Here is a 117712-nt window from a genome sequence, read left to right as displayed (position 1 = left end):
CCCAGACACCTCACATGCTAATGCCACTGGAGTATTTGTTTGCTTTGCCTTTTCGACGTTCTTAATCATTGGGAATAAAATGGGCCGAAGCGTAAATGTACTGTATCCCGCCTCTGTGCCCGTTTTCTAATAACCCGGAGGTGCGACGCTATCTGATTCCCCTGATAAAAGTTAAATATCTGGAATCATTTGATTGCTGTAACATTCTTCCTTTCTCCACGGCCTCTTTGGAATTACATGGTTGAGGTGCCGCGTGGGCTTTTTATGCCGGCTCCATTAGCGCCGTGAACCTTCTCACCTCTGCTTCCCGTCACACCATGACCATAAAGGAGCACTTGTCTGACTCTGAGGCCACGAAAGATGAGTGACACGCATGTGTATACAGTACAGGCCAAAAGTTCAACGTGTTTTCTTTATCTTCATGACCATTTACGTTGGTAGATTCTTACTGAAGGCATCAAAACTATGAATGAACACGTGTGGAGTTATGTACTTAACAAAAAGTGGAGCCCTGACCTCCACAGTCACCGGACCTGAACCCCAATCCAGATGGTTTGGGGTGAGCTGGACCGCAGAGTGAAGGCAAAGGGGCCAACAAGTGCTAAACACCTCTGGGAACTCCTTCAAGACTGTTGGAAAACCATTTCAGGTGACGACCTCTTGAAGCTCATCGAGAGAATGCCAAGAGTGTGCAAAGCAGTAATCAGAGCAAAAGGGTGGATATTTTGAATAAACTAGAATATAGTGAGAGTCAGTGAGAATCTACCAATGTAAATGGTCATGAAAATAAAGAAAGCACATTGAATGAGAAGGTGTGTCCCAACTTTTGGCCTGTACTGTACATTTACACTCAAACCACAAAGGGCCGCCTGCTAAGTATCTGTGTGGAGAAGAGGAACTCACCCCCACACCCATTTTCACTGGAGTGGCATTGTTGTTGAAACTTAACCACATGGTTTAGAAAGGGAGCAGCGCGCAGGAGTGACGGACAGCTTTCACACACCCTACTCCTCATCGACGACTTGAACATCGTTTTTTTTCCACACTCCCTTCACCCCTCGTACTCGATCACAGGATGGATTACGGGCACTGTGATATCAGCAAACATGCCCCGCGTGATACGTATGACAGCGTTGAGAGAATATGGCCCAGTGTGAGTGGTGAGACAGGATTTTGTAAGCGTTTTTGACTAATTAGCAGCTGTATTATTTAATTTGCATAATTCGTTAAAATGCTCCTGTGGGGATGAAACACCACTGTCTCTATCAGTCACTCTTTCTTCATTAAATGTGAGACCTTCGTGCCACGCATGTCCCTCCCCGATACGCATGTCACATGCCCGATCCGTGTGCGCGTTCCTACTGCATGGGTGAAAACAAACTTATTTAAAGTGAAGTGATTGTCACTTGCGATACACAGCAGCACAGCCGACGGTGCACACTGTGAAATGTGTCCTCTGCATTTAACCCATCACCCTGAGTGAGCAGTGGGCAGCCATGACAGGCGCCTGGGGAGCAGAGTGTGGGGACAGTGCATTGCTCAGTGGCACCTTGGCAGATCGGGGATCGAACCGGCAATTTCCTAATTATGGGGTGGGAGTAGCCTAGCGGGTAACACACTTGCCTATGAACCAGAAGACTATGGAGTCACAGGTTCAAATCCCACTTCCTTCCATTGTGTCCCTGAGCAAAACACTTAACCCTGAGTGTCTCCAGGGGGGGACTGTCCCTGTAACTACTGATTGTAAGTCGCTCTGGATAAGGGCGTCTGATAAATGCCATAAATGTAAATGTAAATGTAATTACGGGGCCGCTTCCTGAACCGCTTGGCCACCACTGCCCTTAGTTGTGCAAATGACCAGAATAAGTATAAAATAAAGAGGAATTTGGTCCAGGTGAGTAATGTTGAATGAACCAGCTAAGATTCAGTAAACCACAGCCACAGTAGGACCACTCAGAGACAATCCCCTACTGTGAAGGGACGCAAGGCTCCGCCCCTCCTCATTACACCTCCGTGTGTCTCGGTGAGAACTCCCAAGAGGTCCGCCCACCTCCTCAGGTACGACTCTCTTGGGATTCCGTCTTCTCCGTATCCCCCCAGACTTCATACGCCTCCCCTTTCATCTGTTTACCACACGCTCGAACCCAAAACCCTGGCAGCCCCCTCCCTCGCCGCCGGCGACAAACACCTTATTACCTCGGAGTCGCGGCGGCGCTGCCGCGTTCTATTTTTCATCCTATCTGCATATGATCTGCATTGGGTTTGAAGTCGCGGCGCGGCCACGCAGGATATCGAATATTAATGAGGGGCCTGTTAGGGGGGACAAAAAAAAAAATGTGCCGCTTTAATTAGAGGTGTCTTGTTACGGTAACACGCTGGGGTGGACCCGCACCCCCACAACTCCCCCCGGCCGCCGCCCTGCGCTCTGCATTTCGGCAACGTGCTGCTAATCCGGGCCCGGGCCTCTTGGCGAGTGGGTTCGCGGCCCACCGGCCCTCTCTGCCGTGACTTTACTTGCCGATGCATCGGCCAGAGTCCCGAGGCCTGGCACTGCACCCTTTATTTCCGCCATTTTTTTCCCGTTCAGCACTCGTCAGAAGATCTTCAAAAATGAACGTGGGACCTCCGTCATCGAAGCCCAACGTAGTTTTCCGGCTCCGCCTCACCCAGCACCCCCCCCTCCAACCCCCCTATTCCTTCAGGAATCCTTCGCCTCTTGATGCTATTCCCGAAGGTGTCCCTCCCGCTCGCCGCACCTGCGGAGCCTCGCGGCGCGTATGCAAAGCGAGGGAGGCTGCGGCAAAAAGCGCGGCTTCCGAGGAGCACCACCCCTGACAGGATCATCAATGTCACTGACAGAATAAGGACAGGGGAGGATGATCTGACGACGCAGGATCCTGGAGGTGTGCAGCCGCGCCCGTCCCCCGCCCCCCCTCCCCGAAATCATCAAGCCACTTGACACGTCTCACTTGACGCTAGATTGAAACTCGTCCCCGGGAGAGGTTTATCCCCCACCGCTCTCCTTTCTCCACTCGCTGCTGCACCTCCATCTCCTTAGCAGATTTGCATTTCAAAAAGCGGGAGTTTTTTTTTTTTTTTTTTTTCCAAACGCGGGAGATCAATAACGGCCGCGCCTTTTTTTTATCATTCCATTCAGATGTGCCCATTTTGTTGATTAACGGGCCCCGGCGCCGGGAACAGGGGTTCTCGCCCTCGTCTCGTTGTCTCCACTGAACGCGGGAGTTGTGACAGTGAACGCGGGAGTTCGCCCGTCGCCAAACTTATGAGCTCTGGAGGCGCGGGCCTCCGAGTGTGTGTGTGTGTGTGTGTGTGTGTGTGTGTGTGCGCGGGTCGTTTCCTCTAAACAGGCCGCCTGTCGGGCAGCCAGGACCCCCGCCGCCGAGCTGAGGGGCGGTTATCAGATCATTCTCGCGCACCCTCGATTAGATTATCGGACGGGCCCATTCATCACTCTTAATCTACCAATCGGTTGATCTCTATCCCTCTATCGTGCGGCGTGGTGACAGCGGTGGGCGCGTGTTCAATCACGCGCAATTCTCTTACCCACAACGCACCGCTGTAGGTAGCGCCGCCACTGCGAAACCGCGGGGAAGGGCCGAGGGAGGAACAATGGCTACCTTCGTAGGTGCAGGCGGGCAGATTAGTGTTATTACATGGTAAGTGCTGATTACTACCCATTTATTACCCAAAAAAAGAACATACCTTTTACATGGATAAAGTGATGTGATTGTGATACACAGCACAGCACACGGTGACACAACAAAATGTGTCCTCTGCATTTAACCATCACCCTTGGTGAGCAGTGGGCAGCCATGACAGGCGCCCGGGGAGCAGCGTGTGGGGACGGTGCCTTGCTCAGTGGCACCTTGGCGCTTCGGGATTCAAACCTTGTGATTACGGGGTCGCTTCCTTAACCGCTAGGCCACCGCTACCCCTTAAAGTGGGGCTCGAACCCACGACTCTAAGATTAAGACTCTCGTGCTCCACCGACTGAGCTAGCCGGGCACTATGAAGCTAGCCGGGAGGTATGAAGGCCATTTTTCTAGTTGTCAATTAAAAGCGATTTATTTAAAGAAGGGAAGAAAAAAAAAAACCCGTCTCCTGGTGTGCTGCATTATATACATTTTACCGTATTTACCCAATCCGAGATAACTAACGGAACAGTTCCACTCGCGTCGCGTCGAGCCGGGCTCCGCCGAGGAGGCTGTTACACAATAGGCATTAATCGTCTGAACTGAGCCTCGCGAAGAACCTTCCGCAGAGAGCCCGCGAGAGGGAGGGTAAACCTGCTGGGATGTTTTCATTAAAGGCGAAACGTGCCCCGGTTTCTACAGCGAACCTCGGCCGAGAGCGAGCCCAGATGTGGGCCGCTAGGACGCGCCGGTGACGTCCGCCTGGGGCGTGATTCAGACGCGCAAAGTGAAAACATCTGATCTGAGAGGCTGGTGGGGGGGGGCTCAATCTAAATGACAATGCTGATAAAAAGGGAAGCAGGAATGAATTACTGCTAAATTGCTGCGAAAACGCTCGGCGCTCGCTCTCCTCGCACGCGTGAACGGGCCGCCTGCTCGGGCCTTGTTTGCCGCGTCCGCCGAGGCGTTTTTTCCCTGGAAGTGATGCAGACGAGGCGGCGCGAGTGCTGAAGGCTCCGTTCTCTCTGGAGCAGAGCACTTGATAAAGGTGCACGGGGGGGAAAACAAAGTCTTTTCCGCAGCTGGAGTGGCGTCAAGCATCATTTGCCTCGCCTCGTGATTAATTCGCTTTTAATATCGCAGGTCGAGAGCTGATTAATTTTGATCGTACGTTTAAAGGCACTATACACCCAATTAATTCGACTCAAAAGTTTAAACGGCGAGGGGGAATCATGGGATTGGCCACACGATCCCACACAGCGTCGGTGAGCGTGTGTGTGTGTGTGTGTGTGTGCGTGTGTGGATCTTTTTTTTTTTTTGTTGTTTCCACGAAAAGCACGCAATAATAGCGCTTCACAAGACGACTGTACTTACTGTGCAAACATCCTACCCTGGGATTTGCTGACGAAAAAAAAAAAACTCACCTGAGGACACATGGCAGACCCTCCCACCCCCAACGCCATCACCCGCCCCCGCCCGCTTTGTGAAGGACCCAGAGCCGGATTCCTCCTTGTTCCTGAGTGCTTGTTTTGGAGCCAGGGGATCTGTCAGGCCTCAGACTAAATCCCTTCGCCGAGAAAAGACAGGATGTCAGGGTAAAGGGCGGGGTGGAGGGGGCGGGTGGTTTCACCCGTAAAAAAAAAAAAAAAAAACCCTAAATATCTAAAATGTACAGAAAGCCCTGTCAGCACCTTCACCGGCTCCGTGGCCCAGGCCCCCGTCATGAAAGCGCGGTGGGCAAGACACGGCCAGAGCGGCACCGTTGCCATTTTTGGCCTTCACTCAACACGCGCCGCACCGAACCAAACCCGGGTCACTTCAAGTGTTGACGGCGATAAAAAAAAACATGCGCGAGGCGTTCGAAAGTTTCCCAGAAGCCCGGCGCTGACAAAAGAGCGCCCGGAACGAAGGAGCGACAAAGACCTTTGACAAGGGACGTCAAGGGCACCGCGAAAATGCCGAGCACAATCACCGCCCGCGTTCCGGCGGATTCCGTACTTCATTAATTGCTGAATGGATCGCTCGCGGAATTCTTAATGCGCCGAAAACGTGCGCTTGTCAGTGCGGAGCTGGCAGCGAGCTAACGCTGTAGCCTTCAGCCGGCGCGGCCTTGACGCGTCGCCGCCGGAGCGCGCGACAACAAAGCCCCGGCTTGTTTGTTTGCACGGCCAAGAAGTTGCTGTTCATTCGGCCGCAAAATTACGAAGACTTCCCCCCCCCCCCCCCCCCCGTTTTTTGTCTTTTTTCAAGAACGGACTCTTCTCCTGCACAAAAAAAAAAAAAAAAGTTCTGACAATCGTTGAATCTGCCTTTCATTTCGATTAGAAATTACCAAAAATTACAACGATGGCGTCCGCCGTGGCGTGGATAGAGGGGATTTTGCCTGGTGCCAGCGCACCACGCGGAACTTCTGCAAAAACCCGGCCCACGGCGTCACCGCGGGTCTACCTGCCCAAGTCAAGCATTTCGGAATCCATTTTGATGCATAACTAGGGCTTTTACTTTAATTCGTATTCAGTGACTTTGCATGTTTTAAGCCCTATGCAAATATTATTGGATTTCGGGAGGATTTTGAAGGCTTTTCTCTGGATTTTCCCCCACAAATGTCGGCAAAAAATAGAGTTGAGATATTTATTCCCCATTGTGAGGGATATTTGCATGTATAAAATATTGCAAAGAACCCCCCCCCCCCTCCTCACAAATCCCTGCTTTTGAAGACGAAAAAAAAAGGTTAAAAAAAAAAAAGAACAGTCCAAACAATTATTTCAAACATTTACAATAATTAGGCTTTATTTTTCCATGTTGCGTCTATTTTTATAAATCTGTCATTACCCGGATTTCAGAGGAACACAAGTGGGAGAAAGATGGTAATTACCTAAAGAAACTTTTTTTTTTTTTTTTTTTCCTGAAGCAAGGAGCTCTTTGTCTTTACAGTCAGTTCCAGGCCCTCGAGACCTCGTCAGGTCTGGCCTTTGTCCATCTTTCGCTGTGACGCCGAAACACAATACTGACAAAAAGCAAACCCTTGAGGGAGTGAGAGATGCGCGAGAGGGAGGGCACGAGCGTAATGATGGGATGCTTTAGACATGCTATCCGAGAGCATGTTGTGCAAAGGAGACAAGGGTCCGTGTTTGGACACGACGCAAAGACTCCCAGATATGCCTCGGGCGGGAAAAGTGATACGGAAGGCAGCGAACAGCAGCCCCGGCATCATGACACCGGCAGCCAATGGGGACGTGACAAGTCCAGTCAATGGCCTGGTGACAGACATGACTAATTTGACTGGGGTATAAACCTTACACGGCTTCCATGTCCTGATGGATGGAGAGTAAAAGTCACACATTCCTTTGGGGGTGAGCCCAGTGTTCTGCCACGGGTTACACCAAAAGCAGGATGAGTTTTATTATTTTTTTTAAATCTTCTGTTCCAGGTTGTCCCGATACAACGAGTGGAGTGACGGTTAGCAACGTGGCCTCGCACCTCTAAAGTTGTGAGTCCCAATCGTGACTCTGGCCTTGGAATGTTGGAATGGTTCTCCAGGTCCTCCGGTTTCTTCCCAGCGGCTCTAAATCATTCGTGGGTGTGGCGGTCCCAGGGTGGACACCAGCGGCCACCGCCCTCCTAAGGTTATGTGTTTCTAACATTGCATTCTAATGGATTGCACCACAACTTAAATCAGGTTGAATGGATTATACATGGAGACATGGGTTTTTGACATGAATCAATTGACAGAAAGTTAAAAATATCGATTACATTCTAATATGCTGGTCAAGAGCAGGGCAGAAAGCTATGACCAGTGACAGCTGAGCACATGTTGCATTAACCTCCTTTTTTTTATAGTTTAGTCTGTTGGTGGCTTCTCAGACAAAAGAAGTGGGGGTGGGTGGTTGGAACGGGCCTCTCACCACAAGATGAAAAGTCGATTGTTGTGCTGGCGGGAGAACAGAAACGCCGAGGGTTGTGTTGGAAGCACGGCGGGCCGAGTGGAAGCAGCTGTGCTCGTCTTCACCGCTCTCCTGACCCCGTACCAGACCAACAGGAACGAAGACTCCATGCTGGAGTCACGTGCCAGCTTGTCACTGTCATTACTGCAGGCGCCAGTCAACTGCCTTGCAGGGTCGTACGCCGATCAGCCACAGCATTAAAACCACCTGCTAAATACTGCAACAGGAGCAGCAGATCCATTAAGTCCATTAGTTTTAAGGTAGGGCTTCTGTAGGTCAGAAGGCTGGGTTTTATTTCCACAGGAACTTGGAGGCCAACACACTGTTGCTCTCCAGGCCATTTTTTGAAGAGAGACAAGCAGCATTAAACTGTTAAAAAGTGCAAGAACCACCAGGGAACAGAGGGAACACCAGGGGACCAAGCATAATCTCTGGGAAGTGCCTTCTTCCCCTTTTGCACTATGATATCTTCCCCAGGTAAGAGCACCTGTGAGCCATTATGATATAAAACCAACAAGGCTAATCAGACCAGGACACCTTCTTTCCTTGCTCAATGGTCACCTGAAGATCCTGTAGGAGCTTTTGGTTGTAAACTGAGGATTGCAAGGTCACTCTAATGGGTCAGAGCCTCATATATAGCAAACTGTCTTGCACCGAGTGAACTGATTCATGATCAGTGACCAGTCCTCAACAGTTTGTGCCACAGTGGCTTTGGACAAGATGGGCTATGGCCTTCACTCTACAGCCACAACAATGAGCCTTGGACCTCCACGACCCTGTTTACATTTACATTTACAGCATTTGGCAGACGCCCTTATCCAGAGTGACTTACAACGTGCTTTCAAGTTACCATCGATGAAGAGATCAATTCCGGTTCACTAGGACCCCAACTATGAATACATCTTTTTATTCACTCTGTTGTAGATTCTGTACAATAAGAAAGTTCGACAATAAGAAGGTTACAAGTTCATCTAAATATTCTTTAAAGAGGAAGGTCTTGAGCTGCCGTTTGAAAATACTCAGTGACTGAGCTGTTCTGACCTCGAGGGGAAGGTCATTCCACCACCGAGGGGCCAAGACGGAGAAGAGTCTAGATGAGCGTCTTCCTTTTACCTTCAGAGATGGAGGGACCAGGCGAGCAGTACTGGAGGCTCGGAGTATACGAGGTGCAGTGCGAGGTGTAATAAGGGCTGTGAGGTAGGATGGTGCTACTCCATGTTTGGCTTTGTAGGCCAGCATCAGTATTTTGAACCTGATGCGTGCAGCTACTGGGAGCCAGTGGAGGGAACGTAGCAGAGGGGGGGGGGGGGGGGGGGGGGGGGGTGTGTGGGAGAATTTGGGAAGGTTGAAGATTAGTCGTGCTGCTGCATTTTGTATGAGTTGTAGAGGTCGGATGGTACATAGTGGTAGACCAGCTAGAAGGGAGTTACAGTAGTCCTGTTGTGAGATTGTTGGCTGTTGGCTTCACCTCTTACCTTTGATGTCTACTATCAACTTAATCATTTTGAAGAGGCTCCAATCACATTTGGCCATGGCCAAAGGATCTGGAGATCATTCCAATTCAGCGCTTCCAACTTTTAGCACCGACTGTTCATTAGTTGGCCAATTTATCCCACAGGTAGATGTAGAGGTTACGATGGGGTTTCACCTCTCAGTGCTTTTAATGTTATTTCATCACATTTCAATTGCAGACTCAATACAAAGGGGCCAAACATGAGGGAAAAATATTTAAAAATACTTCAAAAATGCAGAACAATCATGAAGGAAGCATCAGCGTAAGACTACCTGACTGAACGGAACGTAGCCACCAGCGAAGGATGTAGTATCGCTGAACATGGCTTGCGGTTACAACCCGGGTCTCTTACAGGCGGCCGCGGCTATTCTCCTCGGGATAAATAATAAAAGAAAAATCACTCAGCGGGAACAAAAGGGACAGAAGTGAAAGGAGCAGAAAGTTGAATCCGCGCAGATCCGCCTGATGGCTGAACTCAAGGACAAGTCCTGCGCGGCTGACCAATTGAGCGCATACCTTGCGATCGCAACGTGTCCCGTCCCTTTCAAAGCGTTTTTCATCTCCTATTGACTGAGTCGTACATCACAGACATCCGCCGTCACCGGGCTCCGCTTCGCCCCCCCCCCACCCCCCCACCCGTTTCCACTTACCTTTGCCCGTTCTGAATGCGCTCTCACAAGGGCGATGGGAAAAAGTGCTTAAAGTTGAGGGCGGAGTCAATGGGGCCGCGTGCCGCACCGAAGACGCGCGGCCTTGGCGCCTTTTGACAGGGCCCACCTTTCGGAGGCCGCGCCGCAAGGAAGTTAAAGTGTTCGCTTGCCCCCTCCTTTCAGAGGAGCCATCTTGGCTGACCCCCCCCCCCCCCACCCGCCTCTCTCCCGGCTTCTGAAAGCCACTCGAGGGGCGGCGGCAGGCCCGTGTTCTGACTTTCGAGCGCGTGGCCGGCTTTGTCTCGTCTGGTCCTTCTTCACTCAAAGGTCGTTTGGAAGAATGGAGTGTCAAGAGAGACGTGGAGCTGCCGTGGAACGCGGCACATAATCAGGCCGCGGAATCGCTATTATCCGCCGGCGACCCCCGCCGTAATAAATAGCATCACGTGGAAATGATCTCGCAAGGAGCTAATTCGCACGAACGGGTGCAGTAGCAAGGGTGGATAATGAGGCTAATTCTTGAAAACCTCCACGACTCGTGATTACCCAAAATAATACGTTCTGAGGAAGGAGGGGGGAAAAATATGACTGGTTAAAAAAAAAAAAAAAAAAAACACAGACACCCACGTACCTTCTGTTCCGTTGCACGGAATTCTGTTTATAGACATCCAGGAAGCCATATTTTCTTTTTTTTTTTTTTTAGATATGCCATGTTGCGTTTTTACGGTACGAAGTTGCTCGGCCAGAGCCGGTGTCTTTCACGCAGGGCGAGGACTTTTATCAAACCCACAGATGCTCCTTCCGCGAAGTCAGGCCGCAGCGATAAAACAATACAAGCAAAAAAATAAAATAAAATCACTCACGCTCAGACTCTGTGATCAGTTGGTTTGTATTTTTTTGTAACGTTTGTTAAAAGGCATGAATTGCGGTAAAAAAAAAAAAAAAAAAAACAGCGATGATAATAATGAAGCAGCAGTCGCACAAATACCCTTTAAACCGAGCCTCGCAGGTGCAGTGTCTTAAGCTTTTAGTGCTCGTTAGGAGGATGAAAAGCCAAGATTCTGCTGTATGCACACTTTGGCTCTTTCTTTCTTTCTTTTTTTTTAATCTTTTTCTTTTTCAAGGCTGCATTCAGCAGAAAAGCCACCACCGTGCCATAAATGCCTCCCTCTCTCTCTCTCTCTCTCTCTCTTTGTGCTGTCACCATATCTTTGCATCAAAGCCCCTAGCTGGCTGGGGTTATTTACATTTTTCGAATCTGCATTTCTCATATAGATCTGTCTGCCTCTGATTTTAATATCAGTGATGTTTCCCACGACACCTTTTGTTTTATTATGCATTATGAATTTCCTCCCCTCTCCCTTCATCTTCTTAAATCCCTATCCCCCACGCTAGGCTTATGAGTCCAAGTATTTTATCAGGAGGCTGAAGATTTATCATTTCAATCTCATTTCAATAAATAAAATAATCTCTCTTCTCATAGAAGTGACAGCAACTAATGGTGTTTTGTCATCATTAGGAGAAACTTTGCCGGCGCGCTATACTTGTGATCCTCCCCTAATAAAGCGCAGTTTTTTTGGGGGGATTTTCTTTTTGAGGAAAGGGGGGGTGATGACTTTCCCGACTGTATTTTGGGCACATTTCTTGTGAGTGTACTTATCAATATTCATTTTTTTTTATGTCTAATCCCAGATTATTTCACACTCGCTGGGGTTTTTCTTTATTGGCTGGTTGGAGTGGTCCTCCCCTGTTCAGCGCACTTCAGTCGTGCGGTGGGCGTCCTCGGCAATAACGGCAACACCAGGCAGGCCTGTTTCAATTCTTGTTCTTTAAATGCTATTCAGTACTACCGCTTGTACGTTCTTATCTCTCTGTCTGAATATGTTCTCAAAAAAAAAAAAACAAAACCAAAAAAAACCCCCAAAGCTGTCAAATCCATCGCAGGGTAGTACACTGCGAAACAAGACCAGCCATCAAAACGGCATTTTTTATTTTAATTGCCATCCTCTTCTCTCCCATTTCTTCATTTTTCACCCCAGAGCAAATCGACACAAAAACTGCGGCGGGCCTGACAGGAAAACAATTGCGTTTCAAATTGAACTCCCAACAGAGTGTGTTCAGTTCCTTAACCTGACACGCGTTTCCCCGCACGTCGGAAAGAGGGGGAGGAAAAAAAAAAAAAAAAAAAGAGAGAGAGAGGAGGAGAAGAAGAAGGAGAAGAGAGGAGCCAGACAGTCGCTCCGAGAGAGGAGGACCGTCCTTTTGAATATGTGTTTTCTGTTTATCATTAGCTGACTGGGTGCTTCATCATTCCGCGAAAAATCCCTATCTGCCGAACATAAGGCTGAGAGACAGCGGGGAATCAATCTTTTGTGCTTGGGCAGATAAACACAGGACGCAATCAGGGGGAGACGGAGGCACGGAGCCGGGCGCAGGACTCACGCCGCCGGTGATGGATGGCGGAAGTAAAAGTGTCAGGATGGCATTATGCAAATAGGGGAGGCATCCGAGCATCACCCGGGTGATTATGGGAGATGGGGAGAGCAGCCCGTGGTCCCCCTGGCATCGCTGCTGCCCTCCTTCTTCCTCGCCTCCCTCTCTCTCTCTCTCTCTCTCTTTTTTTTTCTTCTTGTTTTCTTTTTTAACTATCGCTCTCGCCGCCTCCCTGTGAGCTTTTCCCCACGGGTGAGGGGGATTATTCGCAAAGCCCCCCCCCCCGAAACGCAAGCGAGGGGAGGGAGCAGGAAAGCGACACAAACTATTTTACTGAAGAAATTATCATTACTGTTTTTTTTTTTTTTTTTTTTTTTTTGCTCTCCGCTGGTTGCTGCCGGGGATGCAAAACCGTAAGGGGTCAGAGGTCATCAGCTAGAGTGCCGATGAATGCGGCGCGGTGGCTTGTTTAAGAGGAATGATTAGGAGACATTGAGAAGACAGTGGGCAGGGAAACGAGTGTAAAGGAGAGAAAAGCCTCATCACACTATTGACACTCCAAGCACTTCCTGTCAAAACATTTCCTGTCAGCAGAGAAGAGAGAGAGGCGTGCCGATTGTTTCTGAAGTTATGCCTTCGCGCTTTGTAAAAATAATATTCCTGATTGGGCTTTTTTATATACGTACATATTTCCATATGCATAAATATCGATGTGTTTGTGACTGCATCTGAATAAATGGTTGCTGCGCGGTTCTTGGACGGCTAAATTCATGTCGTTGTAATACGCGTGACGAAATGACACTGGAGCCGCACGGATTCTGAGTCGTCAGGTACCGACGCATCCGTCTGTGACCCGGCTGATGCGCTGCAGGTTCCCGAGCAATCGGCCCCCAAAACTACAAATATTTAATGCTGACAATTCATCTTCCGGCGATGAGGGGCATCATCATGCGGCGGGAATGTGAGCATTAGCACCGGACAGGCCCGGAGAGGCAGACCACCGCTGTGCTATTTCCAGCCATCAGACCGAGCTGCCAATCCCGCCCCTCTAACTTTGGCACTCTCCATAACACGGAGACAATACCACTCTGCTTCGCCAGATTGGATCCATTTGCATCGGACGCCTCCTCTGCATATAGATTGATGGGTTTAATCAGCGAATCAGGGGGAGCGTTCAGGCATCAATCATTGTCAGGCCGGCCCTTTTTTTATTCCGGGCCCACGGTTCCCAGCTAGCCCTCATCAGCGAGTGGCAGGTTCAGACAGAGAACCGACCCCGAGATGAGAGCAATAACTCCTTGGGCACTCAAGGGGATCCCTCCAGCCTCTGTGGTGCTGGGGGCTATCAGGTAAATCACATGGGAGTCCTCACCCTGTGATCATCCACTAGAGAAAGTTGAGGAGTGGAACTATGTACTTCTGTGGGAGAACCAATCTAGCTTCCTATATCATCAATACTTATATAATACTAGGGGCAGGGGTGGTCTAGCCACTAAGGAAGCGGTCCCGTAATCAGAAGGTTCGAATCCCGATCTGCCAAGGTGCCACTGAGCAAAGCACCGTCCCCACACGCTGCTCCCCGGGCGCCTGTCATGGCCGCCCACTGCTCACCAAGGGTGATGGTTAAAAGCAGAGGACACATTTCACTGTGCACACCGTGTGCTGTGCTGCTGTGTGTAACAATGACAATCACTTCACTTAAGTATTAATTCCAAAGCTACATTAAAAATGGTTGTTCAAACCCCACTTACTACCATTGCGTCCCTGAGCAAGACACTTAACCCAGAGTGTCTCCAGGGGGACCGTCCCAGTAACCACTGATAAGAGCATCTGGAAAATGCCGTAAAAGTCCTTTTAATCGCGTATTTCGAAGCAGGGTCGCGACTCAGCCAGGGCACTGGTGCCAGCTCGCCGCAGGGCACGTACACACCATTCACCCACACCGCACGGTACCTACAGACAATTTAGCCAATTCGCCTGGCATACACGCTAAGTGAGGAAACCCACGACCAAATGATCCTGGCTAGCCTTTATCCTGAACTTCTGTCGGAAGAGTTTATGCATCCGATAAGGTCCTCGTGAAAACGTGAACATGCCACGATTCAACTTTGTGCTCCTTTCCGGAACATTCTGCCCCAGCTATTTGCCACGCGTGTGGGCTGCTACTTCGACAAGTAAAGTGCAACTGTTGGGGGAAAGTTGGGGAAAGTGAATGGGGGGGCGGGCCGTTCGCGGAGACGTTCCCGCAACCTGTGTTGGTGGCATGGTGTTGATTGAAGGGCTTGTTGTGGCTTCTTACCCCCCAGCCCCCCCCCTTGATGCCAAGCGTATATATTTAGAACGTGTTAATTGACTTGCGCTGACATTGTATTCGCTGCCAGGTGAAACGATGCCGACCCCTTCCACGTGTCAAAGCGAAAAATCCACCTGTCACACTTCTGCCGGAGTGATACCTCTTCGTCGAGTGACACTTCCTTCCATGATAATTAATTTTTGGTTCAATTAAAAGGCAGCGGCAGCCAGAGAGATGCGAAGCTGTTGGCCACGAGGAATTAGCGTGGGGACGTGTATCTCATGAATTAAGAGCCTCTTAATCAAGTCGCAGGTTTTTTGGGCTCAAAAACGATATTTTCCCCGGCAAAAGGGAAGCGGGACGGAAGCTCGGCTCTGAACTTTTTAGATCGCGCGGCCGAGGCCACATTAAGCCGGGAACAATCGCGGCATCTGGTCCCGGCATGGCTCCCCATTTCCTCCGCCATGCCTGACTGATGGCACGTTAACTCCACCAGTGGGTGATGCCGGTGACGTAACAAGAACAAGCCGGGGCCCGGCTTCAATCCCACATCCCTCCGACTGCAGCACATGCCGAATTACTGCGGCATTTTATTACTCATTTATGCCGGGTTTAAATAACCTCCCCCTTGAAGTCGCTTTGACAAGGGGAACACGAGTCCGTAATAAAGAATTCCGCAGAACTGTTACTGGAGGAGGAAAACTTTAATACCAAATATCTCTTAATGACGGCGCTCCAATTAGACCGGCTGCGCCATCCCGTAGCCGCCAGTCAAACGAAAAAAAAACAAATAAACCCGGTCTGATTTAGAAAACTTATTAGCCTTTGAGTCCCCGAGCAATTAAAGTATTACAGCTCATGTGCTTCCGTGAGCCTCAAATGGAAAACATTTAGGTGGTCCAGACTTTAGTGGTGGTCCAGCAGTGTGTGTGTGTGTGTGTGTGTGTGTGTGTGTGTTTTCTTTAACATCCAGAGTTCAGACATATTTAAGTGTTTATGTTAACTCCATAATAATGGAAAGCGGGGGGGGGGTTGGTTGTATTTATACACTGTGCAGCACAGAGAACTGCTGTGTGCATCAGAGGAAGCAACATTTTTACACAATTATTTTCTCATTTATTCAGAACCCGCAAGATGGAAAGGCCTGATTATTTGGATTATTAACGCTTCATAATTGGCTGGATACTTTCCACCGTACAGACGTAATGACCGTACAGATTACAGACGTAATTACCGTGGGTGCCACAAGGGGGCCTCTGTGCACACACGGGGAGAAAAAAAAATTCACACACACACACACACAAACTCACACACACACTCACACACAGAGACAGGATACCAACACTTGTCCTGCGGCTCGCCAGGTAAATGAAGTATGCAAATTCACAGAGATCCGATCTCGGGGTGCTTCTCCGCGCTCCCGTCCAGCGGCTCCGGCACAAGGCCGGGCCTGATGCCAGTGTGCGGCCCTGTCCTACGCTCTTCCCGTGTAATTAACTGCCGATCCAGTATCAATATTTGACTGCGGTCTTTGCTCTGTGTCTGACGTAGCAGTTTAAGGTGGATCAGTGTTTGCCTCGGCACGTTTTCTTTGGCATCCAGCGGATACTCAGGTAACAGGTTCCTTCTTGTAACAGGAGCGAGAAGGGGCTGGAACGAAAACCAGCTCTGTCTTTTTTTTTTTTTTTTTGCTTTTGTTTTGTTCTTTGCTCACTGACCAAGCCAGTTTCGAGTTCAGGTCCAAGTACTGGTGGTTGCTGGGCTTTCACGGCATGGGGACTGCTGTGCTTTCGTGTTCTGAGGTCTTCCTTCCCCCATTAACCCACCAAACTCCGCACTGTAACGTGGACTAAGCGAGTCACGAAGGAACTAATGGCCCTTTGTACTGATAAATGCAGGCCATTTTGGTCAAGAACAGGCGGGTACGTGCATACGAGGGCTTCCAAGGAGGTGCCTAGATATCATCAGATGGGATGTTAAATAGAATTTGAGCTGTAACCAGGATAAATATTAGGGCTGCGCTGAATACATGGATATGTGGCATTAAGAACCAAGTTACACAAGTGTGGATGTTTGTCTGATACAAGATTGAATTATAATATTTAATGTATCACACGCTTGAAAAATGTTTGTTCGATTTTTTTTCAGAATTAATATTAACACACACACACACACACACAAAAGACATAATCTGTATTCAAAATGTATTTACTATTGCAATACAATAATGAACTGGATATTCGTACACAGTTCTGAAAGGACCCGCAATGCATGGCTTAAAAGTAGGGTTTATTGATATATTGATAAATTGCGAATACGACCATTCAACCATACAATCAGTTTGAGGGGCGGTAAGCGTGCAAACGTGTCTTGATTAATTAAACGTATAATGCAGCATTTTTTACGAAAATCCCATCAAGGTATGAGTCTTGAGTTTAAGTGCAAATCGAAATGATATGGAGAGGTAGCAAGCCATCCAAATGAGGAAAGTTTTTTCCCCCCTATCTGAATTATGGATAACATTGAAAACGTTGACTTTGGCACATTTCCGTTTCTGCACAGCGGCATTATTTTTGAAGGAGCGCGTATCCTGAGGTCTACGCGAATGGGCGCGGGGGGGGGGTTTGGCGCATCTTGTTTTACGACGTGCCGCGCTCCGTCCCTATGGCACACTTTTGGATTCATCCCGATGCAAATTCAATCCGCGTGATTATATTTCAGCCGAGTCCTTGGCCGTCCTTTGTGCTTGACAGTAGCACATATCATGTGCTGGTAATACCAGGCCATCTCGATGGGGTCTGACTGGAGGCCCGGTAACTGCGAGGTATCAGAGCACAGCCGTTTTCTCTCCGCTCATAAAAGTGCAGGTGTGTTTTTCACTCGGGCCCTTTTGTGCCCCGATGGGTGGCTGTGTTAAAAGCTGTTGGTCAATCCCTTTTGCGCGCCCATTGTCGACAGGCCTGACAGAGTAAACCATCAGTGACACATGTTAACATAAAGGGCGTCTGCTGGCTGAATGGGCTCGGCGGGGGAGTGGATTCCTCGGCCGCGGGCTTTAATGGTGGGAACCGCTGGCGGAGGTGAGGCTGTCTTTTTGTCAGGCGCGGGATAAAGAGACGAGCCTTTTGAGAGGCAGCGTTTTTTTGGATTTTTTTTTTTTGTTTTTTTTTGTCCTCCGAAGGGCATCCGTCCGCAGGGCCTCTGTATCGGGTACTGGTAAACCCCCCCCCCCCACCCCCGGGAGACAGGGTTACACACTCCGGGGTGTCCCCTTGTGTGGGCGCGCATACCGCTCACACTGCACCGCGAACAAACAATATCATCTGTCCTGAGGCTAGGAGAGAAGAGGGAAGGGAGGGGGTGACGGAGAGGAGGTGGAGGTGGTAGGAAACGACAGAAGGCATGTGACAGAGAGGTAATAGGGGTGTGCTTGTCTTCCTTCTTCCAGGTCATTACATGCGTCTCTTCATAGCTCTAGATGACTACTCCCATATGAAAATGTGTGATCCTCGAATAGCGCAACACGGGGGTAGGATTACGAAAAGTGCATGATCCATAAACTACACGTTCTGGAGAGCCATTATCCAATGGTTACATGATCTGTGTTCACAATTTGACCCAAAGCCACGTTCACGACAAACAAAAAAAAATCTAGTAAAACAAAACGTGTACATGGTAGGAGAGTGGTTGGAAAAAAAAAAAAAAAAATACATTTGAAAAGGTAAATCTCCAACACTTCAGCCACAGCCAACGATTGACTGTTGAAATCCTGCATTGTGAATGTTTTCTGACACCCTGGGTTTCTCATTTTCGTGAGGCGCATAGTGGTTATGAACGTTCACAGTTTTAGAATAAAATTGCGAAAGAAAAAAAACAAATAACCTTTCTCGCCATATTCAAAATGCCTCAGATGCGCCAGCGTGCGGGAATGACTTTCATTTCAAGATGCAACAGTCGCCAGCGTGGAGGAGATTATTTACAGATTGCGGTATTCATTCATTCCATGTACCCGTTCCAGAGTCACGTCCATGGGCCCACCGGCTGACCACTGGGGTCCCACCGTCCTTCCAGATCGTGTATACTGATGTGTGTAAAATTAGCATTACCTTTCATGCACAATGCCTGTAACCATATAGGCTCGTATGAACCACGTGAACTTAGGAAGCAAAAACGATTGTGATACAACGCACACAACAAAATGTCCTCTGCATCCTGCGTCGTCCTTAGTGAGCAGCCCTGTTCGAGGGGACATCAGCGGCACCTTGGCGGTTTTGGGATTTGAACCCGCAACCCTTTGGTAGCGAATCTGCTTTCTCACCTGCGAGGTCACCACTGCCCCAATTGCAGAAACCCATTGTGCCTCTTCGTCCCACCTGAGCACAATAGCGCGGCGGTGATTTATGCCGCGCATATACTGTGCTTTGTTTATTTAAATTCTGATTATTATCTTTTTTTTTTTTTTTTTTTTTAGTTTCGGTGTTGGGGTAGCTCTGGACGGTGGCCAAGTCCAGTCACCAGGGATCATGTTGAGATGCTGGCGGACGTAAGTGCTAACAGCAGCCTGTCTGAGGGGGTAGCCGCTGCCAGCTGGAGAGCTCGCCCGTGCTTTTAATAAGCTCTTCCTTCACATGTTTGTCGGGCTTCTGCACAATTGTCTCGGCTGCTGTTTTCCGAAGGAGAAAGGAGGAGGGGATGGGCGGAGCTATACACAAGATAACTTCGGAGTTTGAGTTGAAAAAAAAAAAAAAAAACCCTTGACCTCTCTCTGACCCTAGGGTTCAGCAGGACGGGTCACAACCCGCACAAGTGCCACTCACCCCCCTTTGTCGGCCACGCGGGGTCCTAATTTTCAGCGATCCTGCATTGATTACGCCTCGCATTTTCAATCTCGCCCCCATTGTGCGCCCTTTCGAACGGGGAGGGGGGGAGATGGCAACCAAAACAATGGGCTCCTGCCGAGGCTCATGAAAATGGCCGCGGTAAACTGAAAGGACCGTATCGGTTTACCGCGTGGAAACATTATGGAAATTGTGTTGCGGGGGGGGGGGGCTGACACCTTCTCCCAGGGTCTGACAAAGAGGTATTCATATTTAACAATGCGCAACCAAGACACTGGGAATAATTGGCGGAGTAAACGATGCTTCTGTGAGATACTTTAAGCTATCGCAGGCAGCGGCGTTTCGGCGAAATTCTGCCAGGTAACACGACCCGGCGCCTGTTGTTCGCCAGGAGACTTGGAGTCTCGGCGCAAGTGCGTAAACTCGAGTGGGCAGACGCGCCGATCGAACGGAGGTGCTGCCCGTCTGTTTGCGAGGTGAGCGGCTTTAATGCCTTCCCAGCACCCTGGCGATTCATCACGCGGAAAAAGCGTCGGGGGGACACCATGATGTATGATATCAGCAATGACAATGATAGCCACTACAATAATTACACAAAGCCCGCGTCATCCATCACGGTCACTTATCACTTAAACAATCAGACCATAAATTAAGGCGCTCGGGTGGATGAGCGGGCCGTCCTGTCAGCACTGGTCCGGCCCATCCCTCACTTCCCATCTAGACTGGGTTTAAAATCAAGTTCAAAGTTGTCTGTGAACTTGAACCCCCGGCCTCAGATCCCCATCAAAGTCCCAGACAGAAACACCCGGACTTAGCGGGGTTTGGTGGGGTTAATGGTTATGTAAATACACTCTGCTCCGCCCGCCTCAGACATCTGAACCTTGACCCTAAGTTGTGTTTGTCCTCCTCCACTTGAGCGCTAAGCCCTCATCAGGCCAATCCATCATCTAGCATCCATCATCACGAGCACCAATCAGAGCCGTGCAGCTGCACAGGCCCCTCCCACACAAATGACATGCCTTCTGAAGTTGATTTGAGAACTTTGCTGCGATGGGCTCCATTCCAAAGTAAACTCCATAATGAAAAGAAAACTTCCAGACCCCACGAAAATAGGACACAATGAAGAAAAAACTAAGCCAATGGGGTTTAATTAAGTGTGTCGTTTTTTTTTTTTATTCATTCCCTTGCCCATTGTTAGGCTGTGTGGGTTTTCATGTTGAAACATTCTTGAAACGATAATTAAAACAATAAGCTACCTTTGTGATTTCCATTCTTTTTTTTAGAACAGCATTGAGACCCCCCCCCCCGACTTCACGCCCACCTCTCTGGAGATCTTCCGCTGGTTTACTTACCAGGAAATAGTTTCTAGAAAGATGCTCACACAACACAGCTAGTGGCGAGAGTCGAGGATGGAGTAAAGGGCAGATTCCCACACATCCACCTGCTTGCTGTCTCAACACCTGTGGCGTTGTTGCCACGGCTGAGAGAAGGAGGCGTCTCCGTGTCCAGGGTGTCCTGTCCTGGAACGGCACTGTTTACCAGGGCCTGTAATTAATGATGACAAGAGGCAAACCCAGTCCGTGCGGGTCTTTTCCGCCCTTATCGATCTCGGAGCAACACCCGTATCACCGGCACGCCCCCCTGCGAGGAAAGACACGGTGACGCGGCGGTCAGAAAGTCAATAGAGTGATGAAGCGCCGCCACTCCCCCGCGCTCCTAACCAGGCGAGGAAACGAGCGTCAAATGGATACGGAGTGGCCTGTCCGGCAACACAGGTGGCTTCTGAGTGTGGAGCATGCGTGTGGCAAATGAGCTTATAAAATGCATTGGCGGAGGGAGCCGTGTCATCCGAGACGATGGCTTTACACACTCATAAAGAGCACATAAAACACACATAGACCCCTCGTAAAGCCAGCGCAGCGAGGAGATTTATGGATTTATTTGGCGTTGAATGGAGAACAATGGGGTATTGATCCATTTATTCCGGGAGCCAGTCAGACTCGAGAAATCAGATCCAAATGCAGTTTTTTTTTTTTTTTTCTTCTCCACCCGCTGTAGGCATGTGACAATAACAGGAATAGTGCACAAATATCACCTGCTAATGATGCCACACTTAGCTCCGACCTGATATCCCATGACTCTGTAAAGAGTGTCACCACGTTTAGCTTGTTTTACTGCTGGCACAAAAGTAGCCACAACACGATACCTACCTGGCTGTTGGCTAAATGATGTTGCTTAGCAACAGTACCAACATTTGGACCATAGAAGTAAAACAACAAAAAAAACTATAGCTGACAACCCCTTTGTTTGCAACAAGAGCGATACGGTAACAGATCGTGGTCAGAACGTCCCCGGTGAGTACGCTGGCTTTGGTTGTAATATGTGGAAGCACCACTAGATGGTTGACATGGGAGCAAGTTGTCAGGTGGGCCCTGTGTGGTCTCCAAAAATCTATTATTCTCAACTGAACGAGGTGAAAAGCGAAAAATATCATGCGTCAATACCTCGGTAGCATATGAACAAGGTAGCGTGGTGATGGTTACATCAATGTTATAATGGGGTTTGGCAGCATTTCTAAGTTCTCTGCTCCCACTCACACCACGCACGCCTTTAAAAGCGCCGTTGGCAGGGCAGCCGGAGCTGCCGACGCCGCTGGTGTGAACGCGCAGTACGTTTTTTTGGTGTCTTCATTGTCACAACACGAAATTCATAAATATTAACAGGCCTTGCAACCACAACGCACCAGCCACTCTCGTGCATTATTGCTTATTTTAGAAATCGTCCGACTGCAAATTAACCAAAAAAAAAAATGGAAATAAAAAAAGTAAAGTTGCCACTTCAAACTCCTTCTCTGGAGCCTGTTCTCACTCAGTAAACACAAATATTTCTGCTGGAAAAAAAAACCTAAAAGGAATGTTGAGATATCTTCAGAATATCCCATAAACCCACCGCAGCATTCTGAGATAGAGAGGTCGTTTACCTGTAATTATGGTGCGGCTAGCTTTCCAAAGTGGGACCCTTGCCAGCTTTTCCCTGCTTTTATGGGGATTCTGGTCTTTTCTTGTGGTTGTCGTGTTGCAATTAAAACTGTCTCCAAGCGCTGGGTGGCAAAAGGCACAGAGACAGACGCAACTCAAAGGCCCGTCTGGCTGCAGGCGATGGGAAAGCATGGGATAGGGAAAACATAGTTAATTATATCTGACAGGTATCTATTAGGGTGGATTCTTGTCCAGACCTCGGAGGTCTTCGTACGACTAATGGAAACCCACAAAGCGATGCCCATCAGACACGTATGGGCGACAACAATTTCGAATGCGTGCCAGGCGACGCCTCAGACGTACACACAACTTTGTGATTAATCAATTGTCTTGTCCGTGGAATCTATCGGCTGTGTTGAAACAGGCATGGGAGGTTCTCCAGGGCCGGCTTTGATGTGGGGTCTGCCTTGGCAGAAACATCACCTGACACAACGGCTTCAAGTCTACTTGGACCTTTTCTCTTTTTTCTTTCCTCCTCCTTCTTTCCATTCGCTTGAGGCGGGGAGATCACACGTGAAGCACAAAGAGATCGCAATGGTTCGTTTTGTAGCCTCTCACGCTCGCTCCCTCTCTCTATCTCTCTCCGTCTCCCTCTTTTGTGCTTTCAACCAAATTTTCAGACAATGGCATGCCTGAGTCACTTAACAGGTATTAAATCTCAAGTGTCAGGCCATCGCACTCGTCCTGAGCCCGAGTTACTCGACCGGCGCGTTCTCTCCACTCCAGGGAAGAGGAAAAAAAGTCCCCACGAGCAATCAGACGGGGCAGACGTGTCCCTCTGGTCTGGCCACGGGACGGCAAAAGGTCCAATTTAAGGCACGCGGCAGCAGCGTGCAGAGCAAAATATATCTCTATATATATAGAAGTCAAGTAGTTTCTTTGACACAGTTAACTTTTTTTTTTTTTCTTCCCAGGTGCACGCGGCCTAATCCACATTAAAACGGCGAATGTTGATCAAATTGAATGTAGGTGTCGACAAGCTCTGGTGGCGCATTGGTTATGGCAGATGAAAGGCGAACTGGCGCCGGAGCGTGGCACCGGTTCGATCCAGCCGTCTCACAGGTGTTTATCTCCGCCGAGGGTTAGCGTGTAGTACACATTGTTCTTCCGAGATGAATCCCGGGCGCGCCGGGTACACCGTCAGCGCTGACTGTAGAGCTTCCGGAGCATGGCGCCCCCAAAGTCACGGGGGCAAGAATTTTATGAGGGATTACGGTCCGAAGGACAGCGCCGACTATTCAAACTTGGCACGGGGCGAGACAGCTTCGGTGCAAGTGAGTTTTTAATGCATTCCATTTAACTTTAATTACTCAAATCTCTGCGAGGGCACACAGGAAGAAAGCCCTGGCGTTTGTGTCGAGCAGATTACCCGACTGCCCTGCCAAGTCGGCGCATAGCTGCATCATAAGATAGAATTCAAATTCAAATGTGGGCTAAAGAAAGTGCAGCTGTCACCCCTCTGGCCTGCGAAGCCCCCGCCGGATCAAAGATGAGCTGTCCTCCCTCTCTGCCTGCGTAAAAATGAGCTGTCCTCCCTTTGCCAGTGTCTCATCTCCCAGCGCGTCCCCCCCGAGGCCCCTAATCCTGCTCTCCTGACGACACAGTGACAGCCCGAATAAAGGCATTAACCCTGAAAAATAATTACCAATTAAAACCTCGGCTAGAAAAAAAAAAAACTCGTCAGGTGTGTAGAGGGGTTTATGGTCGACTCAGATTTTTCGCCATCGGTAAAAAAAAAAAAAAAAAAAAAAAAAAAAGAGCAACTGCGCTGAGCTGAACTGCGGCTCTGTGGATGGGTGACCTGTCACCGCCGTATCAGCCCGGGAACACGCTCCGGCCTCCGCCGCGCTCGTAATAAAAAAAAAAATTACCGGAAGGGCAGCGGCCATTCTTCGGCGGGTTAGCGTGCCATGGGTCCCGTAGCCCCTAATCCACCAGTGCCCGTCTGCCGAATCCAGGTAAAGTAATCCTAAATCCACGGGCCCTTTCTTCCCTCTCCCCTTGCTTTGCGCTTTGTTAAGCCCCGTCTATTAGCCCGGCTAGGATCAGACTCCCAGATCCACTCAAACACAGCAGACGGGCAGAGGACCAGTTGTTTGACAAGATAATCTCGCCTAAAAGGACGGGGGGGGGGGGGCGAATTGACATCCGACTCAACGCAGGCCTCGCTCCGGCGGTGCTCCAGGACGGTCCGCGGCATCCCGTTGTCCGTGCGCCGAGGGCCGGGAAGGAGGGGAGGGATCAGACGTGAGGTTCCGCACCTTGTGGGTGCCCGTTGAGGGGAAACAAAGGCCCACTGACGATCCTGAAAACAGGGGCATGCCAGGACAGCCGAGAACGTGGCGATGGAATTACCAGCCCCAGAGACACTTGGTTTGGAAGTAATACATATCAGATGTTCATGGCAACAATATGAAGACTTTCTCACTCGTCGAGTTCAGAAATGAGCCGTACATATCTGATTATTGTTTTTGTATTAATTCCTGTCGGAGTGCAATTTTTTCGATCAGATCGTTTCTGTTCATAACTAATGAAAACAGAAAAAACGATCAATAGCGTTAATTACCTCGGGTGGTACGGGTGGTACATTCACAGCATTTATCAGACACCCTTATCTAGAGCGACTTGGGACACTCAGGGTTAAGTGTCTTGCTCAGGGACACAATGGTAGTAAGTGGGATTTGAACCTGGGTCTTCTGGTTTATAGGCGAGTGTGTTACCACAATCGCTTATGAACCCTGAGTGTCTCCAGGGGGGGGACTGTCCCTGTAACTACTGATTGTAAGTCGCTCTGGATAAGGGCGTCTGATAAATGCTGTAAATGTAAAAAAAAATGTAAATGTTACAGTGTAACGTCTACAGTCACAGGCGCATAGTTGGTATCTTACAATAACTCACTTTCAATAATTGATATCCATAAATAAAACATAATAAACCAAGATTAAGAATCTCTTAATACACCACAGGAATGTGAGGGTTTTCCAGAGCCCTAACATTTAACTAAAACACAGTTAGGCAAAGCAATTTGATCATTTTTTTGTTACAATATGATTTGTTTCTAATTTGCCTACTTGTTTCGACACGATTTGAATAATCAAACTTCGCATAGCGGCCACAGGCTAATGACGGAGCATTTGAGAGGAGGGGAACGATACTCTTCAGACAGTGTTGTGTCTGTTGTGGGCTTCTGTAGACGACCGGTCCCGACATGCGGCGCAGACACGCTGGCAGGCGAACAGAAAATACAAACTCGGGGCCGAGGTGTTAGTGTAACACAACCGAATACCGCAAGCGCTCATTTCGCACGGTGGGAAAAAAAACAAGATCCTCTCCCAGTGCTTTCCTGTGGATGTCGCAAGTTCAAACTGCTGTAGAAAGTAAAAAATAAATAAATAAATATATCTATATCTATATAGATATATATATTAAAGAGACACACACACACACACACACACACACATATATATATATATATATATTTTTTTTTTTTTACTTTATACAGCAGTTTGAACTATATATCTGTTATATGTGTGTATATATGTGTGTGTGTGTGTGTGTGTGTGTGTGTGTGTATATACACACAACACCAGAAACAACAAATGATTAGTGAACCGACAACATACAGGATCCTCCTGTAAACCGTAACATCGGGCTGTTGGAAATATAGAGAAGGAGTTCCGTCCAAAAGGCCGACTTTTGCTCCATGTTTGAATACAGACTTGGACAGCGTGTCTCTTGAATTTGTTGCACCAGGGACTATTGGTTCTTATAAACGGGCCTAAAAACGACTTTGACGACTTCACGTGCCTGTCCTTTTTGTTGTTGGTGTACCAGCTCCCCGGCATTTTACTGTGAGCGTAATTAAAATGTCACAGGTTTTTTTTTTTTTTTTGGCCATCAAGAAACTTTCCCATGGCCACTTGCCCATGGGACAGACAGACGTTGCACCTCTGTAATCTCGCTTGCCGTTGATTTACTGACAGGGCGCTGGTGGGGAAACTGGAATGGCGGCTTACTGTACGCTCAGACAAAGTGCCCCGGGAAGTGCGCTTATGGGCTGATGGGTTGAGTCACCATGAAAAAAACGTGATGTTCTGTGGCAATATAGACAAGCGGGTACAAAAAGTAAATAGTCAAAAGACAAAAGTGCTTGTGGTCAATTAAACAAAGTCATCGCGAAGAACGGCGGAGGGGAAAAAGAACAGGGGAATGTCACCGCCGCCAGTGGAAGCATTTTGAATTAGCATATTTATTTCGGCAAGCGTAGCTGCTGATAAAGAAACAGGCACGCCGCGTTACGGCTCAGTTATTTACGGCGTTGATTTGAATGACAAGTTTTGAAATTAGGGCACAGATAAAGAAGAATCAGCCCGCCTTTTTAAAAAATCACCGGTTTGTCAAAGGAAATTACGGTGATTGACGTCGCGCGCGCATTTTAACAGCGGTGCATTTGATTGTGCTTGCCGGGGGGCATCTCCGAGGGGCAGGTGAGTGTTCTTTTTTTTCCGCCGGGGGGGAAAGGAGGGCCAGGGGGCAGGAGAACAAAGACGGAGACTCGCACCTCTGAAGTCAAACTCTTCCCTTTGAAACCAAGGGTTTCACTGAAAAGGGTCTTAAGTGGCAGAGACAAAAAAAAAATGGGGGCTCGCGTGTTCGAGGACGAGGACGAGGACGAGCTCTCGCCGGCGTTAGGCCTTCGCCCATCGAGTGGCACAGGGCCGTCAGTGTGGTGAAATACCAAAATAATGCATTCACTGGTGTAATCAATGTGCCACAACTGTGAATAATCCCCAATCTAAAATACATAAAAGCCTTGAGATCTTTATATATATATATATATATATATATATATATATTTTTTTTTTTAAAGCTTTTTTGCATTCAGTCCTTTTTTTATTCGCATCTTTACCTGACTTTCCACTTCAGCCTTAATAGATTTCAGACATTAGCAGGCCCCACAATGCACCATGTCACCATTAACTCGGAGCCGCGTTAAAGCCAGGAATAACGCATATGGATATAAGACAAATAGGGAGCCTCTTAAAGATAATACACATTATTTAAAATAATTACCCCCGCGAAGGGCAAACACACCATTTAAATGGACTTCCGTCAAGAGCCGGGCTTAATGGGCAACGGCAAGGCCTCGCGCATGCACTCCTGCCGCATTACGGCTGCATGAAAGACCACACGGACACAAAGAGTCGGCGCGCGCAGGCGCACGCTCTCCCGCCGCCGTCCGGGTACGGGCCGTGGTGGTGATTGCCAGCGCGCTAAGTAGCACATGCGAACACGCCGCAATTTATTGCCGGCGCTGGCCCCCCTTTTTTTTTTTTTTTTTTTTATCAAATACCACTCAATTACAAGCCGCGGTGCAGTATGTAGAAATGTAGCTCATACTTCATATTACCAGCCCGAGGAAAAAAAGGAACGCGCTCTAGCGGGGCCTTCATCAAAAACAGAGTGGAGAGGCCACAAGGGGAGAAATAAACAGATTAGAAAAGCAATTGACATTTCCCTAAAGCATGCAGGGGCTTATTTGCATCGGTTCGCAGGCCTCATGTTTTATTTATCTGTGATCACAACCGATCGTGAGGGAAATTAATCAATAGGGACGCCACCAGGCGCTGCGGACTCGTACCGGGAAGGGTTGTACACCCACCCTCCCTTATCTACCTTTGTCCCGCGTGGAGGTGACTGATTTTTCCGTCCACGCCACGCTTGGAGGAGCTCCATATGGCCGGGATCAAAGGTGTTGCTGGGTGCACGGCTCTGCTCCGTTGCCAGCCACCGCCGTTAATTAGAAAACAAGATCAGAGGCGGTATTAAAATCCAATTAAGCTGGTATGAACAGATTGCCAAGTGATGTTCACTAATGTATTACTGAGCACCATGCAAATTTTCAGTGGCTGCGTTTTTGGTCCTCGCACGTGGGAGAGCTTCTGTGTACCTCCTAGCGGCCCGCCAACCGCAGGACAATCAAAGTTTGGCCGACCTGCGGTAGACGAAGGGGGAAAAGGACAAGGGACGGGGTCAGAGACGATGGGGTCAGAGACGACGGGGTCAGGTCAGTTTATGATTTTACAAAATAGCAGCATTGCACGTGGAATAAAAAAAAAAAAATGTCAGCTAGACACGTTCAACTAAACTAATGACGCCGATTCCCCTCGGACGCGGCGAATGTGAACTGGAGGAAGATAAGTGCTTCCAGCTGGTGGTCCACAACCTGACACACTGCAGTCATAGATGAAAGCTGCACAAAAGAAAATCATTCAGCTCCATAATACTATGCTAATGAGACAGTCAGGAAATAGACCTCAAGTGTCGGAAATTGCCACAGAGCCACAGAGCTCCAAACATGGAAAAATGAAGAACGTGATTTTTTTTTTTTTTTTGTTTGTGTGTGTGTGTGTGTGTGTGTGTGTGTGAATAGAGGTGAAGTCTAAATATTCAGCAAAGGCTGTTATCTACGGCACACGAGGAAGAAGCTGTCCAAATAGAAATAGCTCCAACTGTACAGTAGACGACTCGAATATTTTTTTTCTTCTGGATTATGAAGAGAACAGTAATTCTTGTTCTCGACAAAGGTCAAAATGATGTTCAGTTCTTAACCGGTTTCAACATTACGATGAACAGCAACTTAGGGCGGCATTAATGCTGCCAAGTCAAGTTCTACCAGCACAACGTTCAAAGATATTAGCCTGCAAAACCGTATGTTATTCCTACACATGATTGTACCCACTTTTATTAATCAGAATTCTACTATTGTGTCCCTGATCAAAACAAGTAACCCTGTGAGGCTCCAAGGGGATTGGCCTGCAATTAGTGGATGTAAATTGCCTTGGATAAGAGCATCAGCTAAACGAATCTGGCCCTCATCTGGGAAATACTGTCCAAAGGACACACTAACTTTTGAGAAAAGATGAAAACATCATGCACACCAACACAAGCAAAGCTTTGTGCACAATGAAGGGCTTCTATAGAGTTGGTTGAGTGACTCGTTTCTTTCCAAGAAATCGTTTTTCAAGGACTTTTTCCGGTCCTGAAAATTGAACAAAATACATTAGCACATTCCAACCAATATGCTTCACTTTGTACAGACCTGATATAAAATAAAACCTTATTTAATTAACCTATATCCAAAGGTGCATATAAACAAACACAAAAAGCAGTTCTTCAAACCTGCCAAATCCCTGCAAAGACCGATAACAAAAAAGGAAAGTTCACACGCAAAGTTGTCTGATTTGTACTTAGGAAAGTGAGAATAAAAAAAAAAAAACATGGGTTTACATGAGCAGAAATTCAGTCAACAATTTAGATTTTTTTTCTTAGCCAGGATGCCAAATCCTGATCCAGGACTAAAGTGACTGATTGATGCATATTAATTACATAATGTGCTCAGGTCATAGACAATAGATGGTGCATCCAGGGCACTGCATGTCACAGTGTGATGTCACTGCTACACCACAATAAAGAAATGTATTTTTAACAACCTTTAGCTCCAAATGATTCCACTTGTTTCCACTTGACTATTGAATATTATCCACTTGATTGTTGTTTTTTTACTTCTTATTTGCGATGCACAGGAGCCTGACCTCTCTACGCAGTCTGACATATTGGTTGCTTCGGTGGGGCCTATGGGTCGCCCACAAATCAGGACCAAATTTGCCAAATGTGGGGAAAAAAGCATGTTTGGTAGACAGCAGGATTCATGGTTCCTTTTATCACAGCAAGTCAACCAGGTCCTGAAGGAGCAAAACAGCCCAGAGCATCACACTACAGCCAACATTTTACTGTTGGTATGACTTTTTTTCATGAAATGCTGTGTTATTTTTACGCCAGATGTAATGGGACACACACATTCGGTCTCATCAGTCCTACAGAGTGATTGCCCAAGATTCTTAGGGATCATCGTTTTCGTATGGTCACTCTGCCATGCAGGCCGTTTTTGCCCAGTCTCTTTCTTACTGTGGAGTCATGAACATTGAGCTTAACCGAGGCAAGTGAGGGCCCCAAGTTTTTTGGATGTTGCTGTCTGGTCTTTTGTCACCTCTTGGATGACTCTGCGCTGCGCTCTTGGGGTAATTTTGGTCGGCCGGCCACTCCTGGGAAGGTTCACCGATGTTCCGTGTTCCATGTTATCTCCATTTTCTTTATAATGGCTCTCACGTTAATTTGTTGGATTCTCGAAGCTTTAGAAATTACTTTCATTCTCATTTGTTCCCAAATTGCTCTGGATCTCTGCATGATGTCGAGTTTTTGAGGATCTTTTGGTCTACATCACTTAGTTGGGCAGGTCGTTTTTATAAGATTTCTTGACTGAGAACAGGGGTGGCAAAGATCAGGCCTGGATGTGGCTAGAGATATTGAACTCGGGTGTGATGATCCACTGTTATCTTTTTAACAGGGATCATGAATCCCTGAATTTCTTTTCCTTCACTTAAAAAAGCGCATTTAAAGTTTACTTACACTGTCTTTGACTAATATTTATTATTTTGTTGATCTGAAATATTTACATGTGACACTCAATTTATCAAAAATTTGGATTTAATTGTGTGCTATTACTTTAATAAGTGAAAGTGAAGTGATTGTCATTGTGACACAGCACACGGTGTGGACAGCAGAATTTGTCCTGTGTATTTAACCATCACCCTTGGCGAGCAGTGGGCAGCCATGACAGGTGCCCGGGGAGCAGTGTGTGGGGACGGTGCTTTGCTCAATGGCACTTTGGCGGATCGGGATTCGAACCGGCAACCTTCGGGTTTCCGGTCCTGCCAGACCACCACTGCCCCATAAGTGATCAGAGTGGGCGTGGCTAATTTATTAATGCGCCACAGGGTCCAATCTCCATAGGAAGGCATTTAATGCTACATTTAGTGTTTAAAAACACCCCCTGCTCACAGATGTTTTGACTGAAATGTGCAAAAATGTGGATCTTGCCGCCAGGAGACACCCATGTTAACCCCCCCATCCTCTTGTGGATTCTCTCGTTCTCCATTGAATCCCATTTGTTTTGGCTCTGATTATGGTCTTTTGTCCTGTAACTTAATTTCAATCCTGCGCTCAAATTTTCCCGTTGTTTTGGCATCTGTCCTACAGCACAATCACAAACCGGCCACTTTATTAGGGACACAATAAATAAAATGCTGGCTTCACGATTTGATAACTTTTGGTAATAAAGGAAAACCGAATGTAAAAGTAAGATAACTACCATCAATCAACATGTGTGTTCGCTGAAAGATCCCATATTAACTCAAAGCAATTCATAAAAAGAAAACTTATACTACAGGGTGGGCCATTTATATGGATACACCTTAATAAAATGGGAATGGTTGGTGATATTAACGTCCTGTTTGTGGCACATTAGTATATGTGACGGGGCAAACTTTTCAAGATGGGTTGGTGACCATAGTGGCCATTTTGAAGTTGGTCATCTTGGATCCAACTTTTGTTTTTTCAATAGGAAGAGGGTCATGTGACACATCAAATTTATTGGTAATTTCACAAGATGGTGAAATGGTGTTGGTATTAACATAACTTTGTTCTTTCATGAGTTCTTTACAAGTTTCTGACCACTTATAAAATGTGATCAATGTCACCAACCATTCCCGTTATATTAAGGTGTATCCATATAAATGGCCCACTCTGTATATCAAACAATATGATGGCAGAAAGGGTTCAAGCATCGTGCTGCGCCATGTCACGTGACCTACACTTGACCATCTAATTGACTACAAAACGACTGATTTGAAAATAACCGGGAATTACAGTGAGAACATTACAATGTTGGATCAGTTTTAGTTGTTAGTAACTGATGTGTTGAGTACATAATTAGGGTGGTAGTAGCCTAGTGGTTAACACACTCTCCTATGAACAAGAAGACCCAGGTTCAAATCCCACTTACTACCATTGTGTCCCTGAGCAAGACACTTAACCCTAAGTTGCTCCGGGGGGGGTTGACTGTCCCTGTAACTACTGGTTGTAAGTCGCTCTGGATAAGGGCGTCTGATAAATGCTGCTGTAAATGTAATCAAATTGGAGCGGTAGACCTAGGCTAAGACACCATTTCTTTACACTCTCTGTTTGTGCGTGAAACAGCAACTTTGTACTTGAATCCATCAGACCTGAGGTTCCGGTGCTGTTGTGATTTCCAACCATGAGCTGGAATACTGACACTAATGAACTGGATCCCCGCTGAGAAACGTTTTATCAGCCTCGGGGAAGTAAACAAGTAAAATATTCATTAAGCCAAATCTCAGCACTCTTTAGCAGCGTCCTCCCTTTTGTCTCTTGTCATAATCGTCAATTCCGTAAGCTGCAGATGAAAGCAGAATGGTGGCTTCTGTGGCCATTGTTCATGGGAAAGGTGATCGGATACTGATATCATTTAGGATATCGGGGGGTTTACCTACCCTGTCCTGACAGCCAGTCCTGCTGTCGGGCTTGCATTATTATTTTAGCAGGCCTACTTTGAATCCCTCTGGTTAAAATAGTAACGTTGCTATTAGTAAGGTTCGAAAGATTGATTTGTCTGAAGAGACGTGAAAGGGTGCGATGACTCTTGACCAGGAGGAATATATGAAAATTATAATTGTTTCACATTGACCCACTGGATTTAGGAATAAAGTCAGAAAAATGTTCGTTGCCAGTTTAATTTCCCATACCCACACGGACATCAATTTCTTTCTGTTAAAAGATTTCAACAAAGAGCAGGTTCGCCAACATTCAAAGAAAAGAGCACTTTGGAAAAAAATCCGCTTCTTATCATTTTTTGCAGAAAAACATTGGCAAACACCTTTTTTCTGTTTTGTGTGACCTTGGCTGATTGTACAGCATCACATTAATTCTGACGACCTGCTAATGGCATTTTCATTTACAGAAAAAGAGAAAAACTTTAAAAGCAAAACTTTTTTTTTGTGGAAGACCGTCCAATTCAAGTCCTGTTTTTTTTTCCTGAGTGTCTGGAGGTGGCAGACCGGAGACCACGTATTTCCTTACTGTCCGTCCACGGCCGTACATGCTGTGCGAACCTGCCGCTACATGCCGTGCGCTGTGCTGTGTACGGAGAAGGTATGCAGTTAATCACTTAGAGCAAAGCCTTTTTACTGCCCAGCAGGGCATTAGCAGCGGAGGTTAATCCTCAGATATATACATGTGTCACATAAATACATTTACCCGGCCGAGACCATAAACGCACTAAACACCCACCTCAGCACGTTTTTTTTTTTTTCTTTCTTTCTTCAGACACGAATCGTGATGGGCAGACGTGGCCGCGGCCCTTTCCTTTTTGCAAAGTTAAAAAAAAAAAAGAAAAAAAAAAGCTTCAGGCCATGACTAAGCGCGTGTTCAGAAGATGAATGCTAAGTAAAGGCCAGCTCTGTTATACTTATTTACATTAACAGTTATTGGCTGGGTATAACTCACCCAGCTTTTACACTTGCATATGTGGATTAATCATAGGCTAATCACTCATTTGACTGACAGTTTAAGAAGTCGCTTTAAGTGCAAACAAACCGTATAAACATGTCTTGGTTTCAGTGCAAGCCGTTATATGTGTCAATTTAATTTTAATTTTTTTTTTTGGGGGGGGGGTAATTAATTCATTATTTGAACAAAGCTTTTGTGGTTATGGGCAGTGTGGCCACTAAGCTCCTGTAACAAATCAAATGGATCTTTAATCATCATGCATAGTGAATTGACGATATTCCCTTTTTGGCTCTGCGGCGAGGCTACAGTGAGGGTAAGCAGGACGGGGGGGAACCCAGGTGATGCTACTGGCCGAGTCAGCCATATTTTTATTTTTTTTATCCATCCCATGCACTCTTTCTGTCCCGATCTGCCATTCCTCGCTATGGAGAACTAAGGACTTCCATAGTCCTGAAGCACTTTAATGAGATTGGGCCTAAGTTGTGGGCGGGGGGAGGGCAAAGATCCCATTAATGAAAGGGTGCACAATTAATGCTGCTCGCGGCCTCCTTACCAGCCACCTGCCAAAACGCATGCAAACAGCATCATGAAAGACACAAAAGGAACTCACAACGCAGACACTCTTTGGTGACCCAGTGACCCCTTGACGTCCTTTTTTTTCGGCCCATTTTTGGGGGGTGCACTTGAGACGAGAGCAGGCAGCACAGACATGTTCCCATTATTGCCCTGTGCCCTCACCCCCTTTGGAAAATATGCTGTTCACCAGGCCTGGTTTTATAGGACTTTATATGCCCTCTTAAATTTTAATTATACGAACTGAATACTGCAATCAGGGCTCCATCCATTTGCTTTTTATATATATATATGTAAAACAGAACCAATGTTCAATGGTTTATTTTTTTTTTTTTATCACTTCATTTTTCACTCCCCGTTCACAATGAACCAGATGGTCAATGCATATTGTCAAAATCCATAGGGGAGAATGGCAAAATGACGAGAGGCACATGAGGGAAATTTAAATTAGTGCTTTAACTGGTGATTTTAATCAACTGGTCGTGTGCAGATGTTTGACGAACCTCTGCGCACCACAAATCGGTTTACTGCTCACGATGAATTATGGTTTCTTCCGGTGATGTGATGCTGAGCACACACTTCTCACCGTAAACACACCTCGCCGTAAAGAAGGCCGGGAGTCTGAAGATGAGGGGGCTAATTAGTGCACCATGAAACACGCCGGTAACATCATATGAGGTGCTTTTTTAAAAAAACTAAAAAAAAAAAAATTCAGACACTGTTGAGACCGGGGTCTGCACTAAAGGTTTGTCTTCGGTGAGTGTGGAAGGACGGTGGACATTGAGGACAACAACAGCGTTCAATATGACGGCGCTGCTGTTACAATTAATTGATATCAAAGGTACACTGTATCCCTGTAATTACTGTGAGAAGTATTGTTGGTGTTTTCAGATGCTCACCAGTACCGTGCATGCCCCGCCCCCTCGATAAGGAATACTTATTTAGCCATCCTAGAAATTCCAGGGAGGCAAGCAACACACAACCTTGTTCCTGCGCGACTGTAGACTGCACAATCGCCTTGTGATTAGGACAAAATTAGGGAACGCGATAGGCTCTGGAAACAAAGCGACGCGGGGAGGCCGCGCAGTGAAAGACGAGTGATCATCGCTCAACTCCGTAATTACGCCAGTCTGCACTTGATGAAAGCGAATTCGACTGCCGAGCCACAAGCGTCGCAGCCGGCTTGTTGTTTTTTCGCTCTCTTCTTTTTTTACGACATAATTACAGTCCAAATCAAAATGAGAAGATTTAATATTTCTGCGGGACAAGCGTGGGTCCAAAGTCAACAATTGCACGGGGGGGGGAGACCGGCCTGCTCGGGGGAGGTCTGGCCCCCAGGAACCCCACCGACGGCGGCTCGGCGCTAATTATTCAGCCCGTGGGTGGGGTGCTATTATATAAAGGCTCCGCTCCAGTCTGCCTCCATTCCAACGTGTCAGCCGGTGTCTTGCGGGCCTGTGTCGGCATGACCCGACGCATATTTCATCTGGATAAATGGGATTGCGTTACGGGGGCCACGTCAGAATTAGGCATGGGAGGGCGGGCGTCGGCATGTCCTGTATACACTATCTATTAAAGTGGCATGACTCATTTATCAATAAAGCAGCGCGCAGACAGACGTACGGCCATAAATCTTGAGGAACGCTCCGGGGCTTCGTTTGAAACTGGCTTGAGACAATAAGAGGTCATTAGCATGTCTCGGGGAGACCAGTTCGCAACTGACCTGTTGCTTTCGTTGCTAGTAAGGAGAAAGGCGGACTGCCAAGCATGCTCTGGCTCTTTTTACGTTCGGACCTGTTATATTTTGCACGCCGGTGTTTGCACTATTTTTGCGTCCGTCTTCTCGTTTTGTTATCCCGCGTTTGCACGTTATGTAGCCCGGTGTGTCGCGTTATGTAGCACTTTATGTCAGTACGTAGCTTAAAGTTGTTAAAGTTAAAGTTGCACCAGGTTCCTGGAGAAACGTAACATGCATTTGGCCGAAGTGACGATAAAGCTCAACTTGACCTTAGTTAGGGTGCTGGCCAGCGATCCGGACTTCTTTTATTTACCGTTGGATTTACACTCAGCACGCGCTCTCTCGTCCAGAGTGATGTACTGATGTACGTCAGTGCTTTGTTGTTGAAGTATAGTCCTAGACTGCACGCATTTTTGTATGGAGAACTTCTTTGAAGAAAATGACCAATAGTGGCATTACAGCCTATGGCCACTAACTACTTCAGGGCTGGATTCCAGCTGCCCGTCCAAGTGTTTGGTTTGTCCATTCTGGGCTACAGTAGAATCAAGCTTTAATACCAAGTTTACGAAAACACAATGGTGAAATTATGAACGAATGAAAAACTAATGCTTATGGTTAGTGATTGTCACTGTGTCCTCTGCATTTCACCCACCACACCTAGTGAGCAGGGGGCAGCCATGAAAGAGCGGTGTGTGTGCTATGTTCCATTTCTGTCCATAGCGTTCTACACGGAGCACCTTCATTTGCATAATTTGGACTATTGAAGCTATTATCGGTCAGACTGTGTTTAATTCTAGATGATGAGCTCCTGGCCAATTTGGTCAGGGAGCATGCATTTCCTGTGCTTTACTTATACACGGTGCCACCACACTGCCTTTGTTCCATTGGGTCATCTTTCCTCCGAGGCAGGACCTTTAGATGTTCCAGCTGTCGAGTGACCGCGGTGCAACCGCACTCCGCGGTGTCTCCTGAAATGGCGCTGAGTGCCCTCCCGCTCCCAGAGCGGGGCGGCTGGCGCGTATTTTCCCCGGGCCCGTCCTCTCTCGCCGCTGCCTCGCAGGCACAACCTCTACACTGGGCGCTGCTTGATTAGGCCCCTGTCAGGGATGCAGATTAGTAACTGGATATAAGTCCCTATGATCCGGGGGAAGCCTGGGATTTAGTGGCCACACCATGCGGCCACGGGCCCCGCTGACACCCTGTTCTCCGAGAGCGTGGTTTTATCCAGACCCCTCATTTTCGGCACAGTCTCCCTGTGTGTGACCCAATTGCTTCCGAGTCCTCTGGTAAGACAAATAAGCGCCTATTTCACCGCTCTCTTCCCATGCCACTGCGTTCCAAGAACGTGTAAGCCACCACTGTGGCCCTGTCATAATAAGAGTCTGAATGTCGTGTAACCTTGAGCAGGGCTGGGAGCCATGATGGGGACTCTGGGAGTCCCCCGTCTTTTAATCAGTTGTCAGAACTATTCTGTGTCTGGTCCTCTAACCGGGACGGTGACGCGTCCCAGATGTCCGCGTACGTGCTGGCCACAGCCCTGCATACAAAGTGCGCTGATTGTTCCGCACCACTCCAACATCGGGTTTTAAGGAGAAGGCTGCTTAAGACGGGGACGCTGTTTGGCTGTGCTGTGTCATGTTACCACTTCAGGCCCTTCTTTAGTCCCCCTTTAAGCACGTTTGAGGAGAAAGGGGCGGTGAGTGTCCACAACCTGAATGGGAGACGGAGTCTTGCCGCGTAGACTCCTTCTCACACGTGAGACATTGTTCCGTCTTTAAAAAGCCCACCTGCCACACAAAAGGGAAGTGACATTTTCAGGAGACAGGACCAGCAAGAGTGGGGTCAAGAGAGGTTGGACGGGATCTTGTGTTCAGCACATCTCGTGCGGAGGAAGAGGAAGAGCAGGTGCAGTGGGAATGAAAAGGTCGGATAATGGTTCGAACTCGGGGGCAAAGGGTCTCACATAATGGAAGGGCACTCGGCGTTGAGCAACATTCAAATTTCTTGTTTTTAACTATTTTTATTAGTTTTTTGTAACATCCCAGTGCGGATAGATTTACCAAAAATGTAACAGATAGTGACAAAAACATTTGAATAGACTCACAATTTCATAATGGACTGCAAAATATAAAAGATTTTTTTTTTTTTTGCATCAATTTCAGAAAATGCCACTGGAATTTCATAAAATTACAGATACATTGTGTATTTAACAGTGAACGAAAACGAATATGTATATCCATTAACATTTAAAACCCCTGCACCAAAAAACCAAAAAAAAAAAATAAAACTGCTATGGCATTCAGGAAAGAAATAATAGAAAATACATTTGAGAAAACAATACTTTCTCATTTAAAACACAAACACAGGAGTTCATTACCCTTGTACTTTAACACTGTAAACATATTTAAGACAAAGTGTCATTTGTACTGTTTTCTGATCGTAATCCAGTTATTCGGTTCACAAAACATAGAGGAAAAAAAAAAAAAAGATTTTTGTAATTCAATCCAATGTGCCTCGAAACGTTAAAATGACGCACACATCCAATGCATAAATATTCCCCCAGTCAGTTATTACTGATCTCATATTTGAGTTCCTACTTTCATCATGTGGAGCGGTGGACTTAAATAAGTAATTTCTTTTTGGAAATTTTATTTCCAATTTGACTTGTCAGCACACACACAAAAAAGAAATTTAAAAAATAAGCGCATTTGATCTGGGGCAAAACCATGACAAGCAAAACAGGGGAGCATACACACACATACACACACACACACACTTACATACACACAGGACCGTGTCTGCCTTGTTCTGATCTATACTGCTAGCACTGGCACTTCAATCCCCTGATATTTTTGCAAATATCTCTGAACTGAAGGTCACCAGTCCCCCCCTATCCTGTCACATGCTCACTCTAGTGCACCACTAATTGCACCAGGAATAAAATAAAAAATATTAGCAGAAAAATAATATATTTTACCTACAACCTAAATCTCTTGTTTTCCATCTTTGAGAAGCAATTTAGCCCAATTTTGCCATTTCACTTATTGCCCGGTGAAAACGATGGAGTGTCACTGAAGGGAGTGAAAGTGGACCTGCTGCTGCGTATTCTCCGAAGCAGTGATGTGGCTTGCGGGCAGCGTTCTGATGGATAAATCTGACTTGATGAGCATCGAAAGGCTGCGGGTGGAGAGACGCTGCTGGGGCTTCGATACGGGGAACAGAGGCCTTGATGAGAAAATCAATTCATCCAACCATCCCAGGTGGACAGGCAGTCAAGTAGGACATCTGAAAGGGCCATTTTCAACCGGGGGGTGGGGGTACAGTGTAGCATCGATCATATAAAGTATACCATGGTAGGCCTGGATTTCAAAGTGCAAAAACCTCAGCACTTGTCGAAAATACAGTATAGTTTGATTATGGGTGAATAAGCGCAGTGTTAATAAAAAAAAATCAAACAGATTTGGAGTGTGGTATTAACAGGGGTTGATGGTGCATCCATGGTGCTGCAAGAAATACCCATTTTTGCTCAGACCGGGGTAAATCAAGTAAACGAACAATGATGGAGAGAAAAGAGTGCCAAGGTAGACAATTAGATCATTTATCGAATTCATTCGTAACTATTACCATGGCTCTTTCAAGAGAGTGAATGCTGAAGGATCACACTTCATGTATTTCAAATAAAATCGGATAATTTAACTCCTCAGCTTTTTTTGGGGTGTCTGTGTCACTCAAGGCCAGTCAAACTGTACATTTTGCAGCTGCCAAAGATGCACAGGGATTTTAAAAATCCTTCTGATGTGGATGTTCGTTTTATTGTCAAAACTGACACTCGGTGCCTTGCTATTCATTAGACATTAAAGAGATTGTAGTCAGCTTATATCCTCAAACTTTTTTTAGAAGTTAAATTCTTCTTAGGAAATTATGCTAGTGGCTAAACAAGGACTGCAAAAAAAGTGGCCATTCGCCAACATCTCAGTATGCGTCGCAAAACTTTAACATGGGTTGTAAAACATAAAATTCCAGCATATTTCGAAACTTCCTCCATACGAAAGTATCAATATGCCTCGATAACATACCTGCACATGCCATGTATTATTACAAAACTCCAATAAATACAGATATTATTGCACAGTAGAAAGGCTCGATGTGTTCCTAAATGACCAAAAAAAAATCCTTTGTTTCTGGGAAACACCAATTTTTTCATTTCATTTCATTCCTTTTTTTTCTCTCTTTTTTTTTTTTTTTTTTTTAAAGACCATTTAAAATGGGCATTTCCGGGTGTTCGTACTTTTTCTCAGGTGGCAGTTTGTGTGACCAAAAAAACAAAACCAAACGAAAGGAACATCAAATCATCGTACGAGTCTCAAGTCTCGGCGGAAATAAGAGATTATCCAGGCAGCCCGTTCCTGAACGTGGCGGTGACGGCGGTGGCGGCGGCGCTGGGACCTACGCCCGGTCCGCCTGCTCCAGTTTCACCTCGCTGGCCATCAAGTGTTCCCCGTGCCACTTCTTCATGTGCTTCTCCAGCGTGCTGTAGACGCTGAAGGGCATGTGGCAGATGTCGCAGCGGTACACCTCCTTGCCGAACTGGCCGTGGGTCTTCATGTGGCGCGTGAGTTTGCTGCTCTGGGCGCAGGCGTAGCTGCACAGGTCGCACTTGTACGGCCGCTCCCCCGTGTGGCTGCGCCGGTGCACCGTCAGGTTGCTGCAGTTCTTGAACACCTTGCCGCAGAACTCGCACGTGTCGCTGCGGCGGCTCTCCTTGGAGCTGGGCGGCCGCCCGGGCCCGGGGCCCCTCATGTGGAGGTGGGGGGTGCTGCTGCCGCTGCGGCCCGACATGGCGCCCACGTCCACCAGCTCGCAGGGCGGGGTGGAGAAGCTCAGGCTGCCCGTCTCCGAGGAGGAGTGCTCGGACGAGGTGGCGAACGGCGACTGCCGGGAGTCGGTGAAGCCCAGGAACGGCTCGCGGATGAAGTGCCGGGACGCGGCGTAGCCGGCCAGCAGATGGGAGTACACGTTCTCGGAGGTGATGAGCGGCACCGGCGGAAGCTCGAGGTCCTTCTCCACCTTGATCCTCTTAGCGGACGAGCCCGACAGGCTGGGGCTGGAGATCGGGGTGGGCTTCCGGTCGAAAAGTCCTCCCACAGAGTCCTCCGAGCTACAGTTCCTGCCATTGACTGACGGCCGGTCCACTTGGATCATCTCCCTAGCTGCTGACCTCTCTTCAGGACTGTCGCGGTGCCGGCCGGAAAGCGGAAGTCTCAGGTGATTGTCAAGGTTATTGTATTGACCTTGGGCGGCAACCATGGTCTTGTCAACTGAGGAGGGCCTGGGTCCGTTCTCTCTGGTGCGGCTGAACTCCAAGTCCATGCTGAGGTTGGACTCTGGTCTGCTCCCATTCTGATGCTCCTCCTCCTCTTCTTCTTCCTCCTCCTCTTCCTCCTCTTCCTCGTCTTCGTCCTCATTCTCAAGACCCATGCCCTCTCCCATGGGATTTCCCTGGTTCTTGTGCTCCTCGCCATTGTTGTCTCTGCCACCAAGGTCAGGGGAGCTGCTCTTGTGCATGTGGGTCTTCATATGGCGCTTGAGCTTGCTGGCCTGAGAGCAGGCGTGGTCGCACAGGTGGCACTTGTAAGGCCTCTCACCAGTGTGGCTTCGCCGGTGGACAATCAGGTTGCTCTGGAACTTGAAAGTCTTTCCACAGAACTCGCAGGACTTGGACTTGACGACCTGGCCCAGCAAGGGTGAGGTGTTACACCTTGGTGGTGGTGCAATGGGAGGCTGAGGTGGAGTGTTGAGAAATGGCGGAGGTTTGGTCCCTGGCTGAAAGAGGGTGGGGCTGAGCAGCCGGTGCATGGGCGGGACACGGTTGGGTGACAATGGAGGAGTGGGGCCGCCGTTATTAGCACCGCTGCCAACATTGTTGTTGCCTGCTAGCTCACGAAGGCGTCGGGAGAAGTCCATGGTTGGTGGCTCCATTGCCATGGGGTTGAGCCTCATCACCCGCTCAAAAGCACTGGGATGCTGTGACAGCAGGCCCATCTCCTCCGGGCCCAATCGCTCCAGCGGGTGGCGAGGCGGAGGGGGCGGGCTAACAAAGGGCGGGGTCGACGGCAGCCTGGTCTCCATGTAACCTGGCGGCGGCTCGCGCAGGAGAGGGGCGGCCATGCGCAGCAGGTGGAACGGGTTGCTGCTGTCGCCGAGGAAGCTGGCCAGCGGCGAACGGGGCAAGGCCTCGGGCCCCAGGGGCGGAGGGAGGGCCATGCGCGGTGTGAGGGAGCCACCTGGGAGATGGCTGTCCAGGTAGATGCGGATACCGTGCGTGTTTTGGGCGTGCTGGAGCAGGAACCAGGCGCTGGTGAACGTCTGCTTGCACGTGGTGCATATATAACTGGAGGGCTCATCTTTGCCTGTAAAGACACACAGGAATGCATGTAAGCCATGAATAAACATCAGCGTTGCGTCTCAGCCTTCGCCACTATAACGCAGTTTTCATCGTGTCTGGCTGCGGCATATCACGCTTTCATACCCTTTAAAAATGTAATAAGCAGCACGTTAAAGCTATCGCATCACCGTACAGTTTTTATTTTTTTATGAGGCAGTGTGAAAACGGTAGCTTTCGTTTACGCCCTGGCTGAGAGAAGGCATCCGGCTCACGTTGGAGGCTCCCGAGAGCGACCGGCCTCCCAGAGGGCTGGTGCCTAATGCACGTGGCAGGTACGAGAACGCATTATGCTAATGCTAACGTCAGATGAGCTTTAATATACAGCTCCGTTCCCTGCTCGTCCCTGTTAGCGCCTGTTTCCAAATGGAGACACGATGACTAGCAGGAGACGACGGAAGAAATGAACTCCACATTTAAACACATTTATACCAACAACACAAACATTCATAATTGACATGGAATTTTGACTGAAAAGCTATACAGGTTTTCGCTTCTCAATTCATCATTTTTAATAAATGACCGTGGCTTCAGAAGGAAATTCCTATTCATTCCGTCGATATCTGACCGCTTAATCTGTTGTGACGCAAGACAAAGAGTCACCAGTCGGGTGTACGCACCTAATGTGTGGTCATCTGTGAAAAATCATCGCCTAAAAACCACGAAACATAAATGGATCTATCAGTCGGTGCAGACACAACCATCTGTAGCTCATAAAAAATCTAGATTTGGTCATTAATTCCCCGCAGGTTACAGAGGCCCGTTGGCGTTTCATGTCGTACTTTGAAGGAGATGTGTGTGAGTGTGTGTGTGTGTGTGTGTGTGTGCACACAATAACTTCTGATCTGTCACCTACTGCCACGTAATGGCAGGCATACTGGTGGCAATATGCTGGTCCACGTGGCTAAAGTTCTTTTTTCCCCCCCGTTGAAAACCCATTTTGGTCCAAAAAAAAAAAAAAAAGAGACCTTACAAGATGGCAACTGCTTTTGAAAAGGCTTTGGTGGAATGAGCCCCCCGGGGAGCAGCCGCAGAGACCGTGGAGGGGCCGGGTAAGGAGGAGGAGGGGTGCGGCCGATCGCTTTCTGAGAGGCCGCGTCCAGACTGCGGGAGGCGGGCGCTTTGGTGCGTTAATGAGGAGCTCATTTGCTGATATTGTCTTTTCGCGGGGCTACAGACGGGGAGGCTTCGTTTATCTGGCGTGGCCGCCCTCCCGCTGCCACGTCTCGTGGCGTGGCGGAGGATGGGACGGCTGCCCGTGTTTAGTTTGGCTGGCCTTCACACGGACGCTTGGCAAGGAACCGGGTTTGGACGGCGAGGGGGGGGGGGAGCTGAGGAGGAGAAGGCGGCATAAAAAGTGGGATATAAAGGCAGAGGCAGGGGAGGTTTACACACCAAAACACACACACATGCTGTTCACTTGCTTTCTAGTAACTTGGATTTGGCGCGACTCTGGAGTGTACTTTAAATCATGTCATAGGACATTCCCGCTTTGGCCATTCAATGTTCATTTTTTTAACACACAGGGGCAGTGGTGGCCAAGCAGTTAAGGAAGCGGCCCCGTAGTCAGAAGGTTGCTGGTTCGAATCCCGATCTGCCAAGGTGTCACTGAGGTGCCACTGAGCAAAAGCACCGTCCCCACACACTGCTCCCCGGGCGCCTGTTCACTCAGGGTGATGGGTTAAATGCAGAGGACAAATTTCTTTGTGTGCACCGTGTGCTGTGCTGCTGTGTATCACAAGTGACAATCACATTAATTAATACCGGGTTGGAGCACACACACACACACACACACATATGTCACACACATATATATGTCTTCTACATGTACATTTACATGTCTTCTTGTCACTTCTAACAAAAAAGCTGCTGTTACTGCTCTTAAATAAGTGTATTAGCTAATAGACTGACAAGTATAATGGCGTCTAAAGAGTTCACGTTCAAGAAAAGAAAAAAATCATTAAATTAAAAAATATGCTACAGGCCCATCGCAGCGACGCTTCCCATGCTGATATGGCGCGAAATCACCCCGATCAAGCTCGTCAGCGACAGAAATCTCCATCTGATCACGGCCCATCGCGCCCCGGCGTAGCCACGAACAGGGGCCTGGTGTCGCAGCGCAGCGCTCCGACCAATAAACGCGCTCATTAAGGACTCATCTCGGCTCTCTCTGTGATTCAATTTGCAGTAATTACCGCAGTCCACACTCGCCGCGGGGCCGCAGAGGTCAACTACCAGTTAGTAGAGGACTATTCCCCACCGTGACTCTGCCTCGGCGTGCTCGTCGCCAAAGCCTAATGGCCTAATTTTCTTCCTCCTCGCACTTCAATAAATATTGCCAGGATCGCGCGCTAAACAGCGTTCATACGGTAGGCGGCTCTGGCCATCGCCGGCCGCGTTAAGCGGCGGGGAGGGGCCCGGCGGCCCGTCAAGATGGTGATTAATGGCGCGCGTGCACGGAGGTGGTCCGGCGGTAAAGCTCCCCGCCCTCCTGGGGTCTGGCGTAACAAAAACCGCGCGGCCAATTAGCAAGTCGCCGGGGACCCCCTGCGCCGGGTTCAGCGCTCTCTCGCAAATTCGACGCTTTCTTTTGACGCAATTAATTCCCTTTAAAAAAAAATAACAAAAAACGGCAAATTCGGCGATGGAGGAGAGGGCGGGTGCCGCTATTAGATCATTTTTGAAGGGGGACGTGACGGAGGGGCAGATTGTGCTCGCGCGCGGTGACATGGCACCGTGGATTCACATACATTAATGCATTTTGTCGCCGGGCGACAACGGGGTGTCAGGCTGGATTGTGGGATTTTTTTTTTTTTTTGACAACAAAAAAAGGGCCCGGGGTTCGGCTGCAGCCTACCGAGGACAGGCTTCGCGCCGGGGACGGATCTTGGCGCGCTGGCTGCACATTCCGCCGAGTAAATGCCACAGCGAGCGATTTTGCAAAGAGAACAAAGGCGGCGTGAGACGAAGCCACCGAGACTGCTCGCCCGCCCGCCCACGCCCTCCTCAAAACCTCCTCCCCTCCCTTCGCCGCACCTGTCACGGGCTTCCGTGACACCTCTCGTGCGGCGCTAACGCGGGACCTCATTAGCATGCCTGTGATCTGGGGCTCCCAGAAGCCTCGGGGGCCTCACCTCGCATCGCTGATGTCTTGTTTGTGATGATCATGGCTAATCAGAGGGCCAGGTTTCCCATGCAAATCACGCTCGGCTGAGGCCTGGATGTGGCACCGCTCGTCACCGAGGCGGCCCGGGCCCTCGGCCGTGTCAGTCAAGGGTTGGAAGGGGCGAACGCTGCTTTTTTTTAAAAAAAAAAAACCCAAAAAAAAGCAGACACGTCGTGCACGACTCGCCTCAACCCCAGACAGGACCTGCGCAGGAAGGAGCCGCAGACGACCTGCACCTCTGAGGTGTGCACGGGGCTACGTACGGCCAAAAAAAAACAAAAAACGACCGCATTCGCAGGAACCTGCACGGTCCTGCACGCACTCTGACGCAAACCGTGCTAATGAGGACTTAACTGCAAAATAACTGCGCATCTGCTGATGGGCCCACGATCGTGTGAAATAAACCTGCGGAACCCAGCATTTCTCGTAAAACTGGTAAAAGCGATTTTTTTTTTTTTTTTTTTTTTTTTTGTCTGTGAATGACTGCGAGTGCTGTGAATGAAACCTCAGCCAAGACCATTTCACTACGGGCCTGTCGAGCGAATCCAAACAGCTTCATTACAGAGGGCCTAGTGGGCGAAGCTAAGTGTGCTGGGGCCAGATAAGCCACAGGAAAAGAAACTCCAGGAGCAGACACTGAATGAGTTGTTTACAGCGCATGGGAGGGGTGCGCCCCGAAAGGAAGGAGGGGGCTGCCTGGCTATCTGTACTACGGTACCTGGGAACGATTGGGGTTATAGATTTTACGGGTAAATATGAGCATTTTCAAGCGTTTTAACATTTAAAAAAAAAAATAAAAAAATTCGGAAATGATGGGGCAATTCTCACTGGCAATGGGGACGGTAAACCACAGCGAGCAGCGGCGTCTCGCCGTAACACAATCGCACGCAGAATTTTATAATTTTGTGCATAATTGCCATCCTACTTCATCAACTTTATTAATCGTGGCTCTCGAAACCCAACCACAATCCTAAATTAGAAAAACCTTTTGTAAGGTGCCAAACCAGGCACAGCGCATCCCAACACAAAAACACTCAACCGTCTCCATTAACCCAAGTTTACTAGTTTTCACTAGTTTGTTTCACTAGTTTATTCACTAGTTTAGCGCTGCCTGTCTCATTGTTGTCTACGTGTTTTTTTTTTTTTTTGTTAAATGTTACTCTTGCACTGCCTGTGTCCCCCGTTTGCACTTTATGTAGCCCAATTTGTCAAGTGAAAGTGAAGTGATTGTCACACGGTGCACACAGTGAAATTTGTCCTCTGCATTTAACCCATCACCCTGAGTGAGCAGTGGGCGGCCATGACAGGCGCCCGGGGAGCAGTGTGTGGGGACGGTGCTTTGCTCAGCGGCACCTCAGTGGATCGGGATTCGAACCGACAACCTTCTGATTACGGGGCCGCTTCCACTGCCCCACGTGCACTTTATGTCAGTATGTAACTTTATTTAATCGTTCAAATGTTACATGTGGCACCAGGTTCCGGTGAAGCGTTGTTTCGTTTGTGCCGTTTAACAACGTATATAGCCGAAATGACAGTCGACTTCAAATTCAACTAACCCCGCCCCCTTCACGCCAACACTCCCCCAAACGCTGACTCCGGGCCCAATGGCTCCCCCACACCTGTACGGGGAAAGACAGCCCCGGCTGCAGGTCCGAGCAAGGAAACAGGGCGATTGGGGTGACTGCGTATAACCAGTGGGACACCGCGGGCCTGTCATCAGCTGAGTGGGCTGAGAGGCATCTTATGGCAGTGAAAAATAACTGGAAACACCTCTCTGTCAGCAAGAGCTAAGACTCTTGGCTCCGTTCTCGGTAGGAAAAAAAAAAAAAAAAAAAAAGGCCGAGCGGGTGCTCGAAAAGTGCATTAGCTAAGCTTTTTGTGGCATTTCAGCGCGTCTGAATCATGGGCCCGGCGCTAGGCCCGGAGTGTTGCGACGTCTAAGATCTCGCCGGCTGGAACGCCGCTCTTGCGGCACTTTCGGTGGAGTTTTGATCGATGACACTCGCGCTTGTGGCTGAAGGGAGACTCGGATACCGGAGAGACGGGAGCGGTGGGGAATGGAAGAAGGCACCGTCCAGACCAACCGCCCACCGCCTTTCACCGATCACTTTAAAGCATGAAACGCCGCGGAGGAGACGGGCGCTTTGCTAGCAGATCCTCAGCAGTGCCCAGCTTTCGGAAAAAAATGGATGAAGTAAGTGTGTCCCGGTTGAAGCTGCGGTGGGGGGGGGGGACTGGTGGTGTGTGTGTGTCTGTAGGGCGGCGGCGATGGGGGGCTTCTGACTGGCCGGCTGAGAACAATCCCGCATGTGAAATAATTGCTGTGGCGTTTTTTTTTTTTTTTTTTTTTTTTTTCCGCTAACGGGAACCATAATGGTCCCCAGCTGGACCCGGCATCCCGGCCCATTTAAAGCCCACTGTAAAATCCCAAGGCCTTCAGCACGCCTTCCAAAACAATCAGGGCACGATTAAAACCACCCTTCAGATGCCACAGGCCCTCGTGAGGGCGGGAGTGGGGCATGTTACTGCCATCCATGCCTTTGGTACCAACGTCTCTTGGATTCTGGAAGAACGTTCTCCAGGAGCTCCAGGGTGAGGCCACGGCTAATGTTGAAAAAATGAAAGGCCTAGCCAATTGGTCTTTAGATCTCGAAACCTGCTGAGCAGCGAACCGCCTCGAAGCAACAAGGGGGGAAAAATGGAGATGAAACGAGCAGACGGAACAATCCGAGCAAAGCCAGACACGTCCCTCGACGGCATAAAAAAAAAAAAAACAATACGAGGTCTCCCGCCTTTGTCTACCGCAGAAGTCGGTAAGAGGGTCAGGCCGATGGGAAACCGTCCTTGTCCATGAGAAGTATTTGGCAGGTGTGTCACACGCCGGCAGAGGTGCCAGGCTGAAATAACCGGTTTCTCTCCCCTCCCTTGGCCCAGACAGAAACGAGGCGTTCTGTGGGATTTAGCCCTTGGCCTCCTCTTGTGGGTTTTTTTTTTTTTTTTGCCCTCTGTGGGGGTAAACAAGGAGAGATTGGCTCTCCCCTGGCTGTTATCACAATGATGCATTTTCTGCTTCTGGCACGGTTCCTGCATAGCTTATGGTTAAGGAGGCTTTCATCTATCCAGTGCCTTTAGCAAACATACCGGCAGGCCATCGCTGCTCCGCGACAGGCTGGAACAAGCTCCGCTGGCATGAATAAAACTGATAACATCGGGGTTTTATTTAATTTAGGTCCGCTCTGAGAAAAGGGAGAAAGCCGAATTATCGCCGTGCCCATAACCTCCTAGAGTTAATTCTCCAGACTCCTGTGTCTTCTGCCATTATCCAACATGACAGTGCAAGCCCTTTTTGATCTGGCACGGCCGGTGCAGCATTCATATCCGTTCATTTTTTTAAAAATATTTTGTCCTCACAGGCTTAAGCAACAAGGCCTGGAATTCCTCGAGTAAACCAGTTTCAGAGTGCGCGGTTGTCTATGTGGTCCAGGCGTCAGCACCTATTGAGATGCGCACCGTTGGGCCGTCTGTGCGGATGCCTTTTAAGTTTATGTTAGTGGCCCGGGCCACTCGGAGCGGGCCGTAAAACTGTAAATGAAAAATACCGCAGTCGAAGACTTCCCCCCCCACCGCCTCGCTTTTACAGTGCCACCCAGAAAATCGCCGCCAAACGAAATGAGAATACCACACAGAAGAAAAAAAAAAAAGATCAACCTGTCTCCGCTACCGACTAAACGCGGCGCAAACGCTCTCGCGGGACACAGACGGAGGGGGCGAGTGGAGGAAAGGCAGGTAAAAAAAAAAAATCTGTGACCTGATGTTTTGTCTGCTCCTGCGCGTGACAAAGCCGCGGAAGACGCCGGGGTGTGTTGAGCCTGGCTACCAGCCTGACATTAATACACACGCCTGAAGAGAGCATGTCCAAAAAAATAAAGGCCGGCCAAATCGCACTGTTGCAGGGCAGGTTTTAGAGTGCCATAATCCTCCATGGTCTATCAAAGGCTGCATACAGTCCCGCAGAACAGAGCCCTTTCACAGGGGGATCAGCGTGGCTGCCTGGCTTAGCTGCCCTTGGAGCGTGACACCGCTGCGAATCCAGAGCTCAACATGTAACATCTGGCCACCCTTTAACCTGCAATGGACAGAAAGGGCCTAAGAAAGACTTTTTTTTTTGGAAGGGTTTAAGCTTCTTTTTTACAAAGTCTGCTTTGCTTCTTTTTTTTTTCTCGGCGCCAATGTGTTGCAGTTGTCATTTACCATAGCTATTAGCTAATATGTACACTGAAATAACAACGGCTACAAATGGAATGCATACAATACACTTGTCGCAAAAAACACATTATTTACACATTAGTTACAATTCGTAATATCACACCAGACAAATACGTGCTACATACCTAAGTACAGAGGTTGGACCAAAAAATATACACACACACATATATATGTATATATATATATATATATTCACACACACACACACACACACACACACACACAGACACTCATATAAACTGTGATATATACTGGTGTCCAGAATCAGTGCTCAGTGGCACCTCAGTGGTACCTCAGTGGATCGGGATTCGAACCGGCAACCTTCTGATAACGAGGTCGCTTCCTTAACCGCTAGGCAACCACTGCCCCTTAAATTGGTTTGTGAGAATCTTTTCTCTCACTGCATAGCATTCTCTCATAGATTTGACTGTTTTGCGATATCATCACTATCGGTGATAACATATCAATATTTTATCGTGCCACCCGTTCCTCTTGTCATTTGCCCACCCTTAATACTAACATTGTTGCATGAAATAACATTTTGATGTCAGAGAAGAAATTAAATGTGAGAGTGATTCTTTGTACCCAGCGACATTCTAAACACATTAGCTGTTTGGATGTGTTCATGTGCCAGACACAATGTTGTGTTTTTCCTCCCTGTGCAACTGCAACTGATGGAAATCTTTCAAAACACACAAGGCGATAATCAAAGGCAGATAGAGATTTAAGCATAAAAAAAAACAGTGGTCTGGTTGTGTGCTGTTGTGCCGTACGTGCGACATAGTTGGACAGGGTGCAATTTTTCATAAATTCAGAGTGAGACTATTAAGAAGAGGGAGTTGGGGGGGGGGGCATAGCTCCACACATCTGGACACCACCGTGAGCACATGCTGAAATTTAGCGCTCACAGTCCAAATTAGTGGCGAGTTTTATTCCCTGCTGTGGTAGGAAAAATATCAAATCTGCTGCCATATGACTACCATAAAGCGGTATGTGGATTGTTTGATGCCTTTATGTGGGAGACGTTAACTCCTTCCAGGCACCCAAGTGTAGCGCACATGCCATATCCCACTTAACGCGTCCAACGTGGACCTGATTGACCCCTGCCAGTAGACAACACCAATCAGATGGTGTCGGGGGGTGGTCTAATTTTCAGCTAATCGCACAGACGTGATGGCGTTTGGGGACGTTATACCCGCAAGATCAAGGGCAGCCTGGCACAGCTGGCATCGTCCTCCGACCCGTCGTCTGTGGGCACGCCGTCTAACACATCCCTCTGTGCCCGTCCTGTGGTTTTCGCTCCCTAAACAACCCGAAATGACGGTGCCCTGCCATGGTTTCAATTGTGCTGAAGTGGTACAGTGTGCAGTAGCCTCCCCCTCTCTATCCTGCTTGCTGAACAAATGAGACACGGCGAGCCGGCTGTGTTTAAGGTTTTAACGTGCGTGGGAAATGATGAGCTTGGACTTCCTTTACAGGTCTGGGAGGATGCAGGTCTGTGAGTCAAAATCGAATTTTCAAAAGTCAAAAATGTGTTTCTTTTTATACATCTAAAAAAAAAAAAAAGAGGCGGAAAAAAAAATTGGCGGCGGCATGACAAATGGGCAGCTTTCACCTGCAGCTCCTACCCCGAATTACCAGCTATGCCAAACGAGCAACCCACACACTCTCTCTTTCACACACACACACACACACACACACACACACACAACTGCACATTACCCCTAATCACAACCCTGAAGGCTGGACATCAAATGCTGCACGTTGAAAACAGATGATCAGGAGTAATTAACGCAGTTTCATATGCAAATTTAATTAATGCAAAACTACAAAGTCATTATGCAAATCGAGTTTTCCTTGAGCCTCTTTACAAATATTCATAGCTTGAAACAGGGATCAGTCTCGCCATCTTTCTCTCTCGCTCACTGTTGATCGCCCTCTCTCTCATGTGCATGCACACACACACACACACACACACACACACACTATCTGTGCCTCTCTGCAGGAATACTTTCTCACCGTGCTAAGTGAGTTATTTGAAACTTCTGTGTTTTTATATACTTTTTTTTTATTATTATTATTTCATGGAGCAGACAGAAGCTCTTAGGAAAAAAAAATGTAAAAAGCAGGTTGCTGATAAGAGGCGTCTGGCACTGATGCAACTCAATGAGACCGTTGGACCAGGACGGTATGAATATGCATGACGCTGATTGCTTTTCATGATTAAAGAGTACTCTAATATTTAAATGAGAACTTGGTGGGTGATTACAGGAACATTTAATGGCAAAACGGCAAAAAAAAAAAAAAAAAAAAAAAAGACCCGAAATTTGCTTTCTTACTTGGTCAGCAAACAGCAAATAGAAAAAGGAGTTGAGGTCCCTGTCACCTGAAGTGCTGTAGGTCACCACGGTTGCACCGGTGGCCTGGCCTCGGCTGCAGTGCGTGTAGGCGCCTTCGCCGAACGCGAGGGGAGAGGCGACGTGCGAAACGGCGCAGGCAGATCAAAGGTGCGTAGGAAGCAAACAGGCTGGTTTGGAGGTGAATATTACTGTCCCCGGGAAGACGGCATGTCTTATGAAATATTCAACAGGGGGGGTAGGTGTTCGAGAGAGGGGTCGAGAATGCGTTTTTTTTTTTTTTTTTTTTATTGCACGTGCGACGCCCATAAATGGCTGCAGTGGGCGCTGTGATGCGCTTGAGATGGGTTGGGGCGCAGGGCAGGGTCATCGTGATTCACTCAGCCCTCGCAACGGTTATATTTAAGTTAATACGCAAATACACGTAAAAACACCTTTTAATGAGTCCTCCCGAGCTGCCAGGCGAGGACATTTTGTCTGTCCAAGTGAGAAGCCGTCCACTTTGACCTTGCTGCACTGTCCTGTTTGCCCCAAACCATCCAGAAAAGAAAGGGGAATTCTTCCGATTCGATTCCCTCCAGAGATCTGCAGATCTAGAGCAACTTTACCTGCACCGGTTCGATCTCACATTTTTTCCTCTACAAAAGATCGGAAACGTGGCCACGCCCGCACGCGCAGAGTAGTCGAACCCGCCACCACTTCCTCTGCAGCGAGGCAGTCCGACCGCCGTCTGGAGGGAAGGGGTTAACGCCGCCGTGCATCTCTCTGGCCCCGGAGCATGTGTTACCACCCCCAAAGCCCTTCCTGGGCAACCGAAGCGGCACGCTGTATTTAATTAGCGCTATTAAATATAATCTAATTTGGCTGAAACTTAAGACGGCTAAGTGGCAATCTAATGTGTCGGGCGCGAGCTTCGCGCTCTCAAAATATTTAATTCGGGCCCTGCGAGGGGCCTGCGGTGCCTGAGCACACTCCGATAACAAATCCGCACCAAGCAGGAAACGTCGAGCGGCGCTGAGTTTACGCCCCTTTTTTACGCTATTTCTCCAAAATGACCAATTACACGAATGTCACCAAAAGGAATTTGTGACGTTTGTGGTGCTTAAAACGGGTCCCCAAAAGCTAAATGCGAAGCCCCCCCCTTCCCCTTAAGTCACTCGAGGTTCAAGGGGGCCTAGGCCGCGCGGTTGGGGAAGGTGACTCTGAGCGCGCCGCCCCTGCAGGCTCCCCTCGACACGCCAACACTTTAACCCCGGCGAACGAAGAGAGGCGTCCTTATTAATGATTTTTTATCCCTCTCTGTTTAACTTTTTGTTGTTGTTGTTGTTGTTGTTTTTTTGCCTGGTGAACATGCTGGGCGAGCGAGGGGCTGTGCTGTTCTCGCTCTCCGAGGCGCTGGTTCGCTCGGATGAAATCGTCCGAGGGCCATTAATCCGTCTGGAATGGCCACGCCGGAGTCTTTAGAGGGCGGCTATCTGTCGCGCGCAGGTGCGTCCGCCGATAAGCTCCGCCGGCGCGTGACTGTTCACCGCGGTTTCTGCGCGCGTGTGCAAATAACCGCGTTGGTGCCACGGCGTGCCACCCCCTCGCTCACCTGTCGGGATGCTCTCTTGCTTGGGACAGATGCCTTTGGCGGGGGTCAGCCGCCTCTCCTCCTCCTCCTCGCCCGGAGTGACCTGGATGCCAATCTCCACCGGCCGCCTGCCGAACTCGGGCGTGGCGCGCAGGGCGGACGGGCTCCCGGCCTCGCCCGGCTTGTCGTAGCAGTCGGGCGCGGCGCCCGGGCCCCGGCAGAGCCGCCTCTTGTGCTCGATGAAGACCAGGATGTCGCCCAGGGGGAAGTTGGTCTGGCACTGGCCGCAGGTCAGGAGGTCGTGCTCGGCCGCGCCGGCCGCCGAGCTCGGCGCCGAGACGGTGGGCGAGCGGCGGCCGACGCCCGCCTCATGGTTGGTCTCTACTGCGGGAACAAAAACACAATTCCAGAGAGTCAGACGTAGATTCCGGACCTCGCCGGCCTAAGCAACCAAAAACCGTCGGCGAAAACGCACAACCGACGTCCCGTTCGGTTTCGGTGGCCTAGTTTCCCCCGGCACCTGCTCAGACTGCTCGCCGTGCGCCGCGAGCTGGCAAGGGGGCGAGGCTTCTGCGCTATCTCGCCGCGGCATCTACGCTTCCGGTCTACTTCTGTTCAGGAGCGGCGCCGAGCTGAAGCCGCAAGCCAAAAAAAAACACACAAACTAGCACCCGGCGAGGCTACGGCACCAACCGCCGGCTTCCGTAGGCCCCGGTGACCTTCGGCCCGCGACTTCCTCATTCCGTTGGCGCGCGGTGCCCGAGCACGTGCGGGACTCCGGCAACAAACGCGTTTCCTCCCAGATCCTAAATCAAGCGTTTTTTATGTGACAAATTCGGAGCGACCGGGACGGTCCCTGACAGGGAGACACCCCGGCGGATTCCTGGAATGTCTGGCCGGCCGCGCCGGGGCCAGACCGCTGACAGATACCTGGGCATCGCGGGCCGACTTTCGCTCGCCGAGCGAGGGGAGGGAATGCGGAGGGTTGGGTAACGTCGCCAGAGGACGATCGTAAATATCCCGGCTTTGGCGTGGCCTCAACACCGCAGGAATGTCAGCCTGGTACAGATTATTAAGACTTTGTCGTCCTCGCAGGTTTCCAAACGCTCCCGAAAAGAAAGAAAGAACGAGAGATAGAAAAACGAGAGGCTTCTTTACATAAAGAGCGGGGAAGATCGTCTTGGACTAGACCCGTCCTGTCCGTATGGAACGGGGCGCTACGTCCTGAACCCAGTCTTTACTTCCTGAAGGTGTTGCTGCAAGGTCATGTCTTCTAGAACCAGTGATCTAGAATCTAGAACCTTCCACTGGGAAGGATGACGCTCCCGTCAGGAGGGGGTTGACAAATGTGCACGAATAAGGTGTGAACATGGTTGACAACGCGCTGGGACGCCGGGCCGGTGGACCTCGCCCCCTCGCCATCGCACCGGCCAGAACTAGTACAGAGCCCGGCGACGAACTGAGCGGCGCAGGATGCGGCAAGATGGAGGCCAGGGGCGTTCTCCAGAGCGTTAATTCCTGCTCGAGATGCCGATCGTGAGAGTGCTGCTAACACCTGAGGGCTGAGGCCTCTAAAAAACCTCAACACACACACACACACACACATACACACACTCACACAGCGAGACTGAGGGCGGCGGGTGTGCCAACCGTTCCGGGTGCAGGACGGAGTGAAAGACTAACAGCACCCCCTATCAGCTGGAGCCGAGCACGGGTGCGGCGTCCCCGGCCCCCCGGCAGGCCGCCGCTGAAACGCCGAGAGGCCGGTTTCTGGGGGGGGGGGCTAAAAAAATAAACAACAAAAAAAAAATGTCTGTACTTTTCGCCGCCTTTTCAATCGGATTTTCCTCTCGTATTTAACAACCCTGTGCACCCTCCAGAAGGGAAGGTTAACCGGATAAGTGGCCTTTTTACGAGTGAGTCGAAGAGCTGGAGGGGGGGGGGGGGGTCGTTTTTTTTTTTTTTTGTTTTTTTTTTTAAACTGGCGTGTTTCATAAAGGGCCGTAATTGCTGCAAGCTGACAGAAATGAGGGTTTTTACGACGGGAACGCCGCTCCTGGCGACGAAATCATTAGACTTCAGATTGCGCGCGAAAGCCAAGGCTGCGGCGTTATTAATGACTGAAAAAGTAGCAGCGTGAAGGGCGCCCTGCGAATTCATCCAAAGCGATTTGGAGCTCATCATGACACAAATGATACGAGACCCAGGCTTCCAGAATGTTCAAATAATAATAATTATTATTCTTATTATTATTATTATTATCATCACGGTTTTATCGGACCAAATGTAATGGAGAGGCGAGTTTTTTTTTTTTCGTTACTGTTCAGCAGTGAAAAGTATTTGACCGCAGCCACACACCTGTCGGCTTTGTGCGCGGTACAGTATGTCCTCGTTTATGGTAAGTATGCAGATAATCCTGTTCCCTCTTCATAACTCGCCACGCGTGACATATAGGCCCCATCACCGCAGGGGAGGTGACAACGCTGCACGTCCACCGGTCCGGAGGGACACGAAATAAAAAGAAGCCACTAATGTGTGGATGTGTGTGTATATATATATGAGAACAGCCTGCAGGGCTCACCTGGGGGCCGTACCAACAGTTCTACTGAGTGACAGTTTGCACTTTACGCACACACGCACACACACACACACACACAGACACACACGCACACAGGCAGGCAGTTGGGAGAGAGCACACGCCCGTAGAGGTTTTTTTTTTGTTTGTTTTTTGCACAACCGATTCCATTTTTTCGTTCGTACCCCATGACAAAACACAAACCAGACACGCTGGCACGCCCCCGCGTCTGCAGCGTCCCCTGCGCCACGGCTGCAACGCAGCCACTGCCGCGTAGGCCTGGTCCCGGCGAGACGCCACGCAAGCTGTAACCGCGCCGACGTCAGACGAGAGGCCGACGTCGGATCGGCTTCCGCCTGCAGGACGCGTACGGCGTACGTTCGGCCTCGCACCGGGCGAAGGGACGCGCATGCCGCCACGCCGTTTATTCTGAACCAAACGGCAGATGCACGGCAACCGGTCCGGCTCCATCCTCCACGAGCAAGGACAGAAAGAGGCTACGCACCCTCGCTCCTAATTAAAAATGTAAAAACTCCAGATAACCGCAACGAAATGCTCCGATTGTAGCGGCTGGTCCGATATCGACGAGGGGGGACGTCCTCTCAGCCAGGAGAGGGTTAAAAGGCGGCCGGCAGCCATGCGTCGTGAGCGATTAGAGGGGACGGTTAAATGGCGGCTGGTAGCCGGCGCAGAATGTGCTTGACCCCGCTCATGTCGGACCAGATTGGGGAACGAGGATTACATCACGGTCCCGTTACGAGTTAGATGGATTAGGCCGCTATGAAATTGAATTTGAGCGCGGGGACGATCGCTGGGAGACGCCGGGGCTGATTTAATTGATTTCAAATGGGATTACAGCCCCCTAATTTTAGGCCCTTTGGAGTAAAAAAAAAAAAAAAAAAACACAACGTTGAGCTAAACCCGAAGAGCTGCGAATCCCGAACGGCGGTGCAGGGACGCGAGAGACGGAGGCCTAGCGAGGTCATCACCGGCCAGGGCCTCCTGATAACAGTAATGGAGTCTCCCTGCGTTGCTCGGGCCTCCGTCCAGCTGATTCTCAGGTTGGACGCCTGGGTAAAAAAAAAAAAGCCGGGTCTAACCGTGGCCTAGACCTTTGACCTACTATCGGTAAAAAAAAAAAAAATTATAAAAAAGTTCGGGATCGACCTTCATATTTAGACAAAGCAGATGAGTGTAAAATACAGACGACCGTCAGGCGAAGCTCTCAAGACTTAAAAAATAATACTAATAGTAATAATGATAATAATAAAGCATCCCGCTAACTGTAAGCCTTCGAGTTTTTTTTATTCATTCCTAAATACCAAGGTTTCATCTAGATCGATCAAAAACACACACACACACACACACACACAATACCCCAGCATGAAGGTGTGTGTGTGCATGAGTGATTTAGTGTAATACAATATTCGCCTGAGTGTGTATAGATGCATGTGTGTGTATATAGATGTGTGTGTGTGTGTGTGTGAATAGATGTGTGTGTATAGATGTATGTGTGTGTGCGTTTGTGTGTGTATAATTAAGTGTGTGTGTGTGTGTGTGTGTGTGTGTGTGTGTGTACGCGTAAACGGGAGTTCATGCCACACTAGCCAAGTTCTCTGAGCCTCAATGAACAAAATATCTGCAATAACAACATAATTTAAATCCAGAAGTAGAACTTTGTTGTGGGGGGCGTTTACACAAGTACACAATATGTCATAAATTGTGTGATGATTAACAATTTTTTTAAATGCAAAAAAAAAAGAAAACGGGCCTAGAAGATGCCGGCATGTCAATATTTAAGTGTGCAGCACTATTAATTGCCCTTACATAAAATGTTCCTTCTTTTATTATTCATAAAAGGTAATATAAGCAATTGTTTTTTTTTTTAAAGGGGGAGCACGTCGTAAAAAAACGTTTACTTCGCTCCCCTCTCGAACCCTCGGCAGAACGCGCGCTTTCGGTTCACACACAAAACCAACGAAAACGAAGAAAGCCACTCGGGTCACTCACGTCGCGCGCTCTCCCTCTGCGACAGCGACAAGTGCTGCGGGTTCCCCTGCTTGCGACGGGACATTGCCCTGGCATTTACACTGGCATCGCCCGGACACCTGGACTTGGAGGCGGCGGTGGGTCCCGTGGTGGCTCCTCTCGCCCTGCGCTCTCGCTGCCCGTGGAACTTTTCTCCGCTTTCCTCCACCGCGAACTGCAGTCCGAATAGCTTTTTTTCTCCTTTTATTATTATTTTTTTTGCGAGTTAATTTCTCAACAAAAAAAAAAAAAAAACGAGAGAGAGAAAGAAACGACGTTTTATGCTTCAACAAAAAATGGTTCCTTTAAAAAAAAAACAAAAAAAAAACAAAGGCGTAAACCTCCTGGCGTTGTGCGTAAAAAGATGGAATAATCTTTAAAAAAAAAATACAACGTAAGAACGTAGATCTCTCCGGCGGCGTGTGGTGCGCGCTGGTCACGCTTGGAAAGAAAATACTTTTTCGTCTCTTTTTTTTTTGTATTTGACGGGTGGAAGGGCTTGTTTCTCTTCCACCTGATTTCAGCAGGAAATGAAATTTAAAGTTTTGTTTTTTTTCCTTCTTCTTCTTCTTCTTCTTCTTCTTCTTCCTCCTCTGCTCGGACGACGTCAAAACGCTTCGTCCAGGTCCCGGATTCCTTTGCGCAGTGGGGTTGCCAAGTGATGGGAACCTTTGGCACCGACCTCCATGTGCTCTGGCACCGGGGCGCGGAATGGGGGAACTCTCCGCTCCTGCGGTCTTTGAGGGCGAGGCCGGCGACAATTAAGACAGCGCCTCCTCTCCGGATCAATCAGAGGGCCCGGCGCGTCTCTCCGTCTCTCCGCGTCTCCGATGCGCGACGAGTCCCGTCTCTCTCTCTCTCTCTCTCTCTCTCTCTCTGCGCGACGACCCCGCGTGTGATAGTGTGTGTGTGAGTGTGTGTGTGTGTGTGTGTGTGTGTCTGCGCGCGCGGCGGGGGTGGCCTCTGAAGAGGAACGGGACGAAATTCAAGTTCAAGTGCGGACGTGACGTGACGCGGGGGTCCGCGGTGAGAGAGACATCAGTGCGCCGGTGCCGTGGCGCTGCGCAGCATCGTTCGCTGGGCGAGTCGGCTCCCGAGTCGGATCTTCCTTTGGCCCGAGCCCTGGGAGCCGACTCAGTGTGAAGACGTGGAAGCGTGTTTCCGCCACCTACAGGAAAAACTGTTCGAAAATATCACTTTACTACTTTCATTTGCATGTTTTATTACATATCAATGATAGGCCAATACTTGAAACGCCGTTCTAGGCTGCTGTTTATGTCTGAATAAGTTATTTTTTAACACTAATCGATTTAAATAATGCATTTAGAGAAAATGTTTAAAAGTTATGCTTCTAAACAGAACAAGTGAGGGCAAATTTTACATTTCTAGATTAATCAGATTTTTTTGGTGAAATTATTTGGACACAGTGAATTGCGATTTTGAGTCTTTTTTTTCACTGAAAAGTGTCTAAAACCCGAAAAGTAAGGAGTGCTGGGGGCGACCAGTGGAGTATCTTATTGGGGAGTACACTTTCACAAAGTATATTATTTTTGTGATTTAGACTTACTCTACATCCATTTTGGCCATGATTAATTTTATTCAGTCCCACGACTATTGCTGGTGATGCGATTAAACATTAACAAATGACCATTTATTCACTAGTGGTCCGGTGTTTAAAAGTCTAAGTTATCAAATATGTTTATGTATGTATAGAATCTCATTTATCGTTATTACCAAATGTACACATAAAAACTGTGCATTTAACAGACAGTTATATAATAAAGATAAACGCTACTCGCGAGTCTGCAAGTATTTTTCTATACTTATTGAGAACTGCGTCCTTCGGAAGACGCCTGGCCGCGTTGGTCAGTAGTGCATTAGTGTATGAATTTATTTTATAATAGCGCCCTCTCATGGTCATGAATACCATTATATCTCAGCAAGACCTCACACATCTGGTTATAACAATGCAACTATATCACTTTGGTGAACTGTGAAGAATGTTGCAGTAAATTGTATTCAAACCCCACTTACTACCATTGTGTCCCTGAGCAAGACACTTAACCCTATTGATTGTAAGTCGCTCTGGATAAGGGCGTCTGATAAATGCTGTAGTGAAAGTGAAGTGATTGTCACACGTGATACACAGCAGCACAGCACACAGTGCACACAGTGAAATTTGTCCTCTGCATTTAACCCATCACCCTGAGTGAGCAGTGGGCAGCCATGACAGGCGCCCGGGGAGCAGTGTGTGGGGACGGTGCTTTGCTCAGTAGCACCTCAGTGGTACCTTGGCAGATCGGGATTCGAACCAGCAACCTTCTGATTACGGGGCCGCTTCCTTAACCACTAGGCCACCAATGCCCCAGTAAATGTAAATATACACCGAACAGTCGGTTGTTAAATTTGACGTATTGGAAGCAAACTGGAACACGGTTAAAAAAATTTAGTTAAAAGAGACGTCAATACTTGGTAATATAATAATGAAAAAGTAAAAGCAAGCTGGTTATATTTGGGTTGTACGTCTCCCCCTGCTGCACGGCCAGCGTCGCTTGATTAGCATGTGACGCATTTTACGCAGCGCGCGCGCTCCCTGTGACGTAAAGGTAAAATGGCGGCGTCCGTTGTTGACGGTGCAGCCGAATGAGCGGTGATATTTTCGCGTCGCTGTGCGGCACGGGGCCTGTGTGGGAATCGGCGTTTGTACAGGTGGGTTCATGTACTTCACGCTCACGCATGAGATCAGGTTTGGATTCCGAGCTGGTTGTTTTTTTTTTTGGTGTTTTGGATATTTTTCTTTCCCTACAAAAGGAGCTAGACAGCTAACAGTCCCGCTAGCTAGCAAGCTAGATAACCGATTCTAAAGTACAGGGGACAAATAGATAATCGAAAATCCGTATCTTCCATATTTTAACATATATACCACTCGTATAAGAATTGTACTCGCTTGTGTAATGCGTTTGCATGATGTTCTGGCTTCTTTTCTGTACTGTTTTAAGTATTCCTTTAAAGTATTGATGCTTCATGTAAAAGCCGAAGTATTGAAGCATTTTAATAGTTTACACAAGTTTAAGTGTGAAACTATGGGCTGACAGTGCAGAGAACAAAACACAATTACAAAAATACAGGAAGGCTTAAAGACCTGAATCTTTTTATGATAAACCAATACTTATAGTATTGTGTTTCTATTGCATTTGTGTATATACAGTACAGGCCACGAACTTCACCGAAGGCCTCAAATCTATGAATGAACTCATGTGGAGTTATGTACTTCACAAAAAAAGGTGAAATAACTGAAATCATGTTTTATATTCTAGTTTCTTCAAAATAGCCACCCTTTGCTCTGATTACTGCTTTGCACTCTCTTGGCATTCTCTCGATGAGCTTCAAGAGGTCGTCACCTGAAATGCTTCTCCAACAGTCTTGAAGGAGTTCCCAGAGGTGTTTAGCACTTGTTGGCCCCTTTGCCTTCACTCTGCGGTCCAGCTCACCTCAAACCATCTCGACTGGGTTCAGGTCCGGTGACTGTGGAGGCCAGGTCTCCACTTTTTGTACATAACTCCACATGTGTTCATTCATAGTTCTGATGCCTTCAGTGAGAATCTATGGGATGCACAGTAAAAAACGTGTTTTGTAAGTGAAGGGTTTCAACTTTAATTCCCAAGCCAACAAAGTGGCGCTGAGGTCCCCTTGAGCAATGTACCGTCCCCACACACTGCTCCCCGGGTGCCTGTCATGGCTGCTGTGCTTGACGTGTGTCTTTGGGTGACTGGGTCAGGAACAGTCCAGCTCCTAGTTGAAAGTCCCCTGTCCTTTTCTTTACATGTCGGGGGTGTTTCTCTGCCCAGGACCTCCAGGTAACTGAGCCCTGCGGTGCCAAGGTGCCGTTTCTCACCAGATGAAGGAAAACAAGGAGAACTCGACTCCGGTCAATTTATTTGCAAGCGTGGATCACATAAAGCCATGCTGGTACTGGGACAAAAAGGACCTGGCCCACACCCCGTCCCAGTCCGAGGGCCTGGACCCAGCCACGGAGGCTCGGTACCGGAGAGAAGGGGCCCGATTCATTTTCGACGTTGGCACTCGACTTGGACTGTATCCTTTCTTTGTTCTTGTTATAATTCACCAATTCCCACCCATTTTTATTTCAGATATTCTTCTTCATATTAGCTATTTTCTGATGGTATTATTATACTTTAACACTCTGGATAGACACTATGACACCTTGGCAACAGGCATCATATATTTCCACCGCTTCTACATGTTCCACTCTTTCAAACAGTTCCCTAGATATGTAAGTATAGATTTTTTTTCACCCTTGTTTATTACATTTTCTTGAGAGATTCTTCACTTTAAATCGTCTTTCTCTCTCTCTCTCTCTCTCTCCAGGTGACTGGTGCCTGTTGTCTTTTCTTGGCTGGCAAGGTGGAGGAGACCCCAAAAAAGTGCAAAGACATCATCAAGACTGCCCGCAGCCTGCTGACTGATGTGCAGTTTGCCCAGTTTGGGGATGACCCAAAAGTAAGCTTTGCCCCATCATGATTTTGAGTTAAGCAATGAAATAGTGGTAATAAAACAGTGGTGGTAGTAGCCGAGTGGGTAACACACTCGTCTGTGAACGAAAAGACCCAGGTTCATATCCCAATTACTACAATTGTGTCTCTGAGCAAGACACTTAACCCTGTCTCCAAGGGGACTGTCCCTGTAACTACTGATTGTAAGTCGCTCTAGATAAGGATGTCTGATAAATGCTGTGAAAGTAAATAGCATTAAAATCTATATGTTTGCATCTTACTTGCATGTATTTACTTTTGTCCCTAGTCTTTGATAATGCTAACTAGATTGCAAGCTATAGACTGGGATTTGATTTATAATGTAAATGTGAGGGGTTCTAATGACCGGCCTGTGAATGTGTTGTGTCAACAGGAAGAGGTTATGGTTTTGGAGCGGATATTGCTCCAGACCATTAAGTTTGATCTGCAGGTGGAGCACCCTTACCAGTTCCTGCTGCGCTACGCCAAGCAGCTGAAAGGTAAATGTATGTGCTAGAACCTTGGTTTGTTCTATTTTTTTCTAACATTCATTATTTATTATATATACTTTTTTTTTTTTTTTTTCCAAATGAACTAACTGAAATGTCTGTTGTTTTTGCTTTTCAGGTGACAAGAATAAAGTGCAGAAGCTTGTACAGATGGCATGGACTTTTGTGAATGACAGGTAACAGATGTATTTCCTTATTCATTAAAAACCTAGGAAAGTCATGGAATTTGAAAAGTGCATTTTCCAGGCCTTGAAAGTTTTTAAAGCAATTTATAACAAGAAGTACATAGTTGCTGTAAAAAAAAAAAAAAAAGTTCTACCTTTTACAACTACAATGTTTAAAATAAGCACAGGTCTGTAGTATCTTTGCCAGCTTTACGTAGTGAACCACGTCAAATGGTGCTGTGTGCATTGCTTCCATATTCAAGAACATTCTAAGCCGCGTTTCTCTTTTTAAAAGTCATGTAAATTACGGCTGACTATCTACGCCAGAAACTGATTGGGGTCCATTTTTCTTGGGTTGGGGTGTATCGCTTACGCAAGCTTGGAAGAAGAAATACTGCCGTTTAAGTTTTATTTTCAGGGTTGTCATAACAATTTTCTGGGAAATTTGAGTCTTTTTTTTTTTTTCTTCTTTTTCACATTTGCACAGAAATTTGAGAGTATATGGTTATGAGTCTTTGAAAGGCCATAAATGTAAAAATGTATAAGAACCCTGCATCTATGATTAATTAGTAAAATAGTAACTCAACGTTGAACACAATACGGGCAGAATCAAAAAGCAGTAATAATTCCAAAGCGCTTGGAAGGTGACGACCTCAACATAAAACACTGTGTCGTAATACACAGATCGTACACAGCATCTTGTATTTCAGCTCCTTATATTTTAAGTGAACTATAGAAGATCTTAATATGTACAGTATCACAATATATCAGGATATAATCATATTGTGACCCATGCATCCTTGCCAATACGCACCCCTCACAATGTGGCCTATTATTGAAATAAATGCAATCATTTTTAAATCAAAGTTCTTTAATTGTATTTTTGTATTTTTACTTGCCACAACACCACTTCAGACCTTCATTCAGACTTTTTTCATCAATAATACACATATGATATGATAATAATTGGTTTAACAATGTCTTTTGAACTGTTTTTGCATGGTGGAATAATACAAGGAGTTCCTATGTGTCGTAATGCTCCCTATGTTCCTTCGCCAGCTTGTGCACCATGCTGTCTCTTCAGTGGGAGCCAGAGATCATCGCTGTAGCGGTCATGTACCTGGCCGGGCGCCTGTGCAAGTTTGACATACAGGAGTGGACATCCAAGCAGTCCTCACGGCGCTGGTGGGAACAGTTTGTACAGGATGTCCCCGTGGAGCTGCTGGAGGGTGAGGGTTGAGTTTTGGCTCTTGCCGGACTGAAATCAGCGACTGCAGCAGTACACGTAAATGCTTTGCCAAAGATGCATGTAAATTGTCAATCTTTGTGTTTTGGACTGTTTCTCTGAAATTTGTACATTTTACTTAAGTTACTTTTAAGAAAGTAATTTGACAGCGAGAAGATAAGGGTTTATTTGAAATAATGATTTCAGAAGCATGGTGGTACTCACCAACAAAATATGGCTGGTCTCTTCTCAAATGTCCTGCAGAGCCATTTTACAGGGAAAGAGGACAATTTCTAACAAGACACCTACAGCCAAGCGCCAGCAGGCTGCGCCAGAAACACACTTCAAATAAACAACTGTATACAAAGAATTATTACTCTTTTTGACACAGGCCTCTCACCAAACTAGATTCATATACTGTTCCTGTTCCTCAGAGGAATTAATTAATATTTTAATTAATATCAAGAGGTAAATTGTGCTCTGGTGAGCAATGATGTGACAACTTTTTTTTTTTTCTTTGTAGATATCTGCCACCAGATCCTGGACTTGTACTCTCAAGGCAAGCAGCCTATCCCACAGCAGCTGCAGGAGAAGGAGAAGACCCCGACAGCCACCGTGGGGGGTCCACAGAGCCTGTTGGTTGGGCAAAACCCCACACCACCACCCCCACCGCCTCCTCCAAAGAAGGCCTCACCGCAGGCCAGCCCACCCCGCCAGCTCAAGCGCCAACATGTAAGGCCAAATCTCTGTCGTGTACTTCATATTTACAAAATAACAATAGACAGTAAGTTATTGCACCTATTTTTTTTAATAATAATATTATATTATAATATCTTATTTTTTTTAATACAGATATCACCCAAGGAGGAAACAAAATCTATAGGTAAAGGATTCAATTTTAAATTTGAGTTATCCTTGATGACCTAATTCTTCATATCTAACTGAATGGTATACTTATCAAACCTAAGTGGTTTTTGACTTATTGAAGTAGTTTAGGGACATTTATCAAATGCCACAGTCGCATGTGGTGATCTGCTGATCATATTCATAATGTGAATCACAGTCAGGTTTTACTGTCTTCACAGCATATGAATAACATAGAGGATTGAAATGATTGTCTAGCGCTGTCTGAAATATTGCCGTTTTTTTTTTTCGGTCACAGATCCAGTTGGCAACAAGATCCCACGGCTGGAGAGCCCTATGCCTCCCCTGCCTACTTCTCAGCCTCCTCCTGGTGAGTACAGACCTGGTTGTTGGTTCTAATAACTGTCGAGTGTCTGCCTTGCTGTAATTCGTGTTATGTATCTTAGGCACCTCTAGATGGCACCAGAGCTTCCTTTCACTTTCTCACCCCTCTAAATTCTAGGAATAGGCTGGACTTACCTTCTCGGGAAAGGGTAGAAAGTTTCACGACCAGCAGACAAAAAAAACCAAGCTGTGTGATATATTCTTACATAACCGTCTGCAGCCAAAGTACCACCCCGCCTGCTCAGCTTTGACAATCTGATTATTGCATTAGTGCGGTCTACCTGACAAATCCCACGTTCTCCGTGGCTTTGTCTGACCATAGGTTTGAGACGTGTGTTGACGTAATCTGTTGTTGCGTGCTTGTGGGTCTCCTTTGGAAATGAGCGCCATTTGACCTTTCAGATGTACTACACAATAAATATTTTGGCCAAAGCTCAATAGAACAAAATTTCATTTCTTTTCTTTTTTTTTTGGTTCACAAACGTTCAGGCTTGCATTTCATGTGGGAGGGAGGTCAGGTTGATTTAGGACGTATCAGACTAGTCTCACTTTATTCATTCAAAAATGAAAAGAAAGATAAATAAAGTGACCTCATTAATTTGAAGTCACATTATAAGTTAATCAGTTAATATAAGTTCATGACAGAATTTGTATAAAAATAGTTTTTTGGCAGCACTGCGCTTTGGGTCACTCTAGTATAAAGGTTTTGTGGTGTACAGATTTGGAGCTTTTAATAATTCTGCTTAATAATGTTGCATGAATTGCAGTGTTAATTTTTTTTTTTTAATTTTGAGAAGATGGGGGATGACCTGGGATGTCTCTGGATGACCTTTTTGTAATCCGTGTGTTTTGTAGACCGGAAACCTCCCCCAGCAGCTCCTGCACCTCCAGCAGAGCCCGAGTCGGCAGCGTCGGTTGAGAGCGCGGAGATGTCTAAAGCCCCTGTGCCGCCTCCACCCCATGTGGCGCCTCCACCCCTCCCACACCGTCCCCCGCCTCCACCCCCATCCAACTACATCATGGGCATGTCCACCTCAAGCTCATACATGTCTGGTGAGGGATTCCAGAGCCTTCAGTCCATGATGAAGACCGAGGGGCCGTCGTACGCGCCCATGCCACCCACCTATGTTCCCCAAATCCCATACCCCCCGCACGTCTACCCACCCCCCAACCCCCCTCCCCCGGGACCTCCGCCCCCACCAACATCCTATCCTCCACCCAACCTGCCTCCGCCTTCCCCTGCGTACCCTCCCCCGCCTCCGGGCTACAACCACAGCTACCCCCCACCACCCCCACGCTTGCCACCTGGTCATGGGGTCCCACCACCGGGGATGGGCCTCCCTCCAGCGGGGTATCCACCTCCCCCGGTGCCACAGCCTCAAGTGCCCCTTCCTCCTCCCGGCATGCCCCCGGGGATGGCACGCGGGACCTGGATGAGATGAGCCAGGACGGAGACGGCACCCATCAAACACGTGTATGAACTGACGGTGGCACGATGGTGGCCCGAACAAACCCCACATGACGGCCTGTCTGCAACGCTGCTGACGCGGCTCTCCTTTCGCCCGGTTCCTGTTTTTTTTTTTTTTTTTTTGTTTTGCTGTCTTTTTTTCCTGCTGAAAAGCTCATTTCTCTGCTCTTGTTTTCGGATATGGTAGATGCTTATAGCCTGTTCTGTCTCTAGCAGCAGCCCCATGGAACTTTTTTTTTTTTTTCTCTTGTGCTTTTTCGCTCATTCAAAGATGGAATTTTAGTGTTTGAAGGTCCGGCACATCTTGTACGTCTGTAAGCGAGGATTTTTACTTTCTCGTTTTGTAAGTATAGCTCAGAAATCCAACAAATCCACCCTTTTTTTATAAGGTAGCCTCACGTACGTGCCTTAGATAGATGCTGTAATGTGGAACTTAAGAGGACTTAAGAAATCCAATCACCCTGTAAGCGGAACAACAGCATTTATGTTTCTGAGGCACTTGGGCTAATAAAAAAAAAAAAAAAAACCTTTTCACTCACCCCGCTTTTCCCTGTGTGGTTTATTGGGTGGCATGCGTGTGTGTTGTGCGTGTTCCAAGGTACTAAGCCTGTGTACAGGTTAGTGGGAGTTCAGTCACTTGGCGCTCACAATATATCAGCTTAGCCGTTTCCCTGCCGAGTGGTACGCACACCGATACGTCTGCGCGGTGCTTTACAAGCACGCCTGTCTGGTCGCTTTTAATGTGCTTTATTAATAGAGCACGCCTAATCCGACGGGTAAAAATAAATTAGTTGCATGCTGTTGCAAGAAAAAAATTAGAGATACCCGAAAACAAATGTAAGGAATGGGTGGTCTGGTGAAACAGAACACCGCACTTTGTATGTGTAACCGAGCGGTTGCGAAAATTTACGTACAAGTTTGATTGAAATAACACCCATTCATCGCTGCAGTTTCACTGCATCCTTTTCAGCTTTTTTTTTTTTTTTTTTTTTTTTCCAGAACTGAAATGCCTTTTACAACAACAGACAGTTTGAGCTTTTATGATTAAATGTCAGATTTAACATGTTAACCACTGCGCTGAGTTTAAAGGAAATGGACTTCGTTAACACGGTTGCATTTTGTTTAATCTACAATTCACGTCCTGCGAAGTGCATAAAAGGATTCGATCAGTTTAATTTTAAAAAATCAATATCTTGAAAAGCAGTGTATTGTTTTATTTATTATGTCTGGCCTGAAATACCATAGTGCTAATATCACAGTATCTGCATGTGTGTGTGTGTGTGTTTTTTTTTTTTTGTTGGTTTTTTTTTAATTGCATTGTACATTTTGTAAACTTTGCTCATTGGCAATCTGTTTTACTGAATAAGATCACATTCTACATTCACAGCACCTTCTACACTTTCATCTCAGCAGAACTGAATTCTTAAGACATGACACAAAACGCATTTCAATGAAAGTAATTATTTGTTTAATTCTCGAAATCATCGAAAAGTGGCCTATTCCATATAGTACAATGTTTTTTGTGTGTATTGCCTAAAAATATCAGTCCAATATATAAGGAAAACGTGGCTTCTGAGTAAAAATTACATCATGCTAGTAACCAGAGGATTGGCATGAACGCTGTAGGTTCTAGGGTCCTTTTTTTTTTTTTGTCAATAATGATAACAATGAAATTGTAGCTCAGGTTCCCAATCAAACCCACGCATGACAGGCATCAAAGCCTAAAAGCCCCATTAAGAAAAATTTCAATCGAATCATGGCTTATTCAGGTTAGTTCCTAAAAAAAGGACACTTTATTTATTATATATGTGTGTGTGTGTGTGTGTGTGTGTGTATATATATATATATATATATATATATATATATATATATGTTTTTGAGCTAAAAACAAAGACTCCCTTAATAAAGTGTCTTCAATAGTGTTCTAATTTGTAACAATATAATAAGTTGGAGAGAAGCTCAAATGAAGCTTTTCTCCCACTCGTTTGCATGAACCAGTCAAAAACATTAATAATCCACTGGTCCCCCCCTCATGACAGAGTACTTTTATCCCCGACCTAACATTAGTCCCTAACATGCTGAATGGTCAAGCAAATAAAACACAAAAAGGCAGTGGGTGCCAGCTTTTTCATTTTTGGCCCATGTAAGTGGGAGATGGGTGTGAAATTTTGGCAAATTATGTATGACGCAAAGAATCTATTGGGGAGCTCAATGAAACTACAACAGTTCAACTTTTAATACTTTAATATCGTACTGAGAAACTTTCAATTTGATCCAGCTGTTTCTAAGCGAAAAAATTCAAGCAAGAGTTTGTCACATGATGATGTGACGTGTAATGGTCTAATATGTTGGAAGGACATCTAAACAGATGCGACTGGCTGAAATATGTCGAATTTCAGAGGCCCTTGATGGTTGATCGTTCCTGCTTTTCCTATTTCCATCATCACCATTAACAGGCACAAAGTGTATAATGGGATGTGAGGGCCATGGAGGATCCAGCTGACAAAAAGAAGCACTCAGTTCGGGGCATAAGCTGATGGACCCTTTGAAATGGAACAGCTGCTTTGAAACGCCGTGAGGCAGTCATCATTCGAAGGATGCAGCCTTCTGAGATGGGACATGGCTAATGTGACCAATCAAGAGGGATCCTGTGGCCTTCTGGTGTTTTTAGCTCTGTCACATTGCGGTATGTTAGGAACACATGTTAAAACTTGCCAATAAATATTTTAGACACAGAATACTTCAGCTGACATCAAGTTAAACATAAAAAGATCAGAAATAACATCTAGGGAAGACTTTTTTTTTTCCTGACATTCCTACAAACATGCACAGATGCTGCCGAAATTCACTTGCTGTATCTGGCTCTGTATCGACTTGAGTGGTTTTAAAAATGACTAGATCAATATCAATGGCCTGGATAATTCTGGCAATGCCTATATAATACTGGACAAACTCAGATTTCAAGACGATAGGCCAGAATATGAATATCGGCAACTAATAACAGTACATAGACATAATCATAGGAGAACGATGATACAGCAAATGCCTTCTGCAGTTCTCGGCCGAGTTGTAACCAGGGTTCGGCAGGGTGGGGGATTAGGGTTAAGTGTCAAGGTCCCCTATTATGAAAATAGTTTTTGCTTTTATATCGGTCTTAGTGGTCCTCTAATGCCGTATCTGAAGTCTCTTTCCGAAATTCAGCCGTGGTGCAGAATTACAGCCACTTTGATCCAGTCTTACAACGAGATTTCGGTGTCTGTAGCTTTGAACGTAATTGAGGAGGAGAGAGGCGGGACGAGGAGGAGAGCGGCCTTTCTAAAATTATCCCACTGGTTCTTCAGAGTCTTGCATGACAGACATAAAAAAAAATTACGTTTTCAAGCCATGAGGGTCGGTGGAGATAATGTTTTAGGGGCGGGGTGGGAAATTATATGGGCAGAAAAAGCAAGAGAAATGGAAGGTAACCTTTCCCCTTATGACGACATAAGGGGACAAATTCCAGAACCGACCGTCTGAGCTGCCGCTCTCTGAACGGAGAAGCAGAATGGCCAAAGCACGCTTTACACCTATCACCATTTCTAGCCTCTCCAGGACCATAGACAGGCTGAGGGGAACTCATATGAATGTTAAATAATCTCACAAAAGGGACATTTTCATAACAGGGGACCTGTAAAGCAGTACATTTGTTCCAGACCTGAGAAATTGATTGTCGAGCATGCACAGCACACCACTGTTGATTTGCTTTCGTTTCACAGATGAGGACGACACAACTCATTCCATGGACTTTGGGGGTGGGGGGGGGACTTCATGGGTGAATGTAAAAGTAAAAAGTTTTCCTTTGGACAATTTGCGAATCTCATTTGCAAATGAGAAAAAAAAAATTCTATAAAAAAAACCCTGTTTGTGGTTCGGTTCTGAGCATTTCAGACATAAATCCAGAAGTACACATGGCCACTAACATTAAAAACATGAAAAGCAAAAAACATGAAAAAAAAAAAAACACAAAGCAGTGCTATGTTCATTATTATTATGTTTTTATACATATCATACACACGTTAAAAGCAATCCCTCTAACCGTCCTGTTTCACACGTGGTGGGACATTTCTAGAGGAAATGTCCCCATCTCATCCTACAGTCTATGGAAAGTCCCAGTCTGAAGCACATGAACACGAAACACGGGTGCTTTGCTGTCCGATCTGAAGCGAGCGTGAGAGGCTGAGATGCGAGGGGGGGTGGGGGGGTGATATAGCTGCCAGGCGTTCGTGGTCCAGTTCAGAAGAATGTCCATGGCCGCTGTTGGCTACCTGCTGTTAGCTTGAGGGAAGGAGGTGAGGGATCTGGGGCCGTCTCCGGCAGGCGGATGGTCGGGGGTGGTTCCAGGTGAGCGCGTCCCCTGGGCGCCGGGGGCCGCAGCTACAGTGGTCCTTTGAACTGATTCCCGGAGAGCTGCTGTCGGATGGACGGCTTTGATCCCGCGGCGTCACCAAGCTTGCGCCACACCACCTGGACACATGATGGCAGAGAGATACGAAATAAATATTAGCAAGAACAGGGTGCACTGTTTTTTTATTTATTCGGTTTTTTTTTGGGCGGGTGTCCGTCCCCAACTGAACTCATAATCTGAGGCTAGGTTCAAACCCCACTTACTACCAATGAGTGTCTCCAGGGGGGGGACTGTCCCTGTCACTACTGATTGTGAATCGCTCTGGATAAGGCCGTCTGGCAAATGTAAATTGTAGGCGGGTAATGGTCTCCACAGCCACACACCAAGCAGGGGATTTACAACAAGACAGGAAAAGAGCGTGAACCGTCTCTTACGTTGCACATCTCCCTGACGATGGCCTTCTCCTTCTCACTGAGATTTTCATCATAGTCTTCTGGAACCTGTTTGTCCAGGTTCTCGTGGACCTCAAGGACCTGTAGAAACCACATCTCTGACACTCAGTGTCTTAACAAGATGGAAATACATGAGCAAACATGTAACCCGCCACCCTTAAAGAAAGTCTCAGCCCCATTAACCACATTTATTTAAATGCCAAAATGTACGATTAGTTAATTAGTTCAAATGAACTGTGAGGACAACGCTATTAGTCCTCAAAAATTAGGCTTACTACGATGTTTAAGATGACGCATAATGGTAGCCGTCAATGGAGGCCTTCAAATTTTGCCACGTTACTAAGAAAGTACGACATTTATTGGAGGACCAATTATGTCTACAATTGCTGGATGATTTATTGCCATTATTACCTTCATAGCATGCACCACAGCCTCGGGTTTCTGGGCTGAGGTGAGGAATCCCGGCGTAGGAGAAGACTCGCTGGTTGTGAGATGGCCTGTGCCCTGGACATGGAGAGACAGCACAGTCACATGAATAATAGACCCGAACATCGCACTTGCCTGACCGTCACAGAGCTCATCAGGTTCAATTGTCGAGCCCGGAATTAAACAGAACTTACTGAATAATGTGGATCCTGCCTGCCAAAAAGGCTAAAGCATAGCTCAGACGCATGGTTTTTGTTGGTTTTGACTACAGACTCCATTTCGGTACAACAAACCGCCCCCGGCCATGTTTATCATTCATGCAGCGCGCAGAATTGTGCTTCTCAAAAGTTTAGAATAACCAGAGAGACAAACTGTCAGAATGTATGGGGCTCTGGAATGTCGCTCCGCCCTGCAGATGCGGATTACGCACTTCAGAGTGTTAGCATGAGACTCTGTACGCCGCCAGGAGCGCGTTTTGCTCTGTATAGAAGGACATAAAAGGTCAACATGAGTTCCGGAACCAGGAAGCATGTCTGCGCTCGCTCACATAACATCCCTGTTCCATATCGTAAAGCCCATTGAGGCTATATCCGCCAATCACTCTAAATCTTGCCTGATTATGTTACCATGGAGACACCCCATCGCCGTGGCTCGAAGCTAATGGATAACATCACCAAATCATCCTAATTTGGCGACCTAAAACAATTACCCCCATCATCGACCGTACATGTGATTAGAATTAATCACTCCCTTGGCCACCATTTATATTTACGGCCTGTTTTATCGCAATCGGTTTCCTCTCTAATGACGTTACTGCTAATTTGACAGACATAAAACGTCCCTTTGCTTAACGTAATTCAATTTCCTTTATGAGGTCGACGCTCTCTTGAGCAAGACGTTTTGGTCAAGTCCATTAAGACAAGGCCACGCTGAGAGATTAACGTAACATTCTGACTCCTTCGGGGAAAAGCCACGCTGTTCTTTACCCACGTGGACTCCCTTCTGTGTTCCCTACACACGCCCAATCTCCATTTTCACACTGAGTGCTCCGTCGGGCCAAATGTAAAGGCCGCTGTCCCGAGAGACCACTTGCTTAGACAAATTGCACTAAACAGGCCCAGCTGCCTCGGTCGCTCGACTTTGGCCTCCGAGGCTGTTAGGCATTGAGTCTAGCCGACCTTGGGGAGCCCGAGCAAATGTTCGCTTACTCCAGATGCTGAGCTGGCATGGCCGACGCCTGGAGGTGAGACATCTGCCCCGGCCTCGCAACACTGACACAGCACTTGGACGGACTGAGCTCTTGTTGGAGTTTAGATGTCAGAAGTGGTGCTTCAAATGAAGCCGTCATGTAGTCATAGATATTGTTTAATCGTAGATTCATTCAGATGTGAAAACTTTGGCATCGGCACATGAGAGGTTGTGGTTGTGGAAAGTTAGAGTGTGTAATTATGCATATTATTACTATTGAAATAATATACATATGCTGCATGCCTTGCACTATTACTGGCTCATTTCTCATTCTCGTTCGTCTTTGCAAGGTTAAAATTCATTAACAATGACGACCATGACTCATTCGGAATTCCAAATGGTTCTCAATTTGCAGGTATTTCAAGTGAAAGTGAAGTGAATCTTAATTTGCAGGTATTTGCCTTAGCTTTGCCGGCCCAATCAGGGTCCTGTAACCCAGCGATGTCCATGTCTCAGACCTGATATCTCCGAATACGTTTAAATACTCGAGTTCTTCCCGACCAATGACAAGTGGTTTGTGTCAAAATTCAACCAAAACGTCAGGCAGCGCAAACGACAGTGAAAGTCTTACAGATGAGAGAGTAAAAGAGAGAACTCCTAGCAAAAAATGGATGTTGTCAGAAAAAAATTACAAAACAAATGTTTACATGATTACATAAATAATTTGGATGAAACTTAGTTACTTTACTCACATTTTTTTCATTTTTGCTTAATATTAGAAAAGGTTTTGTTCAATAATAATGTGATTCCATTTGAATGGCTCTGTGATGTCTGAGGTGCGCCCGCATACTCACGTTCAGCAGGGCCTCCTGGCGCTGGGGCAGCGAGGACAGCTGAGACTCGGAGTGGTACAGGGTCATGCCCTTCCGCAGGGCGCGCAGGTCCCCGGGGTTACACTGTCAGCGGAGGAGAGTCGAGCGTCAGCCACGTCACGTCACCGGAGACACCGCAGGTTCCCCCGAACCCACCACGGAGTCCACGGAGGCCTAGGCGGAGCTAACACGCCCGTCTGCCGAGCGATGATGGAGTGCGGGGGGACACTTCCCTCTCTCTCTCTCTCTCTCTCTCCGGGACTGGATTCCGACCTCGAACCTCTTAAATCTACCACGCTCAGGCCATTATTATCTGCACTCCGCAGTCGGAGAAGAGGTCTCCTGTGACCCCCCGCCCTCTCCGGCAGCGCAGCGGGCAGCTCTGCCCATGGGCAGGGCCCGCTGCAGCGTCAGCCTGCGATCCTAATGACATTTCCAATGTCACGCGCTCCTGCTCTTTCACTGGGGAGAGGCGGGGCTAAAAATAGCCGACGTCCCACGCGCGCCGCACTGGGACTCAGGGGAGACTGTTATGCTCGCTAATATGGCGGCATCCCCCGGTCCATCAAACAAGTACAAAGACACGTCTCACTGTTTCGTAACCTGCGCCTTGGACGAGTAGGACACCACAGCTGATTTCAGTCCAATTTATATCAACTAGGTCTGCCAATGTTAATAATTGTAAATAAGCATTGCAGAAGTCTTTAGTCTGAACAAATTCCTTTTGATTAAGTTGCACCGTGTGCGATTAATGACTTAAATGACAGACCTAATACAAACACATGGTAGCAACCATTCAGATTGGCCAATCGGAAATGAACCAATTGCAATAATATGTATCATGTACAATAATAATTGTTGCTTTAATGTTAATTGTTACTTTAATGTAATTATGTGCGAGTTATCGAGTTTTAACAAAATGACAGATTGTAACAAAGGCACGTACTGCGAGTCCACACATTCCCTGTCTCATCTACAGACTGTGGGATAGACCCCACAGACACACCTTAACTTGTGGCAGCCACGTTTCATGATCGAATCTGATTATCTTCTAAATTTATATCAAAATGTCTGCAGTAACGCAGTCAGGTAACATTAGCAGATGATGAGGGGAAATTTACTAGTCATAGACAATTATGTTATCATTACATAAAAATATAGTCCCAGTAAATTCTGAGATCCTGTGACCCTCTAATTTTAGCCACTATTGTACAACTCTATTTGCAGCATATTTCCATTTAAGTGCTTAAGGAAGCGGACTTGTGATTGGAAGGCCTCAAATTCAAATCCACCGACAGCCAAGGTGCCAATGGGGTCCCCTTGACCAAACATGCCGTCCAGCTGCTCATTGCTGCCCACTGCTCACAACTGGTGATCGGTTAAATGCAGAGGACACAATTCACTGTGTACACTGAGTGCAGTGCATTACATATCACTTTCACTAACAGGAAAAAAAACTGACTTTTCTGGTGACTTTCTCACAAAGTGTTCCAAATTCACAGATAAGACATAAATGCTGGAAACTGCAGAGTTTGAGAACTCTGCAAGTGGCTGCCCATGACCAGACGAGCTGACAAGAGCGATCATTTCTCTTCATTTTGCAGACTAAGACAGGAGATGTCCTGGCCAGTTCACCCTCATTCTTCAAAATGTCCTTGCAGGAGACAGGACGTCCAGCCGACGTGCCTCTACTCCAGCGTGAGTTATGTGCGCGGAGCAAAGAGCTGTGGCACAACACGATGCCCTCTCACCCCCACACCCGCCTCGCTCCAGTGGACAGACAATATAACTCTGTTACAGGCGGTCCACTCAGCATCTTATCCGATTTGGTCCTCCAGAGGTAACTTTGTTACTAGACGACAGAATGAAATACAGCGAGGAGCGTGACCAAGCGGCCGCTGCCGAGCAAGCTGGCCTTGCGAAGTATCTCCCTGAACACGTCGCTGTCAAATTCTTCATATTACGGAAAGGAATCATGAGATGTTGCCACAGCACTTTCACAGCGCTGATAGCACTCGTAGCAGCACCTAAGGGACCGTTCACAGAGGTCTTCTGCGGTTAAAAGGCCGGTGGTATTTAATTTATTCATGGCCCTTTAGACTCAAGCTTTAATCACACTCGCCACTCACTTGCTTTTAAGCGTCAGATAAGGCGTGCATTAAAGGTCCTTTAGGGAATGTAATAAATGGTGGGTCAATAAATGGTGTGACATCTGTAATAGGTCTATTAAACTGGTGAAAAAGTAAAAGATACACTGGTGCCTTATAGATTTCAATCCTGGAATATGTGCAATTTCAATGCCCTTACTCGGGTTCCATTTAAACCCGGACTGTGGGATCACCTACAATCAGACCAGTTTGTAGGTTCAACATTCCTTTCCTTTGTTGTGTCAATTCCACTGAGCCTTTAGAACAAAGCAGAGTTTATTCCGGCTCCTTCTTGAGAAGGAAAGTCAGTGTTGAGTAATTCCAGGGGTTAGGTAATTCTTGTGTTGAAAGAATTATTTCAGCTCTTTGTACGAAAAAGCTGGAGGGGAAAAGAACAAGAAGTTCTTGTCCCCATCAAATGCCAGCCTGTAATATCATCAAGGTGAAGAGGACACTACGTGGCGATCAATAATTCATATAAATCACATCAGTGCGTTTTAATCCAGTGTGAAAAAAGGCTCCGAAGCATGTCAGCAAGCCTTACATTTATAAGTAAGTAGTTACCATTGCACTCATCAATTTATAAAACATGAACACATTTCTTTTTTTTTTTGGACAGACAGGGAACGCCAGACAGACACAACAAGCAGACTGTCATGAAAAATTCACAACATTTTCATTTTCATCCTCGCACACATCATTTTACAAGCCATGCATCATGAAACCACCTGCGTCGCCCTCATTATATTATTCAGCGCGCCAGACGTCCTGACGGGGAGGGACAAGCGTGTCGGCTCATGCATGAGATCATAACCACACACACACACACACGATCTCCCATTCCCCACGTCCAACCGAGTGTGAGACATGCATGCTGAGGTCGGCTGAGACGCTGCAGAGAAGAAAAGGCGGCGTGCAAGCGCTGAGGGAGAAGAGTTCATTAAGGTGAGAACCATAACCAGAGCACAGTACGGAGACAGAAAGTGGAGACAGACAGAGGCTAAGCCTGCTTTCCCGCAGTTCTCAGACCAGCGGCCAAGAGAGTTACCTTGGTGTTAATCTTTGATAAGCTATACCGGTAATAGGGCTAAATGGGAGACAAGAGAAATGAACATGTTATGATTCAAAATCCATCATAGCAACAGACTCAAAAAAGTGCCCCAAATACCGGCCCCAGTCAGTCTGGTCTTCATACAAACGTCCTCATATAGCTCAACTTGAAATAGACAACTTTAAGTAGCCCCAAGAATGTTTGCCAAATTTATAAAAACCAATTAACAAATGCTTACTTCAGATGAGCGACACATTTTATTCTCGCCGTGGTTATAGTCGTTTTAATACAAGCATTGTTGTAATACCGTTCTGCTACAACAGGTGGCGATACGGCATCCCTTTCACGATTTCTGATGGATCAATTCTTGTCTAAACGACACAAGCAACCAGGATAGTTGTTTTTACATTTACATTTAAGGCATTTGGCAGACGCCCTTATCCAGAGCGCCTTACAACCTGCTTCCATGTTACAATCAATGAAGGGATCAATTTGATTGTTGGCAAATGGTGGCATGTGGACTGGTGAATCTGACAACATTTTACATTTTGTAAGTGACAATGTTGCATCTCCCCAGGTGAGTTATCTGGGTAGGTTGGACTGAGTTTTATTTAGCATGATTTCAGACTAATATGTTTATGTCTATCAGATATTTGTTACTACATGTAAATGTGTTGAGTGTTAACTAGCATTAGCTAGTTTCGAAAGTTTTTAAGTTACAAAAGTTTGGTATAGTGTGTTAAAAACATATAATATCGCTAACATAGCAAAAGATACAGCTGTTTTGTACATGAAGATAAACATAAAACAGTAACTGTAGACACTATTTCTAAGAAGATATTAGATGATACTTGGAGGACTTGGAGGATTCGTCATAGTAAGACGCAGGTAGCTACGCTAACGGCTAGCACCAGAGTTCTTTTTGCAGTGCTAAGATTATTATTTATAAGGATAGGTTAAACGTGTCTGGAACATTTACGATTTTTCTGAGGTAAGGTCACAGTGATTATATTAATAAAGCAAACAAATGTTTACTGAATTTTAGCAAATATTTTACAGAAACAAAAAATTTGTAATGAATTTAAGGTGTAGGTATAATGGCTCCAGAGATGAGGATTAAACTCATGGGGTGGGATGGGTTTCCAAACTGGCATGAAACCAGTGTTCTCTGGCAGAACTGGGAGATCTTCCGCCCACAAGTAGTCACATCAGACCCCCCTGCTTGGCAATGCCAAGACAAGGTCACTGAGATAGAAGGTAACGCTGACTGTGTTAAAGGAACAGTGCTGTGCTGCCTCTGGAGGTCTTCCAGAATTAATTAATTAATCCACTAAGCCATCTTTGGGCAAAGAGTCTCTAGTACCATGGCTGACTGAATCATCAGGGAGGATAAGGTGGATGAACGCACTGTTAGTGGGGCACCAACAGGTTTTGGGTGAAGATGAAGGAACCTGTATTGTCTTCTGATGAGCTACAACCTCCATCAGGAGATAAAATGACAGAGCCATGAACCTATTTTGGTATTTTGTTGGAGTCCAACATTCAAACGACAAACATTATTATTATCACATGCATACCTGGGATAGGAGTTTGTTGTCCTCCAAAATTCGCACCTTTGTTTCCAGTTGCTGAATGTAATTTGAAGATGAATCTGTGACAACAAGGGAATAGAGAGAAGGAAGTGTCAATGTCAAAATCAACCCAAAAAATTTCAAAAAGTTCGCTAAATGGGTTTGAGGCGACAATGATTTCTTAACATTACCATTAATAAATTAACATTTATTGCTACATGGAAAATCTAAATGATCAATAACATTTAATTTGGTAAATGGTTTGTTGCTGAGAGATGTAGTTTTCTGCAGATTTGCATTGCAATATTCATGTTGAGTGTTTCCAATGGCAACCTGCTGCTTTTCTCAAATAAGCCTACGTTTGGTACATGAGATGAATCACGCTCTCATCTGCTACCAGGAATACCATGCATTTCCATACCAAACAGAAGAAAACACCCGCCCAAGAGTCACCACATCTTCTGACAGATGAAAACATTCATTCCTTTTCAGGACATGCTCCTTTATAATGTTCTAATATTTCCCTGAATGTGACAAAGAGGGAACTCTGAACCGCCAAAGTTCCTGTCACCTTCCCAGAAACTTTCAGAGCAACCCGAGACATGTCAGGCTTATTCAGATGTCCCTTAATTCAGACCCCTGCAGGTGAGGCAACGGGGGGTCTTTGAAGTTGCAGTACATGATATGAGCTCTCTGTGAGCAGGAAGGTGATAAATTAGACATGTGGATGAATAGAAAGCAATCAGAGAAGATCCTGAGATGAAGACAGCCAAGATGACACTCAAAAAGCCCCCCCCCCCCCCCCCCCCCCCCCCCCCCAACTCTTTTTCACGTTGTTGACTTGCCACCTAAATCTGCAGTGTGGAGTTCCCATATCTGCCACGAAGGGGTGCAGTTCTGTTGAAAGGGTTCTAAAATGGCGTGTGAGGCATTTTTAAAATCCCTGCGTGGGTATGACGTGTATAGGGTCAATTTACTCTATTCCTTGAAAGAAGTAGCATTAGCTTATAGCGACTCGCTGGGGCACAAACTTCATAAGTGGAGAGCGAGAAAGAGCCGCAGAGCGAGAGAGGCTGTGTTTGCAGAAGATAATCCTCTTTGGCTCTCCTGTGACCCTCTAATCTAACTTCATCTGGTTGGCTGACCTGCAGCCAGCATTCAAGCCGATTAGGGAGCAGAGTCCTACAGCCAGGCCAGGTCCACTGAGACCCTTAAACCATCCATTAAGCAGCACAGCAAAGCAAGGAAACGACAACTGACCACAAGCCTGACCCAACATTCAGGACAGACCCCCCACCAGAGCACTCAGTAGTAATGAGAACATTGCCAAAATTATGGAGTTGGCTTTCATATATCTCCTCCAAATGTAATTATCTGTTTCCCCAAGGGGGGCTCCACAGACAAAATAAGTTATACTACATATTAAAGCATTTCTAATTCCACATTATACATTATTTATTCATTCAACATGATGAACTGATGGATAGATCTCACCAAGAAAGGTGGATGGCTATGATCAAGTGATTAAAATACCAATATATTATCTAATACCGGTTATAAATGCAAGTGAAGATATTAAGGTAGTCACTTTTTATTACAGTGACATGCAAATATTATGCAGAATTTATTTATTTACTCAATGCAATTAATCATTACAGCATGCACATCCTCTACAATTATTAGTTCAAAGAGTATCATTTTTATAGAATATTGCCCAGCCCTACAAACACACAATGCTCACACAAATCTGACTGAGTACTAAGTTGTAGGTTAAAAAAAAAAAACCAACATTTTAACACTGGTGAGATGCCAACCTGTAGGGACCGGAATGGTTTTGGCCATATAGGCCCCCCCTCGCCGATACCCAGTTCTCTCATCTTTCTGCCCTAAGGGGCCGAGAGAAAATTAGGATCATGCCAGCATCACATCGTTACACTCAGATAATTACTAGGCGATGCCTGTTCTGTACAGGATTAAGTGTCATGCATTAAACTCCCACCGCAGGACTTGTACGAGTACAATTTGGGAATTGTACCTATAATAATGGCCTGATAATAAGGGGGGAATACAGAAAATAGCCATCGGTTGAGCATGAAGCTGGAAAGAACAAACTCCGTCATACAGCATATAAAATGAATTTTTTTATTGTTTTTTTTTTATGGGCTCCTTGTCTTAAAATGATCGGGCTGCGATAGTTAGCGCGGGGTGAGCTGGTTCCCGGTAGTCCAGACTACTGCATGACACAGGCGGTGGCGTGGGGGGAGGGAACGTGTCCGCCGAGTCTGTCGCTCTCGCTCCGTCGCTCCCAATCCCGTCAGCATCGCCATGACCCACTTCCACGGCTCGCCGTCCCCGCACATGGTGGGTCACGAGCCCGGCCTGCCTTCAGGATGGGGCCAGATGGACAAAAAGGTGTTAAGCTCTCCTCTCCTGTGGTGTCAGCATGCCGTCTCTGCAGGAGTCGGCCCGGGCTTCCTTTTAAATATCACAACAGGTCTTCTTCGGCCTCGGCAGGGGCATCGCGCCTGTGTTAATTAAAGCACTGCGGATTTGGACGCGCGCGCCCCGGCACAGCTTTTTCGGCACTGCGGAGTTTGATATGTATGCATGCCGTGTGCATGTGGGAGAGTGTGAGGACAGAAAGTGTGCGCCTGCGGGTTAGAGTGTGGGTGGGGTGTGTGTGTGTGTGTGTGTGTGTGTGTGTGCGTCCCTACGTATATATATGTGAAAGTCGACAGACTCAGAGCGGGGGCTGGGTCAATTACTACAAGATGTGGAGAAAAGAGGGGAATTTCGTTCTCGGCAATAATCCATTTCATCCTTCTCTGACCTCATTCTGTTAAAAAAAAAAAAACATCCATCCGACAATGAGAACTTCATTAAAAAATAAAAGACGATAAAAAAAAAAAACACTCCGGTACTAGTGAGGGATAAAGCGAGATGGTGGTGTCAAGTCAAGGCTAAATAAAAGCGAAATGAAATGAAGAAAACTCCAGTGATGAAGGTTGCCGCTAAAATAAAAAAGTTGAGCCATATGTCGAGAGCAATGGCGGCATCCGCTGGCATCTGATGGATGACAACGTTCCGGAACATGCAGCATCCGTTACTCGGCTAATTAAAAAGCAGGAGTCCAGTTGATCTCTAGCAGTGGGGTTTTACAAACAAAAGCAGATTCAGAGTAGAAAATGCCAGAAAAAAATAGTGATGAAAGGTCATTGGTAAAAAAAAGAAAATAGAGGCATATTTTAAAAACAACGGTGGCATCCTTTGGCATCAGACGGGTGAGAGGGCTCCGGAACGTGGTCGGAATGGTGGCAGACATGTTGCGCTGTCTGTTAATGACCTGAGTGAAAGCGAAAGCTTGGCCGCTCTCTGGGTCTCATTCTGGGAAACAAGCGGGCCTGGCATTAATGGAAGGCCAGTGCATTAGTGGCACTGAGGACTGGCACCGATCGCCGTGTGTCAGCAGGCTGGCACCGGTCGGCCATTAAAGGCAGAGCTGGCACCGGAGGTGAGCAATGTTCTGACCCAATATGACAGGAACTGGCACGGGGGAAACGGTTGAGTTTTGCACGGGTTCAGTCAAGAGTATGATGGGCTCACCTACCCTGCCCTCACAAACACACACACACACACACACCATGGCTTATATTGACAAGCTGTCTCCAGTCCTTTGGGCCGACAGGTCAATCGACATGCCAACCACACGCCAGTCTTCATTGATTGATCAATGTGCATTGAATAAAGGGGCGTGCAGTGGAGTGTACACTTTTTTCCACTTCCTGCGAAACCTACTTGCAGCGTCACTCTTTGTTATAGTGTACGCCGGCCTACATAACACACTTCACCGATGTGACGTTCCCAGCTTTTAATCATTTACTCAAGGAGCGGCTCAAAACAAGGCGACCTTGGACCTCCCGGCGGGGGCCGGTAACTGGGCCCACAACAGAGTCTGGGTTCGAATAAACTAACCAGCGCGGCAGAGAGAGGCTCTGCTGACTGGCCCCGTGGCGGTAGTGCAACAAGGGCGGCCGCCTCTACATAGGCACAGGTGTATCAGCCTCACCCCCTCCCCGGGGGAGGTTTCGCTCATTCCGCGCTCTCAAAAGCTCTCATTCACGCAGGCCGGCAGTGCCGCAATCGCGCTTTCGGGTGAAAACAAACACTAGTGCAAACTGGGAGCGCTGAAACGAAGAGAACCTGCATCGAGGTGGCTTGTCCATTCACTGTTCATTTCAAAATCAACACTGGATTGGAGTTTTTCATTTTTTTTAAAACTATACTTGGTCCTGTCTTTATCATTTATTGATGACTGTTGTGTACAAGTTACCAGTTATATTAACTAGTAATTAATAATGCTGAGGCTGTAAAACCCAAAGCTGCTACAGCTCGGTCATGGAATATTTGCCACGACCAGGGGTATTACTTTAAAAGTCCAGTAAGGTTCTCCTGCAAAGCTGAGTCTGTCCCCTCAAAGTTTTGGTTTAGTTTCATCTTGATGGTTCACCACATGCTACTTGCATGAAGTTCGGTTCCATTCAGCTTCGCCTTTTATATTTCACATATGGTGTAATTGGTGATCTTGTTGCTTAATACATGTTATATGAGCTCTACCAACAATATCTAAACTTATCTAAGCTTAAACAGGTATGGGCTATGGCTGAGCTGGAACCCTGGAACTATGTTCTAGAGCAAGTAAGAGCTCCCTGGACGTGGCTCCAGTCTATTGTACTGAGAACACACGCCATTTGAACATCACCTGACCTGCATGTCTGGATTCTGGAACACACCCACTGGTCTAATGCAATCTTCCAGACACTGAAGCCAACTGCCAGTCACACAAACGGCCCCTGGAACTCCCAGAAGCCATTCGAACCGGGTGGGGGGAATTAGCCGCGGATGAGGCTCACCGTACCGCACAACACAGCCAGACATGCAGCGCCGCTGCCTGGAGCCTGGGCAGCCATTCAGAAGTAAAAAGCCCTCTTTTCATCCACCCCTCCTGTCTTAAGGCCGGGTCCCACCCTCCACTCTCCAAGGAAAGAAAGCCAGTTGGCAATGATGAATGGGGGGAAAGAGCAGATATGGCACCAGGGCCTGGCCGCGTCAAAGGATTGGTGGAGAAGTGGGCGGCAGGGACCCAGTGGGGGCTTTTTAACCTGGTTCCCCCTCTGTTTGTGTTTAGTAACAGAAGCCCCCGGGGCAGGCTCATTTGAATACATCTACATAACTGCTCATGAGTCCGTCCCTTCAGCTGGCGAGCACAGTGCTTACATAACCCGAACCTTAAAATGTGTTTATTGGGAAGCCGTAAAGCTCTAAATATGTATGACATTCCTCCGCAAGTACAACGTTCTCCTTCCACACAAACCACAAAAAGCCGCCTCCTCTGGAAAAGTCACATGCAGCAACTTTGGCCAAAAACTAAGATCAGGCTTCTTTTCAGGGAAAACCGGCCACGAAATGAAGTGACTCACAATTTACTGACACTCAGCTGAGATTATGGTCTATGCACGCCAAAGGCAAGCGGAGCTGCAAGCACGGATCAACAAACAAGGCAACTGAAGGAAGCCTTTCAATGATCAAACACATGCGAGAGATTCCTCAGAAATCCTACAATGGCACGTGGATGATCTTGGAAGCTACGGCTGGGCGATATCAATAACCGGTATCAATTAATTCAATGTTCTCATAAGGATAAGAAGTATCCCGATGTATTTTCTGATACTACCAGTTTGAAGGCATTTGGGCTTCCCAAAGACACCTGAAATACCCTCAACAATTTATTAACATATAAAGCAAAATAAAATGCCTTTAAAATATTAAGCACAACTGTTATTCTGTTAACTTTGAACCATAATTAGGGCCCTATGAATTTTTTTTTTCCTAAATTCTGTTTTTTTTTTCCATTTTAATTTAATGTTTTCCTTTATAACCATATTTATTCACCTAAAACGATGTGATTATGGAGTGGGTGAGGAAAATAACCTGCAATATGACAAATCACATTTAATCACTGTTCAAAGTGCATGGGCATTTACTCTTCGCTTTTGTAAACCATTTACATGTAAGTAATATGTGCATTTCATGCAAAGACCTATTTCACAATATTACAAAAAAAATATTACAATTTGTTTGTAAAATAAAAGTGCTTCACGTTTGACCTCAACATAAAAGATGTATCAAATAAATTAACATTGGAGAGACCTGGAATGCATAAAATAAAGTTTACTGGTGCGACTGGCTTGCGTTAGTTTGCTTCTTTTCTCTGTTTCTGATGTGAGTTATTGACTGTAAGTGGTCGTAACATATGTTCTTACAAAAGAGTTCTTCTTCCATTTCATCAAAAATAATTTGGGTACTGTCCCACTCTAAACCTAGCACTAATAGTCGAATTTCGTAATTTACTGAGGACATCGGTGTTCCAGTGAGCCAAGCCTAAACGTTGCGTTTATACTGCACAGATGTGGTAAAGTCCCTCCTCAACCAGAAACACGTGTAGTGGGCTGCAGTGGCCAGAAAACACGAATTATACACAATTCCACGTTTTATAACGGATTCTGTTTTATTTGTTGAATTTCGTAATTTCATTTTACGCATCGCGGAAGTCATAGTTATTTGGTCATAACCAAACCACTGTTACAAATGTAACACGGTGTAACCTTTTTTGGTTTGGAAGAACATTTGGAAGATAATCATGTCCAACAAGCGCCAGCCAATCAGTTGGTTTCAGACTGCTGTGTTGTCGCAAGCAAGAGCCATCAAGTCCCAGGTTCAAACCCCACTTACTGCCATTGTGTCCCTGAGCAAGACACTTAACCCTGAGTGTCTCCAAAGGGACTGTCCCTGTAACTACTGATTGCAGATTCTGAGCCAACTCCCTTTCAGTTGAGACCATGGGTTCTCTCATATATTGGGGTATAAAAATTATATTTATCAGCACAAATAACTTTGCCAAGAACCCTGGATCCCTGCTGTATTAACTTCAGGTGACTCCTTCACTCAATTCCCCAGACAGGAAGTGCTGAAGTGATAAGCTAAGAATGTGGATGAGGTTTTTGTCAGGCTCTGATTGGTTTGCCAGTGTTGAGATGATGGAAGGTAGCACCACGTTGGGATAAATCTGGTCTCTTTTTCCTGAGCAGAGAGCCCGTCTGCTCAAACTCCATCACAGAACAGGCATTAAAGATCCTTATGAATAGGAACGGCAAAATAAACCATCTAAGAAGTTTTTTTTCTCCCTTTCTAGGGAATGTAGGTGCCTACATCTCAAGTTCTGGCAGCACAGATACATCTCGCTGAGAGAAAAGATGGCCTCTGACGCAGATGCCATTTCAGAAGCTTCCTTTTGAAAATGCCAAACAGCCTAGTCTGTGTTTTTCTCGTTGTTGTTGTTCGCCGGCGATGTGGGGTTGAGGGAGCTGGTCCGTGGGGAACGTCCGATATCGACATAAAAACTAACATCGCTCGCTCGCGCCTGGCTGCCCCATGCTGTTTAACGGTTCGATTAACCGCGCCGTGGCCTCACAGCGAGGGGAGATGCGCTCCTCTGGACCCGTTTCAATAAACTCTCCTCTTTTAAACTTCACATGGGTGCGAGTGAGGGATATTCTGAGGCATATTTGTGAATGATAAAACAGAGCGCTGTATACCTCACAGCTCGAGACCTTTGAACTTTGAACTCGAATGGCTTTGCAAGCGGAAGATTAAATAGTACTTGATCCGTCAAGTGCCATGTGTGTAAAAGCGTAATACCAGATCTTGAAAACACGCACCGGGCACTAATATTCAGAGAGGTTCCTTACACAGCAGGCATGGTCACTGCACCATAAAAATTCATTATATAAAAGAAAAAGGTTCTTGAGCCTAGATCTCCTGTGCTGGGAAGCCATTAAACATATGAGGAGGCGGTCGAGAGTGCTGCGATGAGGACAGACTCCATTGGAAGCTGAGAAGCTTTCCCTTACTGGACCTGTGAGGAACACCCCGGCCCGCCCGAGAGGCCAAAGTGAAAGGCCTCATGAAACGTTCAGCGAAACGTGCGCTGTCTAATTTACACCCCACGTAAACCTCACCTACCAAACCAATTCATTACAACACAGCCGGGCCTCCAACTACATCAGCATGTATGGCTAAGGCCTTGATTTATAGTGGCATGTAGGCTCTGTTTAAAACACTGTGTGGCGTTCGGGTCTGTGGGACCCACAAAAAAAAATCACATTTATTACTGCTTCAAGTATGTTCTAAGCTATACCGACACTATCGATTCCATAAAAAGCTGCAATCCATGCAATTTTTGTAAGGTTAAATTGACTGAATCCTGAATAAATCCAATCCGTAGAAGATACGCAATCGCCAGGCTGATCAGACTGTTGATAACTGGCCAGGGAATCAGATTAACTTTTTTATCTGCTGCCACACTTTTTTTTTTTAATAAATCCCAATTCAAGCTCTAATCATCTTACTGTGAAAAGCTGTAGATTACCTAAGGGGGGGCATATGGTCCAACACTGTTCAGGTTCTCTCAGGCTCACCGCAGAAGCTCATCTTTGGCTGCCCATCTGAGATGCTCGCTTCAATCGATTACCCAGCACGAGAAGACAAAAATATCAAAAGCTCAGGAACTCATGCTCATGTGTCATGCGTACCTCTTTCCCCTCCAAGTTCCTGTCACCATGCCTTGCTGAAGCACGGGGTGCGTCACATCCCTCCCAAATCTTTTAACAGTTACACCTCTTTGAAAAACGGCATGTCAAGAATATATGTTGAATCTAACCTCTCCCCAGCCTGTCACCGCTTAATAAGCGCATTCTGGCGAAATACTTATTACTGCGCATCAAAACAACTTCCTCCCAGAAGCACCACTGTAACATAGCAGAAAACCAATGTTCTACGGCCTTGGGGCGTGTCGCAGCTTCCCATCTAAACCAGCTTTTTTCCATGACAGGCTGAAGAACCCTGTTTTCTCGCTAACGGGACGGTGCGTGTCTACGCACGCCGTGATGTTTGTGTAGCTGCTGTCAGACGCGCTCGCCCTCGAGGTCTTCAGCCCTGGGTGCGTGCCTTGTCCCCGCAGAACACGCCGGGACTGAGGGGACTTTCACGCATGGCTTCGTGCTCCGTGCCCAACCCTCACGCTACGCTAGCTCTTCATGTCAACGACCCTCAAGGGGGGGGGGTCCGAGAGGTTGTGCGCGAGCCCGGAGTTCCAGGTCCTGCCCATCCACTCAAGCGCGTTGACCTCAGGTTGGCTTTAAAGCAAAGGAATGTCTGGAATGCCTCCCACCCCGGGCCACTTTGAAGGGAATAACACCAAAAGGGATCTGCCGGTGTTGAGGGCCCGGCGTTATCTGTGACCGCTGAGCTTTTATCTGCTCCACTGCTTCATCTCTTCCCATCTGGCCAGCAGTTAAGTTTCAGCACAACATGTGACAGAGGCCTACAAAACCCCAGACGTCCTCTGACTTCATGCAATGGGCACGGGATCTCCGTCAATTTTGTGGATGGAAGGATGTTGGCTTTTCAGCCACACTGACTCCCTCGGTGGGTTGAGTGGGTTGAGCTGTGGTTACCTCGTCGTTACGAGTCTCTTATGTAACCCCCTTCTCCCCGACCCCTGCTCTTTTACTGCCCCCTTTGCAATGATGAAGAAATATGAAACCCCCCGGTTTTCATTCTGAAGTTAGGGGGGCTTCCCTGCCGAATAACGGCCGTCAAAACAACCGCTTTGCAGCTTATACCAAGCCGCAAGTTCAGGAAATCGTCGCTATATTTCGCCAAACAAGACACAACTTGCTTTGAAGTCGAACAAATAAGAAAGTGACGGGAGGAATGTACGGCGGGGGGGAAAGGGAGCGCATGCCGCACAAGTCTGCAAAAGGAGGGTATCCTAGCAACAAGCCACCGAAGAGCCCGGCGCGTGCTGCAACATCAAGATTCGGAGACTCTCAACCTTGAGCCTCACCCTGCCAAGAGCTCTCCTGCCCCCCACTCCAAAAAAAAGTCACTTTCATCATACCTTCCCCTAGCTTGATCTTGTTCTTGGTGTCAGCTCGTGCCCCCCCGTAGGGCTGATTCCATTCTGCCCAGGCGGTGCCAGGGTCCACACGGTTGAATAGAACTGGAAAGGAGGTCTCCCTTTCTCCAGTCGTACCAGAGGACGACAATTTTAATCTGCCTAAATCTTTAAGCTACTTATCTGATGCCATTTTTTTTTCCTGCTTAAATATTTCCTCTTTATCTCTGTGCTGATGAACACGTAGCCAAGAAATTCTTGTAGGAAGTGAAAGGGAAGAAGCAAGCGCGTTGTGTTGGTATGAAGAGAGACATTATCGGCGGCATGATCTGTTTGTCTCCGGTGGCGATGAGACATGACTGAGGATGGCAGGGATGTGGGCGTCCTGAGGAGACAACCGCCGCTCTGGGTTTGGAGACGGGGGGAACACTTCCTCGCCAGATTTTCTTTTGTAGCCTGGAGGACTTAAGGAAAGAACTGGAGGTAGAAAAAAAAGGTTTGAAGGTTGAGACGTAGCTAGTTCTACAAGTTCTACAGTGCAGATACCAACAGGTTCAGGTTGAATGGAAGTCACCGGTCTTCAATTCTACAGGTTCTATCTTTCAAAGACCATTGCACAGATAATAATATATCCATTCAAATCTTAAAAAAAAAATATATTGTAATATAGCTTTCAATCCCTTTGTCATGGTCGTCCTTCGGCTACTCCAGTTATGGGTTGCCACATCAGATCAGCTGGTCTGGTTGTCCACACAATTGACCCGGTTTTACGCCGGATGGCCTTCCTGACTCAACCTTCCCCATTTACCCGGACTTGGGACTGACACAAAGAAATAAAACTCTCACACGCGTCCCCAGTGGCTGGATTTTCGGTCCATTAAGGGCTTTGTATCCCTTATGTAACCTACATTTTAAGTCACATTATGCTTGTTTCTACTCTGTACTGGCATTAAGCGAACAGTTCCCCTTTCCACCCATTCCAAAGGGAATTCTTTTACATTAGTGCAGTAATCATATATTACCTGTACTTCCACTAAAAACACAGCTCTGGAGACAAAAGAGGATCTATTTGTTTCTTTCGTACACTCCTCTCCATGTTCAAGCCATCCCAAAAACTGGCACGGCGAGCGAATCCATGAGACACAGCTTTAGAATTGTCGGATGTCATCACCTCCGAAAGGTGAAGAACCTGTATAAGCCAGTTTATAGCTGTAATTGCACAGAAAAGCTGCCTTTTGTTTTGTACCATTGCTGGGTTTTTATATAAGATCAACTGGGTTTTTATATAAGAACAGTTCATGGAACCCCAGACTAGTCAGAGAGGAACAAATAAATAAACAAGAAAGGCAAAAATGGCTTCTAAGATCTTCAGATCTAATTCATTTCAACACCCAAGACTCAATTTTATTTCAACTGCTGGGCAAAGTGCAGAACCATATATGCAGTTTCAATCCTTTTTTTTTCTAAATGCCTCAGAATCTTATGTCTACTCCCTGTACTACAAATTATTTATAGGTCTTTATATGTCTCATTTATTGGACTCCCACAATCCTACATTCTGAAGACCAGAGCAAATGTCATATAGCAAAATGTACATATTTTAGGCTCTTCAAATTGGCAATCTGTTGCTCAACCACCTCCCCTGACATAAAAATGTCACTTTGTGAGATTTTTTAACATTAATGAGTTCCCCTAGCCTGTCTGTGGGTCCAAAGTGGATAGAAATGGCGATAGGTGTAAAGAGTGCTTGGTTCATTCTGGAATTTGTCCCCCTAAGTCATCATAAAAGGGAACAGTTACCTCCCGTTTCTCATGCTTTTTCCACCCAGAGAGCTTAGCACCCGTCCCCTAAAACATTATCTCCACGGACCATCATGGCTTAAAAACAAGCGAAGCATTGCAGGTGCTTTGTGACATATATTGGATATAAAAATAAGCACAAGTGGTTTTTTTTTATTTAACATGACTCCCTGTATGCGTGGTGTGTGAATGGTGTTGAAGATGTTATTTTTGCGAATGCCCCCTCAACTTCTATTGCTCTCCTCCTCGACCCCGCCCCTCTCCTCCTCATTTGCATTTAAAGCTACAGACTCCAAAACGACGCGTCCTGGGGAAATCTCATTGTGGGACTGGATCAAAGTGGCTGTAATTCTGCACCAAGGCTGAATTTTGGTAAGAGACTTCAGATACAGTATTAGGAGACCACCAAGACCGATATAAACGGGGAAAAAAAAGTTGAGCACTAGTTGCTTCTGGTTATCCTCTCACCTTAATGATGCTGCCCTACTACCTTGCAAAGTCCAAAATTTTGCCTCTACCCCTCTTATTAAGGTCTTTATGACTTACAGAAGCTCAAAAGCTCTACGGTGTCCAAATGAGCGGGAAAAAAAACTGTACTGCTGAGAAATAAAGGGCCAGGGGGTTGATATACTGTGGGAAGCCTAACCCTTTCAGGCTGGTGGCCCCTAAACGACACAGAGGAAAGGTCAGCTGCCCTGCTGTGACGAGCCTCCCGATGACCTCTCTGAAATAACTTGAAAAAAGTTGGCGCTACTCCCGTCCTTTGCTCACTCAGCTGCTCGGCTGTTCTCAGGGTGGTGGGTAAACTGGGGCCGGCCTATGGGAATCTTTGGGATGGAGGGGGGCTCTTTCCACAGCGCTTGGTTTTAAAGAGCCCTCCGAAGGGCTTTGTCAGGAGAACAATGCGCGTCGGACAGATGGCCTGCTGTTCTGCATGCCCCGAAACTAAGACTAGGGACCCCCACCCCACCCTCACCCCCAAAGCACACTGTGGTTTAAAAGAAAAGTGTAATCTGCACCCTTGACAAAATAAATTGAGGAGAAGGGCAAAGTGGAAGAAAGGAAATTCCAATCAAGTCATCTGACCATTTTATAAAAATAAATGAATAACGAAGTGAGGCAAGACTTTCACTTTTGGACAATCAATGCCAGATGACTGGGTCTGCTGACCCACTTCACTGCTCCAAAAGTCTCATTTTGTGCGCTCCTCCGAAGTGCAACGTGAGATGCAAGGCCTGAATGCATGTGCACATTTCTACCTCAACCTTAAAGAGGTCACAGATGTGTCACATAAAAAATTAGTTTTTTTTTTTTTTTACATTTTGCACAGCAATGCGCAGCATCAGCACATGTACGAAAAGCATGGTGAATGTTCAATCCGGTGTGCTGACTGAATGAAAAAAAAAAAAAACAGACTCCATCACGAGGTTGGGTGAGGTGAAGGCTTGACGGGCGTAAGTTGTCTGTGGTCCTCCCGGGACCGCGCAGTGTTTACCACGCAGCAGTGGTGCTTGAGAAAAAGGGCTGACGGACAGAAACCGACTTGGGTCTTTATTGAACACAGAGGGCATTTGGGACACGCTGAAGCTGACTTCGGGCAGCGCTGTTTTTTTTCTTTACAAAGGTGACCTCCTGCAGTTTGCGTGGCCAGAATCGGATTGCTGATCTGGTGGTTCGCCACGGGCAAATGCCGTGCCACCTGGACCCCGTCCTTCATTAAAAGCATGAACATGCTGCGTTTTGTCGTGTTGCAGCAGCCCGTGCCATGTCACCAGACTGTTCTGCGGAGCTCATCAGATTAATACAGAAGCGAGACGCGGATTAAAGTACCCTAACTGCTGACTTAACAGGCAAATTAGCCACCAGGCAAAACACAGCATAATGACCTTGAAGTTGTGCTGGAGTGGTGCTTTCAACTAGACCAGTGTGAAAACCTAATGGACTGACCACTACGCGAAGTATGCATTTTTTTAGAAATTCTTTATGCTCTCTCAGAACCTCAAAACAAACATTCCCTCTAAAATATCGAACATTTAAAATTCACTCTTATATAATAAATGAAAATGTATTTTTAAATTTGACACCTTCAATTATCAAATTACTAAACTAAAAAATTGTTACCGAATGGTATATGAAGTAGCACTGAAACACCAAAGGACCCAAAAATTCTGATAAGAATTATCACAGTTTTGTATTTTCCTTGTATTTTCTGATGTTTGCAAGCTAGTAGTTCTGTAGTACTACATTGCACCTAAAGAGGCGACAGAGAGTGAATAACATAGTCCAACATGAAGTATGAGGAAGTGTTGCTGTAGGGTGTGGTCAAGCGGTTCTGAAACATTTCACCATGGCTACCTCCATCAAAAATATCATTAAAATACAGTAGCATAGGCTCATTTAACTATTTAACTAATTGTTTTTTATGAAGAATAAAGCCTATTAAAGGTCCCATGACATAATTTTTTTTTTGCTTTTATAATGGTCTTAGTGTCCCTTAATGCTGCGTCTGATGTCCCTTTCTGAAATTCAGACCTGGTGCAGAATTACAGTCACTTTGATCCAGTCCCACAATGAGATTTCCCCAGGACGCGCCGTTTTGGAGTCTGTAGCATTAAATTCAAATGAGGAGGAGAGAGGTGGGACGTGGAGGACAGTGGCCTGCAGAAGTTGAGGGGGCATTCGTGGAAATGACATAACCTAAAGTCAATGTTCGACGCATAAAGGAAGTCGTGTCGGCATTTTTCCAGAGTAAAAAAAAAATTGTTGTCATAAGGGGACATATTCCAGATCTGGCCATCTAAGCAGCAGAGCAAAAAGCTCTCTTTACACCTATCATTATTTCTAGCCACTGCAGGACCATAGACAGGCTGAGGGGAACTTGTATGAAGTTTTCATGTCAGGGGACCTTTAAGAATAAATGCAACATGGTTATTAAACATAGAGCGACTGTGAACATCAAGTAGTGTCCTGGAGTAGCAACCAGTGGTACACATACCACAGTTTGAGAACCAAGGACGTACTTGGTTTGATTTGAATAATTGATTATCTAACTGATCAACAAGTGATAAAGAAAACTGTTATGATCTACTCCATCATTACCATGTTTTTAGTTCACAGAGGATCTTGACAATAGGCAGCTACTTTAATTAAAGTGCTCACCACCTTCAAGATGCCTTGATTACTGAGTTTGTTACACGCATTAACACACAAAATGTTTTGAATTATTTTAGATACACACCTGGACTAGATATTTTACAAACAAACTTTTAAGGTCGGACTCAAAAATGTCATAGGTTGACAGACAGAAGTGGAATCTTGTTGTTTTTTCAACTATGCTTCTATATGGTTCATTTGAAGCAGCCATATCAATTACAATAATTATAAGTATTAGACAAGGAAGACGTGTGATGAGAGGGTTATGGGGCCACACCCATTCTTTCCATGATCCTTCTGTGTGAAAAGGCCATGTTGAAGGGGCGTGTCGGTGTCTCCCTCCCAACATGCAGCCTGTGCTGAAACTGTCACCAGGCTAACCATTGACCCCTTTTAGGGGGGCGTCGCGCTCAATGCGCCCACCAGCCCACCCCCCTTCTGCGCCAACTCTGAGGCCGGCAAATGGGTGAATTTCGTTCGCTTGGCTTATCAGCCCTGTTGCCGAGGCGACCAGATCCACCGATCACAATTTCAGACAGCCAATCTTCTGACTACAAATGTAGGACAATCCACAAGTCCAACCCCAAAGCGTTGTGTCCATGACACTGAGCGCCCTAACAAGATACAAACAATCAGCTAACGCTCATACCGAAGATTTTGTTTGGAACGACCAGATCTGGCTGCGGCTTCAACCTCATTCTGTCTGAGGGGAGAGAGTCTGCGACGCTAACGTTCATCGGAGATGACAGCAGGTTCAGAGCTGCCCCCACTCCTGCAGATGATTCGTGTCCAAGGAGCTCCCTTCCAATTGTGTTCTACTGGAATGTGGGAAGTCCTGACTGGCAGCCTTTTCCTCCAACAAGAACTTTTGGCAGCTGAGAGTTTCCCTTTGGGGCGCACGATCTCGAAAATCAGGAACACAGGAATGTAATGATCAATTTATTCTTCCAATATTCATTTTAAGGAGAGTCTCTAAGGAGATCACGTACATTTAAACTCCAGTCATGCAATTTATAAATCATATTCAAAACAACATGCAATTATAATAATAAACCAGCACTCAGCAGCGGTAAGCTCAGATACAAACACTTGGAAAAAGCTCATTGTATGAGCAAGCCCTTGGTATCTTGTAGAACAGGCGTGCAGATGATCGCAGACACAATCTGAGCACTGAGTCATTTAGTTCGAAGGGAACCACGCCCTTTGAAAACTGGACCCGGGACCGAAAGTGAAAAAGCCATGAATGAGCCCAAGTGACATTACATGAGTGCAACGCGTGACTCGGATGCTTATCTGGGGGGCTCGGGAGCGAAGACGAGGGAATCTTTATAAAGTTCCGTACAGCAAAGTTTACAGCGTGTTTAGAGCAAAACAGTTACACCCACCCCGACAGTGACAAGACACACAAGCGCTGTTGTATTCATGGTAAACATTCCGCGTCCTTCCGTCCTGCTGACCTACCAACACACACTTTGCCTGAATGATTCTTGGCATCGTTTTCTTTCTTCTTCTTCTTCTGGAGTGTGTGGGCATGCATACATGCACGATTTAGGTTGGGACGAGCGGCCGCTGCCATTGTCTCACAGGTCGAGCCGCCGACTCGCCGATAAAGAGATTATGCTGTGCTGTAACAGGATGTGACGAGTGACGCACTGGACGTCCCAGGGAGCCGCATTGAATCTCAGCCTCCGACTCGCGTTGCGCACTAAACAATGGCCTGTTGCAGAGCGGGAGGACAGGTTTAACACAGTCTAAAAATAATCACGTCACCCCATAATAATAATAATATTAATATTCACACAAGCACACTTACAGCTACGACACAAATACACTTTTACAACACAAGAAATGCACATTGTGCAAACACTGTGCAAACATTCAGTTCTGAATGCTATTCCTTTCTTTTCCTGGTCCTCGATTCAGTATTTATCCGGTAGTGTGGAACGTCAGTTGCATCCATTGGTGTTTCGTAGTAACGGTGCGTTGCCCAATATTGACCAAAATGGCCTAATGTAAATAATGGTTACGAATAAAGGATATTTTTCAAAATACCCCATTCCAAACCGTAATTTTTGGTGTTACACCACTACATTGTAAAAGAACGGCAATTCCCTTGCATGCTGACAGGCTTTGCAGACTTTTTGTCAAATTTAGCTCAATGTCAATGTGTTGCCTAGCAACCCATCAGCCATAGCAGCGTGTTGATGCATTAATATGCATTATAGTGGTAATATTCAAGTGTATTAGCAGAGCCTTGTGTTTGAGATCTGTAATAAAACATTTTCAACTGGAATGCCGTTTGCGGGATTGAGAGCCCCGGTTACATTCCAGCACCATGTCGGATCATCGGCGAAACAGAGAGGGCGTGCCAGGCTCGGCCAGGGCTCGGGATTAGCTCTTCGAGGGGCCGGAGCAGCTGCCGAGATTAGCATATCTGCGGCCGGCTCGGGGATAATGGTGCGCGTACGGCCAGCAAACAGACCCCGGGAAAAGACCAATATTTACTCTGAGCCGACTTCGGCCAGGCCGAAGGCGTAACTCATATTTGAGGCGAAAATGTCTTTTTTTTTTCCGTCTTGCCGTCGCCTAGATGGAAATGTCAGCGGTTTTTCTCAGGTCAGGAAGTCTGTTTGCTCGTAGACAAGCGAAAAGCTTCGGGACCTCGGCTCAGGAAGTGACTGTCCAAGGAGACCAGGGCGAGGCTGTGTTATATTACCGAGAGACGCTTTCATGAAACACGACTCCTTGCCGAAAATTAAGTGAACACAGACAGGCTGTACCAAAGCCAAAGGACACCAAAAAAGGGCCGCTCTTTTTTTACAGGGTGGAGCCAGACGCCAAACAGCAACGTTGTCCTTCAGGGGTGGCGTGGAACCAGGCTTCCTGAAAGAAATTCAATTTACCCCCCGCAGCGGGATGCGCCAACCCCCCCCCCCCCCCCCCCCCACACACACACCCCTGACCCCCGCAGCATCCAGGCAAGCCCCTAACCGACAAGGCCCCTTTCTGGCACTTTGTTTGGTTCCTTGCGCTCCTCTGGTTCTAGAAACTTCCAAGGCTTCATACCCTTTTGGGGAATTTTTTTCATGGCACATTTTTTTACAAAATTGAAACCAAAATATCTTTTTTTCTTTCTTATTTCACCTATTTGAAAAATGTACAAAAAATAACGTCTGTGGTCTCCACCCAGAATGCCACTTCTGGCCCCATGGTGGGGTGGGGACGTGAGCTATGAACTGATCCTGGGACGCCACGGCCTTCAACCATATGACGTGCTTCAACCAATGTGATATTTGTGTCACAAGTTGTCACTGGCACGCATTGAATGTTGGGATACGTTGGTCTGTGAAGGACACAACGCACGAGTCCTTCGCAGACAGGGGAAAAGCGGGACACATTTCCGGGCTGCAATTCAAAAAGCTTTCAAAATGGGACGGCCTTGTTTGCCAGTGAGGCTGTGGACCGAACGTTGTTAGTGAAACTCCAAACCCCAAAAAAAACTCTATTTGCTGATGATTGACTGCTTAAATATGACTTCCCACTCTAACCCGCACTGCGATATTATATCAGTGATGGGAAATGCAGATGTTGCCCAATACGATATTGGCTTAAAAGGCCGGACCCGTCGACGGGACCCGAACCGCAACGGAACGGCACGGGCCCTCAGCTGACCCACACAGAAATGGGAGTCTGCTGCGAGGTAAGCCGAGAAGTGCCGAAACCCTGAGGCCGTCTCCCTCAAGGGCGTCCGCAACTGACACCCATCGTTTCCGTATCGATTGGCCTAGCGGTTTTCGCAAAGCTCTACGCCGCTTTCATTAACAAGCCGTGTTTTTCCTGCTGGCGCGACCATGACAATGTTTTCACTTTCATCAACTGTCACTCAAAGGCTTGGACCGTCACAGGCGGCACAATGTGAGTTGTGTGAGTTGTCTAAGTCAGCCGTTATTACAATCCACATTATCTTCACACATCAAATATAAAAAAGGCCAGATTATATCACCATATTAATAAGGAGGGAGTGATGGTGAATTGTCTTATAAAAGTCGCGGCCATCAACCCTCCACTCCGGGAGAAGGATTAATACAGTATTTATCAGGACATCGGGGCACCCGGTAGGATATTAGCCCGGGTGACAAACATCTTACAGCAGAAGCCACATCGGGACAAGATCCGCAAACCGGCACAAGGCACTGGGCTCGATGCGAAACCGCTTAATCACTCGCGGGCAGCGTCTGCACGCACCGTGCGATGGCTTTAACAACCGTTACGTCCAGGTCCCGCACGACCCCCCCCGGGTCCACTCGTTATTTAAAAAAAAAAAAAGTTAACCAGGCATCAAATCCAATTTGGGCCAGCTATCAAAAAAAAAATAATAATAATCCCTTAATAACACAGACCTGAAAAATTAAATTGGCATTAGCTCGTTTATAACTGTAAAGTGGGCTAATTAAGCAGCGCAGGTGATATTATTTGACAGGATCATTTTCAGAAAAAAATATTTACATATATATATATGTGTGTGTGTGTGTGTGTGTGTGTGTGTACAGTACTGTGCAAACATCTACACTGATGCAGAGGCACAGATGCAAGACAGTGAAAGCTGCAAGAAAACGTCATTTTTAGTAGTTTTTCCCTTATTTTTGTCCCCCTGTTGGTCTCTGAGCAGGGACACAACGTTGTTCTCCATCTGCAGACTTTCGCATGTAGAAGATCATTCATCGGCCTACAGATTTTGGGTCTACCACCTTCTCTACATATCAACTGTATGAACATTGAATATTAATAGTAATATAACGAATGCTATTGTTTACGAATATTTCAATTTACCGCTGCCTCCAGCTTCGGCGAAGAACCTGGACATGTGGACACCAGATTTCATACCACGGGTTTGCTGGGAAAAATGCCTGCATGACGGCGCGTTCAAGCCGATCAGCTGAGCCCGAGCCTCGGCACAGCCATGTTTTTGCCCTACTTTGACCCTCCCACTGCTGCATAGTGCCAGTGCGGGGTTTACACCAATCCGAATCACGAAGAGGAAAAAAAAAAACGCATCTGACCCCTGACCTCCAGTCAGAGACACAGAGACAAAAATGTCAGCTGTGAAGGGCTTTACAGATCAAAACATTTCTTGGAACCTCGGCGGACGTGAACCAAACGGGCCATTTCTCTCCTGGAGTTTACCGAGTTCTCCGCCCCGGGCGGGTGTTTAGGCCTTCCAACGGGGACGCCGGCGCTCCGACTTTCCCCGCACCGCGAAGGAGAAGCACGCAATCCGCCGCAATCCGCTCTAACGGACATTAAGATAATCCGCTCTTCAATGGCCGCGGTGCTGAGCGACCCCAATCTTTACATTAGTTTGTTTGGGGTTTGGTCTTTTGCCCACATGGACACTAATCCCCGTAATAAGGTAATGGTAAGCGCCGGGATTATCCGTGCAACGAGGGCTTCTCCGTGTCGAAGAGGTTTGGGCGACACCCTACCTGGGTAATTGTCTTAATTTGCACCGGCGACCTTAGCTGCCTTTGAACCTTGCCGCTCTGGTGTGGTTGAGGCCTGGTGCGCCCCGCGGGTTCGTTTGAAACACGTTTGGGAACGTGGCCGGTTTCTGGTTCTTCTGGGCCACGTGACACTTACCATTGAGCCCGTTGGGGATGCTCCTGTGGTGCGGGGCCGAGAGGTCATCCATGGACCTCCTCGGGGTCCTGCCTGTTTTGGTGTCCCCGTTCTTGTGGTGGTGGTCGGGGCTGCCCGCGCTCCCAGTGCTGGAGGTGCTGCTCCCGTCCCCCACGTCCCGCACCGTCCCGGTGCCGCCGTTCAGGTTGGTCAGGCTGGACTGGCTGTCTATGGAGCTCCTGGACCCGGCTCCGTTGCGCTCGTCGTCCAGCATGAGAATGATCTCCTTCAGGTCCGAGTTCTCACGGAGCACGTGCTCCTGGTTGGCCTCCAGCTCCTTGAGCTTCTGCTGGTAGGCGGCCACCTCCTTCCACACGGCGCCGGCCGTGAACCTGCCGAAGCGCTGCCACTCCCGGGAGAGCCGCTTCCCCTTCTGCCTGTCGTCGTCCAGGAAGCAGCAGAGCTCACGCAGCTCCTGGTTGTCGTCCTGCAGCTTCTGGTTGACCTCCTTCAGGTTGCGGATCTCGTGCAGGTGGACCTGCAGCCTGCGGTTCACGTCCTTCATCATGTTGCCGTGCTCGATCATCAAGCCCATCTTCTCGCCGTCCACCTTCCTCAGCCTCCGGACCAGCTCCTCTTTGCTGCAGCGCAGCAGCTCGTCGTCGGAGACCTTGCCCAGGTCCTCCTTCGCCTCCGTGCAAATTTTCGCCATCTCCTCGAATTCCAAGATCTGCCTCAGTTATCCCGACCTCGGCTCTGCCATTCTACTGCGGTTCGGAATCGGAGGAGACGTGAAACATGTTCCACTAGAGGTCCAGGTGGCTCTCCGTCATAACTCCATCCCTGCGCGGGGACCGAATCACGCCGAAATCAAAACCTGGAGAGTGCGTGGGGTCGCGGTGTCTTATAAACATCCTCCCCTCCCTCCGACGACCCGGCGGCGATCTCCTCTTCCCAACAAGTGCGGGATCCTCCTGCCCTGCGCTTCGCGGTCAGCCCCTCCGTCCTCCTCTTCCTCCTCCTCCTCCTCTTTTGAAACGATTCAAGGCGGCCAATCGCGACGCAGCAAAACGGCGCGGGCAGGTACCGAGGACGAGAGGCGGAGTCACGGCGAGGCCCCGCCCACTTAAAGGGCCCGCGACGCGTTAAAGTGCTGCCTGATCTAAAAAAAAAAACATTTACAATCTGTCATATTTTTATCTGTATCTAAAAATCTGTCACTCTATTCATCTGTCTATCTATATGAAACGTATTTATTACGAATTATACCGATGAAAAACTATGTAGAGGTTTGCCAATTTAATATTTACTACTACTATTACTACTACTATACTTATTATTGTTTGTTATGAGATAAAGATTTTAGTTACCGCATTGCAAAAACATTTACATTTACGGCATTTATCAGACGCCCTTATCCAAAGCGACTTACAAGCAGTAGTTACAGGGACAGTCCCCCCCTGGAGCAACTTAGGGTTAAGTGTCTTGCTCAGGGACACACTGGTAGTAAGTGGGATTCCAACCTGGGTCTTCTGGTTCAATGACGATTCGTGTACTGATACACGCACACAGACACGGGGACAATTTTAATTAAAAATCGAGCGTATGAAAAAACCTCAAGAGTCGAAACAAACGAACATATAAATCCGTTCTCAGAGCAGGCGGACCACGTCGCCACCTGGCGGGCAAATCCCGTACTTACATCACGGCTGAAATGATCGTGAGGCGTCTTACGGAGATCCTTCCATGTCACTGAATTATATTACGTGTCGATTTCCGATTACTCGACACCCAAAGGTGGCCGTGGGTTTACTTGCGTGGACACCGATGACGGTACAGCTGTTCCTTTTGCAGCAAAATGTATTTCAAAACCAGAGAACGGTTTGCCATGCTTAAACTATACGCTTAGGCATTTTCCTGAACGCTTATTCGTGTTGTGTCGCTTTTAATACGCTGACATGAAACGTGACATTCGGACGCGCGAAGTAACATATATATCTTTTCAAATCGTAACGCGATTTAACAAGTGAATGCGTAAATAATAAGACTTTTGAGCGGAGCGCACGAGCAGGCTCCATAGCTCAGTGGTTAGAGCACTGGTCTTGTAAACCAGGGGTCGCGAGTTCGATCCTCGCTGGGGCCTCTTCCGCAAATTTTCTTCTGGGAATCTGACTTTGCCCTCTACTTAAATGAGCGGCTACGGGCTATTGAACGACTAGATTTGGTGATTTTATACACTTGGTATAACATGAATTACTTTGGAACTCCCATTGTGATTGGCTTGGAGGAATCAAAATGGCAAAATATTCCATTCCACCTTATTTACTGTCCCACATACAATGGAAAAAGTGAACACTGGCTAAACTTAAAAGATTGAAGCAATCTGTCACATCTAATATTTTAGCATTGACATAATCTAAATAAACGTATTACAGCAGTGCTAAAACATTAGTTGTGACAGATTAAAATGTATATTTTTAAGTTGTTCTCTTCTTTCATTGTACATGGTGCCCAGCATCTGTGCAATAACTCAATCTAAGTAAACGTCATGTTTCCACAGATAAGAGATACTTTAGACTGATATGATAATACTTTTATTATCTGCCTGGAAATATACCAGTTGACATTAAGAGCTGTGTGGTGATCTATCTATAGTGACTGCAGAACACCAAGGTACCATCACTACTGATTTGTAAATAAAATATATATGTAATAATTATTCATTAAGCATTATTGAACACGAATGTGATAAATGCATTTTCCACCAACTGATGGTGCCCTTCAGCAGAAACATTCATTTCAATGTTGAATCTCGTGTTTTAATCAGACACTGAACCCCACTTAATGGACGCAGTGTTCCGGTGTCCAGAATATCAAAACTCTGTCCAGGGAGCAGCGTGTAGTCAAACCTCTGCACCAGTTTGGCCAGGACAACTTTTGCTTCCATCTGCAAAGAAGGTATTTTGCTGTTAAGTTAATATGCATTTACAGGCCATGTATTGTTCATTTGGTCTTTTTTTTTATTCAGAAACCTGTGAAAAGTTTTGTCCAAGACAGGAACGTGGGCCCAAAGCAAAGGGATAATAGCAGAAATAAGGCCTTTTGGGAAAAGATAGAAAAAACAATATCAGATTAATATCACACCTGCACATTTACTTATAGATCAGTTTTCGGGCATGATTTTCATTACTTACTTTGGTGCGTCCAAGCTAAAACGTTCTGGATCAAACTTTAACGGATCTTTGAAAAACCTTTCCAGTCGTGAGGAAACGTATGAGCTCAACTGAGAAAACACAAGATGTTTAACTTCTAGATATAACTGTAGAATTAGCATTACCATCTTTTTCCACACACTTACAACGACTTGAAATCCGCCTGGAATCTTAATGCCATCAATGACGATGTCGTCTGCCGCCCAGCGAGTTGTACCAGGGGCTGTTGGGTACAACCTCAGAGTTTCCTTTAACACCTAAAATTCACACAGGAACATTATAACCGATAACATTGACCAAATTTAAATATGTCACCTGTAGCAAGATTTTATGTTATGGATTTCGTCCTTTCTAATTAATGAGAAATCTACAAACATGATGAATGAGTGAAATGGATCATTTTTATTGGTAAATTGATTATTTTGTACCTGAGACAGGTAAGTCAGATTTCCGAGGTCTTCATAGCTGACCTCAGGCTTGGTCCCAATAACTTCGTCCACCTCTTCCCTGAGCCTGGGATTTCAGGGTAAGTTAGAAAGAATAAATTGCTCACCGTACCAGTGCATTAAGTTGATAAAAGATGCTGAAAATCTACAACGGCTTAGTGCTGTGAGTCGAGAAAAAAAGAATACGTTTAAGAACATTGAAAGCTTCATGATTTCTCTTACTTTGCCATGATCTCTGGCAGACGACCAAGTTCCATGATGGCAAAAGCGAGCTGATTGGCTGTGGTTTCTTGTCCTGTCATAAAATATATGACGTGGCACTCATTAAACCAATCAAATATCCAAAACCAAAATGAAGTATTATTGATACTAAAGTATATTCAAGATATCTTGACAGTTCACCAGCAATGAAAAATGTAAGAAAGTTGTCCAACATAATTTCCCAATCGTCTTCATGACTTTTGTTTTCTTCTGTAAAGATAAAAAAAAACACAATCACCTTAAAACATAAAATGTGCATTTATTGTTTTTCTACATTTTTGCATAGACAGACTGTTTTTATAAAACCACTGTTTTATAAGGTACAATAAAGTATTTTAGATTCAGCAATAATTCCACCTCACCTGCACTCTTTAGGATTTGTGTGAGAATATCCATAGGCACGTCTTCCCCGTTCTGCACTGCTTCTTTCCTCTCGGTTATCCACTTACTGCCTGTCTCGCGGAGAAGCTGCACGGCTTTCCTTGTCTCCCGGACCTCCTTCCTGTTCTGTGGGTAATACTGGGAAACGGCACAGGGACCAGAGTCAGTCCAAGTCTGTTTTGCTTGTCTTGACCCACAAAAAAGCCAGTACAGACCTCGAACATGGGGTCTCTCAGAAAGTGTAACGTGCCCTCCAGGCAACGTTCAATTGCACGAGGGAACGGTGAGTTGCTAGTGTGAAAAAGATCTAAATCCACCCCAAAAGCCACCTGCAAGTAAAACAGTGAGAAGACACGTGTAGCAGCTTTGCTAGAAATCCCACCACCAATTGGACTTGTGTCCTCATCAACTATCAAGTTTCACTGAAAAAATCTAGTAAAATATTCGGTTTGAAGCGTAAGGAAATGTAACTCTTGTCAACCTTTGTAATGACGTCCAAGGTGACCTTATTGACCAGCTCTCGCATCATAGCAGGGCTCTGGCTCTCAGCTAGCTCAGCCAGTTTGTCCATCAGACGATCTGCCCTCTCATTAAAGGTACTCATCAAACCCCGGAGGTACCTGCCAGCCACAGGATCAGACACCTCACTAAGATGCAAGGGACTCGTTTCTCCTGTGTGCTTTGTGGAAAGTGTCACTCACGAGCTGCTGAATGCCGGGTCCATGATTCGCCGCTGCCTGTACCATAGGTCGTGGTCGATTGCAGTCACCAGTCCATTTCCCAGAAACCTGTGCAACAAGTCATGCAAATGCAGAGGTGTCACAGCAGCATTACATAAAACAGGTACACGCATCAGTACGAGACTTACAGATTAAGGACAGGGAAGCGATACAAGAGGCGACATATAAACACTCATAACAGCGGCACACAATCAGGTTAACAATGAACAAAACACAACGATTCCAGTCCGAATCGCCGGAGCCAGTGTGCCCCCTCCGGAACAGTTCATGACAGATCCACGTCCGTCCTTAGGCACCAAAGTCACTGGCAACAGGTTCATCGTGGTTCTGCGCCCCATGTCTTCCAACCCAAACCCTTGAGCACTACAGGTGTGGCTTTGGTCCTCCACCGGTGTAGTGCTGCAATAGCTGCACACAATCAGGTTATCATCCTATATCTGCATGAATGCAATACTCTTATTAAACACTTGGTTCTTTACATATTTAAATGTCATGCAGTCATGCTGGAGGATGTTGCAGGCAATATAACGTTCTCCACGGCATCTCCAGACTGTCACATGTGCTCAGTATGAACCTGCTTTCCTCTGTCAAGAGCCCAGGGTGCCAGTGGCAAATTTGCCAAACATTCTGCATGGTGTTGGGATGTAAGCATAACTCCCAACGTGGGCGTCAGGCCCTCATTCCACCCTCATGGAGTCTGTTTCTGACCGTTTGAGCAGACTCATGCACATTGTTGGCTTGCTGGAGGTCATTTTCTGGGCTCTAGCAGTGCTCCTTCTAGCAGTGCTCCTTTATCCTCCACATAAAGGCGGAGATAGCGGTCCTGCTGCTAGGTTGCTGCCCTCCTACGGCCTCCTCCACATCTCCTGATCTGGCCTGTCTCCTGTTAGCACCTCCATGCACTGGACACTACGCTGACAGACACAGCAAACCTTCTTGCCACAGCTCACACTGATGTGCCATCCTGGATGAGCTTCACTAACTGAGCCACTAGAATGAAAGCACAGCCAGCATTCAAAAGAGACCAAAACATCAGCCAGAAAGCATAGGAACTGAGAAGTGGTCTGTGGTCCCCACCTGCAGAACCACACCTTTATTGGGGATGTCAGGAGGTGTCAATCAGTGTTGCTTCTTAAGTGGACTGTTTAATTTCACAGAAGTGTGACTGACTTGGAGTTACATTGTGTTGTTTAAGTGTTTTCTTTAGTTTTTTTATCTGTGCTGTTCCACAGATTTTATAACCCCCCTCTGGTCTCCAAAGACTGTTATTTTACACACTTATCTCATTTAAATATCTGTCAAATATTTAAAAATGTATACCTCAATGGCATATCAATATAATGTCAGCAATTCCTGACATCCCTTCAAGCGTTAGCTATCAGAAAGGCTTGCGGTGGATTACCTTGGAGGAACCTGTGGACCCCATTCTTACAATGAAGCAGAAACTGTTTATTTCTCTACTTGACTCATGCATTACTTTTGTTCAATTACAGACCAACAAAAATTTAATTCCTCTATTTGTTAAAAAGTCTCAGTGGCTGTTCAGGGATGAAATGTGTAGGTTGCAAAAGATTTCGGACCGCTTCCTTTGAAATGCAATTTGTCTTGAGTCAGCAAGCTTCAAATGAGCCAAAAAAAACGAGCGGTGATGTGCATAATTATTGCGAGTGAACAAGTGAGCGGTTGCACATATCTGTATTTAATATATAAGAATCATGTGAAGCATCTCAGCGTGGGCCGCTGATGACATAAAGTCTGGGAATAAGTTGATTTCACAGTGTTGCCTCAAAGTCCTTTTTTCACATAAGCAAGTAAAACTCACAATTTTTCAATTATTTATTTCAATAAATATATATTAATCCAGATTTATGGAGCAAATTCAACAAAGTCGCAAATTTGAAGAGACTCAGGGGTTAGGGTTAACCCCAAGTGGAATTATACAATCTTACCTAGTTCCATACATGTTGAACAGCCGCTTGTACACAAATTTGTCTTTGGTATACTTTGGTGACATCAGAATCTCCTGAGGGGACAGTAAAAAGTCATCAGTTTATCTCTGATGTGGCTGGATGCTGAGAAGAAAGAAAAAAATCGAGCGGCATGACAAAGTGTTTTCACCTTGGTGGCTTCCTGGTCGTAAACTGCCACAGACACATAGTGCAAAAAGTTGAGTCTGTAGACGGGTCCGTATTTTTCAGCCCTGGCGTGTGCAAAACAAACATGATGATCTCAGTCCACAATGCAGCACTTTAAATTACTTACTAGTTCAGAAGTTCGCATTTTATTTCACCCAGACACAGTGTTTACTATAACCTTGATACCCAGATTCGACCATTTGGTTACTTTTCCATCCTGAGCCAACAGTGCACCAGATCCTGACCCCACCACACAATCCCCTTAGTACCAGAAGAGAAGGAGCAACGGCCAGACTGCAGGAATGCTCTGAGAACCTGGGATCCTTTTAAACAGGAATGTACGCAGACAGCTACACAGACCTCATTTCATTTTTAAAGGCCTCTTCTGTTCAAGCTCATTTTGGGGCGGTGGTGGCCTACCAGTTAAGGAATCAAAAGGTTGCAGAGTCCCAGTCCGCCAAGGAGCCACTGAGGTGCCACTGAGTAAAGCACCGTCCCCACACACTGCTCCCCGGGCGCCTGTCATGGCTGCCCACTGCTCGCCAAGGGCAATGGTTAAAAGCAGAGGACACATTTCGTTGTGGCACCGTGTGCTGTGCTGCAGTGTTTCTCAATGACAATCACTTCACTTTAACTTTCACTAGTCCAACCAGGTTGGGCCTGCAGCAGGAATTTGCTCCTGCTCAAAACGGCATCGTTGGTCTTGTGCAGAGGTAAAGGAATCTTGAAATCTTGGGAAAACACTTCCATCAAGATAACCTTCCCCCAGACCAGCCGCTATATTTATGACTGTTATTGCACCTACTGCTAAGGCAAGATCCCACGGCCATGTTTACAGACCTTTTCTTTATATATGTCCAGGGTGGTGAAGGTGAAAGTAAAGTGATTGTCATTGTGATACACAGCACAGCATACGGTGAAACAACAAAATGTGTCCTCTGCATTTAACCCATCACCCTGAGTGAGCAGTGGGCAGCCATGACAGGCACCCGGGGAGCAGTGTGCGGGTCGGGATTCGAACCGGCAACCTTCTGACTACAGAGCCGCTTCCTTAACCACTAGGTCACCACTGCTTCTTATGCTTACTTCATTCTTATGTATTTTCACGTCTCAGCCACTACACCGTGCAAATGTATGTGTATTAATTTGAAATTGTATATTTGCAGGCTAAACCTTCTGGGAATTATTGGGTTTTTTTTTTGCTTTGGTTTGAGAGGCTAAGCAACACAATAAGGCTCCATAAAAATCGTTTCTTTTATGACAATATCATACCATGAAGTTGGAATAGACTTTGCTTCCCATGGGATCCCACCGATAACGTCCTGCATCTTCACCTATCGCTGGTTTTAATGTTTTGGCTGACTGCAGCAACCACTTTATTATCACGTTATTATCGGTTATATCCAATCATTTTGTCTTCCCCTTAATCTTTACGAATTCCACGTTTTACTTTTGGCACCGGTATACAAAACTGAAAGGGCGTGTTTATAGTGCAAAGGACAGATATTATTCCTGATTCCTGTGTTACGTAATTAAAGTGCAAGTCGACACGTCAGCGCGGTTCTGGCCCGAAATAATGAAAAGTTTAACATGCACACGCCACTTTTGTAACTTCTCACCATTCCAGAAATCTGTCGTGCACGACGCGCCCGGACCGGGACTCCCTCGCGATGAGCCTGGAGTGTCCGAGCAGGAAGCTGGAGAGCAGAGAGACGGTCAGAAGCAGCGGCCGGAGCCGCGGCACCGTCCTCCCTTCCCGGCTTACCTCTCTCTCGGCGGCCCGGGGAGGTGGTCGTACTTGGCGTGGACGTGTCGCACGTACAGGCAGTAGCAGAAGAAGAGGAGCAGCAGCACCGCCAGCAGGTAGGCGAGGAGATACCCGGCCTGGACGGCGGCGACGTGCAGGAGCGCCATGTCTGTCGAGCCTCCCGCGGAAGTGGACCGGGGCCTTTTATGGATGCGGAGGGAGGGCCGATCATAAAACCAACATTAAACCACATTCCGGTTTAACATAGACCATTTCCCATAGGAAATTCCTGCTTTTCAGTGGGGATAAAACTATGGGTGATAGAAATTATACTGTAAGACACAATCAAATATCGATATTTTTGTATTCAAATTTAGTCCACCGGGTGGTGCTGTCGAGCGTTGTCTGCAGCGAGGTCAGCAGAGATGAGAATCAGTGTGCGGCCACAACCTCCACTCCTGTAGATGGCGCTGTACAGCTGGGTGAATACTGCTTGGCATTTCAGGCAGAGTGAAATCGCAAAACATGGCGTATCGTAACCCGTGTATCCGGGTACGTGCGGGCCCTGTCTCCGCACGCAGACACGCAAGGATGGTGGTGGTCTCATCTGCGTCTGCTGCCCCACTGCAGGGTCCCGGGACCCTTGGGCTGTCCCGCACGGGGCTGGGCACTTCGCTGGAGATGGTGGTGTGTGTGGCGTGGAGGGTGGTGGACGTCTTCTCCAGCAGGCGGGGACACAGGTCCTGCGCTGCCGAGGGAAGGCGGGTCGGCTGGGAAGGTGTTCTCCCCGCGAGGCAGTCCCGGCAGCGCAGTTGCTGGCTGCCAACCTCCCGTCGCCATCTTCCACCAGCTGTCCTCACACTGCTGGGAGGGACGTGGGTCCCCACGGACCTTGCGACGATCTGGGACAGGCCAACTGTCTTTGTCACTCTCGTCGTCGTCCGTGTCTCCCTTGTGGGTCATCACGGATGTCACGACGATGTCGACGGAGCCATCCCGGCACCGACCGCCCCAAAGAAAATCCACGTCATCGCCGCTTTCATCATCCGTGTCCTCCCACCGGTGACTCCGAGGGTCGTCCACCCTGCGGACATCCTGGACCCATGCCACGATCAGCTCCCTTGGGCAGTACTCTGGCCATTCGGGCTGGAGCCTGCCCATCTCCTCACTGGAGGAATGCTGCTGTGGTCGTCTCTCACAGCCCTGGAAGTGACGTGGGTCCCCACGGACCTCGCGACGATCGTGGATGTGCGCGATGGACGGAGCCCCACTCGCGTCTCCCGTGCTCTCGTCGTTGTCCGTGTCGTCCCAGTCCCCGGGGAGCCTGGCCAGCAGAGCGCAGAGTTCCTGGCTTGACATGGCGAAGATCGTGGGGGTCGCATCCTCTGCGCTCGCTGCCCATGTCACTTCCTTGCAGCTGCCGACGCCATCGTCTTCACTCCACCCACTCACCCGCCGACGTTGTTGCTTCCGGTTTTTGCGGATTCTCCTGGGGGTGATGTCATCACGCTCGTCAGCATGGCTCGTCGGGGAGAAAGCGCTCCACCAGAATGGGCGCCGTGTCTCTCTCCCGGCGTGTCTCTACCCTAAGACCTGTCCAACTTGGGTGTCCCACCTGAAGGCTGAGCTTGGGGCCACTAAGGCACACAAACCCCCTGACCATGAAAAGTTGGCGATCCTTCAGAGGGGAAAAAATAAAATATTCCTCATCAGATTATTACTAAAAACATAACATTTACATTTAAGGCATTTGGTAGACGCCCGTTACCATCGATGAAGTGAAAAGAAAGAAGTAAAAGAAAAGGAAAGAAAAGAAAAGTAAAAGTCCCTTCACCAAATGTGAGCAGACCTTTATACCCCTGGCCTACAGGAAGTTGTCACTGGCCTACAGGAAGTTGTCACAGACCAATCAGAACCTGTTGTTTCTGATGTCACGCCCCCCGGTGCCTCCCATCTGGGGAAGACAAAGAGGTCCTAACGGCCGACACCTCACACGTTGCCGTCCGACAAAAGGCATGAAAAATAGAGGTGTTGAATCTTCATGCAAAACAATTGGCACAGGAATGTCACATTTCTTCTCGTAGACGCCCGCTATGCCAAACAAAAGCATGGTCCTGCGACGCCCAATCTTACAAAACCCAACAATATCACTTCTCACTATTGCCAATATTAAGAAAACTAAAGAAGGTTGGCATAGTTGAAAAAGGATGCACCTCACAGCATTAAATTATCCTTGGTGAGCTGCTGTGGTGGAAAGTGAATAAGCTTCATGTCAGAGCTCGAGTTCCGGGCAAACTGGCAGACATAGTGCTCATAGAAGATGAACGAGGAGTAGTTGTCTTGGAGGTCAGAGGTCATGAAGCGACTGCTGCCGCGGGTGGAGACGTTCTGTGGCACATCCTGCTTCCCTCCCGGTGTCTGGCAGGGAGAAGACCTCCCCAGACCTCCTGGAGACCACCTACCATGGAGGCGTCTTGGCACTGGCATGGAAGGCAGGTGCCTGGCAGACACTTTTGTTTTTGGCCTGCAGTGGCCTGGGCGCATCGCTGCAGGTGGCGGAAGTGGGTGGCGGCTACTGCTGTTGGTGGGCGTGTGCAGGGAGCTGGTATCGGTGGCTGCTAGAAAGGATGGACGCTGTCTGCAGCGGCGCGGGGCGTTGTTGCTGACCCTCTTCCACCATCTTCCTCCTCCTCACTGTCCGCCTCTCTCCTGCTCACATCGTCTTTTCGCACTCAGAAGTCAGGGTGGACGGAGCAGAGCTCAGAAGAGGGAAGTTATGACGAAAAGCAGCATTAAAGCGCCGTTGTCCTGCTGCAGTATCTTCCCTTTTACAGGGCTCCAATCATGGACGCCTAATTATCAGGCGGCAAATCGGAAGCAGGAGAAGAAGACGGAGCCGCATCAGTAGTGATGCTGAACAGAGTGAAATGCGCTGCTTTGGCCAGAGTGTACAAAAAAACACGTTTCAAACAGTTTTAGCTAAAGCATTTATTTCAGAATGTACTTTTTTCATGAAACAATGGCATGATGAGTGTAGAGAAAGAGACCCCGTTCTCCTGTTGTTTAGGAGAACACAGTATTGTTCTCCATCTGTAGACTTTTGCTTTTAGAAGATCATTCATTAGTTTACAGATTTGGGAGAGACCGACACCCAGTTCCTCTACCACCATCTCTACACATCAACTGTAAGAATATTGAATATTATAATAATATAACGAATATTATTATTTGTGTGTCCCTTCATGAGCAATTTGTCACATGATTCTATCATGTGACCGGGAGTAACACGGAAACGAGGTAACGTGACTCCTATATATTAGGCTGGAGAGCAGCTGCCAATTGCTCAGTCATTGAATGACGCACGCCATTCGACTCGGCTCCGAAAACCCGCTCCCAGTAAGACCGTACCTGTCCTCTCTGTTCTCCCGATACCTGAACTCCTTCCTGTCACCCTGTCCTGCCCTGTCTTGTGTCTTAATACGCGAACGACAACATCAGTGTGGTGTTGCGGCTCGCGCCGTCCACGTTCGCAGATTAACGCGGAGGAACTTACCTGCCTCCCTGCGTCCCACCGCACTGAGGTCTCTAGTTTCCTCCTACACGTCTCTCTCGTTCTGGTCCCGGTTCGCGTCACAGAATGACTGAGCCAGAATTACGCGCTTCACAACTCGCTGCTTTGTGCGATCGGATAGCGCGGCAGGAGAATCTTTTTGGAAGTCTGTCGCAGGAGGTTCGCATCCTGCGGCAGCGCGTTCAGGAGATTACGGCCGCGCACCGAGACCATGAAGCGGCGAGTTTGGCGCCGAGCCCTCGCCCCCCCGCGGTTCCCGAACCCAGTTTGCCGCTCCCGGAGCGCTGGAACGGGACCGAGGGGAGCGGCGAGGTGCTCCTCACCGCTCTCTCGTTGATTTTCGAGCTACAGCCTAGTCGCTACCCCAGTGCCCAGTCCCGAATCACCTTACTCCTAACCCGGCTCGGTGGTTCCGCTGCAGAGTGGGCGGCTGCGCGAATTAGTTCCCCCAGTTCTGCGTCCCTCTCGTATGCCGAATTCGTGGAGGAATTAAAACTCACCTTCTGTCATCCGGATGGTGTGGAAGACGTCGCGTCACAGCTTTACCATCTGCGCCAGGGTTCCTCATCAGTCAGCCAGTTTACCGCCAGATTCCGGACCCTGGCTGCAAAGACTCCGCTGGGCGACCACGCCCTCCGGATGATGTACTATGAGGGACTGGCCCCACGAATTCGTGGTGAGATGGTCAGCCGGGAGATGCCAGCAACGTATGAGGCCCTCATACAACTCGCGATGCGGATTGATCGCCACCTGCTGGCACTCCCGAAAACTGCGGCCCCCACTCCAACCCTGCATCAGACCCCTCGACCGCCAATATCACCACCTCAGCCCACCGTCACTCCTCCAGACCATAGGGGGGAACCCATGCAGCTGGGACGGACAACCCTCACGCCTGAAGAGAAGCAACGGCGTTTTCGGGAGGGTTTGTGTGCATACTGCGCTTCCCCCTCACACATTCGCCTGACCTGCCCTATTCGTCCGGGGAGACGGGACACCCAGCAGATCAGCACGGCGCGGCCATCTAGGCCCCTTCCTCCACATCTGATGCCACCGACCTCCCGACTCACTCTCCCGGCCGTCCTGGAATGTAATCAGCGAAGCATCTCCACCACAGCCTTTGTGGACTCCGGGGCGGCTGGAAATTTCATAGACCACTCCTTCATCCGACAACATCACATTCCCCTGGAACTCCTCCCAAGTCCGCTCACAATCACCTCCGTGGATGGTCATCCTATCTCTGCAGGACCCATCATTCACCGTACGGTCCCTCTGCAACTCCGGCTGGACTCCCATGTGGAGAAAATCCAATTTCTGGTGACCAAGATTATCACCTCACCACTCCTCCTCGGGTTCCCCTGGTTGTCACTACATGAACCCCATCTCTCCTGGTCGTCGGGCATGGTGTTGGAGTGGGGAGCGCACTGCCATCACCATTGCCTTCTGCCACAACCCTCCTCGTCTGTCTCCATGAACCCAGAACCAAGTCCTCCCGTGTTAGACAACATTCCCTCCTGTTACCATGACCTAGCCACCGTCTTCAGTGCAGCCAAAGCCGCCCAGCTGCCTCCCCATCGACCAGGCGACATGGCCATTGACCTGCTGCTGGGAACCACTCCTCCGAAAGGACATCTCTACTCCCTCTCAAAGGCAGAGCAATTGGCCATGGAGCGGTTTGTGGCAGAGGCGCTTCAAAACGGCACCATCCGCCCATCGACCTCCCCGGCCGCGGCAGGGTTCTTCTTCATGACCAAGAAGGATGGTGGCCTGCGCCCGTGCGTGGACTATCGGGGACTCAATAAAATCACCATCAAAAATCGAACACCGTTACCCCTCACCAACACCGCCCTGGACGCCCTCTCGGGAGCCAAATACTTTACGAAGCTGGATCTCCGGTCTGCCTACAACCTGATTCGTATCCGGGAGGGCGACGAGTGGGAAAACTGCCTTCATCACCCCCACTGGTCATTTTGAATCCCTCGTAATTCCATTCGGTCTATGCAACGCACCCGCCGTCTTCCAGCAGTTCATAAATGATACTCTCCAGGACATGCTGGGACGGTGGGTGTATGCCTACCTGGACGACGTACTCATTTACTCCCCCACTCTCGAATCCCATATTCAACACGTGAGGGCAGTACTAAAGAGATTGCTCGCCCACCGACTGTACTGTAAGCTGGAAAAATGCGCCTTCCACCAGCGCTCCACCACATTCCTGGGTTTTACCATCTCGTCCCAGGGTGTGGCCATGGAGCCCAAGAAGCTAGAAGCAGTGGCGTCGTGGCCCCTACCCACGACGCTGAAGCAACTGCAACGGTTTCTTGGGTTTGCAAATTTCTTTCGTCGCTTCATCCGTGGCTACAGTACGGTCGCAGCACCCCTCACTGCTCTCACCAAACCGTCACCAGGTCCGTTTCGCCTAACCCCGGAGGCCATTCAAGCATTTAAATCTTTGTGTCGGCATTTCACCACTGCCCCCATTCTTCAACACCCAGACCCTACCCTTCCGTTTGTTGTAGAAGTGGACGCGTCAGAGGTGGGTGCTGGCGCCGTCCTCTCTCAACGCGGTCCGGACCGGAAATTGCACCCGTGTTGCTTCTCCTGCACAGCGGCGATACGGGGTGGGGGACCGTGAGCTGCTGGCAGTCAGGTGGGCCCTCGAGGAGTGGCGGCACTGGCTGCAAGGCAGTGACACCCCCTTTCTGGTCTGGACCGATCACCAAAACCTCATATCAATCAAAGCTACCAAACAACTGAATCCCCGCCAGGCGAGGTGGGCATTATTTTTCGAGCAATTCAACTTCCAACTCTCCTACCGTCCCGGGTCCAAAAATCAAAAGGCCGATGCTCTTTCCCGTCAACACGCCCCAGACTCACCATCCTCTGACCCCGAACCCGTTCTTCCTCCTCATCGCATCCTAGGCCCTCTCCGGTGGTCCCTCGAGACGAAGGTCCGAGCAGCCCAGGCATCCGATCCTGGCCCAGACAACACCCCACCCGGGTGCCTGTACGTCCCAAATACCTGCCGACCCGATGTACTGCATTGGGGCCATTCTTCCGTCCTCTCAGGCCATCCAGGACGCCAACGGACCCTCTCCTTCATTCGCCGAGCATTCTGGTGGCCTTCAGTACGACGGGACGTACAGGCCTACGTGGATGCCTGTGATGTCTGTGCCCGGGCCAAGACTCCCAACACTCCGGCTGCTGGGCCCCTGCGTCCCCTTCCCATTCCTCATCGCCCCTGGACCCACCTCGCCTTGGACTTCATCACCGGCCTCCCTGAAGCTAGTGGTATGACCACCATCCTGACCATAGTGGATCGTTTCTCCAAAGCGATCCACTTGGTCGCCCTGCCCAGCCTACCGTCCTCTGCCACAACCGCTGACCTCGTGCTTCAACACGTGGTCCGCCTCCATGGGTTCCCCCAAGACATCGTCTCTGATCGGGGACCCCAATTCGTCTCAGCTGTGTGGAAGGCGTTCTGTCGCCTTATTGGATCGACCTGCAGCCTCTCCTCTGGCTACCATCCCCAGACCAACGGTCAGGTGGAGAGGGCCAACCAACAGCTGGGACGATACCTGCGGTGCTTTGCGTCAGAACATCAACGCACCTGGCCCGGGTTTCTCCTGTGGGCAGAGCTGGCCCACAACCTGCAAGTCTCCTCCGCCACCGGCCATAGTCCCTTTGAGATCTGCCATGGATATCAGCCCCCCATCTTCACGCACCAGGTGCCTGCAGGCGGGGTCCCCTCGGCCCGTCAGATGATCCGTGGTTGCCGAAAGGCCTGGAAATCTGCGCGGTCGGCCCTCCTCATCGCCTCCCGAAGGATGTCCACCCAGCACGATCGCCGGCACCCTCGTCGACTGCACTTCCGAGTGAGACAGCGGGTGTGGCTGTCCACCAAAGACCTACGTCTCAGGACTGAGTCACACAAACTGTCCCCTCGATACATCGGACCATTCCGGATCCTCAGTCGGATCAACCCCCTCACATACCGTCTCCAACTCCCTCCTGCCATCCGTGTCCATCCAGTCTTCCATGTCAGCAAACTCAAACCCTTTTTCCGATCCTCGCTTCATCCTCCTGCTCCGGATCCGCCACCGCCACGCATCGTCGACGGGGGACCCGCCTACACTGTGGAGCGCATTATTGCCTCTCGCCGCAGAGGTCGGGGGGTCCAGTACCTGGTGCATTGGACCGGCTATGGACCAGAAGAACGGTCTTGGATCCCGAGTCGTTTCATCCTGGACCCGTCTCTGGTGGCTGAGTACCGGCAGCGTACCGCCGCCACTCCGGGGCCGTCGGGGGTCGGCCCTGGAGGGGGGGGTACTGTCACATGATTCTATCATGTGACCGGGAGTAACACGGAAACGAGGTAACGTGACTCCTATATATTAGGCTGGAGAGCAGCTGCCAATTGCTCAGTCATTGAATGACGCACGCCATTCGACTCGGCTCCGAAAACCCGCTCCCAGTAAGACCGTACCTGTCCTCTCTGTTCTCCCGATACCTGAACTCCTTCCTGTCACCCTGTCCTGCCCTGTCTTGTGTCTTAATACGCGAACGACAACATCAGTGTGGTGTTGCGGCTCGCGCCGTCCACGTTCGCAGATTAACGCGGAGGAACTTACCTGCCTCCCTGCGTCCCACTGCACTGAGGTCTCTAGTTTCCTCCTACACGTCTCTCTCGTTCTGGTCCCGGTTCGCGTCACACAATTACAATTTACTACTGCCTTAAGCTTTTACATAGTACTGAATTTAAGGCAGTGGTGGCCGAACACGTGAGGAAAAGGACCTGTAATCAGAAGGTTGCTGGTTCGAGTCCCGAACCACCACTGAGGTGCCACTGAGCAAAGCACCGTCCCCACACACTGCTCCCACTGCTCACCAAGGG

The 117712-nt window shown here is 47.6% G+C and overlaps 4 protein-coding genes and 1 non-coding gene across 8 annotated transcripts; 2 read left to right on the top strand and 3 right to left on the bottom strand.

The window, feature by feature from the left end:
* Nucleotides 1–40330: 40330 nt before the first annotated feature.
* On the bottom strand, nt 40331–59534 carry bcl11bb (BCL11 transcription factor B b). The gene is made up of 3 exons (XM_028953178.1): nt 58490–59534; nt 53926–54288; nt 40331–42510 (listed from the first exon to the last, which is right to left on the bottom strand). The coding sequence occupies exons 1-3, from the start codon at nt 58551–58553 to the stop codon at nt 40547–40549; spliced, it is 2391 nt and encodes a 796-aa protein (XP_028809011.1). The 5' UTR covers nt 58554–59534; the 3' UTR covers nt 40331–40546.
* Nucleotides 59535–60850: 1316 nt separating this feature from the next.
* ccnk (cyclin K) lies at nt 60851–68191 on the top strand. 3 transcript variants are annotated; one of them, XM_028952984.1, is made up of 11 exons: nt 60851–61216; nt 62365–62602; nt 62720–62801; nt 62897–63028; nt 63434–63545; nt 63667–63724; nt 64772–64941; nt 65461–65669; nt 65790–65820; nt 66100–66171; nt 67041–68191. In XM_028952984.1, exons 2-11 carry the CDS (start codon nt 62406–62408, stop codon nt 67625–67627), a joined length of 1650 nt encoding a protein of 549 aa, XP_028808817.1. In that variant the 5' UTR covers nt 60851–61216; nt 62365–62405; the 3' UTR covers nt 67628–68191. The 3 variants fall into 3 exon arrangements, with proteins under 3 accessions (XP_028808817.1, XP_028808818.1, XP_028808816.1); XM_028952985.1 differs by having other exon boundaries at nt 62356–62602; nt 63434–63539; XM_028952983.1 differs by having other exon boundaries at nt 62356–62602.
* A 3368-nt stretch (nt 68192–71559) lies between these two features.
* Nucleotides 71560–101348, bottom strand: ccdc85cb (coiled-coil domain containing 85C, b). Of its 2 annotated transcripts, XM_028953010.1 has the most exons (7): nt 100350–101348; nt 79751–79824; nt 78171–78209; nt 74958–75059; nt 72901–72993; nt 72472–72570; nt 71560–72156 (listed from the first exon to the last, which is right to left on the bottom strand). In XM_028953010.1, exons 1-7 carry the CDS (start codon nt 101038–101040, stop codon nt 72067–72069), a joined length of 1188 nt encoding a protein of 395 aa, XP_028808843.1. In that variant the 5' UTR covers nt 101041–101348; the 3' UTR covers nt 71560–72066. The 2 variants fall into 2 exon arrangements, with proteins under 2 accessions (XP_028808843.1, XP_028808844.1); XM_028953011.1 differs by lacking the exon at nt 78171–78209.
* Nucleotides 101349–102398: 1050 nt separating this feature from the next.
* Nucleotides 102399–102471, top strand: trnat-ugu (transfer RNA threonine (anticodon UGU)). The gene has a single exon. It is a non-coding gene; the product is annotated as a tRNA-Thr (tRNA).
* Nucleotides 102472–102899: 428 nt separating this feature from the next.
* On the bottom strand, nt 102900–109441 carry LOC114803246 (cholesterol 24-hydroxylase-like). The gene is made up of 15 exons (XM_029002677.1): nt 109269–109441; nt 109123–109200; nt 107487–107568; nt 107318–107391; nt 105330–105416; nt 105110–105248; nt 104844–104957; nt 104610–104766; nt 104389–104457; nt 104209–104281; nt 103969–104053; nt 103687–103797; nt 103523–103611; nt 103361–103427; nt 102900–103275 (listed from the first exon to the last, which is right to left on the bottom strand). Exons 1-15 carry the CDS (start codon nt 109415–109417, stop codon nt 103123–103125), a joined length of 1527 nt encoding a protein of 508 aa, XP_028858510.1. The 5' UTR covers nt 109418–109441; the 3' UTR covers nt 102900–103122.
* Between the last annotated feature and the right edge of the window lie 8271 nt (nt 109442–117712).

The sequence above is a fragment of the Denticeps clupeoides genome, chromosome 14 (assembly GCF_900700375.1).
Source record: "Denticeps clupeoides chromosome 14, fDenClu1.1, whole genome shotgun sequence".
Classification (NCBI taxonomy): Eukaryota; Metazoa; Chordata; class Actinopteri; order Clupeiformes; family Denticipitidae; genus Denticeps; species Denticeps clupeoides.
The sequence above is the reverse complement of the archived record's forward strand: the minus strand, read 5'-3'. Positions and strand labels throughout refer to the sequence as shown.

Excerpts from the sequence above, each read along its gene's own strand:
- bcl11bb (XM_028953178.1), bottom strand. The coding sequence starts at position 58,553 with ATGTCCCGTCGCAAGCAGGGGAACCCGCAGCACTTGTCGCTGTCGCAG. Across the intron at positions 54,289-58,489 it reads GCAGAGGGAGAGCGCGCGAC|TAGAGACCAACCATGAGGCG; the intron begins GTGAGTGACCCG and ends TTGTTCCCGCAG. Across the intron at positions 42,511-53,925 it reads GCAAGAGAGCATCCCGACAG|GCAAAGATGAGCCCTCCAGT; the intron begins GTGAGCGAGGGG and ends GTGTCTTTACAG.
- ccnk (XM_028952984.1), top strand. The coding sequence starts at position 62,406 with ATGAAGGAAAACAAGGAGAACTCGACTCCGGTCAATTTATTTGCAAGC. Across the intron at positions 62,802-62,896 it reads TCAAACAGTTCCCTAGATAT|GTGACTGGTGCCTGTTGTCT; the intron begins GTAAGTATAGAT and ends CTCTCTCTCCAG. Across the intron at positions 63,725-64,771 it reads TGGACTTTTGTGAATGACAG|CTTGTGCACCATGCTGTCTC; the intron begins GTAACAGATGTA and ends TTCCTTCGCCAG.
- ccdc85cb (XM_028953010.1), bottom strand. The coding sequence starts at position 101,040 with ATGGCGAAAATTTGCACGGAGGCGAAGGAGGACCTGGGCAAGGTCTCC. Across the intron at positions 79,825-100,349 it reads CATCCCCAACGGGCTCAATG|ATTCATCTTCAAATTACATT; the intron begins GTAAGTGTCACG and ends TTGTTGTCACAG. Across the intron at positions 72,571-72,900 it reads CTGTGGTGCATGCTATGAAG|GTCCTTGAGGTCCACGAGAA; the intron begins GTAATAATGGCA and ends TGGTTTCTACAG.
- LOC114803246 (XM_029002677.1), bottom strand. The coding sequence starts at position 109,417 with ATGGCGCTCCTGCACGTCGCCGCCGTCCAGGCCGGGTATCTCCTCGCC. Across the intron at positions 104,767-104,843 it reads TGAGAGACCCCATGTTCGAG|TATTACCCACAGAACAGGAA; the intron begins GTCTGTACTGGC and ends GCCGTTTCCCAG. Across the intron at positions 104,458-104,609 it reads ACAAATCCTAAAGAGTGCAG|AAGAAAACAAAAGTCATGAA; the intron begins GTGAGGTGGAAT and ends TTATCTTTACAG.